The following is a 144,179-nucleotide window of genomic DNA, read 5'->3' on the forward strand; positions in this document are numbered from 1 at the left end:
ATCTCAGTCTTCTCATCTATAAGTTAGGGATAATACTTGTACTATCTCATCAGGTTGCAGTGAGACTTAAATAAAATAATGTATATCAAAGTTGTCAAATATGTGGCCTGTGGGTTGCATGTGGCTTGAAATCAGATTAAAATCACATAGCCCAAAGCAGATTAAAATGTAATTGGGAAATATTTAACAAAATAAATTAAAATACAAAAAATAAATGAAAATACAATAAAACATAGAAAACATTACATTTTAAGTCAATATGTAGCCCAGAGGGATCTTTATGTATAGTTTAGTGGTCCCTATATATACATATATACAGATACACATACATACTACATAAAAGCTACATAATCACTACACAAAAGTTACCATCACTACTACTTACAAATAAAGATAATTTGGGGCATAGCCAAGATGGAGTAAGTAGAGACAGCAACCCAGCCAAATTCTCCTAATATACTTCTCCAAACAACTTTAATATTTCACATTAAATTCTGGAATGGTATAGCCAACAAAAGGTCATGGTGAGATATTTTTCCAGCCCTAAACAACTTAGGAGGTCATGGTGAGATATTTTTCCAGCCCTAAACAACTTAGGAGGTTGTCATGAAAGGTCTCTGACACCAGGGTTGGGACTGGTTTGGAGTGCAAGCAGCAGCAAGGAGCAAGGAGTAGCCCAGAGATGGTAAAGGTTTGAACAACTATTTAGAAAGAGATTACCAAGCGACCCTGAGCTGACACTGGGCAAAGAACCAGGCACTGTTTGGCAACTCCACTGGCCATACACAGTTCTGGGTTGCAATTCCAAGTGGTCCATCACAAGGGAACAAAGGTCCTGGTCACAGTTCTAGGGCAGAGAGGAACACTAGCACTTGTGTCTGCGGGGAAGTAGGGGCCTTTTTTGGGTAAAGATCAGCGTGCAGACCAGGAGAACAATGACTACATCTTCCCAGAATGTCACCATCTTGGAAGCACTGAAAACTTACAGACTCACAGAACTAGTTATGAAAGCAGCAGGGGAAAAAACCCTGAAACTTGGGACAATGCCTGCTTACCTCCAAATGAGCATTATAATCTGAAAAGTGTACATTTACTATTTCTGTTTTCCTGAATTTGTTTTTAAGGTTTTTATGCCCTAATACATGGTCAATTTTTTTGAAGGTGTCATGTACATAAACAAAAATTGACCATAAACAACAAAGTAATATTAATACTAAATAAATATGCACCAAATGGCAGAGCATCAAAATGCTTAAAGGAAGATTTAAATGATTTATAGGATGAAATAGACAGTAAAACTATTCTAGTGGGGGACCTCAACTTTCCCCTCTCAGAACTAGATTAACCTAACCATAAATTAATAAGAAAAAATGTAAGAAGACAAACAGAATTTTAGAAAAATTGGATATGATAGACCTCTGGATAAAACTGAATAGAAATAGAAAGGAGTATACCTCTTTCTCAGCTATACATGGCACCTTCACCAAATCTGACCACATGTTAGGGCATAAAAACTTCACAATCATGCAGAAAAGCTGAAATACTAAATGCACCCCTTTCACACCATAATACAATACAAATTATATTCAATAAAGGACAGTGGAAAGCTGAGTGAAAAATTAATTGGAAACAAAATAATCTAATCCTAAAGAACAAGTGAGTCAAAGAACAAATCATAAAAATAATCAGTAATTTCATTAAAGAACGACAACAATGGGAACATCATGAAATTCATGAGATACAGCCAAAGTAGTACTTAGAAGAAAATTAGTATCTCTAAATGCTTATATCAATAAAAAGAAAAAGAGTAGATTAAATGAATTTTGCATGCAGTGAAAAAACTAGAACTAGAACAAATTTAAAATTCCCAATTAACCACCAAAATAGAAATCCTGAAAGTCAAAGGAGAGATTAATAACATTGAAAGTAAAAAAAAAATTATTGAACTAATAAATAAAACTAGGAGCTTGCTTTGTTGGGGGGGAGGAAGGAAAGGGAGAAGAACTAATAAAAGAGATAAACCATTGGTTAATTTGATTTTAAAAAAGAAAGAAGAAAACTAAATTATTAGTACCAAAAATGAAAAGGGTAATTACACCACCAGTGAAGATGAAATTAAAGCAAATATTAGGAGCTGTTTTGCCCAATTATGTGACAATGAAACAGACATTCTAAGTGAAATGGATGACTATTTACAAAAATACAAATGGCCCTAATTAACAGAAGAGGAAATAGAACACTTAAATAACCCTGCCCTAGAAAAAGGAAATAAGCCATAAAAGAGCTCCCCAAAATAAGCTAGAAGCATTTCCAATAAGATGGGGGTGAACAAGGATGTCTATTATCACCACTGTTATTCAATATGGTAATAGAAATATTAACTTTAACAATAAAAGAAAAAAACTGAAGGAATTAGAAAAGCAAAGAAGAAACTAAGCTATCACTTTTTGCGGATGATATGATGATATACTTAGAGAATCCTAGACAATCAAGTAAAAAACTACTTGAAATGATAAACACCTTTAGCAAAGTTACAGGATATAAAATAAACCCACATAAATCATTGGCAATTCTATATATTACTAACAAAGCCCAACAGCAAGAGATAGAAAGAGAAATTCCATTTACCATAGACATTATCAAATATTTGGGCATCTACCTACCAAAACAAACCCGGAACTATATGAACACAATTACAAAACACTTTTCACACAAATAAAGTCAGATCTAAATAATTGAAAAAACATCAGTTGCTCATGGGCAGGCTGAGCTAACATGATAAAAATGACAATTCTACCTAAATTAATTTACTTATTCAGTGCCATACCAATCAAACTGCCAAAAAATTATTTTATAGACTGGAAAAAATAATAACAAAATTCACCTGGAAGAACAAAAGGTCCAGAATATCAAGGGAATTAATGAAAATAAATTTTAGGGAAGGAGGCCTAGCCATATCAGATCTTAAATTGTATTCCAAAACAGCAATCATCAAAACTACTTGGTACTGGCTAAGAAATAGTATAGGATCAATGGAATAGATTACATACACAAGACATAGCAGTCATGACTATAGTAATCTACTATTTGATAAACCCAAAGACCCGAGCTTCTGGGGTAAAAACTCACTATCTGAGAAAAACTGCTGGGAAAACTGGAAAACAGTATGGCAGAAACTGGGCATAGACCAACATCTTACACTGTAAAAATAAAGTCAAAATAGATATACGATTTAGATATAAAAGCTGATACTATAAGCAAACTGGGAGAGCAAGGAATAGTTTACTTGTCAGATTTATGGAGAATGGAAAAATTTATGACCAAACAAGAGCTAGAGAACATGATGAAATGCAAAATGGATAATTTTGATTACATTAAATTAAAAAGTTTTTGCACAAACAAAGCCAATGCAACCAAGATTAGGAAGGAAGTAGAAAATTGGGAAAGAATTTTTACAACCAGTGTCTCTGATAAACGCCTCATTTCTAAAGTATATAGAGAACTGAGTCAAATTTATACGACTACAAGTCATTCCCCAACTGATGAATGGTCAAAGGATATGAACAGGAAGTTTTCAGATGAAGACATTAAAGCTATCTATAATCATATGAAAAAATACTCTATTTGCTTTATTTTTGCTTCTTTTTTGGTTTTGTTTCTTCTTTCTCATGACTCATTCCATTGGTTAAAATTCTTCTTTACAACTTCACTATTGTGTAAATAAGTTTAATGTGAAGGTATAGGTAGAACCTATATCGGATTACATGCCATCTTGGGAGGGAGGGAGTGGAGAAGGAGGGGGAGAAAATTTAGAACTCAAAAGTTTGTGGAACTGATTGTTGTAAACAAAAAATAAAAAAAAAAGATTAAAAAATAAAGTTCCTAACTTTAAAAAAGAAAGAAAAATCATACTATTTGCTCTCCTTTTTTTTGTTGTTCAGTTTTGTTTCTTCTTTTCCATGATTCTTCCCATTCGTTCTAAATCTTCTTTACAACATGACCAATGTGAAAATATGTTTAATAAGAATGTATATATAGAGCCTATATCAGATTGCAAGCTGTCTTGGGGAGAAGTGAGGGGAGAAAGAGGGAGAAAATTTAAAACTCAAAAGCTTATGGAAGTGAATGTTGAAAACTAAAAATTAATTAATTGATTGATAAAAATAAATAAATAAAAAGAGCTCTCCAAGAAAAAATCCCCAAGACTAGAGGGATTCATAAGTGAATATTACCAAACACTTAAAGAACAATTAAATCTAATACTATATAAGCTATTTGAAAAAAAAAATAGGTTAGAAAAAAGTCCTACCAAATTCCCTCTATGACACAACTATGATTTTGATATCTAAACCAGGGAGAACAAAACAGAGAAATAAAACCATAGACCAGTTCCCCTAATAAATACTGATGCCAAAAATTTTTAAATAAAATACGAGCAAGGAGATTACAGCGATATATCACAAAGATTATACACTATGACAAGGTGGTATTTGTACCAGGAATGCAGTGCTGGTTCAGTATTATTGACTATATCTATAACAAAAACAACAAAAATCATATGATTATCTTGATGGATGCAGAAAAAAACTTTTGACAAAATACAACACCCATTCCTATTAAAAACACTGGAAAGTATAGGGAATAAATGGAACTTTTCTTAAAATAAACAGTATCTATCTAAAACCAAGAGCAAGCATTATCTGTAATGAGGAAAAGCTAGAAGCCTTCCTAATAAGATCAGGGGTGAAGCAAGGATATCCATTATCATCACTATTCAATACTGTACTAGTGACGCTAGCTATAGTATTAAGAGAAGAAAAAAATTGAAGGAATAAGAATAGGCAACAAGGAAACAAAACTATTATTCTTTGTAGATGATATGATAGTATACTTAGAGAACCGTAAAGAATCAACTAAAAAGCTAGTTGAAATAATTAACATCTTTAGCAAAGTTGCAGGATATAAAATCAACATTTCTATATATTGCCAACAAAACACAAGAAGAGATATAAAAAGAAATTCTAATTAAAATAACTGCAAACAATATAAAATACTTAGGAATCTACCTGACAAGACAAATTCAGGAACTGTATGAACACAATTACAAAATACTTTTCACACAAATATAGGTCTAAACACCTTGAGAAATACTCATTGCCCATGAGTAGTCCAAGCTAATATAATAAAAATGACAATTTTACCTAAATTAGTTTTTTAGGATTAGAAAAAAAATCATAACAAAATTCATCCAGAAGAACAAAAGACCAAGAATACCAAGGGAATCCATTTTTTTTTAAATGTGAAGGAAGACAGCCTGGCAGTACCAGATTTCAAACTATATTACAAAGCAGTAATTACAAAAAAAAATCTGGTAGTAAAAAATATAGTGGTAGATCAATGGAATAGATTAGGTACACAATATATAGTAGTAAGTAACCATGGTAATCTAGTGTTTGTTAAACCCAAATATCCAATCTTTGAGGAGGAAAACTCACTATTTGACCAAAATTTCTAGGAAAATTGGAAAGTAGTTTGGCAGAAACTAGGCATAGGCCAAGATCTCACATGGTATATCCAAGATAAGATAAAAATGGCTACATGATTTAGATATAAAGGGTGATATCCATAAGCAAATTAAGGAAGCATGGACAATTTTTACCTATTAGATCTATGGATAAGAGAAGAGTTTATGACCAAACAAGAGACAGATAGCATTATGACATATAAAATGAATAATTCTTGTTACATGAAATTAAAAAGATTTTGCACAAGCGAAAGCAATGCAGCCAAAATTAGAATGAAGGCAGGAAACTGGGGGGAAAACTTTTATAGCAAGTTTCTCTGATAAAGGCCTAATTTCTCAAATATATAGCGAACTGAGTCAGAAATAAGAGCATTCTCCAATTGATAGATGAAGGATATGAACAGGCAATTTTTAGAAGAAGTCATCCAAGCTATCTATAGTCATATAAAAAAATGTGCTAAACACTATTGATTTGAGAAATGCAAATTAAAACAGCTCTGAGGTACCACCTTACACCTATCAGATTGATTAATATGTCAGAAAAGGAAAATGACAAATGTTGGAGAGGATGTGGGAAAATTGAGGCACTAATGCATTGTTGGTGAAGTTGCCAACCTGCCAACCATTCTGGATAGCAATTTTTAACTATGCTCCAAAAGTATAAAACTTCAGTACCACTATTAGAGATCAAAGATAAAGGAAAAGAACTTATATGTACAAAAATACTTATAGCACCTTTTTATGGTGGCAAATAATTGAAAATTGAGGGGATGTCCATCAAATGAGGAATGGCTGAAGAAGTTATAGCATATGTTTTGATGGAGTATTATCTCATTATAAGAAATGATGAGCAGGATTGTTTCAGAAAAACCTGAGAAGACCTATATGAATTGGTACAGAATGAAATGAGCAGAACCAGATCATTGTACACAATAACAGCAATTTTGTAAAGATGATCAACTATGATAGACTTAGCTACTCTAATCAATATAATGATCCAAGACAATTCCAAAAGACTCATAATGAAAAATGCTATCCACCTCCAGAGAGAACTAATGAACTTTGAGTGCAAATTGAAGGATAATTTTTTTCACTTTATTTTTCTTGCCTTTTTTGCAACATAGCTAATATGGAAATATGTTTTGCATGATTTCACATGTATAATTGATATATTGCTTGCCTTCTCAATGGGTGGGAGAAAGAGAAGCTGGAGAGGAGAAAACTTGGAACTCAAAAAAAATTTAATGATGAAAATAAATAAAAAATAAATAGGGATTTTCTTTGTTAATGTTTATACCTTTATTTCATCATTTTATCTTACTGAAATAGCTAACATTTATATTACTATATCAAATAACAGTAAGAAGAAAGGGCATCCTTACTTTCCCCTTGTACTTATGGAAAAAGTTTCTAATGTTTCAGCATTATAAATAATGTTAGCTCCTAGTTTTAGATAAATTATTAAAAATCATCTTAAAAAAGATCCTTTCCATGTCTATGCTTTTTAGAATTTTTAAGAAATGTCTATTATATTGTTAAATGGTTTTCCTGCATCTATTGGCATAATCATGTTATTTATTCATTTTTATGTTATTCATTATATGAGTTAATTTTTCAATACTGAACCATCCTTCTATCCCTTGTATAAAACTAAATTGGTTATAAATTCATTCAGGAAATCCAAAAAGGTATCTCTCATGTGTATATAAAAAATTATACACAATGCATTAAGAGATATGACAGAGATAACTTTGACAACCATCTGATCATTAATATCAAGCAAATCAGAAAGCAAGAAGATGCATGCCTGCCCAAAGTATTCAACACTGTCATGGAAGAGATGTAGTGTAGAGCCCAAGTAGAGGAGGGATTTTAGTAGATGGATAGGATCTCCTGATTTTGTAGGTGCCAGGTGATTTTTAGATGCTATTGAGTAGATTTTATCAAGTCCCAGAAAATAACAAATAAAATAACTAAATGAGACCTACAATCACTTTTTAAAAATTGTTCTAATTATCTACATAGGAAAACCAAGTGAATGAAAAATGTCTGTTACTATGTTATGTAGCTTAATGGACAATCGCAGACTTTGTCCATCAATATTTGTGTCTTAGGTAGATGCTGCAAATGGACAATAAATTGCGTTCAAAATTGAATAGGAAGAGGAGAGCAAGCTGAATTGTCTTTTGGAAATTTCAAAATTCTTTTAATGACTCCACACTTCTCCCTGAGGCAAAGGCTCATCTTTGTAATACTAATATGCTACTTAATACCAATACTAATATGTACCATTACTAACCATGGAACTGCAAAGTCAGGGCAGACGTGAAATTGAGGAACATCCAAAGGGCGATGGAGAGGCACATGATGGACAGATGCAGGATGCAATACAATAAAAATAAAGAATTACATAGAAGCATCGGTTTAAAGGCTCTCATCAAGGAAATGTATGAATGAAACAGAAAATGTGCTGATCATGTAGTGACAGAAAGGTATAAGCAGTGGAGAGTGGGGGTACTCCATTCATGTCCTCTCAACAGCAGATACAAGCATGGAGGATGCCTAGCGCATCAGTTGGAACTGTTGTAGTCAAATTATGGAAGGCCATGGACAAGAGTAGTATGGATAGGTTATTATCTGTATACTGGAAGGAATGCTCATATTGATGAGATCATAAGCCCATATGTGAGCAGTGAGTTCATTTATGGCTTGCTGAAATTCTCTAAAATTGCATTTTTTAAAACTAAGCAGAGTCTACTGTTGTTTTGTCCATAAGGATTATTTTATATTTTTGGAGATAGTCATCAAATATTTATAGATGTGCATACATATATGAATATGTGTGCTACTTCAATATTTGAGCTCCAGAGTGGGTTGGTTCTGAGAAAGAAATCTAGCCAGTAAACTCCTAGCACAGAGTGAATGCAAATACTAAATAGTAACTGTTTCTCTTTTGGCCAGGAACCCTCAGGGTCTTCCCCTCCCAGTTTGATTTTCTTTTTTTTTGGGGGGGGGGCAGGTGTTGATTAAAGGGGCCATCCCTGATTAACTTCTTAATGAGGTCTATTCACTGAATGGCAGTTACCTCACTAAAAGTGAGAACCTCAAAAGACCTTGGCCTGAAAGGGCCAGGGTCTCCCATTGCATCCTGGGCCATCTCCAGTTGTCCAGGTGTATGTCAAGCCACTGAACCCAGATGGCTCTGACGGAGAAAGTGAGGCTAGTGACCTTGCACAGCCCTCCCTCACTCAAATCAAGGTCAACTGTAAGTCATGTCATCATCTCCCTTATGTCATGGTCCTCTTCGAGAACAAAGGACAAACACAACAACTTCAATATTTAATTAGTAAAGAAAAGTATATTTGTATATATACGTACACACTATTTAATAAAAAAAAAAGTCTCCCTTTCCTGTTAATCTATCACATAATAGAGTTGGCCTTGGCATCAGGAAGGCTTGGGTTGAAATCCCACCTCCAACACATAGTGATGTGGTGATTCTGGGCAAGTCACTTAAATTCTTGGTGTTCCAGGTACCTAAGACTAAAAGTACAGAGTTACAACTAAAAGTTGGCTGATCTGTATTGGTACTGAGTTTAATTAGTGGAAATTCCCTTCTCCAGTAAAATCAAAGTCCAATAAAATAAAATATACCAATAGATATACATCAGAACTTGTGGAAGGTTTAACAAACAGTCTCTCATCTGGGCAATATAGCTTGGGGTCAGATTGCAACTTGCAATTTAATGGGTAGACAGCTCCATGTTATATAGTTCATAATAATAGCTAACACTTACATAGCACCGGCTATATGCTAAGCATTATATAATTATTATTTCATTCCATCCTCACAACAACTCTGGGAGATAGATAGGTGCTATTACTACTCCTATCTTACATATGAGGAAACTGAGGTAAGTTGGGGTTGTGACTTGCCCAGGGACACAGCTAGTAAGTGTTTGAGGCCAGATTTGAACTCAGGTCTTCCCGACTCCAGGCCCAGTATTCTATCCATTGAGCCACCTGGCTGCCTGACCTCATGATGTACATGCTTCTGATGTAAAATGAGCTGGGCCCAGAACTGCGTAGGAGGAAAAGGTCAGGCTGGATTGCATTCAGGAAATTGTGCATGCTTTCAATGATCCCAAACGGCTCACTGCCTCAAAAACAAAAATCACCATCACCAACATTATCCTATTGATGCTATTGTGGTATTGAAATATCATGTCAGAACTAAAATTACAAATAACCCCAAGGGCAATGGAAAGAACAATGGTGGGTATACAGTGTGCAGTGCATTATTAAAGATGACTCACATAAAGCAGTGATATATACACTTCATAATTGACCTAATAGGAGTCTAATCAATCACATAGGGAAAATGAGAATCAATGGATGGAAAGCCTGAGTGGTATTACTGGCAACTGGGAAATACCAAGAGTTAAAGACTTCTGGCATGTTGGGTAAATTACTTGAGAAAACAGATGCCTAAGAGGAATGACTGCTGCAACGATGTTCTGAGAGGGGCAGGAGAGGACGGGATTACGAACACAGGTAGAGAGATTCATTTTAGCAAGGACTAGGGATACCTGTCCATCTGAGAAAGGAGGAAAGATAATAGGGTGTGGTGGAAAGAATGCTGGGCAAGGCTTCAAATCCTGCCTTTAGCACTATAATGGTAATTTAAATTTGAAGATCTTTCCCACCCATTAATAGGCCCATGTGACCTGTTATGTCACAGGAAGCCTAAGTCACATGTGGTGGGAGGAGCTTATTTAACTAGAGGAACAGGAAAGGGTGGAGCAAGAAATGCTGAGAGGGGTTAGAGCCAAGGGAGAGAGCAGACATGTCCTAGCTGTGCTGTGATTGTTGGTGGCAAGGCCCCAGCAGGGGTCAGGAAGGTTACCAGTTGGTGAGGCTCCCTTCTGTGACATTGTGTTTTAGATTATTTGCTGTTATTATAAAGTGGACTCACTGGCTCTGGAATTTGTTTGCTGCTTGGATGGGTCAGACTTATTGGTTTTGGGACCTGATTCTCTGGTGTCTGAATAAATGGTTTCCTGTATTTCCCCACGTATAAGATGCACCCTTTTTCAAAAAATTTGGGGTCTAAAAACTGGGTGCATCTTATGCAGTGGTTGTAGATTTTTTTACTTGCATTTCTTGCTTTTTCGCGCTTGTTGTCTTTGTGCTCACTGTTTCACATTTGTTACTGGTATATTAGGTTACGTTTTCCCACATTCTGCCCAGAAACGGCTCAGAAAAAATTTTCATACAGTGCTGAATTCAAGTTAGAAGTGATCCAGTTTGCAAAAGTGAATGGAAATTGTGCTGCTGGGTGTAAGTTTGGTCCTCCTCCAACTGAGAAAGCAATCCAAGACTGGCTATGGGAAAAAGAAACCCTACTGAAAATGCCACGGCAGAAGGAGGCCATGAGAGGCAAGTCAGCAGAATGGCCTGATTTAGAGAGGGAATTGAAGATATGAATTGAAGAGCAAAGGGCAATTGGAATTCCTGTGTGCACAAAGAAGGTTCAGCGTGAGGCAAGAATTGCTGATGAAAAAGAAGTTACTGATTTCAAAGGAGGACACAATTGGTGCTTCAGGTTCATGAAACAGAATGGACTGAACATACATACACGCACCAGACTTGCCCAAAATATGCCTGAAAGCTATGAGCAGATGAATAAAACTTGAGTTCAGTAACTTTATGTAATACATTTTTTTTCAAATTTCGGACCCCAAAATTAAGGTGCGTCTTATACATGGGAGCATCTTACACGTGGGGAATACGGTACTTCTACTTTCTATAGTCTCTTATATTTTGCAATACAGAACTATATAGACATATTGACAATTACTGTCTATATTGTGATTATTGCCTTCCTGATACAAGCACTTAAAAATTGTTAAAACACCATGGGCAAAAAAAAAAAAAATCACTTACCTTCTCAGAATCTCAGCTTCCTCATCTGCAAAATGGGTCTGATAAAAGTGTACTAGAAATATTAGAGGCAGCTGGTGGCACAGTGGGTAGAGTGCTGGGTCTAGAGTTCCTGTCCCACAGTAGGTGCTACATAAATGCTTACTTTCTTCCCCTTCCCTAGTACTACCTCCCTCACAGGTTTGTTGTAAGGAAATCACTTTGCAAACCTGAAATATGTGGTCTTATTAAGTGCAGCAAAGTTTAAAGACAAAGACATTAAAATGTCCGTTGAATTTAATGATGAAAAGAGGATTGTTGAGTAGTAGTAAGAGTCCAGCTGAGATAACATCAATTGCGTCAGGACGTCTTTCAGCAAAAATCGTCAGCAGAAGCAGAAGAGCAATGGGGTACGTGTATGTACGGGTGTGTATGTCTATATGTGTGTATATATCATATATAATAAGGGGGGGATGAGCATCAACAGATAAAGAGAGATGGAAGCAAGGAATTTTAGGCTGATGGTCAATGAATCATTAAACCAGGAAGGCTGGGAATATAAAGAAGTGAAGTCATTATAAGGATGGAAGCTATAGGATAGAGTGGATATAGGATATCTCCCATAGGATATATATGTGTGTATAAGTATATGCACATGTATATATAGGATAGAGAGATCATAATGAGTGAAGGCTGAATAAAAGAGGAGAATTGGAGATGGTGTCCAGAGAATACAATTATCATTGCTATTTGAACTTCAAGGGCAACGAAAGCTCAGTCTTTGCTAGGCATTCCCTCCCTTCTCCTCTTGGCTCTGTCAACACAGGCATTCTTAACCTTGGGTTTATTCAATTCTTAAAAATATTATGATTATTGTATTTCAATGTTTTCTTTGTAAGCGTACATATTTGTACATTTAAAAACATTCTAAAAAAATGTTCCATAGGCTTTATCTGATTGCCCAAAGGGTCCATGACATACAAGGAGGTTAAGTCCTTGCTCCAGGTTTTGAAGCCTATTTCCAAGCTTCTACTCAGTGAAGCAGTCTAGATACTACTGACTCCACTAGAACCCAGTGCTCATGGGCCCTGAATCTGCAATACATGGGGCTCCTCAGGGACCCTAGACCAATTTCAGTTAGGGCCAGGCAAGTGAAGGAGCACCAAGAATGGAATGGTGGCTATATTTCTAGCCCTGCTATTCACCAACAAAGTCCCCGATCAAGTGGAACACGTGTTTTCACGTGCTTTCAGAAACAATCCAAGCCTCAGTAGCTATCAGCATAAGATTTCAAACATTTTGAGAATTCAAGGTTTGATATTCTCTCTTGGAAGAACTATCAAGCTTTTATGCTTTTTTTTTTTAAACAAGTGATTCAACTTTTGTGCCGAGTACTTGCTGTAATGTTGAGTTGCCCTAGGTTTCTGCACCTAGTCATACAAACTGTTCCCTTCTGCCTAGATGATTATACCCTTCATTCCCTTGCCTGGAAAAGTATTCTCTGGGATCATTCAGCTTTTAGCAGTTATCATAGAGGAGAAAGGCACAACAGTCAAATCTTACCAATTTAGAGTTAGCCAATTCTGAATCTGTGAGTGACCAAGTTTGAACTGGTTTAAATTCCTTCTATTTTCTTTTTCCCCTTAAAAGAGAAGAAAAGGAACCCCCAAAAGGGTTCTTTTAACAAACGGATAGTGCAAATAAGATCAGTGCCTGAGTTGGGCTAAGCCCATCTACTCAGTTAATACAAATTTATTAAATACTTACTACTGCCAGGCACTGGAAATAAAAGGCAAAATGATCTTTGTCCTCAAGGACCTCACACTGTAATGGGGAAGGAGGGGAAGTATAACAAACTATATATAGCTAAAGAGATAAAAGCTCTATACAAAGTGGATGGAAGTTAATCTGACAGGCAAAAGACACTAGGGAATGCTAAAGGCCTCCTCTCCTAAAGGCAGGATTTAAATGAGTCTGGCAAAAATCCAGAGAAACTAAGGGGCCCATGGAGGTGAGGAAGGAGGGAATTACATGTATGTAAGGGGTGTGAAGGCAGAGTCAGAAGTGGCGAAGACTGAATGCATGGAGAAGAGCAAACAGAACCCAATCGAATGGAAGCATGTGAAGTTTAAGAAGGCTGAAAGGGAAGAATGGGGCCATGTTGTGAATGGCCAGCTGTTTTCTCAGTCACAGGCTGATTCCCACTGGAATAGAGGTCAGGTGGCTTTGGACAGGTGAGATTTTAGCAGTTTCACAGTTGGTAGGGCCAAAGTCCAGATTTTTCAGATGCTAAATTCTACCAGGCTTTAAGTAGATGCTTGATCAAGTAAGCAGAGATCATACTGAGAGAAGACACAGGTCAGGAAGGCAAGATTGCTTTCTTGAAACAGGTGGATCAGGCAAACAAATTCTTAGGTAGGAATGGAAGGTGAGTGAATGATTACAGAGAAGCTTGTTAATGAACTTGAGAAGCTGAGTATGCAGGCAGGTAGGACTCCGGAGAGAGCCAGGTAGCCTAGCCTTTCTAAGCAACTATGTCCTGTTGATCTCCACTGCAGAGTCCTGTCTCCCACGGCCCAAATTCCAAACATGAGTATCTTTAAACTAGCAATCCTGCCAAACCTAGATTCTCCAGTCCCAGCTGAAGTCAGATAAGGAAATCTGTACTACAACCCCAGGACAAGATGGAAGATCTCTGATATCATCTCTCCCTAGTTCTTGAGGTTTCATTTATTGACTGGAGATGGAGCTGCCAATATTGAGGTGCTTCTCTGGTGCACTGACAGAGAATTTCCTAGCCCATTTTAATAACAAGTTTTAAGTACTTTGGAAATATTCATTTGCATATAACTTTTATGCTAATTATAATTTGTCCTCCTCCATTCAGAGGTATCTATTAAGGTCCCTCAGATCTTGGACTTTTAAAAAAAAAACCTAGTGTTAGTTTCTGAAAGTACTTAAAAGTATAAAAAATACATTTCATTAAAATTCTTCCCCAATTTAGATTCAGACTGGTCTTTCAGTCAGCCTAAATTCATTAGGTTTGACTATATCAAGGAACTAGTACATGCAGTTTAGTAGTCCATTACAGGAAGATGAAAACCTGATTCCATCAAAGAAAGAAAACCAAAGGGTTACCTGTACTCACATTGGTCAATAAAGGGCAATGACAGCAAGAAGGAAACCCTACCTTTGTCCCTAGGCTCTGCTTTTCCAGTCTTTATTAATTACTGGTTGCAGCTCAAATCCCTAGAGTTAAGAACAAGCCAGTATTTACTGAATAGCAGACTGGGTCGAAGGGGAGAAAAATCTGGGCAAATATCACACACAAAAGCCCCAGGTGTCAAAGATCAACCACAGACCCTCATTTAACCTATAACAGAAATTTCCATGACACAAAGTACACTTGAGGACATTCTTATTTCCACAACTCATCAGCCCCAAGACCAACTCTCCATTTGCAAAGTGTTATTTGTTGGATTTGGAGTCAAGAAGACTAGGGTTCAATTGCCACTTCTGTGGAACCCCAGGGGAAGCTAATTAACTCTGAGTTTTAATTTCTCCATTCATAAAATGGACTATTTCTAGCACTTGTTTCAAAGGCTTATCATGTGGACCAAACGAATTAATGCATGTAAAGTGCTTAGCAAACCTTAAAATACCACACGAAAGGAAGCTATTGCTATTATTATAACGGGTTACTGTGTAAGGTTCCCAAGAAACCCTGGTTAATTTACTGTTCAGCGGCCAAGACAATCACACGGAGAAACCATTCAGTGTTCTGGAAAAAAAGCGCTAAATTGGCAGTCAGAAGATCTGTGCTTGAGTCCTTGAATACTTAGTAATGAAGATTTCATTTGGTTCAGTGATTGCCTCCACTGATTCAGATTAGTTCTTTTAGGACTTCTCTACAGCACTTTATGAATGGATGAAGTAGAGAAAAAAATCATCTAGTAGTCAACCTTTTGGTTCATGGGGTTCTCAGAATCAGGGGGGTCATCACACCACACTTGGAGCTTTGCACTCTGCTGGCCAGCCTTCTAGAACCCAGTATCAAGAAGATTCAAATGCATTTTGGAGGAAAAAGCAAATTAGCATCATAACCTTACAAACCTGATGCTTGCTCTCAAGATAATGGGCAACAACCACATTAGTAAGTACTCTCTTAATCATAAATTGTTCCAAATATAAGCTGCATGTGATCTCCCAGCTTTTAAACTGACATTTGGAACAATTTAACTTCTTAAAAGTTCAGAGTACTTTATTTTTTTTTAAAGCCACAAGTCTTTAACTGTCAGGCATGAAAGAGTGGGTGTCATGGCAAATAGCTTGCACTTTTATACTAATATGAGCTTTAAGGGTTACAAAGTGCTTTTCTTTCAGAAGCCCTATGGAAGAGGTTGTTTATTTAATCATCCCTATTTTTACAGAGCAGGAATTTGACCTCAAGTTTTCTGATTCGAAGGCCTTTGCTCTTTCTCTTGTACCTCACAGCATCTGTAGTCCCAAGCTTTGGGGGACTTTCACATTCAATACCAACTGTAGCTAGCACATTTGGTGTGCAGGAGAAAATGAGCATTAAGCTCTCCAACTTAAGCCAATCTTTTCTATAAAGTTGATTGCTGGTTATTGAAAAGCTACTAAATTGCTGTAAGGGCTAAGAAGCAAACTAAACTGTCACCAGGAAACAGGATAGAACTGTTTGTTTGGTGTTGCACAGAGAAGTGGGGCGGATGTAATGAAACGAGCCCTCAGTTAAGAATCAGAACTGGGTTTGTCTTGATTCTGCCTCTAATCCTGCAGGGGCAGTCAGCAAGTCTTTTACTTTTCTGGACATTAATTTCCCCTTCGGTAAAACAAGGTGATTGGGCTAGATTTCTTAAGTACCTTCCAACTCTAAACTTCTATCATTTTGGCCCAAGCCCCAGATAATCAAAGCATCTGAGATTAAGGAAATGCATTTACAAAGGTGTGAAGTATCTTAGAAGCTATGGGTGCCAAACACAGCTCATGTTTCTGTTTAGTTGTGCCTGACCCTTCATGCCCCCTTTTGGGGGCTTCTCAGCAGAGATACTGTAGCAATTTGCCATTTCTTTCTCCAGCTCATTTTACAGATGAGGAAATGGAGGCCAACGGGGGTAACTGGGATCACACAGCTAGTGTCTGAGGCCGGATTTGAACTCTGGTCTTCCTGACTCCAGGCCTGACGCTCTGCCCAGTGCACCGCTAGCTGCCCAAATAGACTTCAGGTAGGGTGTAGCACAGCATCAAGCACAGACTAAGGGCTTAATAATGCTTTATTCAATTGTTTGTAGGTAGGGGCCACTTGATATGGCTGGGGTCAAAAAACCAAACCAAAACATGGACCCTAGCCTTCAAGATTTCTAATATTTCCACACATACACACATTTTTCTAATTAGGGCTTTTCCTCAAAAAACCAGAACACTTTTCCTTGGGATATACTGTAGATGAGTGGTGTGAAGCACATGGTCCACAACTCCCAAGTGCAGCTGAACCAGATTAAAATATGCTTGGGAACTACTTAACAACAAACACAATAAAACATCAATAACATTACATTTTAAAACTAAGTTAGCATGAGGCCCACAGATATCTAAGTGCAGATTTGAGTTTGACACAACTGTGTAGACCACAGCTCTTCAACCAGCATATGGCATAAGAGATTCCTGCCCTTAAGGACAGGAATAAATTGGTTATACGACTATAGGTCATTCCCTGGATGAGGTAACTCTCAACTAATATAGGTCAGCACTTCCATAGTTTAAGAGTTGACAAACACAGAGAGCAACTTAACCAAGGCTGCACAGATAATTTATGTCAGAGGTAGAAATGGAAGCCAGGTATTCCCAATTCCAAATTTAGTTCTCTATCCATTAGGCTAGGCTGTCTCTTTATACTCTACTTCTTTTATCAAAATATCATCCATTTCATTTGCAAACATGTAGCTAATCAAATGGAGCAAAGCAAAAATTTTTTGAATTTTTAAATTAAATTTTAAATTAAATTTTTAAAAAAATTTTTTTTAAACTTCCACTTAACAAAAAAAAATAGCGTACATTTCTTACTTGGCCATGATAATTCTGCGTTGGTCCTTCCCAACTAAAGCAGCAAAGAACAGAGAACCAAGTCTCCCATTGGTTAAACATTATATTAACACAATTTTCATATTTCACTTGATAGAAATACCAAAGCATAGGTTCATGCGCTTTGCTTCTGACTTGGTTCTTAGAGGAGTGAGACTTTTCTCTGGACTTCCTGAATGGAGCCCCCTGTGGAAGAGCCTGAAGCAATCTTTCTTTAAAAACCTGAAACAAGTCTCCCTTCTAAAGTGAGAAACTGCTCCTTCGCAGCAGACACACACAGTTATGTCCTTCTGCTTCGATTTGTCTGCTGAGCATCCCTAAGGGCTTGCGTGTCAATTAGAAGCCTTGCTCTTTGAGAAATAGTTGACCTCTCATTCCACAACTAATATAGATTATATAGGAGGCAGGACTGGAGTCAGAAGGGAAAATTTTCACCCATGGCTTATGAAAATAGTTGTTTTTATAAAGTCACACACAGAGATCCACACACATTTCTTCATAACTTTTATGTTAAAGACTCTTCATTCTGTTAACTCTAAGCGTAGTCTTTAGTTGCATATCTCCAACAAACTGCTGGACATTTCCACATAGGGGTCTCATCATTCTTTATAAACTGCTCCAGTAGTCATCAATAGGCAACAGGCCCCTGTCTTTATTTGAAAGTCTCACAGTCACCATAAACTCAATCAAATTTATCATCTTCCCATGAAAACTGGCCTTGCCTTCCACATTCTCATTAACAGTCTCCCAATCGTCTAGTCATAAAACTTATTTTGTCCCTTTTCTCCATTCCCCTTACATCAGTTTCCAAATCTTTATCATTCTTCCTTTAGAGATCTAAAAAATCCATCCTTTATTCTCTCAGGTACCATCCATGTGCAGTTCATATCCCACTTTCACCCACATCATAGAGCTAATCTTCCCCATGTCCCAAGTTCTGTTCCTTTCAATCCATCCTGGCACATCACTACCAGATTCTGTCATTCCTTAACTCCAAACTTTAAGTGATTCCTTATGTATGAATTCTAAACTTCTCTGTTAGATTGCCAGGGTCTTCTGAAATTTACCTATAATCTCCCTCTTAAACTCTATTTGGTACTATACCCAACACACACACCCCTCCTCCCAGTCCACTGATCTGATTTCCAAGCATGATTGTTCCTAGAACACATCCTTGGAAATTTCCTACTTGTTGCCTTCATAAAGTTCTTGGAATGGTGTTCCTCTTTTCTCCATCTAACTCAGTCATGCCAATCTTTCAGTACACACTTCAAACTGCACTTCCTCCATTTAGACTTTCTTTCATTGAGCTCTCTTCTCTGAAGTCACACCTCAATTTCACACTTAATTACTTGCTGTCATATTGATGTTCCTGCTGTTTCATGAGTTACTTATTAATCTTTCCAACTAAACCACCAGGTCCTTGAAGACAGTACCCATGCCTTTATCCCTGACAAGTAGCACAGGGCACGTTATGCAGAAGATACTTAAATATTTTTCAAATGAATTATAATTACATGCCCACTTAAGAACTAGGGATGGATAGCCAAAAAAGAAAAGATGGGGGTTGGGAGGAGAGACATAACTGTCTATTCTAAGGACTGTCTGTTGAAGAGGGATCAAACTTGTTCTATAGGGCATCAGAGAGGGAGAGGGTGGAAAACTGGTGGAAGTTACATTAAGGGAAGATTAGTCACAATATAAATAACAACTCCCAAAAGTGCCTGACCAAGCGGGTAATGGATTGCCTCTCGCTGGCAAATACTAAATGACTATGTATTGAATGTGATAGAGGAATTCTTATCCAAGTACAGGTTGAACTAGATATCTGGCACCTGAACAATCCCCTTCATTAGAGAAACTAAAAATTATACTCAGAAGGTGAAGCACCCAATGAGAACAGCAAGGAATAGCAAAAAGGAAATACACCAATGCAAGTTTTAAAATTCAGACAACAATAAGAGCCAAAGAAACACCCAAATATGAATTTCTTTTAGTAATTTCTTTTAACCTACTGTAAACCTGTTGGTAAAAATGAAAAGATAATTATGTCAACATCTAAAAGGTAACAGAATTGAAAAAACAATATACATCATGTTTTATTAAACAAATTATGTCAGACAAACTGGGATACTACTACTATCTGATTACAAAGTTAGCAGACAGACAAAGCAGCTGTAATAACTGAAGTATCTGGCATGGTGCCACAAAAAGGCTTCTTGGAAAAGCAGTATTAGTTTCTGTTTTGAAACAGGACTGTCACATGGATGAGAAACCTGCTGAAGGAGCATGACAAATAGTAATGAAAAAGAGATTGTAAATAACAATTGGTGTCTGCTTCATTTTATTTCCATCTTCAATAACCATCCCCAAGAGGTCATATGGTGTTTTCCACCTAGTTGGAAGACCTGAAAAAAATCTAATAAGCTATCCAAAATTAAGTCTGTATAAACTCATTGTAGTCCATGAGAGAAGTTAGGCGAAGCCCACAAGAAGAGGATACCTGGTAAGGTACAAAAACCAACCAGAGACAGTGATGAGCTTCATGTGGAAAGAACCTTGGGCAAGTCACAATCTCCCTGGAACTCAGTTTCCACATCTGTAAAAGGAGAGGGAAGTTGAACTAGACAGCCCCTGTTAGCTCTAGATCTATGACCCTATGAACTCACAGTCACTTATATACAGTTGACTATTTTACAGACTGGGAAGTAGCTCTCCCTTCTCCCTCTGACACTGGTTAAAACATGCCAAGAGTCCAAAAGTACTCATTAAGGCACCTCAGTTTTAGAAAAAGATTAGTCAATTGCCTGGCAGTCAGAGGAAGAGATTTTGATTCAAAGCTATGTGAAATGACTGCATCTTGGAAAAGAATACACAAACTAAAGAACAGTATTTGAAGAAATTTAAATCCTTGAGAACCAACGAATCGTTCAAGTTAATTAAATTAAGCAAAGAACATGATGTTGTTTCCAAAGAAAGTTAATTAAAGGTTAAGGGTAGCAAATTTAGCAAGTAGAAAAACCAAGTTCTTTGAATTATTTTAAACTAGACAAAGGAAACAAATATCCTACAGAAAACAGGCTTCTTCAGGCCAGGAAAAAAAATATGACTGGAGGCTCTCGAAGGTTTCAGTGCTACTTTATCCTTCTTGAGCACTAAAGTGTGATCATGGGTATTTGTATCCTATACCATAAATTGCGAGAGAAAACAAAGCCTCTGCAAACAAATTGGGATTTCTTATTTCTAACTGCTCAATATCCCTGCTACTAGCCAAACTTTTCACAAAGGGAAAATATCTTGGTTTAACATCCAATCAATATTACCCAACTCCTCCACCCTATCTCACAAAAGTTGTGGCTGAACTATTTTTCAGTCAATAGCTGTGCAGTACTTCCTTTTTGAGAAAACAAGTAAAATTCCCAAAACGTGGTATGAGGTACCAGGAATGTATATCTACCAACAGTAAAACATTATGCCTGGGGCAGAATTTGCATAGTAATCTTTCTATATAATAAAAGGCCATACCAGAATTTCATTTTGCATTCATCAGTAATATTACAGTGTCAATGACAATCTGGGGGAAAGAGTCATGTCCCTTTGATGGGCGATATAAAGAGAAGAGTCATAACAGCATAGATATAAAGTAAGCCAGGATCATTTCAGAAGGATTTCTTATGTCTATAGAGCTATGAAAAGTACTCATTCAGCAAAGCAGACTCTCACACAGACTGTGTGGGCATACTTTTTTCTAGAATAGTTAATTGCCTTTTATTAGAAAAAAAAGTTTATTTGACTATTTACATAATTTTATTGCTGTGTATTACAACCAAAAACTTACTTTTAACCAGTCTGTAGAATCCATCCAGCAATATAAGAAACAGAAATCATTTTTTAAAAGACGGCAACATGGCTGAATGTATCTGATAAGAGTATTTTATGAATAAGAAAAAAAATCCTTTGAAGCTAAATTTACTTCTTGCTGCACATAATCTTTTTTTCTTCCATTTTCAGAAGGTAACAGAATCCATTTGTCTTTTCAATAAATATCAAACTAACTGGCAATAAAACAGATTCCATGACCCAGAGATGCAAGAGCGAGCAGCACTGGCTAATTATTCCTGTAGTCCAATGAGTCCTTTTTAGTCCAAGGAGATTATGTCTGGAATGTTGTTCCCACTGCTGGTTATAACCCCACTCTCACTCCTGCCTGATGAAGTGACATGAGTGTTGCTTTCTTGGGGGCTTGTGGAGGTGATGATGTTTCCAGCTGTGCTGCTTGTTGACAATGTTGAGGAGAGACTATCCAAAAACATAGGAGGACAGTACTGCTTGAAACAAACAATGATGGTGATGATGAGATTACACCGGTTTTAAACAAAACAGTGAATTTCACATTATCTCAGTGGCTATCTCAGAGGCCTCAATGCAGAGATGAAAATTTTCCCAAGGCTTCATAAGGTGGCATTAATTTACATAATATTTTGTTTTTAAGTATTGCTTACAACTAAATTAGAAAGTCCTACTAAAATCATCAATGACTAGTTTACCTTAAAGCACAAAATAAACACTGAAAAAATATTTGTTAACTGAGGATTAGCCAGACAATTCTGGATAATGTTAAACTTGAAGAACAGAGAGCTGCTGCTAATTAACATGGCTTGAAGGAGTATCTCACATATTCTGGAAGAGTTAATACATAGTTATCTTCAATGATACTTAATTAGTAAAGTGGCCTTAAAAACTCATCAATCTTTTCAGGCCTGGATGATAATCTGGAGTACTATTCCTCCTCTTCCCAACTACTGAATAGCTACGAAGCCCTTAAAGCCGACCTCAAATGCAACCTTCCCTATGGATCTTTCCCCAATTCCCTCATTTAGTAATGACCTTCCCTCTTAAACTTCAAGCGAGACTTGTTTTTATGTATGTTATCTTAAGACCGTGTACTCCTTGAAGGGAAGAATTGTGTCTTACCCACACTTTGTTTTTTACTCAGTGTACAGAATATTATTGTACATACATCAAGCATTTAACAAATGCAACTCAATTTAACTGAATACTGTACTCATATCTTCTAGTGACCCCATCAGGGCCTTCTCAGCACTGCTCAGAAATCTTTCTCTCCTCCCCTCTCCCTGCCTTTCTCATATCTGCTCTCTCGGGAAGTCCCTCAGCAAAAAAGCACATCCCACACTCAGAACATGAATGAGCTGCCGTACTTCATTGTAACGACCAATACTATTGCAATGGATGATCACCTCTTCCATATTAAAACATTCCAAGACCATTCTCCATATTCTTCTTTCCCCCTCTTATCTCAAAGAAAAAGGCCCTCCCTCTGCCTTGTGAATGATCCTTCCACCTAAGTCTTTGATCCCATCTACCTAATTTTTCAAGAAGCATTGTAGCTAAACTCTGTACCTTCCCTAATAATTATCAGAGAGTAGATTTAATAAATGTGTGCTGTACTAAATGCTGACCAGCTGATTTCAGTTGTGACATATATTTGCTGAGGCAGAAATGACTAAAAATGACTTAAAAGCTATAGTTAGATATTATATGACCTGTGTTTTTAATCAAAAATCTAGAATACAGGGAATAGGGAGATACCCTAGCTTTTATTGCAAATATAAAGGTTTCTGAAAAGAAAAGAAATATGTAGGTTTCTTTACAAGTGTTACACTGGCCATGCAATGGCACCTATTTTAAGAAAATGGAGTATTTACACTATTTAGAAATATCTGGGTTCACCAAAAAAGTGATCATATACAAGGTGAATTTGTAAAGTTTCTGAGCAGCTTTTCAGAACCACAAATGCAACTATCAAATGTTTATAAGGACAAAAGAACATGGGGGGTGGGGGGAAATTAACTCACAATTTTTCAAATCATAGGGGAAAAAAAATCTGTAAAACTTCACAATCTCTTTGTATTCCTTTACTATTAAAGCTCCCTTCTTGTTCTTTTTTTTAAATCTGTTTTAGTAAAAGTATGTGCTATCCTTCAATTGCAAAATGGTTACTATGGGTGTGTTATTAGCAGGTAACATACTTAATTTTCCAAATTACTGGAAATGGGTTTGTGGTGATCTAGCCATTTTACATTAATCACTTTGTTCCTCTTGCTTACCCTTCCAATGGAATATATTTTACTTTTAAAATAGCTGTGGATTAAGTGTACAGTAAGGATGGTGAAACAATAATGTTGATTGGTTTATATCAAAATGAACTTTCATTATGACCATCTTCTGACCAACCTACCATCAGCCACAAAGTTTACTCAACAGAGCTCAGTAATTCAATTTTCACTCCCTAGAGCAGATTAGTCTGATCCAAAGAGATGCTCACAATGAAACGTGCAATCCCTTCAAGTCTAAAGGACAACCTATACAGATGATTTTGCCTCAGAACTTACTGATACAGGAGTTAGTAGAAAGTGAAAACTCTTCCTAGAGGGAATGACTTAGATTTCATTTGACTTGAAACGCTTCACAAAGCACAGGTCCAATGTTCCTATTGTTCATATTTGACATGGTCAAGTACACAGTGTCAAAGTATAAAAGAGGCCAATTTTATGTCATTGTGTAACTGAGTAAGAGCCAGTAGGTCTCTTCTACAATTTTTTCTCTCCCCTTCCCCTTTCTTATCTTCTTCCTTTTCTTTCTTCCTTCTCTTTTGCTGAGGCCCTTAACCTGATTCTGGCATGCATGGCTATTGCTATGCCTGGACCTTCACAATCTAGCAGAGAGGTTTACTAACCTAAAAAGAAAAAAACAGTGATATGTATGTATGTATAATGGTTTGCGTACTATAATCACATATACGTCAACTTACATGATAGCTTTATAAACATGGCTTAATAAATACTATTGTTCAAGCCTCTCAGTTCTCTATGGTATATTTCTAATCCTAGGTCAGCTTTGCCTGGCCATGTAATAAACCCCCAGGCTACATTCCCTCACATTCCTGGCTCCTTCATTCTCAGGAAATATACACACACTTTTAAGCTAAGGATATGTTAAAAATTATATAACAGATTCCAAAGGTTTAAATTACCTCAATTAGTGTGAACAAGTGAGTTACCAGCTCTAATGTTATACTACTTGCCAAAATAACAAATTTGGTCTCTTAATTTAAAGCATCATAACCAAATTAAATGCAAATTAACTGCTAAACCGAGGTAACATACCTGTGGATCAACTGGAATTAGGGAAAGAAAATCCAAACCTAAAATGAAAATGATATGTTAACAGTAATCTTTTCTATTTAGAAGAGAAGAATTAATTCTAAGCATCCTTTCATTTTTCTAAGCCATTTAATATTAATGGAAACTAGGAGGCAGCTAGATGGCTCAGTGCATAGAGTGCTGGGCCTGGAATCAGTTAAGACCTGAGTTCAAATCCAGACTCAGGCACTTACTAGCTATGTGACCCTGGGCAAGTCACTTAACCTGTTTGCCTTAATCCACTGGAGAAAAATCAAAAACCACTCCATTATCTCTGCCAAGAAAACCTCATGGACAATACAATCCACAAGGTTGAGAAGAGTTGGATATGACTGAAAAACAACTAAGTAAAACTGATTAACACTTAACCTGCTAGAACTACCACAATATTCTCTGCACTACTTGACAAATACTTGAGGAAGGGGCTCTACTGTAAAGCATAATAAGAAGATGTACAAGTTCCCCACACAAGTGACATATGCGTCTCCCTGCCCAAATGTTTCAAAGAAAACTTCAAAAAAATTCTCAATTTTTAATCACATTTTGTGTAGAGCATATCAGATAGGTAGGCCAGTCATTTACACAATGCATTTAAATTAGTACCAGCCCAGAGCCACTGAATCTAGAGAAAATTAAGTAATGATAAGACATTTAACCACACTCAAAAATTACAACAAGAAAAGAAAATAGAGAGCAACCTTCCAGTCCCGTTCATCTTCCACTCATTTCCATTCTACAAACATTTATTAAGCAATTAGTACGTGCAAACCTAGGTGCTAGGAATATAGGCTGCTAATCTGAAACACCCTCCGACAGCCCCTGAGCTGAGAACAGCCGTGGCCATTAACTTTCAAAGTAAGACCAGCAAGAGCAGTTTAAGTGGTCTATGTAAGGCCCTGGCATACTGTTACTCAAGACCTAGAGATGTGAGGGGCTGACATGGGACATACAGAAAAAACACTTCACCTTTACATGTTTAGTATATATGGATTTCGTATGTGTTCAATACCTTCATGCTATTTATGTATGTCACTGGCATACATAGGTACATGTGTGTATGTGTGTGAATACATGCATACATGCATATGGCTTCTATTTCTTTGATACTTGCTCCCCACTTCTAGGTCACAGTAGTGTTTTTCATACCATGTGTATTTATATAACTGGTGATAAATGAGATTCAAAGCTGATGAACTTTTAAAATTATAGTCTAATTATCTGCTATGCATACAATTTCAGCAGCTGTAAATGACATGCTTCTAGGTTACTGTATATAAAAGTTTCCAAAAGTATTTCTAAAAAAGTGATACCAATTTTCAGTCCTGGAAAAGACCTCTGAGATCACTTAATCCAATCCTCTTAGAAAACTACAGGCCTCAGAAGATGGAAGTGATTTGTCCAAATTCCTATGACTAGTTAGCAGGAGAACCATAACTAAAACCTAAATAGAATCTATGGAACTCATTAAGTGTCCAAATCTTATTGGGCTAGAGCAACAAAAATTGAAAAAATCCTTTGATAAAACATCATGATAAATATTCAGGAGAAAGCTAGAACTTAAGACACAATAAAAACCTCAATGTTATTGTTGCTGTTGGTCAATCATTTCAGTCGTGTCTGACTCTTCAAGTGACTCCATTTGGGGTTTCCTTGGCAAAGATCCAGGAGTCGTTTGCCATTTCCTTCTCCAGCAAATTTTACAGATGAGGAAACTGAGGCAAATAGGGTTAAGTGACTTGCCCAGGGTCACCCAGCTAGTAAGTATCTGAGGTTGGATTTGAACTCAGATCTTCTTGATTCTAGGCCCAGCACTCTATCCACTGTACCACCAAAAACCTCATTAGAAAAAAACAAAACACAACTTAGGCCAGATCATTTTCATGTTCTTTCAATAAATTAAAGTAAAAAGAAAGAGAACAAGGACTGTAGCTCATCAAATGTATCCTGGAGAGAAGAAGAAAGGCAGAGTAAGTGGTAGTAACTTATGTAAAATTCAAAGATGAAATGTATTATCTGATAAGTGTGACTGTGTGCTCTGAGTGGGAAGAAATTTGAGGATGGCAGCATTCATTTGAAAATATGAAATTTCACCTGGGAAAACTTATTACCCAGACAATTTAAGCAGCTTCACTTATATTTCTAAATGTTATAGCTGACATTCGCAGAAAAAGACAAACTCAAATGTCAAGCATTTTGACTGTGGAACCAGCTGGTACATCCTACCCCTCTTAAGAAAACAGGATGAACAGGGTAAAGCTGGAGGGGAGAATAAAACAGTACTTGTGCAGTCTTTATAATGAATAAAGAATATGCTGACACATTCTACCAATAATACAAACTCTTATTCTACCTTCTATACAGCTAACCAGTAAATTCATCATACAGGATAATATATCTTATAAAAATCTCTCTCTGTGTTGTATGTGTATGTGTGTTATGTATCCTCAAAAAGGGAGTGATCTTTCTGTTCTGAAAATTCTGGGAAGAAAGTGATGACAGTAGCTTACACTGATGTAACACAGGGCTGTCCAACCTTAGGTTTTTATTGAAACAATAGACAATATATTTTGATTTGCCATTTTAGTGAGAGCTCTGCGGTAGCTCGGCTTCATTTACTAAAGCATTTATGTAAATTTCTATGCTTGATGTAACATTTTACATCTACTACTTCAATTTAATCTTTGCACCAATCCTGTATACTAGGCAAAATAAATGTAATATAATTAACTCCAGATGAGATTGAGTGACTTTTATAAGGTCATGCAAGTTATATATGGAAGACTTGAGACTGAACTCAGTCATTTGACTTTAAGTACAGTTTCTTCCCACTAGTTTACTTGCCTTCCTCCAAGGGATCAGGATATGACTTGTTAAAATGACTGATAGATGTCACCTATAAACCTTGAAAAATGTTATTTCATCTAAGATTATTAGCTGGATATCATTTAGGGGAAGAAGGGAAAGAGCATTTATTAAGTGCTTACTATGTGCCAGGTACTGTGCTAAACATTTTCTAAATATCATCTCATTTAATCCTTGGAACAACTCTGGGAGGTAGGTGATATTTTTAGACCCATTTTATAATAGAGGAAACTGAGGCAGATGGAGTTAAATGACTTGCCCAGGGTCACATAGCTAATGGCCACAGTTAATAGGTAGATCACAGATGAAACGTAAGATTAAAATTTAAATATATAAAATACAGCTGTTCTAAAAGTTTGTTTTAAAATATATACTTTTAAGGAAGAGAGGAAGATCTTAACAAAATACATACCTGGCAAATCTGAGGAAATACTTGATATTGGAGTGTGGTGGAATGGCACTGAGTAATCTGTTAATGAAGGTGGAATAGCAGCATCCGCAGTCACATTGGGCACCCTGACAGTAGATGGCTGGTACATGAGAACCCTGTTTTAAACAGTATGAAAAATTACAAGCAATCTGGCTGTTAGCTTACAGGAGAGAAGAGCAGCACCACTGGTCATTCCCAGGTGCAACACAACTATATAGTGGCTACTCACAACATTGTACTGCATTCTAATCTCATCTTTCATAAGTCTTCATTATAACATGAATGTATCTTGTTTCTCAACAACAGCTGTGACATAAGAGCAAGCTGGCATTAAAACAAAGTACAGTGCTGGAGTCATTATAATTTCATCCAATAATATAAACATATAAGTGCATATACATACACACGTTAGATATATGCTTTCACTGATGTGTGTGTGTGTGTGTGTGTGTGTGTGTGTGTGTGTGTGTGTGTGTGTGTGTAAAAGGAAATTTAGAACAGGAGGGGCTGTTCAGGTTGAATAACCCAAGACTAGCACCAAAGAGCATGTGAATGTGATGGCCTTTTTTGAATAGCGCAGCCAGAAAATTTTCTCAATTCTGACCAGTGAAACAGAGATCTGCTTTGCCTCAGTGAATCGCTAAACCCAAACTCACATGGGGCATGGTGTGACAAAAGAATGCTAAACATGACAACCAGAGCAGCATCCATGGCAGGCTAATGTTTGAGAACTAATGTGCAATAAACCTGGTACGAGACCCCTACATGCCACCTCATCTTCTGGAAGACCTGCATTTTTCAAACGAACTGTTTTGACTACTAAAAATACAAATCAAACAGATAAAGTATTACTATCATTTCAGTATAAGGCACAGTTCAAAATACTCAGGTTTAACAAGATTTTCTTTCATTCCTCTAAATGCTTGATAACTATCTTCCTTTTATTGTCTAAATTAAACACATTCTCATTTAAGCCACGACAATTCACTGGAAGTTCACAGGCAAGAAGTGCATCTTGAATACACTGAAAAGCTTCACAATTGCTTTTTGACCACAAAGCTGGTGGCAGCCATCTTGCCAACAATTAACACTGCTAGAGACAAAAGAATCAAAGGAATACAAGATGTTGTCAGCCAACTGCTGTAAAAATTACTGAATTCTGGAAGAAGGAATCTTAAAGATCATCTAGTCAAGCCCCTCCTTTTCTAAAAAAGTATACTTAAGTCATGAGTAGCAAAATAGTTTGACCAAAGTCACACATCTAAGTTAGCAGCAAAGCTGAAGCCAGACGAAAAGTGTCCTGTTTAGAGTTCCTTTCACAGCAACCCACTGATCTGTGACTACTGTTTAAATTATTAAATACTGAAGGTAAGAACCAATAAATTTATAGAGTGCTTTTTCATGTTCAAAGAACTTTACAAAACAACTGGCTATATAAGCTGATTTAACTTATGTCACTGATAATACTATGAACTTTTACTTGGACTTTAAATTTATTTTGAACCTAGAAAGAAAATGATTTGCAAGTTTTTACCACTCTAAGAGGTTATCTCAGCAACATGGTTACAACCAATGTAAGTAGTTCATTTTAAAATGAAAAATGCATCTCTGGTTGTATTGGCAGCAAAAACAAATAATGCCAGGACCCTCTCTGAACAGAGTAGCTTAGAGATCACAGAGTAATTTAGATTAATTCATTCAACCACCCTCTGTTAAGTACCTATTACATGCAAAACACTGTGGTAGGCACTGGGGATACAAAAATGAAAGAAAAACTAGTCAAGGAATTTAAATTCTACCGGGTTAAACAAGCCAGTGGGAGAACACATGCAGTAGAATTTACTTGCAAAAGTACTAAGTACTTTTGTACTTAGGGCAAAGTGCTAAGGGCAACAGACAGAGCTTTTTAAGGGATGAGAGCAAAGGTTGCCTTCCACAATACGATCTTATTTAGTTAAGAATAAAGAGACTTCATAGGAAGCTATTTGATGATCTGTTGAGAAGCATGCACCATGATGAAATCATATTGATCAAGACAGGAAAAAGCAATGGGGTAAGAGTGTGGACCTAAGCACACTTTTTATTTAAAGCTTATTTTTTTCTTCCTTGAGGAATTTAAATGTCAAACTTGGAGAATAAGCTGAAATTTAGATAAATTTTAATACTTAAAGAATCATGACTTCCTTTAAAAAAATCATTCTTAGCAGCCTATCAGATTGGGATACTCTATCATATAGAGCTCTTAACAAAAATCTCTGGATACTATGGGGTACAACAATAGTTTATCTGTCTTCATTTCTCTTCCTTTACCTTAGTTCCTCATAAGCTACAGCTTTTCTTTCAATTAGGGCCTCAGCCTAAACATCTTAATTTTTATTTAGGCAACAACTTCCTCCTTCATATTGAACTTTCTTCCCTGACTGTACAGATGGCAGAGTAGTACGTGGCAACAGCTGAACCCATGATCTCTCCTGTGGAATACAGTGAAGACCTGCACCTATATTTAATGTTGCGATCTGAGGACACGTCACACACACGCACAGACACACGCGCGCACACACACACCCCACAAATGTTTCGAAACGTTTGGGGTTCTGGCAACACTACCAAAATACAAGTCTGAAAATAACTACGTCTCAGTCCTGGGGGCACAAGTTACTTGGGTATAACCCTTGCACTTGAAAATATGAGACTGTTACTTGATACTTTCTTTTCAACTGGTGACTTAAAGTAGCAATGTCATACAGACAGAATGGTGATGGAATGCAATTCAAAAGCCCAGATTGTAGGGAACATTTGCTACTACTTTTCTGTGTGCCAATAGACAAAGCACTTTACTTGTGAGCCTCAGTTTGTCACGTGAGAGGGAGAGGGTGGGACTAGATGAACTCTAATGTCTTTTCCACTCTAATGGTATACCTTTCATATATTTTAAAGTACAGTATGTTCTATGGCCAAAATGAGGTGGCAAATCTACTAAAAATCAGAAAGACAAGAACTTTTATTTACATCAGAATTTTTACAAGAACTGCATCAAGGTATACAACACGCTTATGAGGACAATGAAAGTATGTGACTTACATGTTCCATGGTAGATTAACCTGATGTAAATTTTCATACCTGAATTGTATTGTTTCTATCAGAAAGCAATCCAAAGTTGGTTGCCAGTTTGCCACTAAACAATAATTATCAATATCTTATGCTGGCTGTGAGATGAGAGACTGAGTTGTCTCAGGAGGTTCCCCATCACCGGAGATCTCCAGCAGAAGTAGTATTATAGATCAAAGTCTTATCCCTATATGGACAACCTTTAACGTCTCTCTTGATTCTTTTGTTTCTGTACATCTGTGAATAAGTCAAATTCCTCTTATCCTTTCTGCACTTGACTCGCTTTGACAAGACCAAGAAGGCTGCCAAAATACATCCACCAGAGGGTGCTGTATTTTCATGGGAAAAAGATCAGGTTATATTTCTGTGCATTAGGTGATAAGACATATTCTAACTACTTAGTGGAAATTTATATCCTGGTATTGCCCAAAAGTACTGGGTTTCTGACAATTGTATTCCAGGTGGTAAGATACACGTGGAAAAGACATAAGGAAGCTCTGTTTCAGGCTAACAAGGAAACAAAATGAAATGCTTCCACTGCTTTGTATAATGTCTTAAGATTAACATAGGTGTGGTAAGTTTATGAAAAATTTAAAATTTTAGTGCTTATAAAATTACTTTTACTTCATGAGGTTGGTGACAATTTCTAGTACTGGGAAAATACAAACTACAGTCCAGTAGTTTGCATGAGGGTGGAGAGTATCAACAATAAAGATGCCCACTGGGACTTCTCATAAAGGCCTGTCAAGAAGAGAGAAATAAGAGGCTGAGATAGAGGGGAATAAAGAGAAGGGAAGAGAAGGGGAGAGAGAAGAAAAAGGAGAAGGGGATGGAGGAGACGAGACTCCAAAACTCAAGCTGACAATAAAGGGAGAAGAGCTAACTCTTCACTGATGCCAAGTCTCATTCAGAATTTAGTCTCAGGAGTTTTAGAGAAAAAATCAAAAATGAAATGAAAAAAAGTCACCTAAACTGCGCAGCTCTCATTCATTTAATTTCCATATTTCTGGCTCCTTCCACTCTCCCCTCTCAATACGCTGTGCCCAGCTGAAATGACTGCTCAGACATGTTCACTTTATTCCTGCTACACAACTCAACTTTGTTTATTCCCATCACCCTTTATCAGCCCTACTTCAGAACTTAAGTTGAAACCAAGGGTCTAAGTAGGGAATTATTTTGGCTCCTGACATAATGCGTTATAATTTCCTCAAAACTTTAAAGTTCAGGAATGGCTATCCCCAAATCCATTGTCTTTACCTACCTAAGAAAGGAAAGCTCTACCTTTCAGCAGATCCATTCCTCCATGCAACCTGTGTTGCTAATCCTGCTTTGGTTTATCTTTAAGATGATTTGCAACCCTATAGCTTCCCTGCTAAATTCCAATACAAGTAAACACCTATGAAAACTATGTCAGAGCTAAATCCAGAACAAAAAAAAGGCAGTAATTTAACCAAGGCAGTTCAATATAACATGTCTAGTCTATCCTTAGAAAAATCACCTCTCCCAATCCTACAGCAGGTGTCCAACTCCCCAGATCTGATTCTACTTGAGTTTGATACCTCTGCCTCACAGAACCTTCTGAAAGCTTCTGTGTCACTAGGACACAACTCCTAAAAAGGGTTATATTATTGACTTTTTTTTATACACAGAAATTGTTTCTGATAGTAAGTTCCACCTAAAATATCCTTTACAGTAGCCTCTATTCATCTACTCAAGTCAGATAGATACTTCTTTTTTTCAGCCTGTTGCATTTTAAAACAACTCTTCCTAGCTGTAGTTCCTGCTACTGCCAGAAAAGGGGCCCCATATCCCAAGAGACAGCATAGCAACCCTTATTCACAAGAAATATCACGTGCCAATTTTTTTCTACTCACACAGTCTGAAAAGATGTTCTTAGTGTTGTTGAATTGTACCATAATATTCTTTCCACGCAGGAAAAAGACAAGAAGCTCTTTTCTCATCAAATACCAAAATAAATTACTGAAACAACAGTCATAGACGGGGTTCAGACCCAGGGCTGAGCCCACATCAGTACTTTGCTTCTAAGGGAACACCAAGGAATCCATGAGAATGTTCTTCAAGGAGGTAGATATACCATCCCCACTTTCAAGATGGAGACAAAGGCAAGCTTATAAAGGGGCTTGATTTCTGGTAAGTTTCTTTGACACATTATAAAAAGTATATTCCATAAGCATTCAGAAAAGGGTAAAGACATCAGAATGGGTTTATCAAGAATAAGTAATTGCAAATCAATTCCATTTTTCCTTTTTTGGTCAGGATTGGCACACTTGGAAATGTGGTAGACATCAGGGGAATGATGCACTCAGTGCATTATCTAGATTTCAATAAGGCATATTAAGAGTCTCTCATAATCTTTATAGAAAAGATGGAGAAAAATGGGCTTTATAATATATCGATATGAATACTGTAGAATGTAAGATCATTGAAGGCATGAACCATTTTTTTTTGTCTCTGTTCTCCAGAGCCTAACAGAGGACTCTGTGTATGCTAGGTGCTTAAAAACTGAATTGAACCTGGAAAGAGACCTCTAGAAGAGTGTCTTAAGACTCTGCCTTTGGCTTTAGGCAGGTTCATTATTTTTATTAATAACCTGGATGAAAGACTTATCAAACTTCAGATGACTCAATGCTGGGATGAAGAAGTATGACGGACAATAGAATTAGAAACAAAAAGAAAAAACTGACTGTCTACAGCAATGAGTCAAATCTAATAAGGTATTCAATAAGTATAAATGTTCCTATATCTATAAAATTAAGAAATTGGACTATGTGACTTCTAAGGTTCCTTCTTAATCTAACTCTATGATTCTGGGCTCAAAGAAATGAACTAACAAAGTTACTAGATGGGGGAAATGTGAATATAAGGTAGTTCATGTGAAAAAGACTTAGGGGTTTGAAATAGACTATGAGCTCACTGAGTAAAACTAGTGATGTGGCCAATAAAGCTGTCAATGAAATCTAAAGGGGACAGAGAGGGAAAGGATTAAATCAGAGGCCATCAGAGGATAACTGTGAGATTCTTTATCAACTATAAAGGTTAAAACAAAAGCATGTCAATGTCCTTAATAGGCATATTGTATTTATCCATTCTATATAAGCCTTAGCCATTAATATTTTCAACCTTACTAGCTACCTTCTCAAGAAAGTAAATCCTATGCATCTACTATCTGAGGTATATAAACTAGTATCCTATATGCCCCAAATTTACCTTTTCAAATTGTTATGAGGATATTCGCCATTTCTAATTTCCTGGGATTTAACAAATCTGTGTTTACCTACCCCATGGTTCTATTTTTAGCCTTTGTTTATTCATTCACCTGAGTACTTACTGAAGGCTGCTATGCTGAGGCTGAGGAGGCCTAATATTTTATATCTGCTCATGTATGGCAGTCCCTATCTCTCTTTTGTTCATTTTATTTGCCCATCCTCCTGTAGCTCAGTTGTCTTCCCTGGAAAGATGACAGAGATGTTCAGACCTACTGCACAGGGATGTTGTGGAGAAAGTGCTTTGCAAACCTCACATAAATGTGAGCTATTATGATCATTATCCTAGAAATAGTTGCACAACACCATAGCTTCTGGAAGAGGTTTCCAGGTATTCTGACAGCACCTGGCACTTTGCTTTTTGGCCATGGCAGCATATCAGGTTGAGATCACCAAAAAAAGAGAAGTCTATAAATAAATCCAAGCCTCCTTCCTGAATCATAATCAATACCTACAGCTCTTCATCTGTATATGTTATTTTTCAAATATTCTTCTTTAACTGCATTACTTTGCTCATATTAAAATGTATATTCTATTTTCTCCAAAAGATAGTGAAATGCCAAAACAGGCAAAACAAACTTGGGAGATTTCATGGTGCATTTCCTCTTCCTGATCAACAGTAATTCCTCAGTTACTTCTCTCTACCTAGAAGTATAATTGATTTTTTATTTTATTCTGCTTTTAAGCCAGTGACACAACAGTCACTACAATTCCACGACTAGTCAATTTTCTTTATTCTTTGGCAAGAAAACGTGTCAAAGACTTTTAAAAGGTCTACATATATTGCATTCAATGGTTCTTTCTTAATCATGATTACATATTCCCTTATAGACGTCTAAGAGGCAAGTCAGACATTATTTTTTCCTGAGAACAAGTTGTCTTTCTCCCAAAATGTCATGCTTAAGTATTTGGTAATTCTACCTATTATCAGCGACTCCACCAGTCTGCATTCTAAGCAAGGGACAATGTACTTTTGTATTTTTCAGCTCAAATTAAGACACTAATTTCTTAATTCCTCTCTTCCCTATTTCTCCACTTATTGCCCAAAACTGCATCATTAATCTACTACTTTTACATAAAACAACAATACAATGAAAACAAACAAGAAAGAACATGGCAAGAGCCATCAAAAACATTTTCGTTCAAAAATTCACGAGTGCCAATAGTCTTTCTCAAAAAGGCAACATTCACTCAGGATCTCTAAAAAGTCCTTTTGTACTTATCAAGATTTATGCTAAACAATATATAAAATCAAATGTTTGCCCTACTTGCGTGATATAAAGATTCTGACAATCAAATTACCAAATATTTTAGTAGGATGGAAGGTAGTTCAACATATTCTGGCTTCCACAACTGACTAAAGGAACATGCAGAAATGATCTCAAGAGACTAAAACACCAAGACAACAACACCTAAGTTTGTAAAATCTGTTTTCTAAGCTGCGATTTCCTTCAGTATACCAAGTTTAGAATCTTCAAAGAGAATCTCTTGGTGCATGCTGTCATTTAGAAAACTCTTATCTGTAATGGGTAACAGTTTTCATCAGGTATACAGTAAAGGAAATTGATGTCATTTACACTCTCCTCTACCCTTCACTTTTTATTTTGATGACATGTGGTAGAATGGAGGGTATTCCTGAATTCTCAAAAGATATGTCAGTATAAGCTCTTAAGGAGCAAGCTAGAAAAGTTTTTAAGTACAGGACCAGAAACAAACTACGCATCTGTCATCCAGGGACCAAACTAGACAAGTTTATGAAAGATTACCAACAGATGGGTTACCCAATAGGTAATAAATTTTTTGGGCACAGCAATTGATCAAGATTTTCTACTAAAATAGGGAGGAGTTATGATCAAAAATGGCAGAAAGAAGCTTTCTTGATCAAGTAACTTTCCTTATTTTTCCCTGGGAGAAAGTGGATGTTATAAAAATTGTTTTTTGACCTGTCAAATTAGCTAAAGGAAAGATGCAACTTATCACACACTCTGGCATACAAAAGGCCCCCCCAAACCCACTTCCCTTGACATGAGGTTCTCTTAGTGGTTCACAACATCTTCTTCCTCAAGAATAACTTCGCAGCATGTGCAGCAAAACTGCTTTGAACACACTGCACCTAGACAAAGGCACATTAAAATATCCTTCAGGAAACAAAAGACACCAAACATCCAATTATGAACTATAGTCCATAGGGGTGTTTACAAGTGTCAAGTTCACTTGGAAGAGTTATGGAAAAGTAATAAATTTAAATGAACAAACCCTTTGGTTGGGCTGTTTTGTGTCTCCGCCATAAATATGCATTTCCTTTTGGCAGGAGGTTCTTCTTCATCATCAGAAGAGCTCTCTACTGTTAAGTCAATAATATCTACTTTCTTCTTGCTTGTCTCACTGGCCATGGTCACTGAACAGGGCTTACTGAGGACATTTGAACCTAGGCATAAAAGAGAAAAAAGAAATAAAGGTGTTAATATGGAAAAAAGGTCCTAGTCTCAAAAAACAGGATGCTTAGCTTAGTATGAGAACACCACCAACTAATCCATAATCTTAATTATCTTGTGAATCATATTTATCTGTTGGTAAATGACCATTTGCCCCAAAGAACTAAATGAGTAAGAATGGGCAGATGAGCAAAATTCTATGAACACTACTAAGAAAAACTATTAACATAGCTTCATATATTAAAAAAAAAAACCAATCTATTTTTTCTCAAATCTAAAATTCAAGGGTTATCAACTACCAAAATTATTTTCCACATTTTTAAAAGCGATGATAATCACAGTAATTTGACTGTTTGTGGTTGTTGTCCATTAATAAGGATTAATTATGGTAGTACAATTCCCTTATTTTTTCCCTTCTATTATCCTACTGATTATTATCTCCAACAAAATTTGGTGGGAAAAATGGAAAGAAGAAAACTAAAATAAATCAATTTTGCTACTTACTAGAGGTGGAACCGAAAATCATTAGATAAATTTAAATTTTGAGAATTTTGATGGATGTCAATTAATCTAGGCTTTCCTTTCTTCATTAGTTCAAATAGCAAATATACAGCATAACTGAGGACATCAAGATTCATAACTAAATTTAGTTTACAATGGGGACTACTTAGTTGAGTGGGATATTTCCCTTGAAATATGTATGGAGTAAAACAAAGACATTTGTCAGAACTACTTTTAATTACATTTTTCACTCTATAACAAGCCTGCACAACAAACGATTCACGGGCGGTACATTGTGCAGGCCTGTTTTACATCCTTTACATTTTTCCCAGGCTGCCCAAAATCCTTTCGTGGGCCACAAGTGACACCATTAGTGGCTCAGGTGCCAAATATTGTGCAGGCTTGCTCCATAACAAGCAAAAGGAACTAAGATGATTATGAAGGGACTGGGTTAGGTGGCCCTTAAAATCCATGACACCTCTAAACCCATGATCTTATGTGTTTGTATGTGTTTCAAATGTGCAGCAAATGCAATAATGTATTACAGCTCAGAATACACGCTGAAGTAAAAATAGTTTACACACTTAAGTGAAAATAATTTTGATTTATGAATGCCTATTGCTCAAATGGACATCTAAACTGAGATCTGATAGCCAAAACTAAAATTGCAGGGCAAGTCCCAGATTTGTTAAATTAGGTACTCTGTACATACTTTCTATTTTTGTACACTGTGGACTTGACACTTTAAGTGCTTCTTTCTTCGGTCTCATAGGGCACCAAGAACCATCTTCTTGGAATTTAATCTCATCCACATCAGAACACTCATTGAGAATTTCCATGAAGAGCCTGTAAGCCAAAAAAAAAAATTAAGTATAATTCAAATTTTTGTTCACAACTTGAGACAATAAAGAAAGTGATAAAAATTATGTTGTTGACTAGAACTATGACAATAACGAGTAGCATTTTCCAGGGCCGTATTTTCAAAGTGCTTTCTTCCTGTTCTCTTAAATGGAAAAAGTAAGAAAACAATACTCTGGTATTTCTATGCTTGCAAGTGCATTCCCTGAAATATTATGTACCTGAAGTCAACAAACAAATTTTAGAAAAACATAATAATTCCTTTTCTTTTTTTTTAAATATAGAACACTTGATGAATCTGCATGTCATTCTTGCTTAGGGGCCATGCTAATCTCTGTGAGGTTCCAATTTTAATGTATACCCTTCCAAAGTACACACAATAGCTACTTTTCTAACTTTCATTTACCAACATGGCTTCTCAAAGCAAATCCTTTTTTTCAAACCTTCTTGGATATAGAAGTTATAAAATATGAACTAGGTTGGTACAGTACTGGAACAAGGACAAGAGTGCTCAACCAATACAAAAGTGAAATAAATACTGAATCCCATTTTAACAAATAACATTACCAACAAAAGTCAAAAAAAAGTCAAGACAATTTATCTCAGGAAAAAGCTAATGTGAAAAAAATCTTCATTATTTCTTCTCTCCCAAAAGAATGGTCTTTATCATGCAGTATTATTGAAATCTTGGCCATTAAGATATTTTATTAAAATCAAAATGATTTCATGGCTGAGAGAGGAAAGTGTAGATTATCCATTAAAAAAAACCACTATAGTGTCCTCAGATAAGACCATGTGATAGCTATATTTCCTTCTAAAATACCGAAGAATGCAACAATAGACTGGTAGAGTGTTAAGATGGAAAGAACACTGGATCTGAAGTCACAGGATGTGAGTCTGATTCCTGGCTCTGTCCCTTACTACCTTGTTTCAGGTTCCTTATCTATAAAATGAAAAGATAAGACTAGATGACCAGTAAGGTTCCTTATAGCTTTGAATTATCTATCCTATGAGATACAGCAAAAGAATGTCAATAAACATTTCCTTTATCCTCAGCTACAAATCAAAGCACTTAAGTGTAGAATTCTAAAATTAGCATCCATCTAGTAACAGTCATTATGGATTTACTGAAACTTTTATCCACTTTCCCTGCACATATTTTTTCCTGGTACAGTTTATGGGTAAAACATTTCAAAACTGCTTACTGCTCTATAAATTTGCAAAGTCACCTGTGATTAGGAACTGTGCCCCTAGTTATTTACCCCCAATGCAAAGTATCCAATAGAGCCAAGTACCTCAGTTGGACATAAATCGGCTCCAAAAGGACATGGACCAAGTCAATTTTCTTTGTCTCTCCCCAACACCAAACACAGTGGTTAGCTTACAGCAGGCATTTAGAAATGTCTGATGAATAAGTAGGTAAAAAGAAGGCCTAAATACAAATATAAAATACAAAATACAATGAATGATTGTCTAGGAGGAATATATTAAGTAAGGACTATAGTGGACATATTGAATTATGTCACCAATACAATATCATTACTAAAAATGTTAACAAATGACCTTGCTACATAAACAGGAATATTACGATGTTAGCAACTGTTTTACTTGTCTTTAGACTCTCAAAATGACAAATCTAAGTTTAGTCCTTTGAGGGGTATGTGAAAAAACTTAAGTGTCCCACGATTTAAAATAAAACAAAAAACCCTCAAGAAATACAAAAATTAGCGTTCACTAAGCACTAGGGGGAATAGGGGTAAAGGTGGGAAGAAGAGGCATAAAATCTTCAACAGCTTTTGAGATCCATAAGAAAAAATTATACTTCATTTGTCTAACATGGTTTAGACAAAATAAATTAGAAGTCTGTTCATGTTTAGGATTTTATTACTAAGCACTGAAATAAAATTAGCTTAATTACACTGGAAATTCAAAGCACTGGCTTGTGCAAAATATGAAGAAAACTGAGTCATGAAGGAAACTACAGAAGATGCAAAAGGGTTCATGACTCCAGTTAAGCCAGGATCTTTATTATGAAACCCTCTTTACACTCCCTGCTCATTGCCACTAATGGGTTTCTTCGAGTGTAAGCTTCTTGAAGCCAGGGGCTGTCTTTCTTTTTTGCTTTTGTTTGTATTCCTAGCACTTATGGCAGCACTTGACACATAAGCACTTAATAAATGCTTGTTGCCTGCCTGTTGATGTAAGAGTCAGAAAAAAGAAAGGATGATTAGAAAGGTGTATTTAGAATTTTTCTGTCTGTTGCCAATGCCTATCAACAATCTGTGTGTGTTTGAGGGGAAAGAAATCAGCTAATTCCGATTTTTCACACTTGAGTCTCCCGAGTCTGGAAAATGACAAAATGACCAGTTATGAGAACCAGAGGGATATTAAGAAGAGGACAATGAGTTTGGATTTTTTTTTAATCAAAGTTTCCTGATAACACCCCCTAGTTAACGTCTCTGCTTACATTTCAGATATTTATATAATGGGCAGATACCTGTTAATTACTAATTACAACTGAAAACAGGTGAGTAGGAGAAGAGCAACAGCATAGAAATTTAATGAACTGTAATATAAAAATGCAGAGTTTGGCTATTGAGACTTTCTTTTCCTTTATTTTTAAGGATCAGAGCATTCAGCCAGAAGCCAAAAATAACAAAGGTTTCAACTGCAACTCAAAGGGTAAGGGAACTTTTGCTAGAATGCACTGATTGTCCCAAAAAATCTTTTTTCCTGCCTTCACCACTAAACAAGCAAGTGGTGTACTGCCTATTTGCAAACTTATCTCCTTCCTAAAGAAGCACGTGAGGTACAAACTTCTTGCTATGAAGCATAGCAAGGAAGACTAACAAACTCCCAGGGTCAGGGGGAAGAAGGGTTGTCCTCCCTCCCCTTCCCCACCCCCCAAAGAATATGAAGAATGAAAAAAGAGAAAAAAACTATGGAAAGAGAGGGAGTCTAAATCTGAGACACAAGTCCTAAGGGAGTAGAACAATCAATAAAGACTGAGTCAATACAATGAACGACTATTAAGTTTCTGAACACACATACACACCCATGCACGTGTGATTTTTTTTTCCCTCAAAGGGAGTCTTTTTTCCTAACAAATGAAGGCTCACTGAGTTATATACAGAAAGGATTGTTTTAGAAAAACATGGGTACCGGTGAGCTGCGGCAGGTAGAAGACTTCTCCCCCCACAAACACCAAAGACAACAGAGAAGGTTAGTGGGAAAAAACTGCAGGGACAGAGTGAAAAGAGTTCAAGGTTAGGCCACCGCCCTGGGGGCAGTGGAGGTGGTGCAGCTACAGAACTACAGCTGCAGTTGCTTCAGGCCCCAGGCCCACCTGGTGGGAGGAATTAAGTGGTGGATTAGAGCAGGAGTGCAGAGCGGGGAAGTTCTTGGTGGAGGAGGAGCGCTGGTGTGGCAGAGCTGGCTGTATATAAATAGCTCTGAAAACAACAGCACAGCCCCTCAAGCTTGGGACAAAGTACTCTCTACTCTACAAGCAGTCATACCCCAACGAAAAACTCAAGAGTCCAGTAGTTGGCTGGGAACATGGCCAGGAAGGAAAAACAGATTCAGATTCAGATTCTGACTTTGGAATCTTTCTCTGGTGACAAAGAAGACCAAAACATACAGCCAGAAGAAGTCAACAAAGTCAAAAAGCCTACATCAAAAGCCTCCAAGAAAAACATGAACTGGTCTCAGGTCATGGAAGAGCTCAAAAAGGGTTTGGAAAAGCAAGTTAGAGAAGTAGAGGAAAAATTGGGAAGAGAAATGAAAAGGATGCCAGAAAACCATGAAAAACAAGTCAATAACTTGCTAAAGGAGACCCAAAAAAATACTGAAAAATACACTGAAGAAAACAACACCTTAAAAAATAGACTAACTTAAATGGCAAAAGAGCTCCAAAAAGCCAATGAGGAGAAGAATGCCTTGAAAGGCAGAATTAGCCAAATGGAAAAGGAGGTCCAAAAGACCACAGAAGAAAATACTACCTTAAAAATTAGATTGGAGCAAGTGGAAGCTGGTGACTTGATGAAAAATCAACATATTATAAAACAGAACCAAAGGAATAAAAAAATGGAAGACAAAGTGAAATATCTCATTGGAAAAATCACTGACCTGGAAAACAGATCCAGGAGAGAGAATTTAAAAATTACTGGACTACCTGAATGCCATGATCAAAAAAAGAGCCTAGATACCATCTTTCAAGAAATTATCGAGAACTGCCCTGATATTCTAGAGCCAGAGGGTAAAAAAGAAATTGAAAAAATCCACAAATCACCTCCTCAAAAAGATCCCAAAAAGAAAACTCCTAGGAATATTGTTGCCAAATTCCAGAGCTCCCAGGTCAAGGAGAAAATACTGCAAGCAGCCAGAAAGAAACAATATGAGTATTGTGGAAACACAATCAGGATAACCTAAGATCTAGCAGCTTCTACATTAAGAGATCAAAGGGCTTGGAATATGATATTCCAGAGGTCAATGGAGTTGGATTAAAACCAAGAATCAGCTACCCAGCAAAACTGAGTATTATGCTCCAAGGTAAAATATGGATTTTCAATAAAATAGAGGACATTCAAGCTTTCTCAGTAAAAAGAACAGAGCTGAATTGAAAATTTGACTTTCAAACACAAGAATCAAGAGAAGCATGAAAAGGTAAACAAGAAAGATAAATCATAAGGGACTCACTAAAGTTGAACTGTTTTGTTTACATTCCTACATGGGAAGACAATGTGTATAATTCATGAGATTTCAGTATTAGGGTAGCTGAAGGGAATATACCTATATAGAGAGACAGAAGGCACAGGGTAAGTTGAATATGAAGGCATGATATCTAAAAAAAAAAAATCAAATTAAGGGATGACAGAGGAATATATTGAGAGAGGGAGAAAGGGAGAGATAGAATGGGGTAAATTATCTCACATAAAAGTGGCAAGAAAAAGCAGTTCTGGTGGAAGGGAAGAGAGGGAATGAGTGAATCTTGCTCTCACTGAATTTGACCTAAGGAGGGAATAACATACACACTCAATTGGGCATCTTACCCCACAGGAAAGGAGGAGGAAAGAGATAAAAAAGGGAGGATGACAGAAGGGAGGGCAGAGGGGGAGAAGGTAATCAAAAGCAAACACTTTCGAAAAGGGACAGGGTCAAGGGAGAAATTTGGATAAAATGGGATAGGTTAGGAAGGAGCAAAATATAGTTGGTCTTTCACAACATGAGTATTGTGGAAGGGTTTTACATAATGATACACATGTGGCCTATGTTGAATTGCTTGCTTTCTTAGGGAGGATGGGTGGGGAGGGAAGAGGGGAGAGAATTTGGAACTCAAAGTTTTAAAAGCAGGTGTTCAAAAAAAAAGTTTTTGCATGCAACTAGGAAATAAGACATACAGGCAATGGGGCATAGAAATCTATCTTGCCCTACAAGAAAGTAAGGGAAAAGGGGATGGGGGGAGTGGGGTGACAGAAGGGAAGGCTGACTGGGGAACAGGGCAATCAAAATATATGCCATCTTGGAGTGGGGGGGAGGGCAGAAATGGGGAGAAAATTTGTAAATCAAACTCTTGTGAAAATCAATGCTGAAAACTAAAAATATTAAATAAAAAAAATGAAAAAAAACCATGGGTACCAATAAAACTCAAAATAAAAACAAGTATTTTACAATGAAAAAGCAAAAGAGACTAGGGAAAATATCCCCAAACTAAGGAACCCAACCTTCAGGATGTATGATGCCAAAGGCTATGCTCTCTTCAAAGAAGAGAAGCAAGGAGATAAGGGTTTTAGCCAATAGGAAGGTGAGGTTAGGTGTCTGGATGGGTGATAAGCTGCCAAGGGTCTGACTGAACTCACACTCAGCAACAGTTGGTATTCCAAGATGGCACATGCGAAGGAAAACTACATGTGAAAACTACATTTAGCTCTGGTCTCACACTTACCTGAATATGGCGTAAGTGGTGAAAGACCTGGTGCCTAGGTGTGAAATAATCATGAGGGATGGAGGCATTGTTTTTATCTACTGTTTAGTGCAACACGAATGCAATATGTTCTACAGTAATGAGACCTTCAAAACCATTCCCCCAAAAAGTCCCAGCTGGAGTTCTCATATCCCATGATCCAATGACAGTGAAGGGACTAGTCATGAATAGCATCTCCCATCTACATCCTTGGTGGTAACAAAGGGGAATCTTGATTCTCTATACCACTAACTGCAGTAAGAAAGGAAAGAAGTCCTAAGGATGCTAATGACAAAAAAGGAGCAGGAGGTAGCCACTTCAAATAGCTTTGCTTCTTCTGTGGGATTTGAATGTACCATTTTTCTTTAGGTCAAAAGAAATTATTCTCTAGGCAAAGAAGAAACCCTTAGGAATGTAGGAACATTCAAAGCATATCCCATGTCAAGCTGTTTTTTCCTTTCTAGTATATATTATCAATTACTAAGAGAATAGTTTCCTTTGCCTACACAAATGACAATCCAGTGCCAAATACTCATCCATTATATAAAGGAGTTTGGTAGTAAGAAAAAGATACAGTTGTTTAGAGTCTAATAAAACAAGGCAAAATGGGTACTGTGCTTCCATGAGTATATGTCTGTCTCATTCCCAAGATGGCAGACAAAAGTAAAAAAAAAAATTCATTTGGAAAAAGAAAAGGTCTAGAGTATTTAGAGAAACAATGAAAAACAACAGGAATGTGCAGAAGCACTTTCAGACTTCAAACTGTATGATAAAATTGCAGTCATCAAAGGCTTCTGGTATTGGTTAAAAAATAGAGAAATAGATCAATAGAACAAACTAGACAAGGAGAATCAGAAACAGAGGAATTCAACAACCAAGTGTTTGATAAATCTGAAAACATTATTTAAGACAGAACTCTCAATCTGATAAGAACTACTAGGAAAACTGGAAAGCAGTGTGGCAGAAATTAGGCTCAGACCAACATCTTAAGCCATATTCTACAATAAACTTGAAATGGATGTGTGACCTGAAAATTAAAGATCAATCAAAAAAATTAAGAAAAGCAGATCGTATACCTTTCACAGCTATGGGTAGGCATTTTTAACCAAAAAAGGAATAAAGGCAATTATAAAAGAAAAAATAATTTTGAATACATGAAAATGAAAAACTTCTCCACAAACAAAATTAATGCATCTAATAGTTGAATAGGGAAAAAAAAGTTTATCAAATTTCTCAGATAAAGGTCTGGTATTCAAGATTTTATATACAACCCTCACATACATCTTCAGGCTTTTTTGTGGTAATTGCTTGGATTTTACTGATTATGTTTTCTCTTTTTCCCTTTTTTTCTTAAAAAATGTTCTTTGTTACATGGAATGGCTCTATGGAAGGAGAGGAGTAGAGGATACAGGAGGAAATTTAGGTAATGTGAAAAGAAAAGATATCAATACTTTTTTTTTTCAAAGAGATCACTGATAATTTTACAGAGTATGTTCAGTTGAGTGTTGAGATTAGAAGCCAGATTGCAAAGAGTTCAGTACCTGGTTTACAATCTCTCTCCATCCCTTTGCCTTATCACTGGGTGACTTCAACATAAATGCTGATGTATATTTGATTCCCACGTTCTCCTAGTTCCTCAATCTTCCTCAACTTCAACAACATATGTCATTCAACCTCACACTCACATAGGGTTAATCACATTTTTTCAGCATCATCACTGATGATTCTCATCATCAATCACATGTTCCACGTGCATGACAGAGAATCCTGAAATTCCTTCTTCCAAACTAAAAATTACTATCATTCCACCTCTCCTATACTTCACTCTTCTTAAATCCCGTCTTCCTCAGTACTGTTACCTTCATTGCTTCCATCCCTCAGTATTCAGCATACCAACCTTTGTCTGGATTTACTTCCCTCCTTTTCCAATCTTGACACTAGTTAACTAGTTTATCCAGTATTATTCTCTACTTTCAAACCCCATGTTCATTTGTCAACACCATGAATCAGGACATCAAGAGCAATATCTAACTATCTAGCTCTCAATCTAGAGAGATAATTAAAAGACCCTGACATGAGAAAAATACAGTTAGAGGATACAGTGATCCACACTAGACATTCTCATTCAATTCACTTTATCTGACGACTCCCACTGCTACAGTACAGTTTAATTTATCCTGGAAGAACAAAAGGTGGTATGATTTAAGTTTATACAATCAAAACTGTATAGAAAGGATGAGCACAAATGGTTAATAAAATGCCAGAACAATATACTGTACCTCTTGTAGCCTGAAAAGCGTCTTTAAAAAAAGCACAAGTGAAGTACTACTAGCACAATAAATTTATTTAAGTCACTAACCCAAAAAATGTAATGGTGAAATATAAATAGATTTAAAATTAGGCTTAGATAAATGTTAAGACAAATTTCTTATCATTTGCTAAGGGAAATTAAGATGTTTTTGGATGTATATGTATTCCTCCAAAACCGGTATTAGAGATGGTACCTGTGCCTTCCCAATGTCAACTTGACACTTAGATTGAGAGAGAATACTGGGTTGGACAGGTTCTGGTTCCTAACTAGTAGGACATTTCTCATATTTTATTCTTAAATTTAACAGTCATTCTCAATTCTTCAATTTGAGAACTTCTTTATTTAAGAGAGCTGGTAAAATACAGTCTTACATGGGTTCTACGTGCTTTCATTAAACAGGAACGTCAATAAATAGATAAATATTGTTGTTCCTTACACCTTATATTGGGAAATATGACTTTCCTAAGTAGAGAGACAGGAAATTGTAAGCCCTGCTCATCACAAATCATTAAAAGGAAAAAATTAAGCTTACTTAATGTTTAAAAAAAAAACCTAAAAATTAAGCCTATTTCATGTCAAAAAAAAAGCTAAGAAAAAAAATTATTAAAATATAATCAAGAAATTCTTCTTAAATTAGCTGGATTATATACATGAAAGAAGGCTCTTTCTTGCTAGGGTTTTTCTGCCATGGTCAGTAGCCTGTACAAAAGGGAAAAGTATCAATAAAGTAAAGGACAGGACTAAACTTACCCATCTAGTATTAGACTTTCATAGGCAGCCTTTTTGTCACACACAGGACAAATCCAGGTAGGCTTCTTTTCATTCATTTGTAGGTAGAGAGCAGCATCAAAACATTGCAGATGTGTGCAAGTCACGGCACGACATGGAATTGTCAGCCTCATTTTTCCTAGCTAAAGGGTAATACAAAATGGAAACCACATTTCAGAAAAAACAATTTAAAAAAAAAAAAGGAATAGTTGCAAGAGAAATCCAATTATGTTAAATAAAATTTATGCTTCAGCAAAGCAATAATACAACAGGATTTTGCTAATCTTATGATCCTAATAAACGGCAATACGAGTTTAACTACAATAAGCAAATCAAGAGAATTATGTACCCATTTGTTAAAATATACTTGAGATTCAATGAAACCCCAAAACTGTAAAACTTTCAGACTACTAGCATGCTATTTAAGGCAATGGTAAGCAACTAATTAAGGGCAGCTAAAGAAGGCTCTTTACAGATCCACTAACCATTCAGGACTGGCTTATATTTACCTTTTTGTTTTTCTTACTTCCCTTCTTTCTTCAACTTCATTTCCATCTCATCTTCTTCTCCCCTTCTTGCCCTGTCCCCCACCCCCACCACTTTCCAGTTGTACCCATGGAAACTAGGGGTACCACATTTAGCACTGTATGTGTTACTCAAAGCTTAAAAAAAAAGTTACTGGCTTTTTTACTGCCCTTACTTAATACACTGAAATAGCTTTATTTTTTTTTCCTCTAGTGTTCTGTAAATACAAATCCCTAAATTGCCTAAACTACTACAGATGCCTCACTATGGAATAAAAATAACCCTGGATTCTCAAAGGTAGCATCATAGGAACAAGCTAACACAGATCCTCTAAACTTGGAAGGTTCTAATCAAGCATTCTTGACTTTTTTTTTTTTAGAGGGGGGAAGGCAGGGCAATTGGAGTTAAGTGACTTGCCCAAGGTCACACAGCTAGTAAGTGTGTCAAGTATCTGAGGCCAGATTTGAACTCTGGTCCTCCTGACTCCAGGGCCAGTGCTCTACTTACTGCACCATCTAGCTACCTCACTTGACCTTTTTTAATCAAAACACCTTGACAGTTTGGGGAAGACTACGGCTCCCTTCTTAGATTATTTTTAAATGCATGCAATTCCAAAGGAATCCAAATATATCAAAATATCAATATAATCAAGATATGTTAAGAACAAGTTCAAGGGCCTCAGGTTTCTAAAAACTCCTATTCTATGTGACAGGGCAAAGAAGCTCATAACCATAATGCTAATTACTAGATGATTAAATCTTTGCCCCAGTAAGCCAAAATGGCCTTCAGGCATTATCAAGTCTGTTTCGTTTCAGAGCATCCACAAACACTGTACTAACTATCATTACAGGATATCTGTCCAGAGACCAATAAATTGACACACTATTAGAAGATCCACACTAACATTCTTATTATAAATAAATAAAAAAGAAGGAAGCAAAGCTAAATCAAAACATGCTTGATCTGTCATTCATTTTTCACAAGTCCAAGATCAGAATTCTCCCTATCGCACCATACCAGTTGATCTGCTAATGTTTTGTCTAAAAGAAGCATGGTAGGAGCGCTAGATTTGGAGCCACAAGAAACATGGATTCAAACTCTAGTTTTGACCACTATTAGCTGTGTGTGCTGAGCAAGCTACTAATAACCTTTCTCAATTTTTCTCATCTGTAAAATGGAGCCATAGTATCCACCACACAGAATTGTTGGCAAAGAAAAAACTGGACCCCCTAAAAACATGTCAAGCTATAATACATATTCAGTCATATCTCCCAACCTAGGTTGTCTTAAATAGTTCCTTGAGGGTTGCAACTATATCCTGTGCAATACACATGGTAGGATCTGAATAGTAAACTGAATTAGCATTAATTACTATTAGGTACAAGGGACCTCAATATTGCCATTTCTCAGTTCTGTTATGTAGTTTTTCAGTGATTTCTTATTCATATGCCAATTGTTCTTGGTGAGATAAGCCACATAAAGCATTTTGTAAACCTTAAAGCACTATAAAAAAATCATCTATTATTACAATATTAATAAATGTGCCACAAAACTGAACACCGTAAAATTTTAGTTTGGTCCCAAAGAGATATTACCTACCCCAACTTTTTTTTCCCAGAAATGGAGGACTATGCAATGTGAAACAAGGCTTTTTACAGCTGTCAGACTTTTTATGTCTTAAAAATGCTTTGTAATAAGGGATAGCCCTCTGAGAGGAGACTGAGAACAAAGTAAGGGGGAAGGATGCATTGAGAAATTTGGTTATATAAAAATGAAAGACAGCCATAAACATTTATGTTAAAAAAATATCAACAGACAATTCTTTTAAAACTCAAGGCTGGTGCAGCTAGGTGGCGCAGTAAGTACAGCACTGGCCCTGGAGTCAAGAGGACCTGAGTTCAAATCCGGCCTCAGACACCTGACACACTTACTAGCTGTGTGACCTTGGGCAAGTCACTTAACCCCAATTGCCCTGCCTATCTCCCTCCAAAAAAAGCCCCCAAGCCCCAAAAAAACCCAAGGCTGATTTCAGCCTGTCTCCCCTTCCACCCTCTACAATATTCTTTTAGGTCATTACTTCCTATAGTCAGTCAGTTTGGCTATCCTCAAATATTTCATTTGGTATTAACCCAGCAAAAAATAATGAACAAGACAAATCTGCTACACACCTCTAAATCTTAGTTAATCCATGCATTACTCCCCTCTATTACAATAGATAAATATTAGATTTCTGTCAAAAGACAAGATTTCCTAATTAATAACTTGTCAAAAGTTTCACAATATGCTTATTTTGTATCAGATGCCTTATAATTATTTTTTTTATAATTTTAATAATTTTATAATTTTATAATTAATTTTATTTCAAATAAAAACCATATCAATGTAAACATATCATATTTAACATTGTTAAACTGGGAATCCCATTAAAAAATGGTGCTAGACTCTGAAACACTTAGGAACTCTGATCACTATAATGACCAACTGCGACCCAGAGGAACGACAAGGAACTACATTATTTGCCCTGACAGAAAGGTGTTGGATTCAGGATGCAGAATGAGATAGACGTTTTTGAACAGCGACAATGTGGAAATCTGTTTTGCTTGATTTTGCATAATGTGTAGCAAGGGTGTGTTGTTATTCCCCCCTACCCTCCAAATGGTGGGGGCGAGAGGAAAAATAAATGCTTGTTAAATTGAAAAATAAAAATGTTCAAAAATAGTGTTAGAGAAAACAACATTGTAGGGAGGAGTTAGTTCCACAGGAACAGAACTGAACCAAGTAGAGTGAGGTGTTTAGAAATGTTTATATAGTGAAGTTGGTCAAAATAAGCCAGAGCTGTGAGAAGGCTGAGAGTTATAGTGTTCTATCAAAGGGTAGAATGTTATTGTAGTGAACAGCTACACCTTAAGAAAGTTAGTGATTGCGGGGAGAGAAGAAAGGAGCGAATGGGGAACTCAAAGCTTTAAAAATTAATGTTAAAAAATTTTTTTTACATGCAACTGGGAAATAAGATATATAGCCAATGGGGTATAGAAATTTATCTTGCCCTATAGGAAAATAGAAGGGAAGGGGATTGGGTGGTGGGGGAAGGGGTAATCAGAATGCACACTGTCCTGGGGTGGGGGATGGGGAGAGATGGGGAGAAAATTTGGAATTCAAAATCTTGTGGAAGTGAATGCTGAAAACTGAAAATAATTTTTTTTTTAAAAGAAAGTTAGTGGTTGTAAACAATAGTGCAATATATGCGTCCAAACTCTCCATAAAGTGAAGGCTTTTGAAGTGTTTTGTGGTTTCACTTACAGGACACATCAGCGATACCCGAAGACTGGTTGTAGCAATTTCACTGTCAGGATCTGCAGTGAGCTTCTCTTTAACTTGAAAAACACAAACAGAAACCAATGTTATCCAGGCACAGACTGACTCAGCCTATAAACAGAAACTTCCAAATACTGCCAAAAGGTAAAAAGAGAACTGAAAGAAATGCCTGGTGAGTGACGTTGTTTTTAACGTCAGTCACAACTCCAGTATCAGCTTTATAAATATCTTGTTTTTTAATGAGTTAAAATTCAAATCCCTCAAAAACAACAAAACAAGTAAGACTTTCAAGATGCTGCACAAGTCACAGGCTGTAGGACACACAACAGAAATGAGATGATGTTGGGAACAATCCTTTTCTTACATAAATATGCCTGAAATTGTCCTTATTATTTCCTTACGTTGAGTTAAATTCCATACTAGAATGCAAAACTTATTAAATTTCTCAAAGAGGGGGCACCTGAGGTGGGATGGGAAGGAGAGAACACAGACATAAAAATAAAATAAAACTATTTTAAAATTTTTTAAAAAGCTTAATAAAAATATTGTTACCTTTCTATTAAGTCAGTGTGTAGTAAGTTAAAGGAAACCATTCTCATTAAATGACATAATTCTCCCCCAAATATCAAAGGGATGCCAAATACAAACACTGTTCCCTTTTACTCAACTTAGGTTCATAATTCACTGAAGCCCTAGTGATTCTCCACTTAGTCTATTACTGCCAAAAACAGCTGGATCCCAGGCAGCTGGGCAGAGAAGAAACAAATTGAGAATAAGTTTTTCTGATCTTTAGAGAACTAAGCATATTCAGGTGTGGGTAAGAAAGTCAACACTGCAATGAGGCAAAGATCAGGAAATGGCATCCTGTCTGGTTGACCTTACAGCACTCTACTGCAGGGTAGAGGATTCTGTTTTCACATCACAGAGCCTTCTCTCTACACTGGTCCAATCCACAATTCTAATCAAGAGTAGGTAAAAAAAACCCCTCCTTCCTTAGAAAAGAAAAACAAGTCTAATCTCTGCAACAATGTTCATCTGTAAACACTGGCTGGGAGTAATCTCCAACAACCTCCAAAGAATAATATATAACTCAAATAATTGGCACTATTAAAATGGTTACTTGAAAAACAAACACATTTTTGTGTACTATAGTCATCTGCAATACTGACTAATGGGAGATGAAATTATTCCTACCTAATACTATCTATCATGAGAGCTAAATTAAGAATTCCTACATAACAAGAAGCAAATATTTTAATTTACTGGTCAATATACCTTTAATAGGGAAATCATTTTCTGGCTTAGAAAGAACAGCCTGTCAGCTATTCACTGGAGAGTCATACAAAATAAGTTGCTATTTTCAGGGCTGTTAATTCTAAAGAGATTAATAATCTAGAGAGTCAAAATCATAATTACAATAGGCCTTCACTGAAACAGGTCAAAGGCTGTTCCCAGATTTTCCTTCAGATCAGACCTGATATTAGTGAGCCAGCATTAACACAAATTTTATACTGTTTAAGTTACTGTGCAAGAAGGATTCCTGCAATACTAGCCCCACCCTTACTGTACTTCACAGGATTGAGAGCTATAAAGGAACTGATAAATCATCTAGTCAAATCTTCTTAGAGATGGGGAAATCAAGTCCCAAGAGAAGCTCCAAGACCTAATAGGGGTCATACATACAGTAGTAAGTGGTAGAGCCAGGATTCCAATCCAGTTCTTCTTACTCTAAATTCAACCCTCATTCTACCCACCCTATCACACTGACTCGGCAAAAAAATTTCCCCCACAAATGTTTCATACACTTGGTTTTATATACATTACTTACTTAATGCTCTGGAATGATCAGGATTCCGAATACCTTTCATTTTTAATCTCTGTAACAACATGGCTGACGTCAGCTGTCGTACAAGATATACAGACATGGAGTAATTCTACAAAAAAGATAATATTAGTTAAAGATGAGAAAATTCTTACAATTACATGTTCCAAATAGTTTTCCATGAAACCATGACAACTCAGGCAAAGAAAGAAAGGAGAAAAGCAAAGAGTAGAGGGAAAAAAGGAAAAAGAAAACAACTTTGAGAGGAACTGAACTCTCAATCAATCACAGATACTTCATTATCTAATTGCAAACACATCTATGAAAGACAACATGGTCTAAACAGGGACCACTAATCCATATATAATGATCCTTGTGGGCTACATAATGATTTAGTTTTAAAGTGTAGTATTACTGATGTTTTATTGTCTTTTTATTTATTTTGCTAAATATTTCCCAATTACATTTTGATCTGGTCCAGGCAGCACCTAGGTGACATGTTTGACACATCTGGTGTATGGTACTGGAAGCCCAGAATTCCAAGTTCTAGTTTTGATCAAAGACTATGTGCTACATGCCCATGGCATATCATTTAATTAATCATGGTCTTGGTTTCCTCATGAGGAATGAAGTGATAAACAATTTTTCTCTTTAGGGAAAAGAGGTAGTAGACCAAGCACAAGTTAAAACAGGGAGAAGCAGTGGGAAATATAAGTAAGCACCAAAAAGTAAGTTGGTAGAATTTGGTTAGCCTGAGATCTACACAGAGAATTCTCACCCATAGGGGCTGTGAAAAGATAACATGTAAATACACAGAAATGATAAATGGCAGACTTCCTTTTTCTTTCAAAAATCAACTTTTATATATACAGAGTACCCCAAGTTTTAGACTTCGGGAACATCCTGTATGATGTGTGTATTACAGATATCTACACACACATATACATAATTAGATAAAGAAAATTCATTGATAACATTGATAACACAAAAGGTCAAATTGTGAAAACAAAGACAACTAACAAGTTAACTAACAAGCTTAAATAATAAAGACCAAGCAATACCTTCCTAATTCTATTACAAAACTGTCCATTATAGAATTATTCAATCACCTACACATGTTGTGAGCCTTTCTAAAAATTGTTACGTTCTATAAAGATAGGCTTTTTGTTTTTGCATCAAATCTTAAGCATTAAACATTTATCATATGCTGGTTTTATTATATGCTTAAAGAGAAAAGTAAGCTGCTCATCATACAGACTCAGGACTTTGTGGAAAGGCTCATTTTACATCATACTGAAGTTCTGAATAAAAAAAAGGATTAAAGAAAAAATTGACTAACTATACTCAATGGTTTATAGTTTTTTACACAATCATATTTTCTCTGTTCTTTGCATCCTGAAATGCTTATTTGCTGATGAACGTTAAAAGTTCACAATAATTTTTTTTTAAATAAAGTGACCATTTGATAAGATTGGTTCATTCAAAGCATTAATTTCAAAATCAGTCTTGAAGACACAGTCTTACTTATAAACCTGGTAATGAGCAAGAGCAGAAATTTACAAACGGAAGTAAAGGGAAAAAATGAATGTGCCGTTTAAGAAGATACATAATGATATTAGCATAGTGATTAAGTACCGGGAGTATATTTTCCTGTCTTCATCTTTGATACCGTCATATCCCTGGGGAAAAAAAGATCCTTTAACAAGGGTATCATAATTTCTCCATCTATAAAATGGGAATCCCACTCTCCTTGTCTCACTATAGGTTCAGAGAGCACAGTATTATTCAAGTTAATTCTAAAATGAAAATTCTAAACATCAATTTCAAGGAACTGAAGCTAAGATTTATAATGCTGGCTGATAGTAAAGAATCAGCAGATCTTGGGGCAGCTAGGTGGCACAGTGAACAGAGCACTGGCCCTGGAGTCAGAAGGACCTAAGTTCAAATCTGGCCTCAGACACTTGATACACTTACTAGCTGTGTGACCTTGGGCAAGTCACTTAACCCCGGTTGCCCTGCCAAAAAAAAAAAAAACAAAAACAAAACAAAACAAAAAAAAACAAGAATCAGCACATCTGGCCAGTATCATCATATCAGCAAGGCAATAATCACAATATAGCAATCACTGTCAATCTGCACTTAAAGGAATGATATTCTGGGTAAACATGCTCCTAAATGATATCCTCTAATGGCATGTTTTAAATGTGCCAGATACTTGGTAGTCTAAAGAAGTGATAAAAAAAATATTTCTAAATACCTTTTAATTGTGATTTAACACATTTCCAATGTTTCCCCCACAAAGGGCCAATTTATCTTTTTAATTCCTGAAAAAGCTTACAATTTACCGGAGACTATTTTTTAAAAAGTACAATCCTTATAGTCCATTTTACTTAAGGAACACCAAAAATGAATATAATTTCTTCTCAGCAAAATAGTCAGACACTCAAGAAGTATTGCCTCTGAATACAGAAAAAAACATAATTGAAACCACCTAGTTAACTATTCAATAACTATCATACTGACCTTCAAAGTTAGCAACATGGAATATTTAGTGGACAAAGAGTAAGCCTCAGTCAGGAAGAGCTGGGTTGAAGTCTCATTAAAGACACATACTAGCTATGTGACCCTGGGCAAATCATCTAATCTCTCCATACTCAAGGCTAAGACTATGAGTTTTAGAGCTGCACCCCTTTACATAATAATTTCATAATAATAGTAAAGAGGTGTTATGTACCTATTAAAATACTTTTCCCTTTTCCAACTACTCATCTGCGTGAAGGCAGATTGTCTTCGTATTCTTCCAACAAAATAATATAACAGATTAAAATTCAGAAGCAGATGAGAATCAAGCCATCTTCAAGTAAGCTAGACATTAAAGAGATCTGCAAAAATATGCAAAACGATGTCACTCCTCTTACTATTGGGGGGAGGGGAAGGAGAGGAAATAGTTATTTTTTATTAAAAATCTATTTATGTTAACATGTAATTGATTTATTGCTGCTTTTTAAAAAGGATTCTGAGTCCGAAATGTTTGAGAATTGCTACCCTACGCCAATAAACTCACGGGTCTCAGTAAAACAAAGAAAAATTGTACCTTTCCAATTTCAGATGCCCACGAAATGGAAATCTGGTTTGGCACAGCAGAAGATAACCTAACTAGAGATGTAATATTTAAAGGGCGCCCCTGGCGTTTCTGTTCAATTCCATTTTTGGGAGGTGGTGCATATCCCTGCAAAATGAGAAAAATAAATTAAATTCTCTGGGGAAAAAAAGTATTCTTTCTTAACTATTAAAGTATGCTACAAGAAGGTCCTTATTAGCTAACAAAAATGAATAGCTAAAATTTATAAATTCCTTTCTCAAAGTGAAACACAAATGGAGGAAAGGAGAGAAATGAGATTCTCTTCCTTCCAACACGTACTTCTGTTCTTCCCATGGCTCTTGTTACAAAGGTAATCAACTAGTTTAATACTCAGGATGTGACAGGTAGATATGATAGGAAATAAAGATGATATTGAAAGGGAAAAAAACCCACAAAAAGCAGCACTCATTATATGTATATAAAGAAAAAGAACCAAATTTTCCTTTAAGTACTGGTCATGAAATGAAAAACAGGTCAAAATATATCACTGGATACATTTTATCTTTTAAATTTCTGGTAGAGCCATAAAACGTGGCCACACACAATTAAGGTTAACTCTGAAGATAAACTGGTTTCTGTTGTCAACCCCCACCCCACCCACCCACCGCCTATCTGGGACATTTTAGCCCTAATAATCAGAATGAAAACACCTTCCTTCTTCTCTAGTAGGTGTGCAACTTCATCCAAATACTTCAAGCTATACTCTTCACAATGTGTTAACAGATCAAGATCTTAACATAACTTTGAATTGCTGTAATGGGAAACAGCCTCATAAAAAAAAGTCTAGGTAGCTTCCTGCTTAAGAGAGAAATTAAGGGCATAGCTTTTGAATCCTATGTTCACTGAAAGAATCCAAAACAGCATGTTTGAGGGGGAGGGGTTGTGCGGGGGGAAGGAGAACTGATTGAAAGAAGCTAGCTTTTCTTCCTCTGTACACAATTTTTATGATTGAAACTGGCACAACACCCTAATTATTGCCCACCAATCCCCAATCCCCAATCCCAGTCTGCTGCAAGAATAGATATTGAATAGTTCCTCCTCTTTGCCTTGACTTTCTGACAGTGACAGAGTGCGGTGAGGGTGAGGGGAGGGAGGGTTTATTGCTATGAAGATTGTATGTTTCTAAAAAATAAGTCATTTAAGTTTTTGTTGTCTGAATTTGGGCCACTCCAGTACATATCTAACAACAAGAACTCCACTCCCAAAGGAGTGCTTTCATTTTATTCAATATGGTTTTCCATGGAACCAATGAACAACACTGAGTTGAATGAGACTATAGTCAGCTCTTGGCCAAGCATGTAATTTACTGGAACCCTAATAAGAAGCTCTCAGGGGTAAGGAACCTGTGGACTTCTAGGTCCTTAGGTGAAGCCTTTTGACTAAGCCCAAGTTTTAGAGAAGAAATCCTTTTATTAAAGGGATTTGTTCTGTGAAATTTGGATTCAGTCAAAGAGCTGCACTTGAAACACAATCACGATAACACAAGATCTAGCAGCTTCTACATTAAGGGATCGAAGGGCTTGGAATATGATATTCCGGAGGTCAATGGAGCTAGGATTAAAACGAATATCACCTACCCAGCAAAACTGAGTATTATGCTCCAAGGTAAAATATGGATTTTCAATAAAATAGAGGACATTCAAGCTTTCTCAGTGAAAAGAACAGAGCTGAATAGAAAACTTGACTTTCAGACACAAGAATCAAGAGAAGCTTGAAAAGGTAAACAAGAAAGAGAAATCATAAAGGACTCACTAAAGTTTAAATGTTTTGTTTACATTCCTACATGGAAAGATGATGTGTATAATTCATGAGACCTCAGTATTAGGGTAGCTGAAGGGAATATACCTATATAGAGAGACAGAAGGCACAGGGTAAGTTGAATATGAAGGGATGATATCTAAAAAAAAAATCAAATTAAGGGATGACAGAGGAATATATTGAGAGAGGGAGAAAGGGAGAGATAGAATGGGGTAAATTATCTCACATCAAAGTGGCAAGAAAAAGCAGTTCTGGTGGAAGGGAAGAGGGGGCAGGTGAGGGGGAATGAGTGAATCTTGCTCTCATTGGATTTGACCTAAGGAGGGAATAACATGCACACTCAATTGGGTATCTTACCCCACAGGAAAGGAGGAGGAAAGAGATAAAAAAGGGAGGATGATAGAAGGGAGGGCAGAGGGGGAGAAGGTAATCAAAAGCAAACACTTTCGAAAAGGGACAGGGTCAAGGGAGAAAATTGAACAAAGGGGGATAGGATAGGAAGGAGCAAAATATAGTCAGTCTTTCACAACATGAGTATTGTGGAAGAGTTTTACATAATGATACACATGTGGCCTATGTTGAATTGCTTGCTTTCTTAGGGAGGATGGGTGGGGAGGGAAGAGGGGAGAGAATTTGGAACTCAAAGTTTTAAAGGCAGGTGTTCAAAAAAAAAAAAAGTTTTTGCATGCAACTAGGAAATAAGACATACAGGCAATGGGGCATGGAAATCTATCTTGCCCTACAAGAAAGTAAGGGAAAAGGGGATGGGAGGGGAGTGGGGTGACAGAAGGGAGGGCTGACTGGGGAACAGGGCAATCAAAATATATGCCATCTTGGAGTGGGGGGGAGGGTAGAAACGGGGAGAAAATTTGTAATTCAAACTCTTGTGAAAATCAATGCTGAAAACTAAAATATTAAATAAATTAATTTATTCTTTTAAAAAGGGGCCACACTTGAGGACCTAGAAGGTCCATGCCTAAGAGGCAGGTAAGCAAGAAATTTACCAGTTTTCATAGGCTTAAGGTGAGAGACATCAAAGACTGGCCACTAATAACTGGCAAGAAGAATGGAAAAGTAATAGACAAAGAAATGAAAACCTAGATAAGAGTGAAAAAGTTTCAACAGACTCAGATTCAATCTTGCTCAGTAGTTTGAATCTGGCCCGCTTGTGAAAAAAAGTGTCACAAATTATGAGATTTCTTAAGACTCAACCCAATAGGGTGAACCTTTAATAAACTTTTTCTTTGGCTGTGAGAAGGCATGAGTCGAATTCATTTGAGCAGGACCCCAAGTGTCGATATTTTGGGGTCTTGTGCACCCCTAAAAATTTATGGTTCCCTGAGACCAGGAAAAACTGCTAATCTCAAGTTCTTCTCCAGCCATGACTGGAAGGTACATATAAGCCTCCCACTCTCCCTATCCCCTTCTTGCTCTCCAAGTACAAGTACCTTGGAGGTGTTTTTCAAGCCTGACCTCCAAGGTCCCAGTAGGTCAGATAGCTAGGAGGCTGTCTAGTACTCAGCCTGACATTCTCAGGCTCTAGGGCCAGTGGTAATGTCAGAGGCCATGGACCTGGGCACACATTTTGAAGTATAGAGGACAGGGACAGACGCCCCATCCAGAAGCATATGCCCAATTCTTTCAATTCTCTCGGCGCTAAGGAATTGGGAAAACTTCAGGTACCTTTTTTTCTTTTTTTTGTTGTTTGTTTTTCAATGCTTACTCCTATATTCTCCTTTAAGGAGGAAGGGACTTCCAGCCCCCAAAGCTATAATGAGTCAACCCTTTTCAATTCCGAGAAGTTCACCTTTGGGTTGTCTTTTTCAAAACTGGGAAAAATCTAGTTTCTCTAAAGAACTTAGAAAAAGCTGGTGCTCTTTTGCAACATTGTTTGGCCTCAGCATCACCTAGAGGGCCACGAAGTATGGCCCACTTTGGGGACTTTAAAACATAATACTCTCTTTCAGTTAGAATTATACTGTCACAGAGAAGGAAAGTGGACAGAAGTTGCCTACATGATGGCCTTCATTGAGCTCTCTTGGAACTCTGTCCTCAGAAAAGATTGTAAGATGCTCAGGTGCCCCCAGGGCACCTCCCCCCTTAGAGACCCCTGCTCAGAACCCAGCCGTGGGTCTTGCTGAGGTGCCTCCCTTTGCAGCACCGACCCACAAGGAAACCCCTACTCAGGTTGCAGCTTTGGGCCCCACCCCCATGGCAGTATCTCCTCCCCTGGCCCCTCTCTCTGAGGTAGCACCCGCTCAGGTCTCTGAGGTTATCTCCTCTTCTGACCCCTTTCCCTCCTCAGGTGCCAGCTGACCTTTTCCCAGGTTCCTCTGGCTCTGCAGTCCAATACAGACGGGTAGGCACTCCCCAGACCCTGTCTCACAAGAAGTGGAACTTCCTATCTCTCTCCCAAGGCTCCTGCCCCTGCAGCTCCCTCAGGGCTTTTTCCCCTGAGGGAAGTGCCTGCCTCCCTTAGCAGGACAATTAGAGTCATGTTCCATTCTCTATTTTGGATCTCACTCAAGTTAAACAGAAACTGGGAGATATTGGAAAGACCCCACTAAGTTTACCGAGGGTTTTAGGGATCTATCCTGACAATTCCAGCTTTCTTGGGGTGATTTGCATGCCCTCTTCTCTACCTGTTATACCACTGAGGAGAAAAGCAGAATCGGAGAACAAGCCCCAAAATTTGGAGATTGTTTAGCTAGTGATGACCCCACAAAATACCCCCCAGGAACAGCTGCTGTTCCAACTAGTGATCCGGGATGGGACTAGCAAAAGAGTAAAGATAGAGGAAAGAGGGACCATATGGTAATTTGCCTGTTAGAAGGCCTAAGAACAGCATTTCAAAAGCAAATAAATTTTCAAAACATCAGGGAAATTAGAGAGAAAAGGAAAACCCTGCCCTTTTTCAAGACCAGTGTGTTAGTAAGCAAAATGGCCTTTGTTTTTTTTTTTTCTTTTTGAGTAATACAGTGTATTTCATTGAGCCTTACTAGGTGCTAAGCTCCAGGCCCAAACCCCTATTAGGTGTGGAATCTATGTGAGTGTGGATTGGTGACTGGGGTGGGGCCCAAGGTGGGGCTGGCTAAGGGGAAAGTGCTAACTCCAGAGCCATGCCTTAGTAAGTGCTAAGCCCCAGGTGCTAACCCCTATTAGGTGTTAACCTAATCTATATGGATGTGAACCTCTCAGGGTCCTAAGGGGAGAAGCCAACTCAAGAATCAATCACCAGAGCCTAAGCTCTGGTCATTCAGAGGACGCTTGATGACGTCAAAAACTCTATAAGAGGAGAGAAGAGGCTTGAAGATTGATTTTTGTTGGAGCCAGAGACAGCTACAGCCAAAGCTGAAGATAAAGCCGAAGCAGGAGCTGCCAACCCATGTGTGGACCGAGGAGTACTGAGCAAGAACTTGAGGCCAGTGGGTAATCTTCTTACCAGAGAGGGGAAGCATGAATATGATTTGGTTTAATGCCATCATGTTTTTCTGTGGCCCCCGGTTACTCTTGGGAGGCGGACTTATTGGGCCTGGAAGCTTTTGATCAGAATATCAAAATGGGGATGCTGGTTCGTGGGTCTGTTACTTTGGAGCTTGAATAAATGCTTTAATTCTTCTGCCTTCTACTTAGCGAATTCCTTATATCCTGCGGTTCTGAACCGTTCAGACATATATATGATTCTCTTTGAAATCATAAATTCTGCCTTCATAATACATCCAGTTAGTAGAAGCTATTAAAAAGTCTACAAATTTGGATCCTGATTCTATTGAAGGGGCAGCAATCCTTAGCACGTATTTCATTAATCAGTCTGCCCTAAATATTAGGAGGAAACGGCAGAAATTGGCAATGGGACCCCAAACACCTCAGGCCCAATTACTGGAGATGGCCTTTGGAGTCTTTAACAACAGCTACAGCAGAGGAAAGAGAATGCAGAGAAAGAGATAGAGACAGAGAACCTGCTCAATTCTTGGCTGTTGCTATGGCCAGGAAAAGACCCAAGGAGTGCCTCTCCAGGGCTCCCTTGGAAGAAGCCTGGTGACTTGGGCAGTGGGGAAACCTGCTTTCAATGCCACCAGGAGAGTCACTGGTCTAAGGAGTGCCCCTCCAAGGCCCTGCTCCAGAGACCGACGCCTCAAGAACCATGGACAAGATGTGACCAGGAGTGACACTGGAGGAAGGATTGTCCTTGAGGTTGGAAAAGTGGTGGAGCTGACCCCCATTATCCTGTCCTCCAGTCTTCTCAAGACTCAGAATGATGGGGAAAGCCTGGGGCTTGGCAGCACTCCAACTCACACTCTCTCTCTCTCTCTCTCTCTCTCTCTCTCTTCCTCTCTCTCCACCTCCCTGCCCCCAGCAAAATCAGGGCTGAAGCTTTATCAAAGCTATGCTCTCTTGTTTTAACTAATTACTCTGGCCCTACCTGCCCCTCGACCCATTGGGTCCTGGGCATCAAAGAGGAAATTAAGTAATGTCTCCACACATACCCCTGGCCTACTGGAAGATCTGTTGTTTGAACACTCCTTCCTCATGCTCTCCTCTTACCAGGTCTTCTGGTTGGGGAGGGACCTGATGGTGAAATTGGAAAGCCAATTTTCTCTACTTACATTTCCCATTTCCCTATTCCCTCTGTTCACCAGAACTCCCCATGTTCTCCCAGAAGTATGGGAGGCAGTTGAGCCAACTGATTGGGATCAGAGAATTCCCAGGCGAGCTACTTCTGCCACCCCAGCCATAGTTTGCCTCCAAGATCCTAAAGTGTTCCCCCATTGCGGTCAATATTCAATTAAGCCCAAGGCTGGGAGGGACTGCAACCATTAATTGCTTCTCAAGGCCCAGAGTCATTCCCTCTAGAGTGGGGCCCCAACCAGGATAAGACTTTTGAGACTGAAAACTAAACTGACCACCACTCCAGCATTAGCTTTACCTCATGTAGAAAAACCTTTCACTCTGTATGTTGATGAAACAAGAGGACAGGCTTTGGGAGTCCGTAGGACCTGACCCCAGGCTGGTTGCCTATTTTTCAAAACAATTACATTCCAAAGCTACTGCAGCCATTCTAATTGAGGAAGCTTATAAACTTCTAGCTGACCAGCCCCTAGAAGTTCTGACTCCCCATCAAGTTCAGAGCATCCTAGAAGCAGAGAGCCACCAGTGGCTGACTAGCCACAGGGTAACCAAATATCAAAAAGCCTTGCCCTTAGATACCCCTGACCTAATTCTTCAGGTGTGCTACACATTCCTGAACTCCAAAGTAGTGTGGTACACAGAAGAAGTGGTTGGGAGAGCTAGGTATGAAATAGTCATCTTTAATTCCCTCCAGGGAAATGGTCATTTCTCTATACTCCTATACTGCTTGTTTGGTCCTTGGCTGCTTAACCCTCTTGCCAGGTTTGTCTCTTCCAGGCTTGGAGCCATCAATTTCCAGAGGACTGCTCAGACTATATACCCCCTGAACTGGATCCATCCAGGCAGGGACAGCTCTACACCTCTTGCCAGCAGGAAGCAAATTCAGAAGCTGAGATCTTTGTCCTTTACCCTGAGGGAATTTGGGTCCCATTTGTTTGAAGGGGGAATGATGGGGTTTAGACTGTGGGAGCCCCCTTGAACTCTCCTTGAATATTCCACTAGATGAGGCATTTGCCTAAGGCTATAAGTCTTTCATTAAGGCTGGGCCCAAATCTCTAGGTTACTCTTAACCTAGCCTAGGCCTCCATGGTCCAGCTACTTCCCACCTTTGAGCCTATCAAAGTGTCTATGCCCAAACCTGTTACCCTGAAACTAGCCTAGCCCTATATTGTCTGTTATCTCCAGGTAGCCTTCAGCTACTTCCCACCCTTAATACCATTCTCTTGGTTCTTGGAATCTGACCTCACTCCAGTCCCATCAAGCTCCTCCTTAGACTCCTCCTCAAGACCCTACCTGAACCCCTCCTCCCATCACCCCAAGACTACCCTAGATCCCTCCCACAATCTTTCTGTATATAAATCTCATCCTGCCTCCGTGAAGGGGCTCAGATTCAGTCTAGCTTAGTAGTTTGAATCTGGCCTGCTTGTGAAAACCAGCATCACAAATGGTGAAATTTCTAAAGACTCAACCCAATATGGTGAACCTTTAATAAACTTTATTTTTCTTTGACAAAAAAAAAGTTTCAGCAAATACTTCAAAACTCAACTCACATATCAAATTCCTCAATGAAGCCTTCCTTGAAAATCCCCTTACCTGCCTCAGATCTGATCTCATGGTATTTTATTATTCCTTTTAAGTAATTGTCACACTCCAATTTGTAGTATATTTAACTATGTAACCTTCTAGTTTACAAACTCCCCAAAGAGAACAATCATTTCTTCATTCTATCTTCCCCAATGCTTCACATAGTACATACTGCATCACAGCATACAGACTTGATGAATGTTTCTTGGATGAATGAATAAATATTTGATTTGAGTAAAGAATACTAACGTTTCAATATCATCTTTTTATTTTATAGGTAGCAAAAAATACTGAATAAACACAAAAATAGATTTATTGTGTTTGGAAGTACATGTCACATATGGATCTCCATAGATAAGAATGTGCCCATAAAAGACTTAGGGGAAAAAAATTCATATGTAAATGAGCTAGGATAGCACACAATAATATTATTTATTTCTAAATACCTTAAAAATAAATGCCACACTAACTGAAACATAGACCACATCTGTAGGAATAAAGAAATCTATTTGAAAGGAAAAATGCACACAAATATCCTAAAATAATAATATTAATTACTGAGATTTAGAAAAATCTGATTTTAGGAAAAAGTATTGCCTATATTTGCATGATGTTAATTTCTACAAATGAGGTTCACCTGAATTAAACTCAAAAAGTTGTTTCACAAATCAGAATAAATGCCTGTAGTTACATTTGCAATTAAAATTTTGGATAAATTTGTACACTAAAAAGTTTTTTCATTCCATATGATCCTATGAATATTAACTTCATTCATGGTCATTGAGATCAAATTGTCACACTGAAATGCTGCTTAAATCTATTCTATAATTTTTGCCCATACTGTCATTTTTTCCCATCTAATCACATGTATTTATTTTAACACACATTACATAAATTTAAGAAACAAAGAAGCAAAACAGGAATTCAAATACTCCAACTTACTGGCAAAGGAAACAGCTTCCCATTTACTTTTATGCACAGACTATTGGGATAATTATCCTCTTGCGGACAGCTAGTTTCTGCTAGACACAATCTGTATTCAAAGAGAAATCATTCTTTAAAAGTGTAATCAAACATTTAAAACAGGCCTGTAAAATGATGTTTTAGCCAGTGTAAAAATATTGATTTAACAATATCAAAATCACCTTAGTTGTACTTGGACAGTATAATCCCTTCTACCACCTGGCAAAAAATCCCTGTTGGAAAGAAAGAATTTTGGTTATTTAAGTACAATTGTTTTTTTCAACAGAATATTTCTTGTATTAAATTTTTTTAACGGATAGCATATTCCTACAATGACATTTTCATTCTCTCTCACAGCCTCATTAGCCAAATAATCCAAAACAAAACCACTATAATCAAAACAGGTCCATTTACTTGGAAATTTGAAAGATGCTTTAATTACAGCAATGGATATTCAAGGACATTTAAGTGTGATCAATATTCGAGGAAAGCCCTTAGTTTCATAAAAATTTATATTTAGCATGTCCAAAATACACATGTGCTATAACCACAGAACATGTTGTTAACACAAAAAAGTGCATTGTTGGTCCACAGACGATTGTACATGACAATGCGGATTAATCAAAATAAATCAATCACCATTCTTGGAAAATCTAAGTCAAAAGTAAAAGTCCTACGGATTATGGGTCAGTTGCTTCATCTTATACTAAAATTATGTGGCTGAGTAGTGTAGTTATTGGATGGAAGCCTAATGAAGCCCTAGATAATCACCACCCCTAAGAATGAAATTCTTCGGCCATTACTACAGCTACTGTCACTCTACTGGGTCTTCTTTACCAACATGGAAAGAATGTTAAGTAATCTTTTGCTCAGAAATCTTAAGTAGCCTCACTTTCCAATCTATTTAATTGAGTTTTCTTAATACCCCCCCTCAATAACTCACCATTGTTCCTACCTTCATACTTTTACTCACACTGCTTCTCCTGACAATGCCTGATGATCTGATTATCCAAATATTCCCTAATCTTCAATACTCATCTCCAGCCAACAGTGATTACCTTCCTTTCCTAACCACTCATAACATTGTTTGTTCTTTATATTTTGATACCTCAGGCACTGAAGTATAAGTCATATGTAAAAAACTTACAACATACTATTTTGCATTGTTTTTCATTTGTGTAGTGTATTAATTCTTGTTTTCCCAACAATAATGGGAATTCTAGGGGCAAGATAAGCCATATATTTCCAATTTTATCTTGCAGTATGTTCCTGAGCACAGACTAAGTGTTAAATAAAATACTTATTGAAAATGAACCAGGACAAAAAGCCAAACTGTCATCAACTCCCTAAATGGCATACATAATTAAGGAATGAGTAGTAATGAAAGAACAAGAGCTTATCCTTAACACTGATAAAACCAAGAGTTTTATAAAAATATTTTGTAAAAAAATTTTTAAAATATCTCGAGGCAAATTTCTATTAGTTAATACTAAAGGAGATTTATTTCCATTGCTATTCATATATGTCATGTCCAGAGCATTTATTAAGTGATTAATGCCTTCCAGGTACCATGTTAAGTCCTGGGGATACAAAAAAAAGCAAAAAGTTCCAGTCCTCAAGGGGCTCACAATGTAATGTGGAAAGGAGACAATATGCAAAGAACTATGTAAAAACAAGCTATATACAAGATTTAACTGGAAATAGCTTCACAGGGAAGGCACTAACGTTAAGGAAGGAGCAAATTTTCTTGCAAAAGGTGAGATTTTAACTGAGACTTCAAGAAAGTCGCCCAAACTACTTTAATTTACAAAGAGGAGTCATTTATTTGCTTCTTGCCACAAAAGTCACAAGAAGCTGATGATATCTCTTAAGACTATGACTAGGGAGTTCTTAACCTGGAGCCCATGAATTGCTTAAAAAAACCAACAAAAAACAACTCATACTATTTCAATATAATTGGTTTCCTTTGTTATCATGCAGAGCTTATGTTATGCATTTAAAAATAACATTCTGAGAAAGGGTCCATAGCTTCACCAGACTGCTAAAGGGATCCACAAAAAAAAAAAAGTAATGACTTCTCACTCAGACAGAGATAAGTATTCAAGTACAACCAAAGAAAGAATTAAATAGGATTGCATATGAATTGTTCTGCTTATTCTTGCAAGGCTGGGTTAGTCATTAGAGTCATTAGAAGTATAAAAGAGTCTCACACTTGGCTGTACTGATGTAATAAACAAACAGTTGCCTAATTTTAAAAATACTTTAAAAATTTACCAAAAGAAAATGTAAGCTATGAAAAATCTCACCATTTGCCCTTATGTAGCAAAAATTTTCCACTGAATAAAAAGGGATTATGTCCAATAAGGGACTCCCTACACCAGGGTCTCAAGGATTCTGTGTCAAAAATACACATAAAAGTCTTACACATTTTCAATTGTCACAAATCAAAGTCTTAGAAGTTTCCCTAGGGAAGATGATTACCTTTAAGATCCAAATGATTATAAATCCCTGAATGAGAAGAGTGAAAATGTGAATTAAACTGGAGGAAGACAAACCCTTATCTCAGTCAAGTGGTTCTGTGATGAAGGGGGGGAGAGTTGAGAAGAGCTAATGGGTGCCTGTTAGAAAAATTAAAGTATATGAGCATGTGAGGGTGAACAGAGAGAAGATGAGAGGATCTAGTATAGCTGGTCCCAAGTAACTGACCTCTAGAGACCCTGTAACACAACCCATAAAGACACTAAGACTGCTCTGACAGAGATCAAAGATACAAAAGCTTACTTTGATAAGAGTTTTCTTGGGGAACATTAAACCAGACCAAAAGTCAAGTAGGGATACATTGAAGGCACAACCCTAACGTAAAGAACCTTACTGCTCCAAGATGAAAGGGGAGCTCAAGACTGTAGCCAGTACTGGGACTTAAGGGTGAAAGATGGGTAGATTAACCAGAAGCACCCTAAACCCAAGGATCAGATGACAGGGGAAGGAATTGAAGACTAAAGGAGAATAGTGACATGAAAAGCCTAGGAAGGGACTGTTAGGTTCTTGACCTGAACAAAACTGGGTAAGATGAAGAGAAGTACACTTGAGATATTCTCTCAGTTGTAGAGTCTACACCCCTAAATTCCCTCACATTAAAGTAAAATTTAATTGTAAACCTGAAGCAACTGTGTGCTTGATTAAAGAGGAGTGAGAAAAAGAAACCCCGCTAAACTTAAGGAGCAAGAGGGGAAAGTCCAGGGCCCAATGGCTACTTTTAAAAGAGAAATCTCACTTCTTTTGGATAGTAGTTTTCAAAATTACACCCTGATTTTGTCACTCTTTACAATAAACACAGAGGCTTATTTTTGAATTTTCTAAGGCTATGAATAAAAAATGTATCTTAGCATCAATTTTTTTTTGCATACGCAAAGTGCCTAAAACTATCAAATTCATCTTCAAATTAATGTATTCTATCCTTCTGCACCATTAAATTGGTAAATCCAATGAATCTCTTAGAGAATTCTCACCAGCCATACTCTAGACAAAGTGAATACTAACTCCCCAAATTTTTACAATACTGCAAGTATGGTACTTACTACTGGTTTATTTCTTTTCACATAATCACAGAATGTTAGAGCTAGAGGGATTTTACAGATTATCTAGTCTAACACTAATTTTACTGGCAAAATACACTTGGCATTGATATTTGTCACAAGCAAGTCATGCTAAGTAGACACCTATGGAAGCCAGCCCAGCAAATACGAGAAAGTTAAACTTAGAAATTCAGGGGAGTTGGCTCAGAAATGTGTCCTTTGGAATAACCACCTTACTTCTACTCTTTTATAATTTCCCTATGGTAAAAAGACATAAAGGTAAGATGTCAAATGGGTATCTTCTTTTTTGAAGTAAATAGTAATGTCAATCCTAGACTCTCCAAGGAGATGCCCCATTGGTAAATAGATACAAATGAAGTTTGAAGATAATACAAATATCTCTTTTTAGCCATTAGCCTGAATCTCTTTCCCTAACCAAAGCTTTAACCAAACCTGCTATCAGGGCAGCCAAGTGAACCAATTCTAGGTTCACCCTCTTGTTCTAGCTCTTGGATGTGCTAAGCAGAAATGAAATGGCTTGCAAGGGAGCAGCTAGGTGCTGCAGTGAGTAGAGTACCGGCCTTGGAGTCAAGAGGACCTAAGTTCAAATCCAGCCTCAGACACTTGACACACTTCCTAGCTGTGTGACCTTGGGCAAGTCACTTAACCCCAATTGCCCTGCCTTCCCCCCTCCAAAAAAAAAAAAAGAAAGAAAGAAAGCAAAAAAGAAATGGCTTGCAAGAATGTAATAAAAGAAAAGCTAAAGTACCCAAAGATTATAAACATTTGAACAATGAAGATTTGGTTGGGCTGGTGTAAATAAAATGGAAAGTCACTTGGAGAATGTGAAGTAAGGATTTTATAAGGATTAAGCTTTTTTATCATTTATCTTGAAAAATAAGACAGGTCCCTTATCACCTAAATTAATTTAATGGTCTCTACACAATTCCCTGCCTCCAACTTCTCCTTCCTTTCACTTATCCTTATACCAGAAACTATTGTTGTAGGTGGTCCTGTCACCTATGCCTTCACAAGCAATCTTCTCAAGTAGCTTCAGTCAAAATACTTTATTACTTGTGAACAACCTTCTGGTGATGAGCTTCACCAAATTAAGCCAGTCCTCAGATAACAAATGCTCAGTCCATTGCTGTGCCTGTTCAGCTTGCACTGAACTGGTATGGCACTGATCCAAACCAAGATGGATCAATGGAATAGGACTTTTATTACGTATATATGACTATACTACTCAGCAACCTTCAATGACACAGAATAAAATCCAAACTTCAAATTCACAAGTCTTTATCAAGCATCCATTTGGCACTGAATCAGCAAAGGGAAGACAAAGACAAAAATAGTCACCGAAGCCTCCCTCAAGGATGTTTTATTCCTATTATTAGGCCAGGCATTCAAAGTTCTTCACACTCTGGTCTAATCTCCCCCACTGTTCCCCTTTACACAAACTGTCCATTTCAGTAGAAATGGTCTACAATCCTTGAAACAAACATGCTCATAACTTATACTCAGTTTCACCTCCCAAGGATGCTTAGCAGCCTTATTTCTGCTTAGTTAAATAGTATTTTTCTTTAAAGCCTAAGTAAAATAATATCATCTGCGAAAGCTTCCCAATCCATCACAAGTCACAGTGATCTCCACCTCCACTGTAAAATCACATCACTTAATATCTACAGCTCTTATTTGGCATCTGTCATATGAAAGTTTATATCTTTGTTAACTTTTTATATAAAAATATACATGAGGCGTCCACAAATTATCTGTTGCTTTACATTTTTATTTATTTTGTTACATATTTAAACACCTACTACAGAGTTTTCCAATGGGGAGAAGGGTGGAGGAGATACAGGGAAGGAAAGGGGATACTTCAATATGAACTACCTGATTGATACCGGCATTATTAACTATGATGGAAAACTCAAAACGCTGAATCATTTAACCTCCCTAGGCCTCAGTGCCCTTATCTGTAAAATGAATAGGTTGTATTAAATGACCTCTGAAGTCCCTTCCAATTATAGATCAATGACCCTATGATGTAAAATTTTGTTAATACCTAATGTATTATTTTCCTTATTCCATGAAATTGAAAGGTTTTCCAATACTGAAAGTTAATTTTAACGTCTTACAGCTAGTAAAGAGCCAAATCCTATCATAACAATACCAGATGTAATCCATCAAGAGACAATGGTAGTGTTTTATTAGCTTCTTTTTTATTTTTTAAAATTTATTTAGCTATTTTATTTATTTTATACAAAAGTAGTGTTTCATTAATTTTTATTGAGCCCCCTATCTTCAACAGGTATAGAAAATTAAATTCTTTGTGGAATGAGGAGAACATTTAGAAGCAATGTGAATGCTGAAAACATCTGGAATAGAGGGGGGAAAAATACTTAGATACACATACCTCTTATACTAACCCTTTTAAAAACTTTTGTTTTTCCCTCCTAGTTTATAAACATTTTTTAAAAAGCTATATAATATTGGAAAATTCATTTTAATATCTAGCAGAGAACCAAATTTTTCTCCATTTGTGCTACGAAACTACTGCTAAATTTGTAACGTAAGGAAAATCATTTGACCGTTGGGTAGTTCACTTTTCTCTATAATCTACATGAATCTCTCTGAATCTTATAATGCAACATCAGTGACACTGATAATTTAAAAAAACAGATTTCCTTTGCTCACTTTCTACATCCACTTAATTTTACTTACTCTTTAAAAACCTGTTTCTACTTTGAGCATCTGCTATTTTTGTAATTACCAGGAGTTACTTTCAAGTTGTGTCCCACTTATTCTTTAAAGCAATTTCTGTTAGTATCTCAAATTTTCTCTTCAAACTATTACATTTCTATTAACAAGGTCGCTGAAATCACTGGCATAATAATAATACAAAATGACAGCACTTTATTTATTGGGTCTTGGGTATAACAAAGAAATTCTTCTGTCTACCAACACCTCCAAATATATTTAAATACACATATAAACTAGTCATATGGCTAAGAATAAGGGAATTTTCATATGCTATCTCTAAAGAGAAAAGAGCCCCACACCCACTGAAACATATTTCAAACCCTCCTCTTACCTGGAAATGCATATTTCTCTTACTTGTTGAGGTGTCAATGCAAAAATAAAAAACTTCTCTTGAAATCTCTGAATACTGCTCTGAACTGGAGAGAAAAAAATACAACGAAAGACGAGCTTTCAATAAAATTTTGAGAATATAAAAGCCAATAACAGCCAGACAGTGTAGCACCTACAAAATTCTTAGACTGTTTATTACTGAAACACACTAATAAAGAAGTGGCCAAAATGAATGCAACCCATGATGGGAAAATAAAGGTGGATGTTTTTGAAAAAGTGTTTGCAGAAAATTTAGTATTCAATTATTCCTCATCCTAAAAGCAGAGAAAGAAAGTACAGTTACAATATCCATAATATGGACTCTTTCAAAGTAGTAATATTTCATCTCTAACTAGAGCGTCATCTAATGAAAATAGCTATGTTATCATATAACAAAGCTGGCAAGAAACAAATGATCTCACATATAAGAATTCTATTCATTACAAGATTTCTCTGGTGCCAATTTCTCTGGTGTCAATTGTATTTTGTTAGAAAAAAAATAGAAAGATAACCCCAACCCCGAATCCCACTAATGTAGTTATTAAAATGTACAACAAACCAGTAGCAAGATCTGAAATATTATTTGAATGTTAAAGTGAAAGATTGATCAGAGATGTTATACTTTTTGATAAAGCCATGGACATTATTTGAAGACTTGGAATCTGTTTAGGATTCCAAGAACTATTCCCAAAGAAGCATTTTATTGCAGCTTAAAAAAGGAGACAATTATTAATATAGATGCTACAAAGGGCCCAAAGACTGAAAAAACAAAATGCTGCTCTGCAACAAAGCACTGGGACTAGAGTCAGGAAGACCTGAGTTCAAATCTGACCTCTGACAATTAATAGCTGTGTGACTCTTGGGAAAGTCACTTAACCTCTATCTATCTTGATTTCCTCAAATGTAAAATGGATATAATAAAAGTGTACCTTCCCAAGGCTGTTGCGAGGATCGACTGAGATAACATTTGTGAAGTGCTTAGCACAGCGTCTGGCACACAGCAAATACTTATAAATGTCTGTTCCCTTCTCTCCCCTCCCCTGCCTGCATTCCCACTCTAGTCCTACAATAGAGCCCAGGGAAGGAAAACTATATACTAGAGCAGCACTTCTGTACCCAACACACATGAGCACAGTAAAACAGACATCAGGAATAGGTACAGTGCAATCATGAACCAAACTTCAACCTCCCAAATCATTCAGTCAGAAGATCTAGGTTCAAATACCATAGAAAACTAGCTGCATAGCCCTGAACAAATCACTTCATTGCTCTGTGCCTCAGTTTCTTCACTCGTAAAATGAAGGGGTTGGACTCAATGGCCTTTAAGGTCTATTTTAGTCTCTACATTTCTCCATAGTGGGAAACTGTCATAAAGTAGGTTCTATTTTCCCAAAGGTAAAATATTATAAGTGGGAGTTACATTCTTGAAAACAAGCATTCAGCATCATTCAAGCAAAGATATGACCAATAATGGTTTTTTTAAATCCCAAGAATATTACTATAAACTCCTAGAGCATTTAAAAGTAATAAAGAAGATATAACGAGTTCTATAGAACACATTAATAATACAGGGTTCTGGATCTAAGTACCAATGCTGGCAAGAATGCCCTTAAGCAGAGAGAACATAGGTCAAAAAAGAACTCTAAAGGGAGATGATCCTTGAGTTAAATCATCAGGTGGTGTTCATTACCCTGCGCCTTTAAAAACAGACGTTTCTATCCTCCCCTTCTCCACAAAAAAAAGGTGACTTCTCAGTTATTCCTTATACTCCTGTCAATTATGGGCTGCCTCAGTTTCCTCATCTGTGTCTGGAAGATCTGGGTTCAAGTTCTACCTCAACACATATAACACATACTGGTGAAGATGCCGATCTGCTTTGATAGATGAGAGTTTCCTCACCCAGGATGTCTCCTGTGAAATTTCAGGTACAGCTCTAACTCCATTTACAAAACATGAAATAACGCACATCAATTATATGGTAAACTTGACCGAAAACACGTTATCTGTAAGTAAACATTCAACATAATTACAATATCTGCCTTCTTAAAATTAGGAAGGAATTTTGAGAAATGATAATCATGGTTAAATTTTCTTTCTAAAGAAACCCTCTCCTGATGCAAAGTGAAATGTACTGGGTATAAGGTAACAGCAATATTGTAGGAAGATCAGCTGTGAATGACTTACCTTTTCTCAACAATACAACAATCCATGACAACTCTGAAGGACTCAGGATGAAAAATGCTACCCATCCCCAGAGAAAGAACTGATGGTGTCTGCATCCAGACTGAAGCAACTTTTGGGTTTTTTTTTTTCACTTTATTTTTCTTGAGTTTTTTTTTTAATCTATGCTTCCTTTTACAACATGACTATTATGGATATATTTTGCATCCCTACATATATATAACCTATATAGAATTGCTTGCCTTCTCAACGGGGGGGGGGGGGAAGAGGGAGGTAAGGAGAGAATTTGAAACTCAAAGTTTTAAAAACAAATGTTAAAAATTGTTGTTTACATGTAACTGGGGAAAAATTAAATACTAAATACCAAAAAAAATTTTTAAAAAGAAACCCTCAAAAGTTTGAACGGATACCCCTTTTTCCTCTCAATATATTTCCTCGTAGCTGTAGAAACTTTGGCGAATTACTCTAATAATATCAGTCCTGGAGAGAGCTTAATAAGTCAACTTCCTCCTTTCATTGAAGAGGTAGGAAGACTATGATTCAGAATGTGGTGGAGAAGATCTTGGTCAGCTGGCTTTGCCAAATATTTCTCCTTGTTACAAGGAAGGGTTCAATACAGGGGGGAGGAAGAGAAAATGACCATTATGTAATACAAAAGGCAACAATAAAGCCTAAAACCTAAAATAAAAAAACATATCATTTCCTTATAGCAAAAAGATTCAAAATTATTCCACTAACCTTGGAGCTGCAGTCAAAGCAGTACAATAGATTCACAGGATCACAGATTTAGAAGTGGAAGGGGTCTCAGGTTCCTGAATTCAATCCCTTAATTTTACATATAAGGAAACTGAGGCCAGCAAGGTAAAGTATCTGCACATTATTCAAAATCGTGGGGTAGATATAATCGCCCAATAATGGCCACTGTTGTGTTAAATCATTCTTTTTGTTAGCCTCACTGAAACTCTCTCCTTGACACTTGTTTATCTGCTATCAGAATGAGCCACACAGGAAAGGCACAGAAACTAATTTACTTACGAGCATAAAATCTTCAAAATAGAGTTCACACGTTTATTAAGCTATGTATTAGCATCCTTCCTAGTATAGAAGAACATGAACTTAAGACTCAGTGCACCTGTACTATTCCACCATTTACTAGTGGCATGACCTAGGATAATTTGCTTAACCTCTAAGAATCAGTCAGTTATGGAATAATAAATTAACATCCTTACAGGTTGACGTGAGCTATTGCTGCTATGCTACAATTCATCCTACAAACATACACAAGTCTGATGACGTCATTCTCCTCCCATTAAAATCCAAGTCCAAACTCTTCAGCCTTATTCAAGGCCCAAAAGGACTCCATCCTGCCTTTTCAGCTTCATCTTATATTACTGTCCCTTGCCTGCACTACAATCTAGTCCATACTGTATTCCTCCTCACCATCTCCCAAACACATCCTGTAATTTCCAGCCCCCATGGAATACCTCCTACTTTAAGAATACAATTTTCACCCACTGCCCATATTCCAATCTCTGTCTACTGATAAACCATCTATATAAAATCACGGTAAGTCCTCCTCCACAAACTGTATCTGTGACAGGAGCCTCGCCCCAATGATGTCATTTGAGTCAAGTACTCATTATTCTTTCTATGCATCCAAACTATATTCTACTTTGTATCACTCTTTGTCCTATACTAGATTATAAATGTTTACTCTCCCCAAACCTACCACAATTCCAGGAGTAGAAATTTAATACTTGATGGATGACTGAAAAATGCAATAATCATATAAAGGTACTTTAAAAACCTTAAAGTTATATTAGAACAGAAGCAATCATTATGGTTGTCTGTGGTTCAACACTGGCAGAAACTTCAGATAAAAATCAATGAGAGCTGTGATACAAGGTTTATAAAAATCTTCCCTGAGGTACTGAGATGCTGACACATGCCCCCACACACTCTTAAAAGTATTCTCAATCCCTTCTGGTTCAGATTTTGAACATGGGTTAACAGTCTGAAGGACAGTACCATTTATAAAAACAATAAAGTGAAGCAGGTTTGGGGTAGAGTTCATCCTATAGTACAGGGCTGTCCAAAATGCAGCCCGCAGTGCGACTTTATGCAGCCCACCTGTGGGTTTTATTTTTCGTGAGCAAAAAAATAAAATAATAATTTGCATGGAATGCATATTAGATTTTTAATTCCATCACTAACAAATAATTTCATGGATGTTAATTTTCTTTGGTGTTTTTAAGCAGTATCATGGAAGGAACATATCGCTCGGAATTTTCAATCAATCTGTACGATGCATTCCGTCTGTGCGATGCAGACTAGTCAGTATGCACCGACTTTTATACTGTTGTATTGTTGCTTTATTGTTTTGTGTTTGCTTTCCCGCTTCATGCCTTCGCCTGTCGTATTGATAACACACGTTCCCCCACTTTCCATTAGTGTACAATACTTTTTATTCTGGTTGTGGCCCTCAATAATTATTTTATTTTAATGTGGCCATAAGATGACCTAAGGTTGGACAGCCCTGCTATAGTAGAACTTTTTAAAATTTATTGAAAGGAACTGAATTGACTATTATTAAACTTTAAGAGCAAATAAGAAATCCAAGTATTAGAAGACAGTTTTCTTTGGGGAAGCATGAGACTATGGATGTGGAATAATGCATTCATTGGCGTGTTGGTTTCCTTTTACCGGACTGATTTTTTTTTAATCTGTCTTTGTAGTATATAGGTCCAGAGTCCAAGAGGTACAAGCTGGAGAGAGGGACTTTAAAGTCATTTTTATAGAGATGACTACTTAAGCTATGGAAAAGAATGAAAAGTTAGTGGAACTATATAATACTTAAGTTTATATGCCTAATTTCTACTTAGATGGTTCTCAAATTTTTAGTAGCAGTCAAAATTTAAAGAAAACTTTCAACAGAATTCTAGCAGTAAAATCGTTTAAAATTAATATGTATCTATTACTAATTATACCAAAAAATACAAATTTCTTAAAAATCTTACTTTCCAATCAACTTTTATTCTGAATCTAACAACATTACAAGTAAAAATGTATTTTTTGCTAATAAACTGTAAACAGGGAAAAGTGGTAGCTTTATGCCATTTTTGCACTTAAGCCATAATAATGCAGCTTTTGTTTCTGTTTATCTTGAAAATGCCAATTCACGCAAACATATGACCACAATGGAGGGGAATGACTTATTTATTCAATTTTTGCAATATAAGGAAATTCAAGCAGCTCAAAAGTGAATAAAAAGATTTGCAATCCTGCTTTTTAAAAATAAGTCAAAAGATATTTCTTTTAACTACTAAAAACTCAATGTTCCTCGATGATCAGGGCAATCTAATTGCTTGGGGTAATACGATCTTCATTTCTGTCTCTAGGGCTACACTCATCTTCTTTCTCCTCAATATATCCAAATACTAGTCATCCTTCAAGGTCCTGCTCAAACCCTACATCCATTATAAAGTCTTCTCCAACAAACATCACGTACTTTTATGGTGCTTTACTGTTTTATGTACTTTTTGGCCAAGTCATAAATATCCAGGCTTACGTCACTGAGAAGTAGAATGGGCTATTTTAGTAACTCCACAAGGTAAAATCATGAGGCCTACTCTAAAATCCTATGATCCTAAGTGGTACCATTTCATTATACAACATACTTACTTTTATAACTATCCTCTTTAAGAAAAAAAGAAAGAAAATGCTACTATAGCAGTAAGCATGAAGAAGCTTAAAGTCTTCCCCTACCTTTACCCTCACACTTCTTTCATAATCATTCCTCATTGGAAAATGAAGGGCATTCCAAGAACACATTCATCTTTTCCCTGGACCGGGTCTAGAGTACCCCCAACACTATCCTACCTCCTAGTCTACCTTATACTCTTCTTGAGTCATCCTCTCAGTGATCACTATGTGATCACTGTAAGGCAGGGACACCAAAACTACAGCAAATGTCAATAACTATAACAATGCTAGACCAAAAAACTTAAAAATAAACAGGCAGTACTCTTCAGAAACAAAAACCATCTTATTTATCAAACACCTAGCAAGTTTATCTTAAAAAACAGTATTACTTAGAAAAAATTGACCATAACCTTAAAATCACATTCTAGACAAATGTCTTCCAAACTAACCTATGGTTATTCAATATGATTTTTATATGTACAACCGAATGGATTTCTGGGTCATGGTGGGGGAAAAAAAGCAAAACCAAAGGTTTTGCAAGAGGTTGGCAAAATATGACATTATACAAATAAGCACTTAGAATTAGAATGTGATGGAAGCATAACAAAAAGGAACAAGCACTAGGAAAAAAATCTACAAGTAACCTACATTAATCATTTGATACAACAGCAACTAATGACTGCACTTGTGTGCAGGAACACCAAACCATTTAATGAATAGCTGACAGTTTATTCTACTTAATTTCTGACCAAAAGAAATAACACTTACCTAAACTTGTAGGTTTGATAAGAACGTCAAGAACATCATAGAAAGGAAGGCTTTTCAGCTGAACATCAGGGTGGACTGGAGGAATTGGGGGAGATGGCTGCTGCATCTCAAATGAAGGCTTACTGTCTTGGAGGAGCACTGAACCAACAGGAGAGGAAGGAGACTGAGGTGTGACTGAAGTAGAAGGCAATGAGTGGATTCCAGCAACAGTCAAGTCGGGTTCCACAGGTGATGAGCTACTGTCCAAATTGAAAACTGACGGTTTTATTGTGGACAAATCAGAAAGACCTTCAATTGTCCGTGGGTAACGCCGTCTATAAAGTTCTCTGATTTTAATCTGAACTGCTGGGCTACAGCCACTCTTCAATAAATGCAAAGCCCTCATCAGGAGGTCATGCTTGCGTCCACTTTTATTACGTCCAGCAAAGCCTAACAATACTTGTAGCTCAGAAACCCGAAAACTAGAAACCATATTCTAAAAAAGAAAAAGGAAAAAAAAATGCATAAGCCAACTGTCCCTTCTCATGAAAACAAAAACGCTACATGCAAAATACAATGTAGCCTGGTTTATCTTCTAGAACATTATTAACCAGCATTCTCACACACCCACTGTATGCCAATCACTACTTTTATAGTTATTCTAAGGAATTCAAAGATCCTGAAGTACCTCTGAAATAAAAGCTAGATTAAATTGTATTCCATAAATTTCAGCATGAAATAATTTTGATGAATAAGTTCTTTGAAGACTGACAATCCGTAAGTCATGACAATCATTCAAAAAGCATTTATTAAGTTCTATTATATTATGCATATGCCAGGCACAGGGACACAAAATCAAAACCAAAATAAGTCTATACATTCAGCAAGCTTATATTCTATTGGAGGAAACAACTTGTACATAGCTAAGTAAATGCAAAATGTATTCAAAGGCTGAGCTGAACCTTGAAGAAACCTAGGGATTCTAAGAGATAGAAGTAAGGAAGGCATGTAGTCAAGGCATGGGAGGCAGTCTATATAAAGAAAGAGGAGAAATGAAATTGAATGTCATGTATGGAGAACAGTTAAACAGTCATGATACTATCAACCAGAATATCTAATTAAACAAACAAAAAACAACCCCAAACCATTATCATTATGTTAGATACTAAGTTTGTTATCTTATAGTTATTTAATAGCTACAAAATCTCTTTCCAATTTAAATATTTATTTCCAAAACTATCTTCTTAATCCTTCACTAATTCTCTGCCAATGTATTAACGTTCAATGGAGATAGATTTCAGGAAGTTATGCCAGTGGAGCAAGTTCTGGCAGAGGCCTTGTATCAAGCTGGAAAACCTTCAAATATATGGGTGCAGTGGCAAATGTGGGCCTAGGGATGACCTATATGTTTATCTCCAAAGACCAATCTAACTTAAGTTGAAAGAAATTCCTCATTAGTAAAGGTTAGCCACCAAGTGAATTATTTAAGCTATCTATAGCCAAGAGTAAAGTAGCAGGAAATATACAAATGGATGAAATCACAGATTTCATGAGTACTAAATTAAGTACTTTTCACTTTTATATCAGTACTTTTTGAGGTATCGAAGAACTAGAACAAGGTGGGTGTCCATCAATTGGGGAATGGTTAAATAAATTATGATACGTGAAACTGAATGAGTGTTATCGGAAAAACAAATATGAAGAATTCAGAAAAATATGAGAAGTCTTATTATATGACTTCATACAGAGTAAAGTAGAACCAGGAAAACAACATACATAACAACTATGTTAAAGTATATGAAAAGAAGACAAAAATAAAACTCAATTCTGTTTAAGTATTATGACCAATCTTAGAAATGCACCATCTTCTTCCTTTCTTTGGAGAGATGGAAGGCCTTTGAGTATGGAATGCTGCATCTGCTCCATCAATTGGTTTTTACATTTTTTCCTCCCAGTGGGGAAAGGTATGCCTGGTAATGACCAATATAAAAACAAAAGGCATTAATAAATAATTTTTAGAAAACCAGAGGAAAGCTACTATAAACCTAAAAGACAAAAAATGTTAAAAAAAAAAAAAAGGTCTAATGTAGTATTCTCCTTGGCTTTAGAGCAGTAATTCATCAAATTAATTAAGCAAAAATAAGGTTATTACTTTTACAATATGAACTTTGGGAGTTGTCAAGTTACTTCATAGGTAATCACAATTTCAAGAGGTTGGGGATTAGACCTTACATAGAGCTTGATTCAGAGCACTCCTTAAGGAAAGAAAAGGGGAGTAAATGGGCCACCTAGGTGGTGCAGTGAGTAGAGCACCAGCCCTGGAGTCAGGAGGACCTGAGTTCAAATTCAGCCTCAGACACTTGCTGTGTGATCTTGGGCAAGTCACTTAACCCCAATTGCCTTGCCTTCCCCACTCCAAAAAAATTTTAAAAAGAAAAGGAGAGTAAATATAATTTCCTAGGCAGTATAACGTGAAAAGCAATGCCAAAGAGTTCCTCCAACAGTGCAGGGTCAATGTGAATTGCTTGCTCAACAGCACCCCAAAATGTTTAATTTTCAGAGGAAATCTAAACCACAGAGTGGCTTCTGTTAGTCTGAATGGGACTGTGTTATTACCCTGTTGGAAAGATGGCTTTCATCAGAGCGTCAGGGTGTAGCCCTATTGGCAATTCCACATTCAGCTCCCTTTCCAGAGAAAGCTAATCGATTACTGAGTGCTTTTTAACATGATTATGATTCTGTATTTATTTATGGGTTCTTTTGAGTCCTGTAAGTCTCCTGCATTTCCTATGGGGTAAAACAGATTGGGGAAAGAATGTTTTTATCCACATACCCTGAATATACTAGATTTTCCTGGAGAAACACAAGGCAGGGGCAATATGCTAGGGAGATAATGTCTGATGTCAACCCCATAATCCAATCCACGTGAGCCTATCTCTACGCTGAACTGCTATTCACATAAAACCACTCCATTTTGACCTTCAAAGTTCTGGGGGCAGCTAGGTGGCACAGTGAGTAGAGCACTGGCCCTGGAGTCAGGAGGACCCAAGTTCAAATCTGGCCTCAGACACTTGACACATATACTAGCTGTGTGACCTTAGGCAAGTCACTTAACCCCAATTGCCCTGCTTTCCCCTCTCCAAACAAACAAACAAAATCAAAGTTCTGAATGTTGGTTGCTACAAACAGCATCTCAACCTGGGTGTAAGCCCTAGGCTTCAAGGCACTTTGCAGAAGCTTTTCTATTCATCACTACCTAGAGCTCCTTCCCTTCCCCATCCTCCCCCCGCCACCAGAAGCATCATTCTTCTATTTTAGATTTTGAAACAACATTAGCACCTAGATGTAAAGAGGGGAGACTCCCTAGTCAGACTATATCAGAAATATTTTGCTCAACAGTTTACCAAGCACACTGATGAGGTGGTGGGCTTACAAAGAATAACCAGAGTGATAAAGGACTTTGATTCCAGGCCACATGAAACTCAGCTGAAGAAACTGGAGATGTTTAACCTGGGGAGTAGAAGACACAGGAGGGATAGGACAGCTGTCTTGAAAGTATTGGAAGGGTTGTCATGTGAAAAATTTGACTGCTGGACCTCACAGGGAACAATGGGTGGAAATTGTAAAGAGGAAATTTCAGGCCTGTCAGGAAAGACTTCCTAACAATCCGAGAGAGCCAAAAGTGGAACGAGAAAGTCTTTAGAGGTGGTTAGTTCCCCTAATTGGATATCTTTAAGCAGCGGCTGGATGACAATTCATTAGGTGTACTATAGTAAGAATTCCTTTTCTTACATAAGTTAGATCTGTTACAACTTTAAAATTCTATATAAGATTCTGTAAGTCCAAATTCAACACTGAATTATACACATCACTACAAATTATTTCAAGGAGAGTAGAATAATTATTGAATGACAGTTTTACCATAACTGAAATATTATACAGAAAAAAATTAACAAACATATAACACGAGTATGAAGTATATAAAAATTTAAGCAACCTATAAAAGTCTATACTTACGTTCAGTGACGGTCATTCAGTGACAGTCAAGACTTCTAGATGATTGAGTACGTACATGAAGATGAGAAAAGGCCTCTAAACTACAAGGAAAATCATAAGTATTTTACTATACTTTTACCCTACTGAGAGAGGAATGGAGCTACTGGCACACGAACTTTCTGATTTACTAATTTTGAAGTTAAGACTATAGAAAATTCACACTTTTTAATCCATAGGTTTACCTGATGCTATTCTAATCATAGGATCAAAAAATACATAGCTGCTTTTTGTGGTGGCAAAGAATTAGAAATCAAGGGGATGCCCATCGCTTGGGGAATGGCTAAACAAGCTGTGGTATATGAATGTATTGGAATACTATTCTGCTATGAGGAATAAGGAGCAGACAGAGTGCATAATAACCTGGAAAGACTTACATGATCTGATGCTGAGTGAGGTGGGCAGAACCAGGAGAACATTATACACGACTACAAAAGGAATGACATAAGGTATCTATGATGACAAACCTTGTTAGACTTGGCTCTTCTTAGCAATGCAAGGTTCTAAGACAGCTCAAAAAGACTCATGATGGAAACAGCTATCCACATTGAGAGAAAGAATTACAGTCTGAATGCAGACTAAACAAGGATAAATTGTTTACATGCTAATATAAGCTAATATAAAAATTCTCCCTCTGAATCCTATATTTATCAAGCATCACAGGGGAAGTTTAATCAGACAAATCCTGGAAGTAGTTCTGTTATGTACTGACAATCTTAGGAAAAGAATGGAAAGGCAAACGGGGGGGAAGGAAAAGAACAATTTAAAAAAATTATCTCACATAAGCTATTTTTTTCTTTTTTGGTTTTGTTTCTTCTTTGACATGGTTCGTTCCATTTGTCATAATTCTTCTTTACAACTTGACTATTGTGAAAATAAGTTTAATGTGAAGGTATATGTAGAACCTATATCGAATTACATGAGGTCTTGGGGTTGGGGAGAGGGAAGGGGAAAAAATTTGCAACTCAAAAACTTATGGAAATCAGGGTTGTAAACTAAAAGTAAAAATTAAATTTTAAAAATTTTTCTTAAAAAAGAAAAAAAAATACAGAGCTGAAAGAGACAAAGTTCAGGTAGTCCAACCCCCAATTTTACAAATAATAAAACACCCAGGAAGATTTTCTAGTGTTGTGTTCATTTCCTACAGACAAATCCTAAGCAACAGTCAGGATTCAAACCAAAGTGCTCAGACTTAAAATTCAAATCTCTATTTCCATTTCTTATCACCTTTTCCCATTCATATACTTACATCAAAAAATGAAAGTGAGAAAGTACTTTGCAAATTTTAAGAGGCCATATAATTATAAGCTGTTACTTTATGTGCCAGTTTTGTGGGATGACTTGTCAATTGCCTAAAACATATCCATTTCTGCTTTGCCACATCCATTGCAATACATACCAATTGCAGTTAACTCAACATGTCTTTATTCTTTCTTCCCACTTTTTGTTGCAAGGTGATTTCCAAAAACTTATCGTGGCAAAGAGAAAAAAAAACTAATTTAATAAGCTTTGTTATCAGGTTTCTTTGGTAACCTTCAATTCTGATTGACATAGGAATGGAGAACAAATTAAAAGTAGCTGTCAATAAAGAAAAATCAATTCAAGTGACCATAGACAGTACACCGAAGCAAAATAAACGCTAAGATTTTTATACTGACACACAAAAAGACCTATTTCTAGAAAAATATTCACAGCAGCAGTATATGTAGTAACTAAATTTATTTCCAACTGTGTGCTCAGCTCAATGTCTTTTTATTCATTTTTTTAATTTAATTTATTTAATATATTTAGTTTTCAGCATTGGTTTTCACAAGAGTTTGAATTACACATTTTCTCCCCATTTCTACCCTCCCCTCACTCCAAGATGGCATATATTCTGGTTGCCCTGTTCCCCAGCCAGCCCTCCCTTCTGTCACCCCAATCCCCTCCCATCCCCCTTTCCCTTCTTCTCTTGTAGGACAAGATAAATTTCTGTCCCATTGCTTGTGTATCTTATTTCCTAGTTGCATGCAAAAACTTTTTTTTTGTTTTTGAATGTTTGTTTTTAAAACTTTGTGTTCCAAATTCTCTCCCCTCTTCCCTCCCCACCCACCCTCCCTAAGAAGGCAAGGAATTCAACATAGGCCACATGTGTATCATTACGTAAAACCCTTCCACAATACTCATGTTGCGAAAGATTAACTATGTTTTGCTCCTTCCTAACCTATGCCCCTTTATTGAATTTTCTCCCTTGACCCTGTCCCTTTTTGAAAGTGTTTGTTTTTGATTGCCTCCTCTCCCTGTCTGCCCTCCCTTCTATTGTCCCCCGTTTTATCTTCTTCCTCCTTCTTTCCTGTGGGGTAAGATGCCCAACTGAGTGTGTATGCTACTCCCTCCTCAAGTCAAATCCGATGAGAGCAAGATTTACTCATTCTTCCTCACCTGTCCCCTCTTCCCTTCCTACAGAACCGCTTTTTCTTGCCACTTATATGCGAGATAATTTACCCCATTCTATCTCTCCCTTTCTCCCTCTCTCAATATATTCCTCTCTTATCCCTTAATTTTATTTTATTTTTTTTAGATATCATCCCTTCATATTCAACTCACCCTGTGCCCACATATATACATATATAGACACACACATATGTGTATATATATGTGTATATATATACACATATATATATGTGCATATTCCCTTCAGCTACTATGATACTGAGGTCTCATGAATCATACACATCATCTTCCCATGTACGAATGTAAACAAAACAGTCCAAATTTAGTAACTCCCTTATGATTTCTCTTTCTTGTTTACCTTCTTATGCTTCTCTTGATTCTTGTGTTTGAAAGTCAAATTTTCTATTCAGCTCTGGTCTTTTCACTGACAAAGCTTGAAAGTCCTCTATTTTATTGAAAGTCCATATTTTGCCTTGGAGCATGATACTCAGTTTTGCTGGGTAGGTGATTCTTGGTTTTAATCCTAGCTCCACTGACCTCCAGAATATCATATTCCAAGCCCTTCGATCCCTTAATGTGGAAGCTGCTAAATCCTGTGTTATCCTGATTATTTTTCCACAATACTCAAATTGATTCTTTCTGGCTGCTTGCAGTATTTTCTCCTTGATCTGGGAGCTCTTGAATTTGGGGACAATATTCCTAGGAATTTTCTTTTTGGGATCTTTTTGAGGAGACAATCTGTGGATTCTTTGCATTTCTATTTTACCCTCTGGCTCTAGAATATCAGGGCAGTTCTCCTTGGTAATTTTTTGAAAGATGATATCTAGGCTCATTTTAGAACATGGCTTTCAGGTAGTCCAATAATTTTTAAATTCTCTCTCCTGGATCTATTTTCCAGGTCAGTGGTTTTTCCAATGAGATAGTTCACACTGTCTTCCACTTTTTCATTCTGTTGGTTCTGTTTTATAAAAGCTTGACTTCTCATCAAGTCACTAGCTTCCACTTGCTCCAATCTCATTTTTAAGGTAGTATTTTCTTCAGTGGTCTTTAGGACCTCCTTTTCCATTTGGGTAATTCTACCTTTCAAGGCATTGTTCTCCTCATTGGCTTTTTGGAGCTCTTTTGCCATTTGAGTTGGTCTCTATTTTAAGGCGTTTTCTTCAATATTTTTTTCTGTATTTTTTGGGGTCTCCTTTAGCAAGTCATTGACTTGTTTTTCATGGTTTTCTCGCATCACTCTCATTTCTTGTCCCAATTTTTCCTCTACTTCTCTTTCTTTTCCAAATCCTTTTTGAGCTCTTCCATGGCCTGAGATCAATTAATGTTTTTCTTGGAGGCTTTTGATGTAGGCTCTTTGACTTTGTTGACTTCTTCTGGCTATACGTTTTGGCCTTGTCACCAAAGAAAGACTCCAAAGTCTGAGACTGAATCTGGTGTGTTTTTGCTGCCTGACCATGTTACCAGTCAACTTACTTGACCCTTGAGTTTTTCAGCAGGGTATGACTGATTGTTAAGAGTACTTTGTTCCATGCTTGAGGGGATGCACCATTGATTTCAAAGCTATTTCTATACAGCCAGCTATGCCACACCAGCACTCCTCCTTCCCCAAGAACCGCCAACCAGGACTTGATGCAAATCTTAAGCAGGTTCTGCACTGCTGCTCTGATCCACCACTTAATTCCTCCCACCAGGTGGGCCTAGGGCTGGAAGTAACTGCAGCTGTAGTGCTGTAGCTGCACCACCTCCTCTGTGCCCGGGGCGGTGGCCAAACCACGAACTTCTTCCCCGTCAGCACAGCTTTCCCCACTAACCTTCTCTGTTGTCTTTGGTGTTATTGGGTTGAGAAGTCTGGTAACTGCCACAGCCCACTGATTCAGGGAGCTAGGACCTGTTCTGCCCGACTCCTGGTCTGGCTGGTCCTGCCGCCACCCACGCTAAGCTCTGCTCCCGTCCGCTCCGTGCGAGGTAGAATCATCCAGGGACCATCCAGGCTGTCCTGGGCTGGATCCCTGCTTCCCTCTGCTATTTTGTGGGTTCTGCAGTTCTAGAATTTGTTCAGAGCCAGTTTTTACAGGTTTTTGGAGGGACCTGGCAGGGAGTTCACACAAGTCCCTGCTTTCCAGCCACCATCTTGGCTCCACCCCCCCCCCCCCAGCTCAATGTCTTTTAAAATAGTGGTATATAAACATGAAAAAGTTTTTCATTGTGGGAAACAATGAATATAAAATTTTTTAAACATATTTTGCTATTATTTTATTGAATTCTATAAAATAGCCCTTTGACAGTTTGGTTTAGCATTTAAACTATAAATTAACTTTAGCTGTATTATCATTTCTAATATACTAGGGTGGCCCAGTCATAAGAACTGAATATTCCTTCAACTAAATTGTTTTTTATGTATTTAAGAATTTTGTACTTGATTCTATGCAAGTATTCTGGATACTTTGGTAGACTGATATCCAGATATTTTATGCATTTTGTTGCTATATGGAATAATTTCTCTATTATTATTTCTCAGATTTTGTCATAATGTAGAAATGCTGTTGGTTTTCGACAGTTTATTTTGTAACCTGCGACTTTGCTGAAGCTATTATCTCAATTAATATCATTGCTGATTCCCTAGGATTTTCTAAGTAACCAGCATGTCATTAGAAAATAGGAATATTTTATCTTCTCTTTAACTATGTTTGTGCTTTTAATGTCTTTCTTTTGTCTTATTGGTATTTATAGTAAGAAAACCAAATATTGATTTTACATTTAATTCCATTCTGTAATAGATTCTATTCTGTAGCTGACTAAGCCATGTTTATGTGTGTCTGAGTCAAATTTAAAATTTCAGTTTCCCTATAAATCTCTCAAATAAAAGATAACTTATCTCTATACCACTAGTTGTCCTGTACAGTCAGAAGAAATCTGTTATTTATATACCATTAGTTATTTTTGCAAGTAGACTAAATCAATCAATATTTCCTGGATGGAAGGAGAGGTTGCTGCTAGTCTGCAACCTGATTTCCAACCAATCATATTGGTTTGTGACTTTGAAATCAATCATATTGTTTTCCACCTATGTTTGCTGTTCTTTGATCGCTTGTCTTTACCAAAACTACATGAATAGCATTAAGTTCCAAACTATAGTCATTTGGCTAGCTGAGAGACCCCTTTAATTGTCAATTGCTAGGTCTAACCGAAAAAATGAATGCGCTTGGAACTTTGTGCTTCAGTTAATCTATTTTTTTTAATTTTTTTTATTGTTACATTTATTTAATATATTTAGTTTTCAGCATTAATTTTCACAAGACTTGAATTACAAATTTTCTCCCCATTTCTACCCCCCCCCCCACTCCAAGATGGCATATATTCTGATTGCTCCATTCCCCAGTCAGCCCTCCCTTCTGTCACCTTACTCCCCCCATCCCCTTTTCCCTTACTTTCTTGTAGGGCAAGATAGACTTTTATGTCCCATTGCCTGTATATCTTATTTCCTAACTGCATGCAAAAACTTTTTTTTTTGCTTTTTGAACATCTGCTTTTAAAACTTTGAGTTCAAAATTCTCTTCCCTCTTCCCTCCCCAAGAAGGCAAACAATTCAACATAGGCCACATGTGTATCATTATGCAAAACCCTTCCACAACACTCATGTTGTGAAAGACTAACTATATTTTGCTCCTTCCTAACCTATCCCATTTTATCCAAATTTCTCCCTTGACCCTGTCCCTTTTCAAAAGTGTTTGCTTTTGATTACCTCCTCCCCCTATCTACCCGCCCTTCTATCATCCCCTTTTTATCTCCTTCCTCCTTCTTTCCTGTGGGGTAAGATACACAACTGAGTGTGTATGTTATTCCCTCCTCAGGTCGAATCTGATGAGAGCAAGATTCACTCCTTCCCCCGCCACCTGCCCCCTCTTCCCTTCCAACAGACCTGCTTTTTCTTGCCACTGTGATGTGAGATAATTTACCCCATTCTATCTCTCCCTTTCTCCCTCTCTCAATATATTCCTCACTCATCCCTCAACTTGTTTTTTTTTTAGATATCATCTCTTCATACTCAACTCACCCTGTGCCCTCTGTCTATATATTTGTATATGTATATTCCCTTAACCTACCCTAATACTGAGGTCTCATGAATTATACACATCATCTCTCCATGTAGGAATATAAACACAACAGTTCAACTTTAGTAAGTGCCCTTGTGAATTCTCTTTCTTGTTTACCTTTTCATGGTTCTCTTGATTCTTGTGTTTGAAAGTCAGATTTCTTATTCAGCTCTGGTGTTTTCAATGGGAAAGTTTGAAAGTCCTCTATTTTATTGAAAATCCATATTTTACCTTGGAGCATAATACTCAGTTTTGCTGGGTAGGTGATTCTTGGTTTTAATCCTAGCTCCATTGACCTCCGGAATATCATATTCCGAGCCCTTCAATCCCTTAATGTAGAAGCTGCTAGAGCTTAGGTTATCCTGATTGTGTTTCCACAATGCTCCAACTGTTTCTCTCTGGCTGCTTGCAGTATTTTCTCCTTGATCTGGGAGCTCTGGAATTTGGGGACAATATTCCTAGGAATTTTCTTTCTGGAATCTTTTTGAGGTGGTGATCAGGGGATTCTTTCAATTTCTATTTTACCTTCTGGCTGTAGACTATCAGGGCAGTTCTCCTTGGTAATTTCTTGAAAAATGATATCTAGGCTCTTTTTTGATCATGGCTTTCAGGTAGTCCAATAAGTTTTAAATTATCTCTCCTGGATCTATTTTCCAGGTCAGTGGTTTTTCCAATGAGAGTTCACATCGTCTTCCATTTTTTTCATTCCTTTGGTTCTGTTTTATAATATCTTGATTTCTCATAAAGTCACTAGCTTCCACTTGCTCCAATCTCATTTTTAAGGTAGTATTTTCTTCAGTGGTCTTTTGGACCTCCTTTTCCATTTGGCTAATTCTGCCTTTCAAGGCATTCTTCTCCTCATGGGCTTTTTGGAGCTCTTTTGACATTTGAGTTAGTCTATTTTTTAAGGTGTTATTTTCTTCAGTATTTTTTGGGTCTCCTTTAGCAAGTCATTGACTTGTTTTTCATGGTTTTCTCACATCACTCTCATTTCTCGTCCCAATTTTTCCTCTACTTCTCTTAACTTGCTTTTCCAAATTCTTTTTGAGCTCTTCCATGGCCTGAGACCAGTTCATGTTTTTCTTGGAGGCTTTTGATGTAGGTTCTTTGACTTTGTTGACTTCTTCTGGCTGTATGTTTTGGTCTTCTTTGTCACCGAAGAAAGATTCCAAAGTCTGAGTCTAAATCTGAGTCCATTTTTGCTGCCTGTTCATATTCCCAGCCATCTACTTGACCCTTGGGTTTTTCGTTGGGGTATGACTGCTTGTAGAGTGTACTTTGTCCCAAGCTTGAGGGGCTGCGCTGTTGTTTTCAGAGCTATTTCTACGCAGCAAGTTCTGCCACACCAGTGTTCCTCCTCCCCCAAAAACTGCCAACCCAGACTGGATTCGGATCTTAAGCGGGCTCTGCACTCCTGCTCTGATCCGCCACTTAATTCCTCCCACCAGGTGGGCCTGGGGCCAGAAGCAACTGCAGCAATCGTTCTGTCCTCAGAGCTGCACCGCCTCCACTGCCTCTGGGGTGGTGGCTGAGCTGTGAACTCCTTTCACTCTGTCCCCTGAAGCTTTTCCCACTAACCTTCTCTGTTGTCTTTGGTATTCGTGAGTTGAGAAGTCTGGTAACTGCCACAGTTCACTGATTCCTGCTTCCATTAATTTAATTTCACTTAATTTCAATTGCAACACTAGCATGTCTAGAACTATAGCAAATAATAGTGGGGGGAATAGACATCCTTGCTTTACTCCTGCATTCATAGGGACAATTTCTAGTACAGTCCCATTGTATATGAGAAACATTTAGATATTTAAAAGATCCCAAGCTTGGTTCAGGGGACAAGGAGGTAGGGGGAGGAGCAGACTTTACCCTGGAACGGACCACAAATTCCTTGGAAAGCAGAATGGATCAAATAGAATATACTGACTTGGGGGCAGCTAGGTGGCGCAGTGAGTAGAGCACCAGCCCTGGAGTCAGGAGGACCTGAGTTCAAATGTGACCTCAAACACTTGACACATGTACTAGCTGTGTGACCTCGGGCAAGTCACTTAACCCCAATTGCCCTGCCAAGAAAAACAAAAAAAAAAGATACTGACTTCATTAGATAACAGGGAACATTAAAACAAAGCCAAAGCCTGAAAAAGTAGAAAAAATATGAAGTATGTCACTGTAAAAACCAATTAACCTAGAAAACAAATTGAGAAAAAAATTTAAGAATCATTGGACTACCTAATCACTCTAAGAAGAGTTTAGACATCAAATTTCAAGAGAACTGCCCAGATCTCATTGACAAAGTAAAAATAGAAAAATCTATCTGGTTCCTCCTGAAATAACAAACAAAATGATAAATCCCAGGAGCATTATATCCAAAACCCAGAGCTTAAAATCAAAGAGAAAATACTGCAAGTAGGCAAAAGGAATTAAAGTACAAAGGAGCCATAATCAGGATCACACACAATTTAGCAAAGATGACAGTGAAGCGGAGAACTTGGAGAAGGCCAAGGATTTAGGCTTAGAGCCAATAACCAACCCAGCTAAACTGAGTATAATCCTTCAGGGGGCAAAACTGACTTTAAATGAAACAGAAGATTTTCAAGCAAGCATGCCTGATGAGAAGACTGGAGGTGTGTAGCAAATTTGAAGCTCAACGAAGTTTAGAAAAATATAAAAAGGAACAATGAACAATGATAAAAGATTAAACAAGGATAAATTGTTTACATTCTAATGAGCTAATATAAAAATTCTCCCTCTGAATCCTATAATTATCAAGCATCATAGGGGAAGTTTAATCTGACAAATACTGGAAGTAGTTCTGTTATGTATTGACAATCTTAGGAAAAGAATGGAAAGGCTAGTGGGGGGAAGGGAAAGAAAAATTAAAACAAATTGTCTCACATAAGCAAGGTATACAAGCAGACATCTGTGCAACCGAGGAAGGGGTAAGAGGGAGCAGCAGATACCTGAACCTAACTCTCATCTGAACTGATCAAAGGAAGAAGACACACACAACACACATACATACACAGAGTGAAGGGAACAAAAGCAGAACAATTTATAAAATGATAACATGGTAAAGGCAAACGATGAAAGAATTAGAAATGCATTCGCTGTAATTACCAACTATGATTCTAGAGAAATAATGATACTACAGCAACATGCTACCCACCTCCTTATAGAGTTGAGAAACTCAGAACACAAAATGAGATATGTATTTTTTGATTCTGGACATGCCAAAGTGGAAATGTTTTGCCCATATTTTTGTAATAAGCTTTGTTTTTCTTTTGTTCTCAAATGGGGGTGGGGGGAGGGAGCGAGGAGGGAGAGATTCAGGTGGATGGTTAAGGTGGATTTTTTAAATGAAAAAATGTATATAATTAAAAATAAAGCTATGGGTTACATTTGTATTTTCCTCCACTTACCTCTAATACTAGGTTTCCCATATTAGGATTCCCCCATCCCCTTCCTCCATAAACATAGTACTATGTCTATTTATTTATTTTAATTTAATCTACTTGGAAGCAAACTTACTCCCATATCTTCACTCTTCCCTTCATTTTCATCCCTTTCCCTACTTTAAGCATTTTCCTTGTTAGTGCATTTTTCTTTCACCTTTTTTGTCATGTAATTATGTAAAATCCTCCTTTCATTTCCTCCCCATCTACTTTTCTTGATAGTTTAAAATTTTCATTCCTGCGCCTTTTCATAGAAAGGATTTTCTCCTCATTATGTCTCTTCCTCCTCTGTCTATTCTAGACTTTTATTCTTTGATTCACAACCCTTATATTTATTCTTTATTATCTCTAATACAGTGTTAAAACTTCCAAGGAATCTATTTTGGATGACCTCTCCTAGTTTATATTGTTGCTGTAGATCATGCCACAAGCCATACCTTCCCTGCTCCTCCTCCCATTTTGGGGTTGTGCCATACTCTTAGAAATACAAATTCCTACAGGTGACAGAGAGGACACTGTCCCACTGCGAGAATTTTCCTAAGCTCTTGATTATGCAATTTATTATTGCCAACTTTTGCCCTTCTCATGATCATTTTTGCCCCATTTACCATGCTAAGTCCCTGAATGCAAGCCCTCCCACTATTCTGGGTGTCACGTGTCCCCAGGATCTGATGGCCCCTATCCTGGGGCAGGATAAGTGGGCTCTCTAACCAGTGAATTACCCATCTCCATTTATAGAATCTCTTCCTTCATGGGAGAATACCACTTCCCACCACTGAAATAAGATTTCTCCCTTTTTTCAAACTTTTCTTTTGACTCTTCATTCATTCTCCTGTAGGCTTTCTTCTTCCCAAGAGACTAAAGAAGTTATTTTCCTTTCACTGTTATTAACCTTTGATTTGATTAGGATACATCATATATTCCCATCTAGCTTCTTCTAACTTTGCCCCTATTACGTAGTCCCATTCTACTATTTAGTCCCACAAAAAAACTGATTCCTTTGTAGGTGGGTGTTATAATATTTAGTCTATGATGTTTCAGGCATGTTCTTCCACCATCTCTTCCACTTGACTTCTGCTTTTACAAGAGTGTGTGTCTTGTGTATATTTTTAGGAAGAAATCTCTTGATGCTCTTGTTCTTTTTGTTGTCAGTTGCTCACTTCTTAGGTCTCTTATCTCTTTTTAGGTTTTTATTTCTGGGGCTTTCTTGGTTACTGTATCTATTTACTACCTTCCTTATATTCCTGTTATCTGGGGCATCTGAAAAGCAAATAATCAGTTCACATGTGATTTTCTGTGTAGGAATGCTTCCAAAGCCACTTTTTTTGCTTAATGCCCATCTTTTTTCCATTAATGGTTAAGTTAACATTTGCATGTTTTGTCCCCTTGAATTCTATCTTGAGCTCCTTTGTTCTTTAAAACACATTTATTCCACTCCCTCTTGAAGTTTCTATTAGATACAGAATAGTGTAATATTATTGAATTCTTTTCCTTTGTATTTGAAGGTCTTTCTCCTGGTGCCATGTAGAATTTCTTATCACTGGAATAGTTAAATTTATCCATTATGTGTCTTGGTTTACAAGTTTGGTTTTTTTTTTTCCCCTGGAGGTGATTTGAGGATTCTTCCCATTAACATTTAACTTTCTGGGTAGTTTTTTGGTATTATTTCTTACATTAAAGTGTTCAGGTTTTTTGTCTTGTCATGTTCTTCTGGGAATAAGTACTGTAGCCATCCTATCTTTGAAATCACTGTTGTGCTTGTTTAAAGATCATGTTTTCTTTTTTCTTCCTTCTCTTCTTCTATATTGTCCTTTCTTCTGTGTATTTGCATTACCAATCAATTGTTCTCTCTCATTTCTTTGGTTTCCCACCCTGGACTTGAGATTTTCTACTCTGCCAATTACTTCTGCAAAATATGCCACAAATTCTGCTTTTACATTTCTTTTTTCTCTTTTAAATCATTCAGGCACATTCTACTGCAGTTTCATGTTCTCAGGAATCCACCGTCCTCTGCCTCATTAGAAAGTGATTCATTTTCCTCTGTCTTACAATATTTATTTATAGATATCTGAACTCTTTTACCTGATCTGAAGACCATATTCATTTCTGTTAATATCTTCCCTGCTAGGTTTTCAGCTTATCCTCAAGTTTTTTACTGAATTTTCTTCTGAGACCTCTGGTAATTTCAATTAGTCTTTCCATGCAGAAATTTTCTCTCAGCATTTCTCAGATAATTTATGTATTTTTCCAAATCCCAAGAAAAATCAGTTAAGAAATGGAAAAAAGTGTTGCAATTCCCATAAGAGAATTCAAACTTTAGAATCAACACAGAGATTTTACTGGTTCAAAAGAATCCAATGACATCAAGTGAAAAGCAAAAGGAGGAATCGATGACACTCAAAGACAAATGTTAAGTTGACATTTCCATGAGAAAATGTCCTCAAAGTAGAGAAGCAGTCATGACTGGCTTATAACTGTTGCCATGTTATACATTTATGTTCATGGCCCTATCTGCTATTACCAAAAAGTCATTCTTGTAAATAAGTTTTTGGGTCTAGGATAATTTATACAAATCCTAAGAGTACTGTTCCAAGAAATTAGTTTTGGAAGGAAAATAAGTCCTTAAATTGACTACTTGAACATGTGATTCTGTGTACTGCTGTTAACCTTACCAGATCTGAATACTGTATTATTCGAATACTACTTGTAATATTTGAATATTCTCTACCAGCTACAGTTCTTTGTATATACTACCAAACAAGATTTCTTGTTTACTCAGAAACTTTTGACATCCATAATAATTAAAAATAGGAAGAATGCTTGCAGTATTTTGAGGAAGATAAAGGAAATCAAGTCAATACCAGATATTTTGAATCACTGCTACGATATATTGATTCAAAACGATAAACTATGCGTTTATTAATTTTTTTACAGAAAATCTCTAAAATATTTGGTACAACCCTATTACAGAAATAATGATTCACCATTTACTATTATGGTCATTCATCTTTAAAAACATGTATATTGTGGGGCAGCTAGGTGGCGCGGTGAGTAGAGCACCAGCCCTGGAGTCAGGAGGACCTGAGTTCAAATCTGCCCTCAGACACTTGACACATGTACTAGCTGTGTGACCTTGGACAAGTCACTTAACCCCAATTGCCCTGCCAAAAAGCAAAAACAAAAAAAAACAAAAAAAATGTATATTAAATGTTGTGAAAATATAAAATAACTCCTGATTTGGGCAATTCCAATTCCTTATTCCCAAATCTTAAAGGATATTTGTCAGGAATTTGGAAACACTAATGTCAATCTTTTTTTTTTCTTATATTCCCTTTATCATTCAATTTCTGACTCCCTTCCCTTTGATAATGATGTCCACAGGGGCTAGACCACAAAATTGTCTCAGTCTCCTTTCTTCACTGTACAAATCACATCTCACCAGCTTCAGTCTCTGCCTATGTGACATCTAGGGAACAGAACTACCATTGCTATCTATTCCAGTTTTCCCCACCCCTAATCCTAAAGGCCTGGTAGAGCCACATACACAATGGTATCCTATCTCATTGCCCTCTGGCCTCAGTTCTTTGGCTGAACACTGTTATAGCACAGCTGGCACACTTACTACACTAAGCTTCTGGCTTTGGCTTTCTATGGCTGGAGGTGAGGAGCTGAGTTAAGTTCTGCTACAAAACCAGCCCTGCCCAAATATGATAGCCAATAGGAAGGGGATGAGGAAATGCTAAGTGAACCTTTTACTGATTAGGCTGTTAGTTCACTGGGTTGTTACCTTTAGGGTACATTTGGGGATAAGACTATAGAGCTGGTTGAAATTGCTTTATATCTTGTACATAATTCCTATTCTGGAGGGGTCTGAAAGGTTGGGAAGGGAAAGGAGAAGGAATAAACATTTATGCATCACCTACCAAGTGCTGGGCACTGTGTTAAGCACTTTCCAAGTACTATCTCATTTGATTGTCACAACCATCCTGCAAGGTAAGTGCTATTATTATTATTGTTTTGTAGCTGAACAACTGAGGCAGGGGTCACACAACTACGGTGTGTCTAAGGCAGGATTGGAACTTAGGTTTTCTTGATTCTAGGCCCAGGGTTCTATCCAGTGTGCCACCTAGATGCCTAGGTGAATCATGGAAAGTGGCCAGTCTTGTTGATCACGTGATCTGGAGGTCCTCAAGCAAGCCAGCTTTGAAAATAAAATGTAGAGTCTATCTATTTCTAAAAAAAAAAGGACAGACATACTAATGTACAGTTGGTAGAGCAATGAAGTGACTTAACCTCTAGGAAGCAATTTGAAATTATGCTAAGTGTCTAAAATATTCATAATAGAGTCCACTCCTATGCATACAATTCAAAGAGGTCAATGCCAAAAAAAAAAAAAAAAGGCTCCAAATGCACCAACATACTTACAGTAGCACTTTTGGTAGAAGCAAAGAATTGGAAAAAAGCAGATGCCTATTGACTGGTAAATGGCTACACAAATTTTGGAAGATTAATGTAATGGAATATTACTCAGTTATAGAACACAATGAACATAAAGAATACAAAGAAGCATGAGACAATTTACAGTAAATAATGCAAAGCGAAGTAGACAGATTCAATCAAAATACAGAATGGAGGAGTGAAAAGCATGTGTTAAGCTAAGAGAATGTCCATAAATTGGCAAGTGGCTGAATAAACGTGGTATACAAATGTAATGTAATATTATTGTGATATATAAGAAAAAATGGGAGCATCAGTATAAACCAATGTAAAACTAAGTGACAAGATCCAGGAGGATAAAGAAAAACTTTAGAAGACTTAAGCACTATTATATGGCATCAGAGGACTGAAGGTTTGCATCCCTTCAGGGTCATTTCCTGACCTAGGCAGCTAGATGGTGCAATGGACAGAACACTAGGCCTAGAATCAGTTCAAACCTGTCCTCACATTTTCTAGCAGTGTGACGTGGGCAAGTCACTCAACATCTGCTTGCTTCAGTTTCCTCTTTTGTAAAATGGTAATTATAATAGCACCTATTTCCCAGGGTACTTGTGAGGATTAAATGAGATAATAATTGCAAAGTACTTTAGCACAGGGTCTACAACACAGTAAGCACTAATGTAGAAAACAAAAGGAACTTCAAGAAACACAAACAATCAAGACAGTTTCAAAATATGCTGAATTTATGATATAGCTCTACGAAAAAGCAAACTCTATGTAATAAACTGAGATCACATTTTAATGGAGACAACACATAGTCAAAGTTTCAGATACAAATGAAATGGAGCAGACTCAGGGTCCTCAGGGTGCAGCAGCAAAGCAGATGGCAGTATCTCTTCTTTAGAATCATCCCACTGATAAATTCATATCAGTTTCTGATTTTGAACTATTTGACAAAACCAAAGAATCTGATAGCAAAAGCTTTCCTTTCTAGGTCTTCCTTAACTGTGGGTGTAGCTGTAGTACCTGCAGAAGCAGCTGCCAGGCCATATTCTCCACAGAGGTAGGTTCCCGAGGTGATGGCCAAGGGCTCTGGGCAGGAAGCGCTGTTTCTGTGGCTCTGGAGTTCAGAGTCCTGGGTTGTCTCTAAGAGGACATGGTGGTTAAGGTGGCAGGAGTGGTCTGATCTGCTTGGCACATGCTGTGTCCCCCTCTGGGTAACTTGCTGCTTCAGCCAGGGTAGCTTTCCTGTCCTGAGTCTGGCAGTTGATTGACAGTTGGTGAAGGAAGAAAGAACCGGATTAAGGGCAGAGAGAGAGAGGGGGACAGGTTTTAGTTGGGCCCCTTCTGTTACCAGAGAAAAGGACAGAAGGGCGGATAATGATGCTAAAAATTCTTGTGGAATGGAGAAGATGTAAAGAATAAACATTAAGCCTTTCAATTTCAATGAAGTAAGAGGCCAGGCCATGTGGTACTGAGGTATGAAGGAGAGGTGGGGAGAGGAAGAGAAAGGAGTTAGGAACAGGCACTACCTAAGGATGGTGATATGGACTGTCAAACATCCAGCTGCCTGTAAATCACCACTGAGATTGTGCAAACTAAATTTCTAGTAGGTGAATTCAGTTCAATTTGACTTTTGTCCATTAATGCTCAGTATCCAAGGAACAGAGGTGCAGAAGTCAGATTTGGGGATGGGGAGAAGAGAACAGAAGGAGGAAATTACAGAAAGTAGAGGATTTGTAATTTCAGAATTTGGGAAGGTGGGATGACCAGAGTACATTGCAGTAACTTCAGTGCTCCACCACAATAAAGGCCCATGTGAGGACCATACTGTGAAGAAGAGTATGACATACTAACATACTGAAGAGTGTAACACTACTGACAGAAACGCCATTATCCTGATACCTAAAAAGCTATTTAAAGAGGCAGAAGGTTGACATATGCTGTCCACTCTCATCTGAGAAAAGTGTCTTCAGTCATTACAACCACTCAGGTCTCAGGAAGACGGAGTCACCACTAAAGAAGATACTAAAACAATCGCCACAGTCTCCCATCATTGGAGTATCTAGGAACAGTGGAATAAAGAGGCAATATACAACCAAATACACAGCAGACTCCTTTACCAGACACTGCCCTTGACATCAACACGCTAAGCCTTGACACTGATCTATCTCAAGACCTAGAATAGAGAGAGGGAAAAATGTTTGCCCCGACCAGGAAGCACCCAAGACTAATAGAAGTCGATCAACTGAAAACAAAATCATCAGATGCTTCTAATCCTCTCTCAATTCTTAAATGGGTCTGTGAACTCATTCATTCACAAATCCCACCCAATGATTCAAATTGCAAACTCTTTCACCCATCATGTGACCTTTGTTCACTCCCTCCAATAATTCTTACACAGGTAGTCAAATCCAGTGTGTCAGAGGTTTTTCTTGATTTTTCCAGACATCAAGAGGGTACCAATCCCTCAAGGTAGCTGGACGTTTCTCATCCCTATCCCTTACCAAGTGGTTGGCCCATTTTCCCTTCTCAGCCTGCATTTTTTTCAGCACCTTTTGTTCCTATTCTTTGACATACCTTATTACAAAATGAAGCCTGCTCACAAGCATAATGTGCCTTTCCAATGCTCTCTGTACAATAATCATTTTTCATTCTTTGGAAATTACTGTATGCCATGTCTCACTGTGATGTAAGAATATTGGCAAAATGTTGGTGCTAATGAATGAATGAGAAAGAATTTATTAATAGCTTACTATGTACAAAGAGCACTGTGGATACAATTAGCAAAGAGTAGACAGTCTCTACTCTCAGGAAACTCACATTTAAATGGGAGAAACAATATATAAAAGGTTTCAGGGGCAATACACATGGAAAGGTCCCATGGTCCTTAGGGTATATGGAAAGGTCCCATGGTACCTTAGGGTATAGTGCCAAAAAGAGATGGCAATGTATCTTCTTTAATGTTGTTTCCACTAAAAAAAAAAAAATCACCTGTTTCTGATGATTAACCATTTGACAATACCAAGGACTTTGGCAGTGAGCATTTTCTTTTTCAAGGTCTTCAGTAGTTGTGGCTGCTGTGGAGGAGGGGAGCTTCAATACCTGTAGAAGCAATTCCCAGGCTGCATCTCCATAGAGCTTGCTTCCCAGGATGATAGTTGTATAGGCTGTACTACAAGAAGGACCAGTGGTAAATCTACTATTTCCAGGGCTTTTATAGACTCAGGGTTCTGACTTGTTTCCATTGAAGTATGAGGGAGATTAACAGCTGAGGTGGGGACACACTGGCTGAATTCATCTGGCATATACCTGCTGTTTCTCCCTGTTGCTTCAGCTAGGCTGACTGCCTGCGCTGTAAGTAGCAAATGGTTAGCAGGTGGTGGGCACAGCTAGCCCCTTCTCCACAGCAGTTGCCTCCCTAGATGATGCTATTGTGGACTGAGATGGAAGTATGATTGGAAGACTGGGAGGCAGTGGCCTCCCACAATTCTTGGACTTACCTGCCCATTGGTAGCAGATGGTCTCTCCAGAAAACTACCTCAATGTTAGTGTAACTCCCATTCCCATCTTATACATCAATGCCAGTGATTCTGTACCTCATCATTTCCCCAAAGTCCACTACCCACATCTTTATCCTTACCCCCATCAACTCTTTCTATCCCCCTTGTGTCTTACTACAGATCCACCAGCTCCTTCTACTGTGCTCTCTGGAATGCTTGCTCTATACTGAACAAATTTTGCTTTTACCTTAAACCTTTTCCTTTCTTATTCCCTCAAAATCCTCACTTTTACTGAGACCTAGCTCCCTGCTGGTGACACTGCTTCCCTTGGCCACCTTTCCAGCTTACTCATACCCTCCATCTTAATGTTCATGGTAGGAGAGTTAGAATGCTCCTTGTTCCCCATGCCCAGGGCTAGACTTTCTCTCTACCACCTTCATTTAGTATCTTCCCTTTCTTTGAGGTTCATTCAATCTAAATTTATCACCCAATCAAGATTCTGATAAAGTATAAGCAATGTCCCAACTCCTTCCTTCCACTGCCTTGTTTTTCCTTAAGATGTAGTCGGACAATTCTCAAGATTTGGTTAGCTCAGGGGACAAAGGGACAGCTGCTATCAAGACTTTGTTGCCTGAGGACATGACAGTCACAAGAAGCCTGAGGGGCTCTCAGATGTTTGGCTGGTAGATCAAGATAAGAGCTTTTCTCAGCTAAATTAACTCAAGGGATTTCTCTAATGTCTATCCTTGTTGAATAGCCTTTCCCTGTTATGGCTACATAAACCTCCTTAACTCTTGAATGACCTACCAGTGTCACATTCTGTTAACAATATTCAACTTCAACTATGAAGGGACAAGCCTGAGTCAGGCCCAGACCAGAAAAACTGATCCCTAGGACATTCTCCTTCCTTTCACAGTAAGTTCAATGCATACTAGGTTCATCTCTCCTCCAACACCTGTCCTCGTCTAGGGGATTTCAAAATACATGGATACTCCTCCAGGAACCATAACTTACCAGTTCCTTAATAAACTCACTATCCATGATCTACTCCAGTCTACCTCAGCTACTAAAGAAATGGTTATACCCTTGATCTTGCCATCACTCATGAATATCCCAACTTCAGGACCTCTAAAATCCCATTATCTGATCATAATTTTTAAAAATTATTCCAACTTTCCCTCTGCCTTACCATTCTCTAACCTTGTTTTTCATCCCTAGGGTAACCTTCAATCCTTTTACTCTTCAACTCTTTCTCAGATACTATCACTCTTGCACTAGTTACAATCTCCCTCCTTTCCTATTTCAACTCCTTGGTGAATCAGTTCAACTCTGCACTACCCTTTCACTTGAATCCACTGTTCCTTGTCCTTCTCTTTCTGATCATGGCTTGCCAAGCCCCAATCTCAAGTAACTCCTACAATCCTTTCCCCCACCAACCCTCTATAATTCACAGGCTACTGAAAGGAGCTGCATTAAGTGGTAAAATGGTGTTAACAGTACCTGTCTGTTACCAGAGGCGACCGAAATTACAAGATTATATTATATAATCTTAATTGGGACCTCACTTCAACAAGGCAATCTTTTTACATCTCCCAAAATCATTAACTTTTGCGCTAACCACAGATATTAGCCAAAACCTTTCATCCTTTCATGTATCTCCCTTCCCACCCTGTCAGGGTTTTATTTATTAAGGTAGGCTGAGGCCATTCCAGATGCCTCCCTCTTCTTCCCTTCTCATCTCACATGAAGAGGTGCATATTCTCCTTGCCAAGGCACCCTTGATCCCATTCCACCTTTCTCCAGCAGATTGTCCATCATCACTTTCTAATCTTCACACTCTGCCCTTGACTGACTGCTTCCCTATTGCTCACAAACACAGCCAAGTCTCTCTAATACTTAAAAACCACACAACTGACTGAATTACACTCATCTTATTAACTCTCTTCACCCTTTTATGGCTAAACTGCTTGAGAATGTAGTCTACATTGGTTAGCACCACTTTGTCAACCTCAGCAGTCAACTTAAACTGCTGTTCTCTCTTATTTGCTCAATCTAATGGCCTTTTCACAATTCTCATTCTTTGGGGCCGCTCAGTGATCTTCGATGCTGCAGTCACCTTCTTGTCCTCCATACTAGCATTACTTTTTTTGGTCTTCCTAACACTGCTTCCTCCCAGTTCTCCTCCCACATATCAGAATTACTTTTTCGGTTTCCTTTGCTGGATCTTTAGCTAGGGCCATGGTGACCCACCAAAAGAGACTAGAAGGGTCAGGTAGGTAGGAAGAGAAAGCAAGTGCTTACCAAGAGTAAGTAGAGTCATGAAAGCCAAGAGAAGAATATGCAAAAAGTGAGGGTAGTCAACTGTATCAAATGCTGAAGAAGTTAGTCAACAAGCATTTATTAAGAACTTATGTTCTGAGGATGTGAAAAATAGCAAATACATAGTCCCTACATTCAAAAAGCTCACATGCTACCAGGAGACAATACGCAAATAAGTTTACATATAAGATGCATACAATGTAAGTGGAAGGAGAAACCTCATTGGAAAGGTACTAGCAGGGAGAGGCAGGCAGTGGGAGGAGGGAAAGAAAAGAGGGAACTTCAAAATGGCTTTGTAGAAAGTGAGATTTGAGCTGAGTCTTGTTGCTAGGCACATACCTAAAGGAAAATATAAAAAAGTCCCCAATACACACCAAAATGTATAGTAGCACTTTCTGTAGGACAAAAGAGTTGGAAACGAGATACGTGTACAGTGAATGAAGAATAGCTAAACAAATTATAATATATGAATGAACTAAAATATTACTGAACTGTAAGAAATGGACCTGTAAAATGCAGAATAGGTAAACTTATATAAACTGATGCAAAATAAGGAATAAGAAGAAAACAATATACCTCACTATAAGGAATAACAGAAATCAATAAAACTGAACATTATACAATTATAATGGCCCAGACCCACCCTGAAGAAAATAGGACCCTATACTCCCAGCCCAACTTCTTTGTAGTGGTGGGAAATTATGGGGGTATAACAACAATCTTGCTAGCAGCTAATGTGTCTGTGTAAAACCAATAACAGCCAGCACACAGAGGGCTGCCAACACAAGTTCTTTGATCTGCTTTTCTAAGGAAAGCAACTATAAGGAGTTAACAATCTCAGTTTAATCAAACATACATATAGCATTCACTTAGTTCAGGGCGAAAAGCCAGCACCCTGAACTTCAAGGCAAATACAAACAGAAATTGCAAACATCAACAGACAGACCTTGTCTGATCAAATCACAATTCATCGTTACCAGAGAATCGCCAACATCTATCTGGGATACAAAGTCGGGGTGAGGGGGTGAGACAGTGGGAGGGGGGTGTTCCAACAGCTTGCCCAGAGTCTGTCACCACATTTTTCACTGAGTGTACCCCCAAAATTCAAACACCAAGCTCACCTCAATCATATCTTGTTCAGAGCCCTGAGGGATCTAACCTCACCCAGGCTGGGTGTGTGAAAGTTCCCCATCCGCAGTATCACAACATATAGAAGTCAATGACTCCTGATTGTCTTAGTACCAAGAAATAGCTGAGAAATACTCCACAACAAAGACAGCAAAAGGTTTCCCATCAATTCAAACAAAGGAGAGACTAGACAGTCTTAGCATCCCAAAAGGGAAGAATGGGGAAAAGTGGGAGGAATTAAGTGGCGGATCAGAGCAGGAGTGCAGAGCCTGCTTAGATCTGAGTCCCAGTCCAGCTTGCAGTTCTTGGGTGAGGAGGAGTGCTAGCTGGTGTGGCAGAGCTTGCTGTGTAGAAATAGCTCTGAAAACAATAACGCAGTCCCTCAAGCTTGGGACAAAGTACTCTCTACTCTACAAGCAGTCATACCCCAACGAAAAACCCAAGGGTCACGTAGTTGGCTGGGAAGACGAACAGGCAGCGAAAACGTACTCAGATTCAGACTCAGACTTTGGAATCTTTCTTCGGTGACAAAGAAGACCAAAACATACAGCCAGAAGAAGTCAACAAAGTCAAAGAGCCTACATCAAAAGCCTCCAAGAAAAACATGAACTGGTCCCAGGCCATGGAAGAGCTCAAAAAGGATTTGGAAAAGCAAGTTAGAGAAGTAGAGGAAAAATTGGGACAAGAAATGAGAGTGATGTGAGAAAACCATGAAAAACAAGTCAATGACTTGTTAAAGGAGACCCAAAAAAATACTGAAGAAAATAACACCTTAAAAAATAGACTAACTCAAATGTCAAAAGAGCTCCAAAAAGCCCATGAGGAGAAGAATGTCTTGAAAGGCAGAATTAGCCAAATGGAAAAGGAGGTCCAAAAGACCACTGAAGAAAATACCACCTTAAAAATGAGATTGGAGCAAGTGGAAGCTAGTGACTTTATGAGAAATCAAGATATTATAAAACAGAACCAAAGGAATAAAAAAAAGGAAGACAAAGTGAACTCTCATTGGAAAAACCACTGACCTGGAAAATAGATCCAGGAGAGAGAATTTAAAAATTATTGGACTACAAGAAAGCAATGATCAAAAAAAGAGCCTAGATATCATCTTTCAAGAAATTACCAAGGAGAATTGTCCTGATAGTCTACAGCCAGAAGGCAAAATAGAAATTGAAAGAATCCCCTGATCACCTCCTCAAAAAGATTCCAGAAAGAAAATTCCTAGGAATATTGTCCCCAAATTCCAGAGCTCCCAGATCAAGGAGAAAATACTTCAAGCAGCCAGAAAGAAAGAGTTGGAGCATTGTGGAAACACAATCAGGATAACCTAAGATCTAGCAGCTTCTACATTAAGGGATTGAAGGGCTTGGAATGTGATATTCTGGAGGTCAATGGAGCTGGGATTAAAACCAAGAATCACCTACCCAGCAAAACTGAGTATCATGCTCCAAGGCAAAATATGGATTTTCAATAAAATAGAGGACTTTCAAACTTTCCCAGTGAAAACACCAGAGCTGAATAGAAAATCTGACTTTCAAACACAAGAATCAAGAGAACCATGAAAAAATAAACAAGAAAGAGAATTCACAAGGGACTTACTAAAGTTGAACTGTTGTGTTTATATTCCTACATGGAGAGATGATGTGTATAATTCATGAGACCTCAGTATTAGGGTAGGTGAAGGGAATATACATATATATAGACAGAGGGCACAGGGTGAGCTGAATATGAAGGCATGATATCTAAAAAAAAAATCAAATTAAGGGATGACAGAGGAATATGTTGAGAGAGGGAGAAAGGGAGAGATAGAATGGGGTAATTTATCTCAAATAAAAGTGACAAGAAAAAGCAGTTCTGTTGGAAGGGAAGAGGGGGCAGGTGAGGGGAAATGAGTGAATCTTGCTCTCATCGGATTTGACCTGAGGAGGGAATAACATACACACTCAGTTGGGTATCTTACTCCACAGGAAAGAAGGAGGAAGGAGATAAAAAAGAAGGGAGGGCAGATAGGGGGACGAGGTAACCAAAAGCAAACACTTTTGAAAAGGGACAGGGTCAAGGGAGAAAATTGAACAAAGTGGGATAGGATAGGAAGGAGCAAAATATAGCTAGTCTTTCACAACATGAGTATTGTGGAAGGGTTTTGCATAATGATACACATGTGGCCTATGTTGAATTGCTTGCCTTCTTAGGGAGGGTGGGTAGGGAGGGAAGAGGGGAGAGAATTTGGAACTCAAAGTTTTAAAAGCAGATGTTCAAAAAAAAAGTTTTTACATGCAACTAGGAAATAAGATATACAGGCAATGGGGCGCAGAAATCTATCTTGCCCTACAAGAAAGTAAAGGAAAATGAGATTGCGGGGAGTGAGGTGACAGAAGGGAGGGTTGACTGGGGAATGGGGCAATCAGAATATATGCTATCTTGGTGTGTCGGGGAGGGTAGAAATGTGGAGAAAATTTGCAATTCAAAATCTTGTGGAAATCAATGCTGAAAACTAAAAATATTAAATAATGATTTAAAAAAAGAAAAAAAAAAAGAAAAGACAACTGAGACCCACAGAGTCAAAGTGACTTTCCCAAGTCAGAACTAATGTTCAAACCCAAGTATTAAGACTGGGTCTTAATGCTCTTTCCATTACACTTAGATTGAAGGGCACGTGATCACCATAGTTGAAGGCTCCCCAAGAAAGACAGAATACCAATTCTGATTTTTAAAATTACTATTAACTAAAACCAGTACTCATTATTCACTGTAGAAGTGTTCCAGGTGGTTATAATGATCACAGAAAGGAACAAAAAGAGGCAGAAAGACTAGGGCAAGGATGGCTTCAAATAATCTTTTTGCCCCAGGCAAGACAATGAATTGATGAAAAGACAGACATGGACAATAGAGCAAGGAACAAAGAGTAACTGGAAGAAACTATTTCAAGAAAATATTGTCTCTACCTATTACTATTCTGCCTTAATTATCTTTTCTCTTGGGGAAGGTGAACCTTTTGAGTAACAAGTAGATCTCTATTTCTCTGTGTGTGTGTGTGTGTGTGTGTGTATATATATATATATGAAATCAATCGTCCTGAGCCCTTTTAGACTGATTTAAATTGCAGATCCAATACAGAAAGCATATTTTCAGTCAGCTATAACCTCTAAGAGATGTACAAAGATAAGGTGCATTATGATTTCATTTGGGAAGGGGAAGGTACACAAAGTACCTTGTTTCATAGACAAAATTCTATAGATTTATTACACTTATCACTATGCCTGCATACATGTAAAGTTAAAATGCACCCTGGCATCTTTGCATAGCAGTACCATATTTTTTAACGGATGTTAGTAAGCCAAAAGGAAGAGGAAGGACCTGATGTACCATGCTCAGAAGATCAGTTATACTCAATCACAACCTCAACGACCTATTCAAAATACAGCGATGACTAGAAAGGAAATGCACTGTTTATTAGGTGGTGAAGCACAGGCTAAATCACTAAATCTCTGCAGACTATAGAAGTCTGCAGAGAAAACCAAGTTTTTATTTCTTCAAAGTTGAAATCAAATAACTGTCCAATATCAGGTCTTAATTATCTCACATGCTGTAAGGGTATAGATGCAGAGGATTCACCAGAAGGTATCTATAGTGTGAAATTTTTAGGAAAAGTCATTCCTTTGGTGTATACAAGGAAGTACAAGGAAAAGGAGATCAAACATGTTCCATTAGAATTTTAAGTTTTTACTTTTCTAAATCAAAGATGAATTTCAAGATGAAAATATGATATACATACATGTGTGTGAATTGGAGCCACTAAATTTTTTGAGGTCTCTGGTTTGTATTTCCATAGTATTTATATTAAAGAAAAATTAAAAGTTTTTAGAAAAAGATTTAATAGAATGGAGATATAAACACTAGTCCCTACCAATGTGGAGAGGATAAGAACGACAACAAACAGAAAGCAAAACAGTATAACTAAAAGTTCTGCTTCAAAAAGAGTAATTTTGACCAATACTCAAAGATAATCACCAACTATGTATGTGACCTAGATAGAAAAGGTCACGTCATAGGAAAAGTTTGAAAAACATGGGAAAAATTACCTATCAGATCTAGAAATAAGCTTAGAAGATAAAATGGATAATTTTGATTACCTAAAACTGAAATGATTTTACACAAATCTAACAAAGATTAAAAGGGAAACCAATGGGAAAAATCTCTGCAGCATGTTTCTGTAATACAGGAATTGAGTCAAATGTTTAAAAATAACAGCCATTCCCCAATTGAGAAATGGTCTAAACAGGCAGTTTAAGGAAGAAATCCAATGTGATATTAAAATTTGATATACTACTACTCTATTTCACTAAGGCTTATTCAAATTACTATTGTCCCTTTTTATATGTGTTTAAATTCAAGCCTATAATCTCAGTTTCCTATTTTACCCTTGCAAATCACCCACTACCCACTATTAGGAGCTTACTTAAAAGGTCAAATGTATTCCATGAAACACCTAGGTCAGATAGTCTAGGAAGTTGCTGCTGTTGTCTGGGACTGGGTAAAATCTCCATTCTCTGATACTAACCAATTATAACTCCATAATGCTCACATAGCTACAGATTGTGTCGCTTTCTTCGCCTTTTCCAGATTCCTTTTTTGTAACTATAAAAGAACTGCCTTGAATGTGGGGGGAGGAGGGGAGCGCGCCCACCTTGGTTACTGAGGAGTCTTGGACCCCACCTGCTGGCAAATACTTGGCTAATAAACTATTTTTATTTGCAGATTTCAATTATGACAACACAAGAATGCTTACAAGCAGCTTTTTTTGTGGTAGCAAAGAACTAGAAACTAAGAGGGTGGTCATCAGTTGGGTAATGGCTGAATAAGTTGTGGAATATGAATGTAATGAATCCAACAAAATACTACTGATGAAAGGTAAGGTTGCAGAGAAATCTGGGAAGACATATGAACTGATGAATAAAATGAGAACAATTTATAAAGTAACAAATAAGGTAAAGAAAAACCACTCTTATTCACTTTTAAGGATTTAAAAATTGAATTCAGTGGAATGAAGGGCCCTGATTCCAAAGGACATAAGAAGATGCATACCACTTACTTCCTGACAGAGTATATTAGAATCACCATATGGGAATGTTTTGCGTGTGTTAGAGGGATACTGTTTTTATTTTTTTTCCCCTTTCTTTTTTTAAGTGAAGATTTAGGAGAAAGCAGAGGCCTAGCAATGAGGTGGAAAAAAAAAAGAAAAAATGATAAGTAAATTTTTAAATAAAAAATCCAGAAGATCAGAGGGTAACAGAATAGCTTTTAAAATAATTTTACTATACATTTGAAAAACAAGTTGTACAAAATAGATTCAGTTTCACATACAACTCTCTTTTTCTGTCCTACTTTGTATTGGGAAATGCTCATATTTTGTGTATAAGTCTAGAATTTAAAAAAAAAATTAAAAACAAGACTCTAAGTCAAAGGCCTCTGCTGAATTTCAGGAACCTTTTCAACACTAGGAGTTCAGTGTGCCAATGAAATCACTGAAATAGACCAAACACCCTCTATCCAAAATACAGCGATGACTAGAAGGGAAATGCACTGTTTATTAGGTGGTGAAGCATCACTAAATGGTCACTTTTCAAGGATGCGGTGGAGGAAATGTAATCATTGGGTAGAGGCCTAGATATGGATTTTTGGGCAACCCTAACTCAAATTCAACATATCCAAAACAGAATTTCCAACTTCTGTAGAGGTTACCATGTTTACCACCTAAGAGAAATCTTGTACTGTTCACTCTCACTCTCCCCATAGCCTAAAAGTTGCTAAATCTTATCAATCCTACCTCCACATTTCTTGCATCCATCCCTTTTCTCCACTCTCATTGCCAGCACCACAGTTCAGAGCCCTCCCTGTCTCTTACCTATCCATTTACAACAATCTCATTAATTGGTAATCCCAGCCTCTGTCCCTCTCAAATCCATCTGCCAAACAGTGAAATAATCTTTGTTAAGAAAAAGTCTGATCTGTCACTCTGATGTTCAGGAATGTTCAGTAGCTCTCAATTGCTGATACAAACTACTCTGTTTGGCATTAAAAACTCTTCACTATCTAGCTCCAGCCTAGCTCTCTCTCCTGGCATATTTCACATTACCCTCCTCCAGGTACTATCCAGCCAAAGTAGCCTGTTTCATGAACTCATCATTTCACCTCCCATTTTGCATAAGTTCTCAATTCCCTTTCCTAAATCCACCTCTTAAGAATCTTAAATTTCCTTCAAAGACCACTGCAAGCCACTTCCTACAAGAAGCTTTTACTGTTAGTGTCTCTCTCTCTCTTCATACGCTCATCTTATACTCTACTTCTCCGATACTGCCCTCATTTCACACCTGGACTACTGAAATGGCCAACTAGGTGTCCACCCTGACTCAAGTCTGTCTGTAATCCATCCTCTACTTAGATGTCAAATTGACCCTCCTTAAGTGAAGCCTTGTTCATATAATCCCTTCCTCCCCATTCAATAAATAATCCCTATTACCTCTAGGATCAAATACAGGGTCCAGTCATTGAAAGCCCCTTCCTACCTTTCCAGTCTTGTCCCACCTTACTGCCCACTGCCCTCCAAATATTCTACAACCCAATGACAGGGGCTTCCTTTCTGTTTCTTACACAGAACACTCCCTCTTCTCTTGACTAGATGTTTTCTCTGGCTGTTCGCTCAAATCTGGAATTCTCTCCCTCATCTCACCTCCTGGTTTCCTTCAGGTATCAGATAAAATTCCACCTTTTACAGGAAGCCTTTCTTGATTCCCTTAATAATAGTGCCTGTCCAGTTTTAGTTACTTTCAATTGCCGGAGAATATATCTTGTTTGCAAGTGATGGCATCCATTAGATGTTGAGTTCCTTTCAGAATCTCCATTTTAAAGAGGCTCTTATCTTCATTCCTCTACGGGCTCCATTCCTAACTCTCTATCAAGCCCACAAACTCAAAAGCTTTTCATTTTCTCCCTCCACCACTCACTTTTCAGCCTTCTTTTGTGTCACCCCCATTAAAATGTAAGCTCCTAGAGGGCAGGTATTCCCAGTGTTTTGCATGGTGTCAGGCACATAGTAAGCACTTAATTCTAGTGGCCTTCACATTTTGTCTTTTTTTGTATCCCCAGAGCTTGGCACAGAGGTCCCCACTAAGGACCTAAGGGTGCTTAAGGAATATTAATAGGTTGTATCCCCTAAAATATATAAACACCTAGAGGGATAAATTTTTCATTTGGTCTTTAAATACCTAGTTGTCATCACAGTGCCTAGGGCATTTTTTCTTTTCCCAGAACCAAGCATTTCTTTCATTGAAGAGAATTCCTACGACTAAAGCACATGAGTAAATGTAAAGAAGCCAGGAACCTGAGAGATTAAATGACTTGCCTAAGGTCACCCAAGCAGGGTCGGGGGAAAAAACCTTAACTTAGAATTTCCAGCCACCAAACCGGTTCTGCAGGGGGTCAAAAATCCCACCTTCCCGAACTTCCTGGGGCCAGGAAGCTAATAATGGCTTTTACATTTTAAAATAACAGTAAAATTTTACTTTAAAATGTAAAAGCCATTCTTAACGTGCAACTACAAAAACAGGCTCTAGTGGTAATGTGATGTCCGAGAGACCTAGGTGTCTCTGTCATGCTGATTCCCAGCCCTAAACACAGTAGGTGCTTAATGATTGCAGGCGAGGACTGGATGACCTCCAAGGTGCCTTCTAACTCCAATCTAATATGATTACAATTATTTGTTATTGTCACGAGGAAATAACATTAAAAAGCTTGTCCAAGAGACAGGGAGTGTTCTCCTTGGCGCTGGCTTCACCACACAATCCGAACCCACGTCCAAGCAACCTGCCCCATGGGTCACCAGCCCAAGAGGAGGAGGAGGCGGTTATGGAAGTTGTTACTGGAGGAGGCTGCTTCATTTATTTCCGTGCCACCACTCACACTGTGCGGTCTCGGGGCTCCCTTTGCAAACCTGCCTACCCTCTACGGCAGCAGCATCAGGGAGAGAAAGCACAGAACAACAAAGATCCTAACACCCATTTTACTTCGTGGACCCCGTCTTTCCCCCACAGAACAGACAGAACAAATACACACAGGCACACGCGCGAGTGTCTCCATCAACACAATGCATGCCCAGATGTGTGCGTGCACTCCCACCCACGAGGGGGGTGGGGGCCGCGCCGGAGGCCCGGCCCCTCCCCCACATCCCCCTCTAGACTCGGGGCTCGCGCCCCCGGCCCCTCCCCACAAAGAGCAGCGTCAGGAGGGGGCAGCTCACTCGGGGCGCCCCTCCAGGCCCCGCGGCTCGGCCCGGGATGGGCTCGGGGCCGGGGGTCTCCCGGGCCGGGCCAACCCCGCCTCCGGGATCCGAGGAGGACGTGGCCGCTTCCCGTCCCTCCTCAACTTCTACGGCTGCCCATCCCGGGCTTACCCGCAAGTCCTCAAAATCCGCCATTTTCTACCACCCGCAGGCGAAGGCGAAGTCGCCGTCGCCCCCGCCGCCGCTGCCGCCGCCGCCGCCGCCGCTCCTTCCGCAGCCTCTACATAAGCCGCCACCGCCACCACCATGGTGCACTGGGCGCCGCGAACGACGCGCCGCCGGCACCGCCGCCGCTGTTGCCGCCGCCGCCGCCAGGCCCCCGTCACGTGACGAGGAGCCGCCATCGCCCCGCCCCTTGAGCCCCGCCCACTGCCCCGCCCCCGCGCCCCCTTCCTCCAGTCCTTCACTGCTCTCTTGTCCTCCCTCCAGGTCTTCCTGCTCCTCACCCCCCCAACTCGCCAGCTGCTCCGGCTCTGCCCCCTTCCTCTTCTCTCCGGGCCGGTCCCCTCGGCGCGGCTCTTCTCCCCGTTTTCTTCTTTTTTCTCCTCACTCCGGCTTCTCTCCTTTCCGCGGTCTCACCAGAGTGGTCCCCCTCCCTCTCAAACCCCTTTTCACTCTGAATCATCCTTGCCCTTCTCTCGTTTTTTGCCGCTTTCCCTCTCCCTTCTTTCTGGCTCCCCCCGGGAAGATCCAGCCGCATTAGATGCTCTTGCACAAGTCGGGGGGACGCACGGGAGGAGAGCGGGGAGCTCAACAGAAAGAAGCAAGATGCTGAGGCTCCCCGGCTACTGTGGGAGGGATGAGCTGGACCCAGGAAAGCCGATTCCTGGGGGAATTGTCAGTAACGGACCTGAGGACCTATTGGATTCAGGATGTGTCCCGAAACACCCCTGCCAAATCCTGCCCAATCAAAACCAACTCCTTCAGAAACTGCTTGGGTCAGTACGATGCGAATGTGGGTGTTAATTCTGCTACTGTTCTACCTACTTTTGGCTGGCCCCGGGAATAAAACATAGAATTTTTTTAAATTGCAAATTCTCCTGTGCTGAGTGCTTTCATAGATATGTTGATTTAACTAGAATGGCTTTCTTAGTTTTGGGAACTGACCTGATCTCCCATTGGCATCTAAATTACTGTTATTTTCCTGAGTTACAGGATCATAGCTTTAGTGCTGGAGAGGACCTTAAAGGTCACTGGAGTCCAATCCTCTCCTTTTACCAATGAGGAAACTGAGGCACAATGAGGATAAGTGATTTGTCCAATGTCAGCTAATAAATATATGTGTAGTTGCTTAGATCACATTGGTGATACAGAGACTTCATCATATGTGGATGTTTCCTCTAATATTGTAACTTCTCAGATCTTCCATTTATTCAGCTCCCATGACTATTCCACTCCACTTCAGCTACACACAGGCATGTTCATATCCCTTGATCTTGCAGTCACCTACAGGTATTTCATGTTCAAGAGCTCCAAAATCTTTTATTGCAATAATAATTATCTTTTATCATCATATCTCTCCCTATATTTTATTATTCTTGTTATAACAATATTCTTCTTTCCCATGCTCTCCAATCTATCTGCCCCTCATAAACTGTTTATTTAGCCCCAGCCTCCCTCTTCACATTTCAAGTCACATCTCCAACTGACTGTTGGACATCTTGAACTGGATATTCCATAGACATCTGTAGCAACAATCTTGCCAGCAGCTACTGTGGCTGTGTAAAACCAACAACATCCAGCACATAGAAGACCACTAATACAAGTTCTTTGATCTGCTTTACTAAGGAAAGCAATTTTAAGGGGTTAACAATCTCACTTTAATCCAATATACAAATAGACTATCATTCACTTAGTTCAGGAGGAAAAGCCAGCGACTGTATTGGGAATCAAGATGGGTTCTTAGCACTTATTTCAACCAAGTGCCCTTGAAGAGTTTGGCCTTTATTTCCTTGATTAAATTAGGAGACTTTGGTGACCTCCTTGCCTCACGGGAAAGCGTCCTTTACATGGGTTTGAGTGACATGTTTGTGACACCAGAGGCTTTTAGACCACGTGGGTTTAAGTCACATTTTTATGACAATTTTAGATCACGTGGGTGAGTCAAATGTGTGACTCACCTTTGACCCTGAACAAGATACATAAAACCAGGGGTTGGCTGTCCTTTTTCGGAGCTCTGAGCTGCAGCAGTAGTGACATGTGACTCTGAGCCAGCCATTGTCAAGCTCCCAGCTAAACTCAGATGTTGGTAACTATGAATTGTATTTGGTCTGTTTATAAATGTGTGTTTGTAATTTGTTTGTATTTGCTCTGAAGCTCAGGGTGCTGGCTTTTTCCCCTGAACTAAGCGAATGGTATTTGTATGCTAGATTAAAGTAAGATCATTAACCCCTTAACATTGCTTTCCTTAGTAAAGCAGATCTAAAGGACCTGGGCTTGCAGTGTTCTGTGAGCTGGTTGTTGTTGGTTTTATACCACCATAGCAGCTGCTAGCCAGATTGCTGAAACAAATGGCGTAAGTCGGCAGGATCTGCATTTTAAAAGGAAAGTATGGCGTTTTGGGGTACTGGGGTAGTTGAATGCTTCCCAGTTTTTGGATTGCTCTTTGTACTTGGGGTGGCTATGGTTCTGTAGAGCCCCAGGAGCAACAAAAGCCTGAAGGAAAACAGGCCTGTTGGAAGTGGGGCCCAGAGCAGGAGATAATCCCTCCTTCCCTCTCCCCACAGTAATAGCACTCCGGAAGAGACAGGCTGGAGCAAAGGCTATGGGAGGAAAAGTCTATGCACGGGGGAAGGTTGGATGGCCAGAGTGAGGGCTTGAGCTGATAAGCCTGGCTCCTGAGGACTGTGCTGAAAGGATGAATGTCTTGAGATCATATTGTATATGAAGTTTTGGAACAGGAGCAGAGAAATGCCTTCCTACAGACTTCAGAAAAAAGTCAGAGAATGGCGTTCATGCAGATTTGGCAGAAGTGACTGGTGAGGAGAAAGAAGAAGCGGACAGTGGCTGCCAAGATATTGACCCAGACAGAGCAGAAGACTGCCTGCCTGAGAACTTTGGAAAGGTGAGAGTGGTGAGCTGCCTTCCAGCTGACTTTGGTGAGGTGAACGCAAAGGTGGGGAACCACCTACGCTGGGATTCTGGCAAAAGCCAGGCATGGTCTGCTGGAGTTAAACAACCAGGAACCCAGGAGCTTGGAGTTCAGCCCTGGGGCAAGATGGAAACTGCAGCAAGGTGCTGAGTGTAGCTTTTTGGTCCCTTCCACTGGGACTGCTTGGGACCCAGGAGGGAGGGGTGGATTTGTCTATGGTGGGGTGGGGGAAGTGCCATTGCCCCCCAGGGACCCCACCCTGTCAACTTTATTGCCCAGTTGCCCCTCAGGACTTGGAAGCGGCAACTGGAACAGCATGGAAGAACAGACTCACCACAGAACTTTGTTTGGACTTTTTCTTTGAGTTGGGACTTTGGGTGCCAAGTGGAAGCCTGCAACGGCAGTTTGGGGAGAAGGAGACATCCCCAAGAGAACTCCATTTGTTTGTTTGTTTGCTTTAGGACTTTACTAACTAAAGCGTGCCCATGACTGAGGGTACTGGGAAAAAGCCTGCAATGGCAGTGTGGTGCTCAAGAAGTACTTTATTTGGACACTCTGTATTAGCTAAAGAGATTAACTTGCTTTGACCTAGGGGTGGACATTTGAATTGTAAACAGGTATTTGGGAATGGCACTGAATGATATGTTTTACTTTGTTGTGAATGCTATGTTTTAGTTTCCCGCTTGATTGGATCACAATGAATAATGCTTCTATTTGTTCCAGGATCCATGGCCATTTAATTTAGATTTTTGTTAGGCCATGGAACCTGGAAAGGGGTGGAGTATACTGGGAATCAAGATGGGCTCTTAGCACTTATTCAACCAAGTGCCCTTAAAGAGTTTGGCCTTTATTTCCTTGATTAAATTAGGAGTCTTTGGTGATCTCCTTGCCTCACGGGAAAGCCTCCTTTATGTGGGTTTAAGTCACATATTTGTGACGATTTTAGGTCACGTGGGTGAGTTGCATGTGTGACTCACCTTTGACCCTGAACAAGATATATAAAACCAGGGGTTGGCTTTTCTTTTTTGGAGCTCTGAGCTGTAGCAGTAGTAACGTGTGACTGAGACAGCCACTGTCAAGCTCCCAGCTGAACTCAGATGTTGGTAACTATGAATTGTCTTTGGTCTGTTTATAAATGTATGTTTGTAATTTGTTTGTATTTGCTCTGAAGTTCAGGGTGCTGGCTTTTTCCCCTGAAGTAAGTGAATGATATTTGTATGTTGGATTAAAGTAAGATTGTTAACCCCTTAACATTGCTTTCCTTAGTAAAGCAGATCAAAAGGACCTGGGCTTGCAGTGTTCTGTGAGCTGGTTGTTGTTGGTTTTACACCCCCACAGCAGCTGCTAGCTGGATTGTTGAAACAGCAACCTGAACTTCAGAGCAAATACAAACAAATTACAAACATACATTATAAATAGACCAAATACAAACCAACATCTGGATTAGCAAAGCCGGAGGGCAGTTACAATGCCTTGCCCAGAGTCATGTGCCACTCTTTCAGTGAGTGAGAGCCCCCAAACAAAACATCTGGGTTTCTTCAAAGTGGTTGAGGGCTCTCAACAATGGCTGCCCAGAGTTGCCACATAAACACTCCTCCATGAGTGAGCCCCCGGACAAAATGCTAACCTCTGAGTTTTTATACTCTGTTGAAGGCTAGAAGGAGTCACACTTAATCAGCAAAAGGGTGTGAGCCTGGGGCTTTATACCTAGTTAGCAAAAGTGTATGTGTCTGGAGCTTTGCACCTAGTAAGACTTAATCAAAGGCAATTAATTTAGCATTCTAAAACAGTAAAATAAAAAGTCCCACTTTAATTACCAATACAACATCTTAAACTCAGTGAGTCCAAAATGGAATTCATTATCTTTCCCTTCAAACTCTCCCTTCTTGTTAACTTCCTTCTTCCTGTGGAAGATTCCACTAACATCCTAGTCAACTAGGCTTGCAACCTAGGTGTCATTCTCCACTCTTCACTCTTTCTGACTCCCCATATCCAGTCAGTTACCAAGTCCTGTTAACTCTACCTTTGTAACATCTCTCCTATATGTCTCTTTCCTCTGACACTGCAACCACTGTGGTACAGGCCTTCATCACTTCATTGGACTTAGACCAGTGCAACAGCTGTCCCTACCCTAGTCTATCTTCAACTCAGCTATCAAATTGATCTTCCTAAAGTGAAGGTCTGATCATGTAATCCTACCCACCCACCCCCATTTGATAAACTGTATTTCCCTGTAACCTCCAAGATCAAATATAAAATTCTCTGCTTAGGTTTTAATGCTTTGGGAAACCAGTAACTTGAAGTATAAAATAAAATATAAGCTGTCCTTTATTCCTAGGATTCTCTCTATCTTTGTCTTCACCTCCAGGCTTCCCTGGCTTCTTTTAGATCCCAGCTAAATGTCCGCCTTCTAAGTCTTTCCCAATCCTTTTTAATCTGAGGATTATCCCCCTCAGATTATCTCCAATTTATCTTGTCTAGCTTGTTTGTACATAGTGATTTGCATGCTGTCCCCTCCCTTAAACTATGTAAACTCCTTGGGAGCAGGGACTGGCGTTTTGGTTTTTTGCCTTTCTATATATCCTCAGTGTTTATCATAGTAGCAGGCACTTCATAAATGGAACATGGTAGGCACTTCATAAATGCTTGTTGTTGACTTCATTTGACCGTTCCAGGCAATCACCACTGTTGTGGCTCAGGTAGAGTTGCAGCAGGACATCTCTAAAGAATTTCAAAGGCTCAAGTAGACTCCAGCCCAGTTGGAAAGATTTATTATAGTTTTTCATGCTCTGGCAAGTGGCTGAGTCCCTTAGAGGAATTAGCAACGTCAGTAAGGCAAGACATATAATTTTATAGAGAATATGATGCTGATTACACAATCAAAATTTACATAGAATATAGGAATGTGATTAATATCAAAAGGCAGGAGGAGTTTGTTAAGGGATTAGGTAATGGAGGAGGGGTCCCAGCCTCAGTGGAACTATGCATTCGATTTCCCATAATGCATACAGAAAAACTTAGTTAGGGGGTGTGTATATGTGGTAAAGATATTATAATAAGCCTCTCTACATCATAAGTTCACTCTAGGTCAGTTCTTTACTCTTACTGTGCTGGGACTATCGTAGGGTAGGCCCCTTCTATGGTTTGGTGGTCAAGCAACCTGGTCTGCATCCTGGTGCTGCTGTCTTCTGATTGGCTAGCTATCATGGTCCTGTCTGGTAAAGGCTCTAACCTGGGCTCCCTTCCCTTTTTCTCTCTGTATCTTCACACTCAGTTCTCTCCTCAGCTCCCATAGATTGGATTATCATCTCTATGCAGATGATGCCCAGATCTATAGGTACAGCCTTAGCTGTATGCGATGCCCTCCCTTCCCATCCCCTACCTCTTGGACTCCCTGGCTTCCTTCACGATTTAGCTCAGATGCCATCTTCCGCAGGAGGCCTCTCCCAGTCTGCCCCTCTAAGGTGACTTTCCTTCAATTCTGTATGCAATGTGGATCACAAATATGTGCACAACTCCCTCCATCTCGTGATAAGCATTGGCTCACCAATTAAAGGCCTGCCCTGCCTTGCTCCCCATCCCAATGACCTTTCCACAAGAACATCCCTGTGATAACATCTGTTCAGGGAAACTTCAAAGGTTCCCTGATTTCAGGAACCAGCTTGGCCATTCAGGTCAAGATAGCTAATCAGCCAGCTCAGCACAGCAGGATAAAAGAGGAGACCAAGAGTAACACTAAATCTTAATTTAGTATTTTAGCAACACCCCCTGCCAATCTCCTTTTGTCTCCTTGTGGTTTAAGCATATTTAAGCCCCATAAAAACTCACTTTGGGGAGTCTCTGCCCGTGGACGTGTAGCTCCCTGGCCGTCCCACTCAATAAAACCCAAGACAAGCTTGACACTAGGGGGTCTTGTTATTCCTCCATCACCCATAGTATCTTATTGATGTTCATGTCTCCTGTATCAGAATGTATGCTCCTACAAGGCATGTGCTGTGTTTGTATTTATTTCTCTGTATCCTCAGTACTAAGTGCTTGTTAACTGATAGGCTTACCTTTGTTTCCTCATTCTCATCCTAATAACTACCTCCAAGACTCTGTCTTTGATCCTCTTTTCTTCCTTCTACCCTTTCTCCTTTGAAGTTTTCATCCAATCCCTTCATGTATTTGACATTCTAGCCAAACTGGGACACCCTCCTATCAGTCCTGCCTCCTCCAGTTGTCCTGTCTTTGCATCAGCCATTGAAAATGCCTGAAATGGACTTCACCCACACCATTCCCGCATCTCTGACTTCTGGAATTAATTGGAGGCCTGAGGAGGACTAGGGGCCAAGATGCTGGGTAACTGACTATTCGGATAGTACTAGTAAGAAAGAAAGCATCACCAAGCAGTGGAAAGGACACTCTACTATGAGTCAGGAGGCCTTAATACTGGATCATTCAACTATTTTGACTATTCAATGAATATTTACTCTGCCCCATATTTTATTCTCTGTTAAATCATAAGCTCCTCAAGAAGAAGTGTGATGATCTCCTTCCTCAAATTTTTTGTACTATTATTTGTGTACAGGTTGTGTTCCCCAAATAGAATGGAAGCTTTTCCTCTGAGAAAGGGTCACAGGATATGGATAGTTTTCAAAACAAGAACTGCAATCTATAACAAATGTTCCACGTCACTCATAATGAGAGGTAGAAATCGATTACTGAAGTGAGCTGATGGGAAATGTTTTGAAGAAATGGGATAAGAATTAAATGTTCTTTTTCTGTCCCCTCCTTCTCTCCAAGGAGTGGTGGACATCTAGTTTGCTGAGGGATGAAGCAATAAAATGAATAGAGCACCAAAGGCAAACATCAGACTTCCTATTGGCTAAAAACAAGTGTGGGATTTCCAGAATGGATTTAGGGAACACACAGGTGGGACAAGGCCAAATTGGCTATGGAAAGTTCTGAGAATTGTCTGGGAGAGAGCCAAACACTTGTCCTGGGGCTGTTGCATCAAGAAGATGTTAGGCAAGCTAAGCCTGGGGAATTGAATTAGATTAAGAAACTAAATCACCAAATCTGAGTCAAGAAAGTTTTGTTTTAGTTTTGCTTCTAATTACCTCACTCTGATATTATATTTCTAAATTCTTTAAATAATCCTATCTTAAATTTAGAGCTGAAAGGGACCTTAAGAGACCTGAGTCAAACTCCTCATTTTATAGATATGGGAACTGAGATACGGAAGGTTAAATTAGGTTTAGTATTACACTTGGTCTACCATTCTATCCTACTATGCTGAGCAGTGAGAGTTGGATAGGTGGGGGAGAGGAGGAGTAGGAAATGAAGAAAGACTCAACTATGGCAGGAGAAAGCCCCAGCAAGATGGCCCCATCTTGCTGGGGCCAGCCCCTGAGTCCACGTCCCCTCCTCCGACATGAGCTAGCTTTGCCCGAAGGAGCTGGATGGCCCCACCACAAGACAACCATAACCAAGTTCCAAGCACTAGCTGAGATCTCAAATCCACCAGAATCCTAGGTCCAGAGTTGTGCTAGTTACCAGACATAAGTCAAACATGCTGTGAAAACTGTCTTGTGTATTATATTCCTTAGTATCACCGTAAAGAATCAAACAAAATCCAACTATTCACGTTCTAGAAATCCCAGGTCCAGACTGGTGCTATGTTTGATGGACATTCTGGGATTTTGTAAAACTGTGGTCTTCCAGCTACTTGGTAGTCAGGTGGTGCAGTGGTTAGAGTGCTGTGCCTGAAGTCAGGAAAACCTGAGTTCAAATCCAGCCTCAGACCCTAGCTGTGTGACCCTGGGCAAGTCACTTAACCTCAGTTTCCTCATAGGTTCAATGGGGCTAACAATAGCACCTACCTTGGAGGGTTGTTGTGAGGATCAAATGAGACAATAATTGTCATATATGCCTGACGCATGGTAAGCACTACATAAGTGTTAGCTATTAGGTATTATTGTGTTAATGGTTTATTCCATGATTCAAGGCTAGGAGTAAAAAGAACTTACTTTTTCATTCTGTTAAAAGGGATGATTTGCTGAGTAGGGAGAAAGTACCTCTTTATTCAGAAATAAAGGTGACATTAAAATAAAAAATAGCAATAATTTTTTTTTCAAAGAAAAAGACCTGGGATTTTAGCCAACTAGAAACATAGTCAACATTATGATATGGCTGCCCCAAAAAAGCTATTTTGATCTTAACCTTCAGTATTGAAATGTAGTGTGATTTACACACTGTCAGTCCAACAGAACTCTGCCCTGCTCACACCATGTGTGGAGTACTGTGTTTAATTAAGAATACCCCATTCTTATGCCTAGTAGTAGAATCTCTTTCCAACGGATTCACAGCTCTGCCAACAATGCACCAGTGTGTCTACTTTTCATGATCCCTTCGACATTGACTGTTCCTATCTCTTGTCATCTTTGTCCATTTATGCATAAGGTGAAATCTCAGGGTTGTTTTGATTTGCTTTTTTTGGTTGTTATTAGTGATTTGGAGTACTCTTTGATATGGGTTGCTAATAGTTTGCAAGTCTTCTTCTGAGAATTCTTCCTACATATCTTTTGTTCCCTTATCTATATGGCTTTTTTTGTCATAAATAGCTGTTAATTGTCTAAATACCGTGGATACAAAATCCTTACCTAGGAAATTTGGTACAAAGATTTCTTTTTCTATCTGACCACTTTCCTTCTAATCCTATATGCATTAATTTTCTTTGTGCAAAAGCTTTTCAAATTTCATGTAATCAAAATTATCTATTTACAGTTTATAATTGCTTCTATAACTTGTTTAATTAAAATCCTTCTTATAACTATGAAAAGTATATAATCTATTTCTCTTCTTATCTTCTTATGGTATGATTTTTAATATTCAGGTGATGTATCTGTGGAATTTGGCATAAGATGTTGGTCTAAGGCAAATTTCTGCCAGACTGCTTCCCAATTTTCCCAGCAGTTCTGTTTTAATAATCCAGCTAGCAGCTTCTGTGGGGGCATAAGATCCCCCCACAGCCAGCACCCAGGAGGCTGCCGGCACGCCGGGAAAGCACAGGTTCTTTTTATCTGCTTAAACAAAGAAAGCACGGTGAAGGGGTTGACCAGCTTTCTCTAATCCAGCATTCAGTTAGCTCAGGGGAGCATACAGACAAGCATCAACAGACAGACCAAATACAGATTACAGCCAGCTAGTTCAGGGGAACAAATAGCCAACATCCTGAAGTTCAGAACATTCATTTAGTTCGGGGGAAAACAAAACCAGCATTCCGAACTTCAGAACAAAATACAAACAAATTACAAATATCAACAGACAGACCCAATACAATTCATAGTACCAATATCTGGGCTCAGCCTGAGAGCAAGGGCTGTCCCAGGGTCACGCTCGCCACTGCTCCAGCGCCAACCAGAAAAGGAAAGAGGAATCTTCAAGCCGTCTTCTCACCTCTTATAGAGTTTTTGACATCATCAAGCACTGCCTGAATGACCAGGGCTGATTGGTTCTTGAGTTGGCCCCTTCCCCTAGGACCCTGGGAAGTTCATCTAGGTTACATCCAATAGGGCGTGGCTCTGGACTCAACACCTCCCGTCAGCCAGCCCCATGAGTCATCACACAGGAAGTTCTCTGCACCCAGGCATGGGTCTCTGGGCTTCCTGCCCTGGAAGAGGTCACACAGATCCAGCACCCAGCAAGGCTCAATGAGATAAACTGAGTCACTCAAAGAAAACAAAGGCTACTCTGGCCACAAGTTCTTATCAAATAGGGAGGTCTTGAATAATTTATGCTTTGGGGTTAATTGAACACTGGTGTTATTGAGTCCATCCTCCTTGTCAATCTCTGTTTCACTGATCTACTAATTTATTTAATTTAACCAGTATCAAATGGTTTTGATAACTCTCGCTTTATAATACAGTCTGATGTGTGGAAGTGCTACTCCTCTTTCACTCCAACCTTTTTTCCCCATAATTTCCATTTATATTCTAGATCTTTTGTTTCTTCAAATGAATTCTGTTATTATTATATTGTGGTATATACCTCAAGAAGATCATTGATAAGGAGAAAGTCCCCATATAATATAGACTGAAATGTTTATAGTACTTTTCTGTGGTAGCAAAGAACTGGAAACAAAGTGGATGCCCATTAACCAGAGAATGGCTAAACAAACTGTAGTACATGAATATTATAATGATGGTATATATTAGGTAGAGGGAAGGAAGGAAGGAAGGAAGGGAGGGAGGGAGGAAGGAAAGGAGGAAGAAAGGGAGAGGGAGGGAGGGAAGAAGGAAGGGAGGAAGGAAGGAAGGAAAGAAGGAAGGGAGGGAAGGAGGAAGGGAGGGAGGGAAGAAAGGGAGAGGGAGGGAGGGAGGGAGGGAAGGAGGAAATATGTCTTTACTAAGTGCTTAATATGTACCAAGCACGGTGCTAAGAGATCTTAGAAAGCATCTAGTCTTATTATTTGCTTCCTTCTGCTTGCTCCTCTGTATCAGTTCATGTACATTTTGATTCTCTTAATTCATCATATTTTCTTAAGGTACAAATAACAATCTCCTACATTCATGTACCATAATTTTCTTAGTCATTTCCCAATCAATGGGCATCTACTTTATTTCTAGTTCTAGTATAAAAAAATGATATTTTGCTGTATATGGGACTTTTCTGTCTTTGACCTCCTTGGGGTATATGCCTAGCAGTGGGATCTCTGGGTCAAAGGGTACAAATCTTTTAGTCAATAATTCTACATAATTTTCCAAAATGGTTGGAACAATTTGTGTGTCCACTCCCATTAATATATTAACATGCCTGTCTTTCTGGAACTCCTCTACCCTGGACCATTTCCAATTTTTGTCATGTTTGCCAATTTTCTGAGTGTGAGTGGCACCAACAGAGTCAGTGCCAGGATGACAGTTTTCTCATTATCTTGCTACTGCCAGCATTGTCAATGCTACAGCAGCTTTTACTCCAAAGAACAGGGTACCACCGCTCTCCCCACTATATTGCTGTTGTCATTGCTGTCCAAATGTCGCTTCCCTAATCACTGCTAAGTGAAGATCAGGAGATTACCACCCTCTTACCCTCTACAACTCTTTCAAAGAGAAGCCATTGAACCAGATTCCAATGGATCACTCAGAACCTTAAGGGTTCAAACAAATAATCCATTTAATAAAAATATATATTCAAATACTTTAAAAAGCAGTTCCCAAAATGGTGAAAACAACATTCAGAAAGATAAAGATAAAAGTTGGAGGTTAAATGCAGTTGACAAGACAATTCTCTGGGGTCTCAGGAACATCCCACTAAAGTTGTAAACAGTGCTTTTTACACAGTTAGGTCCCAGAAATTTGCCTTGGAGCAAAATAAACCAATGACCCCAAGTCTATGCCACTGCTTCCTCAATTAAAATATCCCTAATTTGTACTATGAAAGTGTGGGAAGTTAATTCATGCCTCCCCTGTTCCACCAGTACTCTGGCCAACAACACTGCATAGTTTGAGCAATAATAATAAAATATTCCCTCCATAAACCTCTCACAGCATCAGTAGGAAGAATGGGAACACAAATGGAGTATGGTAAATGGCAAGGAAATGCACACACAGCCTAGCAAACTCACACTTGTGATAGTCTAGGACTGTGTTTCTTTTTCTTAAGGTTCTCATACTAGGTACAGTGTCTCTACTGGGCAGATTGTTCTGTTGGCTTCCTGGGCCAATTCCTCTCAAGAGCTCAATTTGACACTGCAGCTGGACTCTGGGACTTCTCTTTACTGGCCTTTGGCTGTTCTCCTATCCCCTCTCACCCTCATTTGCCCTTGACTCTGAAGAAGAATAAGATAAAAAGGCGAACAGTGATTCCCTCTAAAGAGCTGCGTTCTTCCTCCATAACTGGTTCTCTTATCAACTACCAGGCATGACCTCCTTGGAAACTGCTAGAGATCACTCCTATGACCAACTGCCATGGATGACTCCCTTGGCTACAGAGTTAGGCTACCTTGCTTCTTAAAGGTCAGTAGGACTGTGGCTTATCCTTCAACCAGCCAATGGCTTAGATACCCTATTAATTCTATTAGACTGGTGGAGGAAGAGTCTTCAGATTTTCTAAAGGAGCAATACTTCTTTATATTTCATTTACTAGTAGTGAATGGGCCCCTCCCCCTTTCATTTCCTTTGTTAAAAAAAATTTTTTAACCACTTTTTTTTAGCTCCCCTCCACACCCATTGAGAAAGCAAGCAATATGATAGCAATTATACATGTTTTAGTTTCTTTATAATCTTTAATAGGCCACCCAGACTGTGAACTCAAAGGCTTAACATTCTTTATGAGGTATAAACTAAAAATATAAGATGGGTAACCCTTTTAAAAGATGCAAAGGTGCCTACTCCAAGTAGAAAAGGGGAAAAACCTTAACAGTTCATTATCTTTCTTATCTGCCCCTTTCTCATATCTTGTAATTTCACAAAGTGGGTTGGAAGGATTTAATCCATCATGGATCCTCAATCAACTCCATAACATACACTAAGTAAATAGAAATACAAGATATTGAGATTTATAGGATGTAGACAAGGTAGTATTCAGGAGAAATTTTATACACCAGAATACTTAGTTGATAGGAAAGAAAAAAATTAATGAGCTGAGTTCATAGTTTACAAAAATGGAAAATGAATAAATTAGTACACTGAATATAAATATAAAACAAGAAGTTGCCAGAATTAAAAGAGAAATTAACAAGATAGAAAATAAAAGAACTGAAAAAATAAACCCAACCTCATTTTTTAGAAGACAAAAAGATTTTTATTTTAAACTTAGTACATCAACAAAAATGATCAAATAAGCATATAAAAGAATAAACTCATTTAAATCTTTAGCATTTAACAAAATAAAACAAAAAAATTCATAGATACCAAACAATACATTTACTCTGAGTCCTTTTTCAAGTCTATCTGAAAGGTTCTGATATCTTTTCTTTGGTTTCTTATATTCCAGTAAACTTGATAAGCCACTAACAAATTTAATCAAAAAGAGAAAAGAAAAAAAATCAAATTAACAAATCAGAAAGGGAATGTCACAATTGATAGAAAATTACCAGAGACTATTGTATACACCTATATGTCAACAAAACAGAATATGAAAGAAATGGATTAATATTTATAAAATACATCTTATAATTTACAAAAGAGGAATTAACCTAAATAAACTAATATCAGAAAGAATAAATTGAACAAGCAATTAACATACTGTCATGTAGAAAAAAAGATATCATGGCTAGAAAGATTCACAAGTAAATTCTATCAAACATTCAAAGAACAAATAATTCTTATGCCATATATAGTGAATGGAGATAGAGATTGGACCTGTGATTTCCTTGGCATATGGAGCTTCTGATGAGCAACTTTTCCTGTCTAGGTTAGGAGCCTCTCTGCAGTTTACAATCTTAGAGAGCTTCTTGGAAAAGTTAAGTAACTTGCCCAATGTCACAAAGCTAGTATATGTGAGATACAGTATCTTAATCTGGGTCTTCCTAGTGATGGGGTGCTTGGGTGCCTGTGCTTGGGCCCCAATTCCAAAACCACATCCAGCTCTAAAGTCACATTTTTACTTAGCCTCAAAATACTGTCTCAGGCAGTTCCTGTCCAGTTCAAGGTAAGCATGACCTAGCAAAATACTTATCTCTCTTCCAGTGGCCAGCTGCACCTATAGAATTTATTAGTTTGGATTTCCTATGTACATGCTGAATTGGCTGTGTACTGAGTCACAGAGATATTGACTACTCATTGGCCTATCATGTGCATGCTAGACCTAGACATATGTATACTCCCTTACATTTATCTTGTCTAACAAGACATTGATGGAAGCAGCCTGGGTATTTCCCAGTCAGCCATGACTGTTAGTTGACTTAGTGACATTTCAGGCCTAATACCACACCTCCAAGTAGCACCCCCTTGGGCTATTTACCAGTGAACTCTGGGTAGGATACCTGCACAGTAGATACAAAAAGTGCATGTTCCTTTAAGAACTGACCACTCCTTAACCACTCCCTAATCCTACCCCAAAACAACTAATTAATATATTTGGCATGTTTCGCCCCAAAATATCCTATATAAACTTTATCTGCACCCCTGTAAGGTTGCAGGTTCCGTAAGAACTCTTGCCCTCTGAAAAGCATAATAAATCTTTGCCATCTTGACCTGAAGAATGCTTGAGTCTGCAAATTCATTCCAGATGGCCCTGACCTTCTTCAGTACTGGGGTCCTTGAGGGGTACTACCCCTCAACTACCTGTCTGGGAACTCCAGTCTTGGTGTTCCTGGACCTCATCTCCCCAACCCTCAACAGCTCTAAAGGTCAGTTCTCTATCCAATATCACATTATCTTACCTATATAAAGTTCCCAAAAAACAAACATAGCTTTTTACCAAACTTTCTATGAGGTAAATACGGTGCTGATCTCCAAACCTGGTAAGTAAATGAACTGAATCTGCAATTTTCTCCAAGCTTCTGGTGCTTCAGGGCTTATGAAGTTTATTCAGCTTGATCAACAGCATTTCCTCCCCACAATGGGACCTCCCTCCCCCATCCATCTCACTCACCAACTGATCACAGCATATCACCAAGTTCAGTCAGCTAACTCATTGGTGTTTCTCCAATTAAAGATATTTTAGAAAAGAAGAATAAACTGTCATAAAAAAGTAAACTTTAAAATTGATTGTTGTCTTGTATCCAGAGTGGCTTTTGTTTTCTTTGAGTGACTCAGTTTATCTCATCGAGCCTCGCTGCGCCATATCTGGGAGCAGAGAACTTCCTGTGTGATGAGTCATGGGGCTGGCTGAGGGGAGGTGTTGACTCCAGAGCCACGCCCTATTGGGTGTTAACCTGGGGGAGAGGCCAGCTCAAGAACCAATCGGCCCTGGTCATTTAGGCAGCCGCTTGATGATGTCAAGAACTCTATAAGAGGGGAGAGGACAGCTTGAAGATCTTTCTTTCCTTTTCCGGTTGGTGCAGCAGCAGTGGGGAGCATTGCCGCGTTCCCCCTAGGCCTCTTCCTGGGCCGGGGGTCGCGGGCAGTCCTCCCCGGGGGACCTCTTCTGCTCCTACACCGAGCCTTCGGTCGTCACCGGCCGGCCTGGCCTCCACCCAGACCGGAATTCACCAGACAGAACGCCAGAGGATCTCGCTCACGGTCTTTATTGGTACATCTTCCACGGCGACTGCTCGACTCTGCTCTCTTCCCCTATCCCCGTACATTATATAACCTATTGCAGCCAATCCAGTGGCGAGAGCTATAACATTGCCTTATATGGACGGGCTTCATCCTAAGCCGGCACCGCCCAGCGATATACCCGGAAAAGCGTTATACCCGGAAAGCTGTAGTCCCTGCCCCACCCTCCACCCAGCCCTAAGCGGCGTCCCACCCCCACCCAAATCCCAACAATTCACCCCTTAAACTAAAATTAAAAGGAAGAAGGGGAAACATAGGGCAGTGCTCACAAAGCGGAATCAAGATCCAACCAACCTGAGGGGTCCTCCCCCACACCTACGGCCCGCAGGGCGCGGTAACCAACCCGCTGGCGGCGAGAAAGCAGGGAGATGCGGGCGCAAAGAACGCGGACCGCAATAAGCAGGGCGAGGAAGGCCGCCGCAGCAGCCAGGTAGGGCCACCAGGAGAACCACGGACCTGAAAGCCAAGAAGGCCACCAGGAGGAGAGGTTGGGCGGGACCCATGGGGAGACCCTAGTGCCATTGATGGCCTGGTACTCCCGCCGAAGGTTGTGCAGCGTGTCCCAAAAATCCTCATCCCAGGTCCCGGTCAGGGCCCGGGAAAGGTTGCGGCTGAGCTCGGCCGCGATAGAGGAGTTAGAATAAGGGGCATTCGTCACACAGAGGCCTTCGCCCACTCGACGACGACAAGAGTGATCTACAAAGGAGTCCAACCGCTCCACGACCAGATCGAGGCGCGTGTTCAGGGTGAGCAGTCCTCCCCGAAGATGGAGGAGGGATGTCTCCACAGTCTGCAGGGCCTGCGCTGTCTGGGCGGTGGCGTTGTTGAGGGCCTCGGCCGTGACCGCAGAGCCAGCCATGGCCGTCGCGGTAAGGCCAAGGGAGGCGAGAGAAGCCACTAAGCTGATAAGGAGTCCCACCACGAGGAGAATCACCCCCACCGCCCGCGGCTTACGCTGTTTTCTCCTCCCTGGCGGTAACGGGGCCCCGAATAGATGGGGCCCGCGGTCGTCCGGTGAGAGTGGACATGGAGGAGGTAAACGCGGGCCGAACGAGTCTGCAGAGCCTGTTGGACCTGTGAAAAGAGTGGGTGGAGCGGTACACCGGGAGAAATAAAGGAGTCTGGGAGGCCAGAAACAAGCTCCACGGCATATTTGCTATCTGAAATCACATTAATAGGCGTATCAGGGAACAACTGGAGCGCCTGAAGGATCGCCCACAACTCACTGGGCTGCACCGAGGGATATGGAGAGCACAGTCGCAGGCACTGTTGCAAATGGGGGATATACAGCGCCACTCTGTGGTCCTTAGAAGCATCGGTAAAAATCTGGGGCCCCTGTACCGGTTGCGGGCTCACCGGGGACGGGGCGAGGGAGATGGGGAAAAGGGGGATGGTCTCCAAGAGTTTGGGCAAAGGGCCGCCGCCCACCGGGACGTCAAGCAGTGTCACCGCCCACGCCCAGGACGCCTGCATCAGTTCAGGAAGGACGGGAACAAGGTACGGTGCGTCCAGGGTGGGCACACAGCCTAGCAACGCTAGGCAGCGACGCCGGGCTGCTATTACAAGGCGAGCCAAAGCGTCCAAGCGCCCCTCCAGCGAGGAGGCCGCGCCTGAAACATAGATCCACTCAATTACTCCATGGGCCTGATACAAGGCACCCCATGGTAATAGGCCGTCTTGCAGGGGCCTAAAATAAACTGTCTTATTTGGCTCATATCGTGTCAGCGCGGACGTGGCTCGAGCAATGATGCGATGCAGTGCATCGCGGGCTGCAGGGGTCCAAGCTCGAGGAGATTTAAGGTCCGTGGGTCCTCTGAGAAGGTCATAAAGGGGTTGCATATCCCCGGGGGGAATAGGAAGATAAGAGCGGACCCACTGCACCGAGCCCACAAGTTTTTGAAAATCATTAAGAGTCTTGCAGCGCGCCTCCTGTAGCACAGGAAAGGGGCGCCGCACGGAGGTCTCCCCCACCACCGAGCCAAGATACTTAGCCGGGACCGTAAGCTGGACCTTCTCAGGATCCAGGAACAGGCCCGCACGGTGTAGCGTCCTCCGAACATCTCTCAAGCAAGGGTCCAACAATTGCTGAGTAGGCGCCGCCACCAGGATATCATCCATATAATGAAGAAGGAGAGCTGAAGGGTGGTCCCGACGGACCGGTTCCAGCACCCCGTCCACATGTCTCTGGCACAGCGTAGGGCTGTTGGCCATTCCCTGCGGGAGAACCTTGAACTCGAACCGCCTGTGGGGACGAGAAACATTAGTAGATGGCAGAGAGAACTCAAACTTGGGGGTGTCTTTCGGGTGGAGGGGAATGGAGAAAAAGCAGTCCTTTATGTCCACCACGGCCAAAGGCCATCCAGCCGGAATGGCCGTGGGAGAAGGAAGCCCGGGCTGGAGCTTCCCCATTGGTAACATAATACGGTTGATGGCCCGCAAGTCCACCAGGAGTCTCCAGCGGCCTTTTCCACCGCGTTTTTTAATGACAAAGGCAGGAGAATTGTAAGGGCTAGTGGAGGGCCTAATTTGGCCCTGAAGGAGCAGACCCTGGACAATCTCCTCCATTACGACGAGCTTTTGCAACGGGAGGGGCCACTGGTCTACCCACACTGGCGTGGTAGATGTCCAAGTGATTCGGGGTGTGGGGGTGCCCGTGCCACGATCAGTGGCCCTCAAGAGTTTAAAGTATCCGGGCCGGACAAGGTAACCTCGAGCTGTGCAAGGATGTCACGACCCCATAGTGCATAGGTGAGACCGGGAACGCACAAAGGGCTAAACTGGCCCTCAAGCGCGTCCCGTCTCCAAGTCATAGGCCTGGCGGCCTCCCATGCCTCCACTACTCCTCCCACTCCCTTTACTGGCTTGCCAGCTCGTCGGCGTGGAATTTGAGGAGGCCACTGGTTGCGGGGCAGCGCGGAGCGATCGGCTCCCGTGTCTACGAGACCCCGCACTGGCTGTCCCTCCACCAGGAGGATCATCATGGGGCGGTCCATTGTGATCTTCTCCATCCAAAGGCAAGAATCAGCCTCTGTGTCCTGGAACGGCACTGCCTGAGCGAGGACCTCACCTGGGAAAATATCAACTAGAATAGGGTGTGGGTTAACTACCAGTAACGGGTCACCGGGGGCCAGCACCTGGGTGGGAACGGTATAGCGAGACTGAAAAGGGTTCCCCGTGGCCAGGAGCACTCCTGCTGGCCCTTGGACCGGGATTTCTATTGCCCCCCACGAGGGAAGGGTGGTTGAGTCTCGGGCCGTAAGGACTGGACCCGGGGGGGGCGAGTTGCCCGCTTTCTCGGCCCCCCGTGCTCGTTTCCCGACTCCTGGGTGGGGTTCCTTTGGTCGGAGCGGCAAAATTTCGCCATATGGCCAGGCTTTCCGCAGCGGAAGCAATTTGGGGTGCCTCGTCCCGACCCGCAGCTTTGTGGACACTGGGCCCGAAAGTGACCCAGCTGACCACATTTAAAGCACCGACGGTCGGATCCGGAGTCCCGGGAGACCGCGAGGCGGTTCAAAGCCTCTACCAGGGCGTCATTTCTCGCGGCCTCCTCTTTCAAGCGATCCCTCCGGTCCCGTTCTATGGCCGTCGCCAAGACTTCCATGGGACAGGGAGGAGCGAGGGACATCACCTTTTCTATCATTTGGTCCGGGGTGGCGTCGGGGGGCAAGGCCGCCAGAGCTGTCTTCGCCTCCCCCCGGAACCCCTCTCGGAGGATCTGCTTAATGATGAGTTCCCGGCCCGGCCCTGCAAACGTGCTGTCCACGTATCTCCGCACTCGCGTGGCAAACTCAAGTGCGCTCTCCCCTGGCTTCTGGCGCATATCGGCCAGGCCAGCTGGGGTTCCTGCAGAGGTACGCCCCAGCCTTTGCCATGCCTGTTGATGCACTACCCGCACATCCTCCAGCTCCTGGTTACTAAAAGTGGCCTGTACCCGGGGATCACTGTATTGTCCCCGGCCCAACAACAGGTCTACCCGCCCCGGGGGCCCCCCGGTGCGCGCTTGGAGCGCTCTAGCCTCCGATTCTTTGATAGCCTGGAACGCCGTGTAGTCCACAGGGCTCAGGACCCCCAACGCGAGGTCATCGAAATCACGCGGGGTCCAGACTGTGGAGACAGTCATATTAGAAAGAAGGCGCTGTGCCAACGGGGAAGCGGGGCCATTCTCCTGCACCGCCTGCTTAAATTCCCTAATGGTCTTCAGCGGCAGGGGCTGAAAAACTCGGGTACCATTATCCAGAAATAATGGAAATGCCTCAGAGATTTCTGAGTCCACCACCTCTCCGGACCGCATAGCTTCGCGGATCGCGCGAGGTATCAGAGGAAGGTACCCGCCTGATCTATCCCCCGGGCTGAGCCGCTCATAGCGGCTTTCGCTTTCGCCGTCAGAGTGGGGAAAAGAGGAAGTAGATCTGCGTTCCTGTTCTGGAGGGCGGGGCAGTGGGCGGCCCTCTGGCACACCACCCCTCCCTCGCACCTCCCCTTCCCCGCAGGAGGGAACCGCCCGCGACTCCTCCCTCGGCCGGAAACCGGCGCCATCTTTGCTGGGTGCGCCCACCGCTCCAAAAAGTCGAACTGCGCCTGAAGCGTGGTAGCAGTTCTCCGAGACTAGTCTTTTCGTCTCTAAAAGGGGCCATTGTCCTGTATGTTCCGCCTGAGGCCGCTCATTTCCCGCCTCCCGCATATCCTCCCAAGGGTACAACGGGGGAGCAGAGGCCGCGGGCCTTGGCCCAGTTACCACCACCTCAGTCAGATCAGTCTCCCCTCCCGGGCCCCCACCGAGCGGCCGGGTCTCCGTCTGAGTCTCTGCCGTGCTGGTGTCCGGAGGAGGCCTGGGGTCGAGCAACCCCTTAATGGCGGCCATCAAGCCAAAGTCCTCCGGAAGAAGAAAACCCGGGCACTGTTTTTGATAAGACAGCATTTGCTGCTGTAAGACCGGAAAACGGTCCGGCTGAAACCCCGAGTGTATGAGCCACGGAGCCACCACCAGCAACTTTTCCACGAGCCGCTTTAGCTGCTCCGTGGAGGCGGACAACCCCCGTTTAGACAAAGCAGTTCTGACCTGTAAAGTTAATAAGTCCCGATCCTCTGGCCGCAGCAAAGGGAGGCTGCGCGCTTGCCCCATCTCCGGGCCTTTCCCCCGTTACCTGCACGGAGAAGCTGTCTGGTCCGCCCTAGTCGGGCTAGTCCCCCCTATCACCGGGGCTCTTCCGGAACTCTGCAACGGTCCAGCCGTCCTAGGCCGGTCCCTGTTCGGGCGCCAACCTGCCGCGTTCCCCCTAGGCCTCTTCCTGGGCCGGGGGTCGCGGGCAGTCCTCCCCGGGGGACCTCTTCTGCTCCTACACCGAGCCTTCGGTCGTCACCGGCCGGCCTGGCCTCCACCCAGACCGGAATTCACCAGACAGAACGCCAGAGGATCTCGCTCACGGTCTTTATTGGTACATCTTCCACGGCGACTGCTCGACTCTGCTCTCTTCCCCTATCCCCGTACATTATATAACCTATTGCAGCCAATCCAGTGGCGAGAGCTATAACATTGCCTTATATGGACGGGCTTCATCCTAAGCCGGCACCGCCCAGCGATATACCCGGAAAAGCGTTATACCCGGAAAGCTGTAGTCCCTGCCCCACCCTCCACCCAGCCCTAAGCGGCGTCCCACCCCCACCCAAATCCCAACAGAGCATGACTCTGGGCTAGCCCTTGCTCTCGGGCTGAGCCCAGAGGTTGGTAACTATGAATTGTATTGGGTCTGTCTGTTGATATTTGTAATTTGTTTGTATTTAGTTCTGAAGTTCGGGGTGGTGGTTGTTTGTTCCCCTGAACTAGCTAACTGTAATCTGTATTTGGCCTGTCTGTTGATGCTTGTCTCTTTGCTCCCCTGAACTAACTGAATGCTAACTGAATGCTGGTGTTTTCCCCTGAACTAGATGAATGTTGTCTGTATGCTAACTGAATGCTGGATTAAAGAAAGCTGGTCAACCCCTTCACCTGCTTTCCTTGTTTAAGCAGATAAAAACAACCTGTGCTTTCCCGGCGTGCCAGCAGCCTCTTGGGTGCTGGCTGTGGGGGGATCTTACGCCCCCACAGAAGCTGCTAGCTGGGTTGTTAATACATGTCCCTACTTAAAGAACTATGATAACTCAGTTCCACAGCAGTTTGGTCAAGCTGTTTAGCCAGCAATTTCTGGCCTTCCTGACAGCTAGTTTTAAAACTTTACTGATCAGAAGCTGGCTACATATCCAGGGAGAGGAAGCTAGATTTCCACATAGAATTCCATAGGAATTCTCTAGCTAAGCACCACCCAAGAGAGAGATAGCATCAACCTTGATTCTGTCAACATTAAATAGCCTGTATACACTTACTGGCATTCTGTGGTGGTGGCGGTGGTATTGAGGTTTAGGGGTACTGGAACCCTGAAATAGCGATATACCAGTCCTACCTGAATGAATTTTGAATTCAACCCATGCTTTCTTTCAGCTAAAGACAAGGTTTATTAAAACACCTACAGAGGGTGATTCTAAAAATCCACCATATTGGCCAGACTCTTAAGGAATCTGAGCATTGGCAAGACTCTTAAGGAATCTGAGCACTTTCATGGAGGCAAGATAGATCATAGGGAAAGACTACGGGAGGGATCTAGGAGTGGCCAAGTAGTCTGGGGTGACTAGAGGAGGGGTCTAGAGAGGATCTTGATGGGAGTGGCAAGTAGGCTGCTGGGGTAGGATCAAAGGTGGGGAGTACCCTGAGGCAATCTGGAGGGGACAGACAATGAAAGGATGGGCTAGGTTAGGGGTAACAGAGAATTAGAAGATTGGGCATTGTTAACCTATAGTTTGGTTAAAGGAGGCAAACAGACTAGGTGAAATAAAATTAGTATAGATTTATTCCCCTGGAGATAGCGGATACATGATCATGGAACCAGAAGCAAGCTTCTGATTAACTTGAACAAGAGAGAGAGAAGGTTTAAGTAACAATTCAGAGCTGCAGTTTATGATCTCCGTATCAAAGAAAGGTAATTCTTAGGTACAAGGTAATTGACAATGTAGGGTCACTTAGAAATGCAAATATTTCTAGCCCACAGCTCTGGCTGCAGACTTTCTGTCACCACAGAAAATAAAGATACTCCTGGTCTTTGAAGTTGCTGAGGCAGGAAAAGGGGATTTTTGGAATAGAGCAAAAGCAGTTTGGATAATTGGGGTTCAAATAATCTGAAAGTATTGACATTTCCTCCTTTTGGTCAAAGGTGAGCTGAGGCAACACCTGTTAGACCAAGAGAGGTAATGACTCTCCTTCAGAGAATGGGAAAGGAAGTTCCAAAAATTCTTCCTTTGCTGACCAGGGAGACGAGCTAATCTCTGTGTCTGGAGTGAGCCCCTCAGACAGAGGGATAAACAACCATTGACAGTATTATTTTGTTAACTAAGGTGGTGGAACATTTGTGGGCCAAAGTCAGCCCTAGTAGGACCCTTAGTAATAGGAGAAAACAAGTATAGTAAGCACCCCAGCAGCAGAAAGTAGGAGGGAATCTGAGTAAGCTCCCAACCCCAGGGGAGAGGCTTCAGATGGGGAGGGAGCTTTATTTCTCACAGGCCTGGTCCAGACTCTTGGCTGATGTCGTTTTCAGGCCCCTTGGAAACCAGAGGGCAAGTTCTCCTATGGGCTCAGATGTCCAGTTGGGAGCAGAAGCAATCTTTAGATATGACAGACCTGACAGAGGCTCTCAGAAAACAGATGATTTGATAATTGAGAGGAAACTGCACAACATAGGTTCTTGACTAAAGGCACATAGAAATAGTTCAGTTTCCCAGGCACACAGGGCTAGGTTCAAACAATACAATAAAGTTTTCCCACAATTCACATAATTGCATAATTACATTAAGTCAGATACAGATTAAACTATTTAGAAGACTTACATGTCCATGTTACATTTACACATTAGATAACCAAGAAAACTTAAATGTGAACCATACAAAGCAATGCAATCTTTAACAATGTCAACTAACACTGAATTTCTGATATTCCTATAACACAGCACATATAACATCATAAATTTTTAGTCATGCCATGTCTCTTTGATGGTATTTACAAAATAAACCACAATCTATTCTTCTTTTAACATTATTAATTATAACAAAGCTTTAGACAGGCATGATATTAACAAAATAATATTCTCACAAGTCTTTGACCTGATTGTCTCCATACCATTACCAAGAAATAAAGGACCTGAACTTATATAGGAACACTAGTTCCAGTGCTATGGTAACCTAGGATGTTCCATAATCAATTATTTTACTGTAATCTCACATTGCTTAAGGAACATCCTTCAGGCTAGTTTTAAATAGCTTGCATATATTTCAAAAATTGGACCATATAAATATGATAGGTAAAATGTTATTATTCCTAGATAACTGTTTTCCATTTTTGAAACTTCAGAAAATTTCAGTTTACATCTCATCTGCTGTTTCTATCCTTACCTAAGTCTTGTACCTCATATAAGAATCTTTTAAAATGTGAAAGTCCACCATAAATGAACTCATCTTCCTTTTAAAATTATCAGACAAATACTTTAATAAAGGAGAAATAATTTTACTTTTACCACCATCTTATACAATTTTTGTGCAAAAATCCAAATTTAAGATCTATTTACCTGTGTGGGATGAAAGACCCTCACCAATTAAATTTATAATAAGGAGCCATCTCAGAACAGATGGGAACAGAAATAAATTTTATTCAATTATTGAGAATAGGGCGTCCTCTGCCAGAACAGATCTAGCAAGAGAGGCACTTTACAAGGGGCAAAGCACCAATAATTATACCTAACACAAGAGAATTCCCACCCACCTCTGACCCTTCTCACCACTGGCTGGGAGGCAGGCTTACTATCTGAGCATGAAAGCTAGACAAAGAATGGGGAAATCAAGGCACAGAAATTCCAATTCCTATTCCCTTAGTTAATGATTATAACTGAGGTGACATCTGTAAATCTAAAGAAGGAGAACAGGATAAGGGTAGGGGGAGACCCTCTCCATTCTTCTATAGGACTTTTACAGTGAAGGAAAGCAGGTCACAGTGACCCTATTCTTACTGAGCAAATCTTTAAACCAGAACCAGAAGAAAAAACAAAAATTTTCAGGGTAAACTTTCCCAAGAGGCTGAGTCGTCAGACTCTCATGGCCTCAGAATTTTCCACTTCCCTATTTCTAGTATAGATATAGATATATATTTATATATATCTTCCCTGTGAAGTCTTCACATTTTATTTACCTCACACATTACCGAAACATAATAAATTTTTGGAAGTCAATCATATGCATCTGTATATAATTCTTAGAGGTATCAATCTGATCCTGTTACTTTTCTCAAAATTTTGCTTTCCTATTGAATTAGACATCTATCATATTACATCTTTGTCTTATTACTTTGTCTAATCATTTCCTCCTTTTAGAGGATGTTATCTCTATATTATATTTTTATTTTTATTTGGCCATGAACATAGGTTAAAATTGTAAGCTATTCATTCTTGCATCCTATTATAATAACTCAGAGATATTCCAATATCCATCCATTACCTAATAGATTTAGCATTGTGCTTATAAAACTTCTTGATAATATAAATTTGCTATGAAAGAAAAGAGGGACAATGTGACAGAAGGAAAGAACTTACTTAGCTCTGTTTGATTCCAGGCATGAGTCATATCTGACAGCCAATCATACAGTCACTAGATGCTGAAAGGAGTAATTAGGTGGGGGAAATTTCCTTTTCAGAAAGGAAATAGTGGAATTTGGGAAACAGAGTCAGGAAGATCCTACCTAGGCAGTGCCCAAGGTCATCTTCAAAACTTTTTCCCAGGCACAGACATCCACCTTAAAGTTCTCAGCCTGCAGTACATGCCATTCTACTATTGGCTTTATGACACCTATCAGAGTTTAAAACAAGTAAATCATAGTCCCATAAAGTCTTAAATAGCAAATAAATATCCTTCAGTCAGGACTGTCCTAAATTTCATTAAGCATTAATTCAAATCAAGTTTCACAACTTTTCTGTCTTCTAAAATACTACCTCATATTCTCTCAACATAACAACTATGAAGGGGACAGGAAGGACTTGGATGTGTTCCATTTATCCCAAAACTGCTTATCTGCCTTAAACAAAAGAGGTTCCTGACTTTGATCTCACTACATATCTTTGTTTCTCAACCCTTTTTTTATTCTTCCCCAATTACACTCATTCTGGAGAAAAGAGACACTTCAGGCATTGAATCTCTTATATATGCTTAGGCTATGGAATAATTACAAATTCAGAGTAGGCCTTCTAAAATTACACAAGAGATTTTTTTTTCCAGAACATCCCTTCTAAAAGTATTTTCCTTTCTTTAAACAGTTTAAAATTTTATCCTGATGTTAAAAGGAATAGTCACTAAACTTTTATGAAGAAAATCATTTGGAAAGTTTTAAAATGATATATGTCTCTCTCCTCTTCCTTAGAGCAAAAACCTTTTCTTGGTCAAAAAGGTGTTGTAATGGGGAGGACATTTAGTTTCTATAAATTACATACCCAATTAAATTAGCCTTATCACAATAACAAGGTTTACCAGGACTTTAAAAACTTTATAGGAATTCCTCTACTTGAAAACTTTACACAAGATTAACAAGAATTCATGGCTGGATGGTGCCAAAAATCCTTGGTTCAGTTAACAACCTCTATTTCTCAATTAAGTACAATTCTTAATCTAATAACATCTAGATTATAAGAGGAATTATTCTCCTAACAACATAGGTAATGCAATGTTAATCAAATTGCACAATACAAGAAAATTTAGAAATATAAGCACACCACAACCAATTATCATGTATTTAAAACTTGCGCATCAAATCTGAATTCATAATCAGTAGTGGTAACATTTTAATTTCTAAGGCCCAATACTCCTAGCATTGTAAAAGAAAAGATTATTATCTATAAAATCACATTTTTTTCTCTTCAATATTGCTGATACATCTGTGTGCTAAATTACACAATTCAGAAGTGTAACAATGCCCTAAACATAATTATGCTTTTTAAAACTTGAAACAACCCATTTATCAATTTAGGTGAATGCATTTCTAAATCTCCTTGCACAGAGAATCTTTCACCTCATCACTTGAAACTATAACTTTAAACCACCACATATATTTTCATGATAGTCAAGATTTTCACGTGGAAAGTCTATTCTCATAGTAAATATCAGTATTATTAATTATTTACTTGTTATAGGTTCTAAATCATCAAATTACATAACATCCATTTAAAAACCCAGTTTACATATATCAAAATCAGATTAAAATTGCTATAATATCATTTCTATCACACCATGATCTTCTCAAATTTCACAATCCAAGAGAATGTTAGAAATACAATATAATTTTAGAAATACAGAAACAATCAATTTCAGATGACATCAATTGCATTTCCAGATTATCACATATAGAAAAATTTTCAACTTATTACTTTTGGTATTCAAAAACCACTTCAAAAGTTAACAATTACATTAAATTAGAGAGAGATAATAATAATGTTGTGTAACATATACCAGATATTATTTTAAGCATTTTACAATCATTATCATTTTGATCCCATAATAGCCATCATTATTGTTTTCCCTTTATAAATCAGGAAACAGGTCAAACAGAAGTAAAATACAGTTTTGTAACTGGAACAGAGAAGTATGAAGTCTACCCAGAGCAGAGAGCAGGGACTGGTTTCTCAGTGAAGACAATTTTGGAGGCAGAGCTTAGGAAATGCTAACCACAGGCCCAATCCATCCACCTTTCCCTCCCCCCACAAATGCAGAATTTACTGACCCTGGGGCGGTCTGCAGCTCCTGGGGATAGAATGGGGATACAAGGTGAAATGTATAGGACCTGGGTGACATTTTCAAGCTTTGCCTAAAAGGATGGGCTACAAAGTGCCCAAGGGGCACAAAGCCACCGCCAGTCTGCAAATTTCTGAGCCTCCCCTCCTTTTGCCAGATGGGGAAGGGTGATTTAAATTTTCCCTACAATTTGTACCTGGGGATGAGAGGAATTGCAAAAACCCTTATGGATGTTAAAAATTCCAACACTGAGACATCCTCTTAACTCTGGGGAGGGAGTGGGGAATGCTAAGTGATCAGGATTAGAAAGGGGGTGTTTAACACGAGTGAGAGTTCCTGGAGTGATCTATAGTCTCAGGAGTTTTCTCTCCCAAAATTCCAACTAATCAGTTTCCAAACTTTTTAATGATTAAATCCCAGAATCTGCTAAAAAGTTTTAGTTCTATTTCTGCTGTAATTCCGGGTTAGCCCGACGAGAAACCACAAGGAAAAGAGTCTTTGTTTCCCTAGTTGTAGCCCCCCCAAATCTCTGGCTGCCTGTGTTCAAACCTCACAAGGTCAACTCATTTCACAGCACACACACACAAACACACATACTGACAGACAAAAAAATGACAATTAACAGAACAAATACAGACTGAGCTCACAATTTAATGACAAAGACAGGGAATTAGAGGCTTTCATGAATTGGCTATGAGCACCCCTATGGTCTTTGGGGGAAGCCTGGACATCCCTGATATTTCTGACTCTCCATAATATACATCCAGAGTGTAGCTGTCCTTCTCAAAAACTAAAGCCCTTGGGAAGGGGAAGAAGAGGGGGTGGGAGAGAAAGGAGGCAACAGCAGCAGCAGTGGTACAAAGTTATCCTCCTTAAGCAAGTAAGGGAAAGGCAAGGAGTGAGGACAAGGAATGTTTATCCTCCCCCAAATCAGAGCCTTTAAGGGAATGGGAGGCAGGAAGGAGGTGAGGAATAGGGCAGAGAGAGTAGAGGAACAGCTAGAGCTGGAGCTGTTGGAAAGGAGGGAGAGCGAGGTAGAGGCAATTAGCAACCTTGCGAGCCTTAAGGGAAAAGGCTTTTGCCTTTTGTTCTCACTCAGCCATCTCGGCAAACCCAAGGTGAAAAACATTCCCAACTCGTTTTCAAAGATCGATCTACAGAGGGAACCGAATTAATCCAAAGTGATTTATTGGTCCCCGCCCTCAAAGCTAGCTTAAAGGGAATTTTCAGACTGTGACCAAATTTTTGGGAGTCCTTTTTGGAAGCTGGGGATAGGGACAACTTACCCCCACCTTGTCAAGGCCAAAATTCCAGAGCATTGGCAAGGTTGGGCAGCAGTTCTTTGTCTCGGTAAACCATTTCCATCTGAGTCACGGCACCATAACTGTTAACCTAGAGTTTGGTTAAAGGAGGCAAGCAGACTAGATGAAATAAAATTAGTATAGATTTATTCCCTTGGAGATAGTGGATACATGATCATGGAGCCAGAAGCAAGCTTCTGATTAACTTGAACAAGAGAGAGAGAAGGTTTAAGTAACAATTCAGAGCTGGAGTTTATGATCTCCATATCAAAGAAAGGTAATTCTTAGGTGCAAGGTAATTGACAATGTAGGGTCACTTAGAGATGCAGTTGTTTCTAGCCCACCAGCTACTCCTGGTCTTTGAAGTTGCTGAGGCAGGAAAAGGGGATTTTTGGAATAGAGTAAAAGCAGTTTGGATTATTGGGGTTTAAAGTAAGTTCAGTTGAGAGGATTTTTGCCTGAGGCTTGATCAAGTAAGAAAATTCAAGGAGAGTTAAAGGAGTTTCCAGAGCCTGTAACCCATCAGTGGTGTCAGCAAATTACCAGCCTGGGCCAAATCCTGCCAGCCAACCCGTTATTGTGTATAAATGTATAAAAACGATTCTGAGATCACTGTACAAAAAAAGAGAGCATGCCAGTTTGCCAAGTCCTATAAGGTCATCTTTTTTGGAGTAGCAATAGTTTTCCAACAGCACGCTTGTGTTTTACTGTTACTCCATATACATACACATACATACATATATTCAAATATATATGTTTCTTTTGAGCTTGTGGTATTTGAAAAGAAGATTTTTCATTATCTTCAGGATCAGAACCTAAATGTTGACAAACCAAGACGTAAGAATAAGTCAGAATGGGGGAAGTTAGGTGGCGCAGTGAGTAGAGCACCGGCCCTGGAGTCAGGAGGACCTGAGTTCAAATCCAGCTTCAGACACTGGACACTTACTAGCTGTGTGACCTTAACCCCAATTACCTTGCCTTCCCCCCTCCAAAAAAAAACCATAAGAATTTGACCCAGTTTTCTCTTCAACCCTGACCATTATCTGGCCAGTTTAGAACAGTTTTCCTAACATTCTGAAACTGAGGTTTCTGCAAAACCACAAATTCTATTCCCATTGGCTGAGGACCCTCATCTTGGTTAATCTTTACTCCTTCTTTGTTCAGGCTGATGTAATACAAGGAAAATTAGGAACCCCTGAGAAACCCCTAGCTACTGACAAGCACCCCCAGAAAGAATGGACTCAGATATCTTTGGCATTAGGCAAGGGGGCTCCATGACTCCACCAAGGAATGTCAGTAGACAGGACCATCCCACTGAAGGATAACCTGGCAGACCCTTTCTAGCAGATATCCCTGGGGCTCCGTGACTCCACCAAGGAATGTAAATGAGATTAGTACAATGACCTGACTGAATCTTTTGATCAGCCAGGACCTTTGTTCCTCTTCCCCCCCCCCCCCACTCTGCACCCCCATATCCTATATAAGCCAAGCCATCACCCCAACACATTTGCCATTGATTTGTGGTGCCGTACCCCGATGGCTGCCGGCTAATAAATTCTCCACTTAAAACTTATACTCTGTGGTGTGTCTCGCTCACTTCTGGTACAACATTTTGGAGGCCCCAGCGAGATGAGGCGGTATTTCGTGTTACCGCCCTGGAGACACACACAGAATTTCAGACCTCAACAGGGAGTCTCTGCCCCCGATCCACCTTCTCTCACTTCAGAGTGCCAGCTCCTGGGGATTTCTTTTCCTAGGACTCTGATGTGGAGTGATGGTCTCGGAGAATGGTCTCTTTGCTGACCTGTCCCCTTTCGGCCTATGGAGAATTCTGGTTTGTAGACCTCTAGAGGTAAGGTTTTTCTGGTTTGGGGCTTGCCATTTGGGTCTCTGATACCATGCTAAACCCTGACGAGGCTGTGGTACAGAGCTGGGGGGCTGGGACACCACCCTTCCTATTGGGGTGTGGGAAGATTGGGGGTCGTATCCCTAAGGAGGAAATCTTTCCTCTGAGGGGACCTGTTTAGCCTTCAATTCGATCCACACCGTGAATTTTGTTGTGTTTTGAGTTCATCTCTGTTCGCGTGTCTGTGTCAATTGTGAAATGTCTATGTTTTGTTAAAAAATCTGAAACATAGGCAGCCAGAGATATCAGGCTGCCACTAAGGGAACAGACTCCCTTCCTTGTGGCTCCCGTTTGGCCAGTGTGGAACTATGGGGAATGGGTTAAAATTTGGCAAATTCTGGGTTTTAAATTGTTAAAAAGTTTGGAAATTGATTAGTTGAATTTGGGAAGAAAGAACTCCTGAAATTGTAAAGTCATTCCAGGAGCTCACTCTTGCTAGAAATATCTCCTCCCAATGAATGCCTTCTGGCTAAAACCTCCGTTAAAGTCTTCAGTGGGACTCTCGCATTTGTCTCAGTCCCTGATTCCCTTAGATTCAGGTACAAAAGAGGTTTTTGGGAGTGAGCAAGGGGGTGAAATTTTACTTGAATTACAATCATTGAGATCTTTTCACTAGGGCTGCAGTAAAAGTTAGAGCAGTTAAATCAAACTCCTCTCCTCCCGGATCAGATTAGAAGAGAATGCAGGAGAACTGTAGGGAAAAATGGGACAGA

The 144,179-nt window shown here is 39.1% G+C and overlaps 1 protein-coding gene and 1 pseudogene across 2 annotated transcripts; both read right to left on the reverse strand.

Annotated features, from left to right (window-relative positions):
- Positions 1 to 19,530: 19,530 nt before the first annotated feature.
- Positions 19,531 to 112,465, reverse strand: PIAS2 (protein inhibitor of activated STAT 2). Of its 2 annotated transcripts, none has more exons than XM_036769634.1 (14): positions 112,228 to 112,465; positions 78,390 to 78,864; positions 71,701 to 71,785; positions 65,214 to 65,264; positions 65,011 to 65,101; positions 56,050 to 56,184; positions 52,962 to 53,067; positions 51,119 to 51,192; positions 47,276 to 47,436; positions 38,107 to 38,240; positions 36,715 to 36,886; positions 28,049 to 28,182; positions 24,739 to 24,776; positions 19,531 to 21,876 (listed from the first exon to the last, which is right to left on the reverse strand). In XM_036769634.1, exons 1-14 carry the CDS (start codon positions 112,249 to 112,251, stop codon positions 21,691 to 21,693), a joined length of 1,866 nt encoding a protein of 621 aa, XP_036625529.1. In that variant the 5' UTR covers positions 112,252 to 112,465; the 3' UTR covers positions 19,531 to 21,690. The 2 variants fall into 2 exon arrangements, with proteins under 2 accessions (XP_036625529.1, XP_036625521.1); XM_036769626.1 differs by having other exon boundaries at positions 19,637 to 21,879; positions 112,228 to 112,448.
- On the reverse strand, positions 38,527 to 38,626 carry LOC118835048 (annotated as a pseudogene).
- Positions 112,466 to 144,179: the final 31,714 nt, after the last annotated feature.

The sequence above is a fragment of the Trichosurus vulpecula genome, chromosome 1, assembly GCF_011100635.1.
Source record: "Trichosurus vulpecula isolate mTriVul1 chromosome 1, mTriVul1.pri, whole genome shotgun sequence".
Classification (NCBI taxonomy): Eukaryota; Metazoa; Chordata; class Mammalia; order Diprotodontia; family Phalangeridae; genus Trichosurus; species Trichosurus vulpecula.

Bases quoted from the DNA above. Each gene is read 5' to 3' on its own strand.
- PIAS2 (XM_036769626.1), bottom strand. From the start codon at position 112,251: ATGGCGGATTTTGAGGACTTGCGG. The intron at 53,068-56,049 runs GTACAATTTTTC...TCTTTTTTGTAG, and splicing joins GGGCATCTGAAATTGGAAAG to AATTACTCCATGTCTGTATA. The intron at 36,887-38,106 runs GTATGTACAGAG...TTTTATGCCTAG, and splicing joins ACAGTGTACAAAAATAGAAA to GTTCAAATGTCCTCAGTAAG.